The sequence below is a fragment of the Rhododendron vialii genome, chromosome 12a (genome assembly GCF_030253575.1).
Source record: "Rhododendron vialii isolate Sample 1 chromosome 12a, ASM3025357v1".
NCBI classification, from domain to species: Eukaryota; Viridiplantae; Streptophyta; class Magnoliopsida; order Ericales; family Ericaceae; genus Rhododendron; species Rhododendron vialii.
The window spans coordinates 20,759,193-20,901,684 of record NC_080568.1 but is presented as its reverse complement, the minus strand read 5'-3'; the positions used below and the strand labels follow the sequence as shown (position 1 = coordinate 20,901,684).

The 142,492-nt window shown below is 37.9% G+C and overlaps 10 protein-coding genes and 1 long non-coding RNA gene across 28 annotated transcripts in view; 7 read left to right on the top strand and 4 right to left on the bottom strand.

Annotated features, from left to right (window-relative positions):
• LOC131310856 (protein DETOXIFICATION 29-like) overlaps positions 1-21,315 on the top strand; it is a 21,478-nt gene extending 163 nt beyond the window's left edge. The window contains exons 1-9 of one of the 4 annotated variants that reach the window (XM_058338097.1): positions 1-200; positions 5,053-5,594; positions 7,292-7,378; positions 7,847-7,906; positions 8,027-8,265; positions 8,447-8,565; positions 9,969-10,055; positions 10,160-10,248; positions 10,380-11,296. The exon at positions 1-200 is cut by the window's left edge and continues 144 nt beyond it. In XM_058338097.1, coding sequence (XP_058194080.1) covers positions 1-200; positions 5,053-5,594; positions 7,292-7,378; positions 7,847-7,906; positions 8,027-8,265; positions 8,447-8,565; positions 9,969-10,055; positions 10,160-10,240 — 1,415 coding nt within the window. In that variant the 3' untranslated portion in view covers positions 10,241-10,248; positions 10,380-11,296. Of the gene's footprint in view, positions 201-5,052; positions 5,595-7,291; positions 7,379-7,846; positions 7,907-8,026; positions 8,266-8,446; positions 8,566-9,968; positions 10,056-10,159; positions 10,249-10,379; positions 11,297-17,731; positions 17,819-18,302; positions 18,363-18,480; positions 18,720-18,886; positions 19,011-20,778; positions 20,866-20,968 lie in introns of those variants that run through there. The other 3 variants (XM_058338098.1, XM_058338100.1, XR_009195322.1) reach the window with 3 other exon arrangements.
• Positions 21,316-22,653: 1,338 nt separating this feature from the next.
• Positions 22,654-28,966, bottom strand: LOC131310860 (uncharacterized). Its single transcript, XR_009195323.1, has 3 exons — positions 28,439-28,966; positions 27,823-27,948; positions 22,654-22,955 (listed from the first exon to the last, which is right to left on the bottom strand). It is a non-coding gene; the product is annotated as an uncharacterized LOC131310860 (long non-coding RNA).
• Positions 28,967-30,799: 1,833 nt separating this feature from the next.
• LOC131310832 (pentatricopeptide repeat-containing protein At3g14330-like) lies at positions 30,800-37,958 on the bottom strand. Of its 8 annotated transcripts, none has more exons than XR_009195321.1 (4): positions 35,777-37,958; positions 32,407-32,567; positions 32,004-32,102; positions 31,629-31,922 (listed from the first exon to the last, which is right to left on the bottom strand). XR_009195321.1 is itself a non-coding variant. In XM_058338051.1 (3 exons), the coding sequence occupies exon 1, from the start codon at positions 37,089-37,091 to the stop codon at positions 36,252-36,254; it is 840 nt and encodes a 279-aa protein (XP_058194034.1). In that variant the 5' UTR covers positions 37,092-37,937; the 3' UTR covers positions 30,800-31,922; positions 32,009-32,102; positions 35,777-36,251. The 8 variants fall into 8 exon arrangements, 5 of the variants coding, with proteins under 5 accessions (XP_058194034.1, XP_058194030.1, XP_058194033.1 ...); XR_009195319.1 differs by having other exon boundaries at positions 32,009-32,102; XR_009195320.1 differs by having other exon boundaries at positions 32,051-32,102; positions 35,777-37,957.
• Positions 30,917-34,960, top strand: LOC131310831 (protein GAMETE EXPRESSED 1-like). The gene is made up of 6 exons (XM_058338046.1): positions 30,917-31,395; positions 32,294-32,881; positions 33,381-33,507; positions 33,599-33,785; positions 33,869-34,016; positions 34,571-34,960. Exons 1-6 carry the CDS (start codon positions 30,917-30,919, stop codon positions 34,842-34,844), a joined length of 1,803 nt encoding a protein of 600 aa, XP_058194029.1. The 3' UTR covers positions 34,845-34,960.
• A 10,727-nt stretch (positions 37,959-48,685) lies between the features above and the next one.
• LOC131309554 (uncharacterized) lies at positions 48,686-66,489 on the top strand. The gene is made up of 17 exons (XM_058336170.1): positions 48,686-49,079; positions 52,444-52,985; positions 54,068-54,154; positions 54,497-54,553; positions 54,663-54,901; positions 55,034-55,152; positions 55,305-55,391; positions 56,019-56,087; positions 57,002-57,078; positions 58,552-58,984; positions 59,798-60,339; positions 64,818-64,904; positions 65,267-65,323; positions 65,425-65,663; positions 65,772-65,890; positions 66,054-66,140; positions 66,219-66,489. Exons 1-17 carry the CDS (start codon positions 48,723-48,725, stop codon positions 66,303-66,305), a joined length of 3,285 nt encoding a protein of 1,094 aa, XP_058192153.1. The 5' UTR covers positions 48,686-48,722; the 3' UTR covers positions 66,306-66,489.
• An 835-nt stretch (positions 66,490-67,324) lies between these two features.
• LOC131310777 (uncharacterized) lies at positions 67,325-71,628 on the bottom strand. Its single transcript, XM_058337972.1, has 4 exons — positions 71,009-71,628; positions 69,939-70,091; positions 69,377-69,582; positions 67,325-67,755 (listed from the first exon to the last, which is right to left on the bottom strand). The coding sequence occupies exons 1-4, from the start codon at positions 71,603-71,605 to the stop codon at positions 67,548-67,550; spliced, it is 1,164 nt and encodes a 387-aa protein (XP_058193955.1). The 5' UTR covers positions 71,606-71,628; the 3' UTR covers positions 67,325-67,547.
• Positions 71,629-79,307: 7,679 nt separating this feature from the next.
• On the top strand, positions 79,308-90,196 carry LOC131310824 (ABC transporter B family member 26, chloroplastic). Of its 2 annotated transcripts, XM_058338037.1 has the most exons (19): positions 79,308-80,013; positions 81,131-81,258; positions 81,719-81,761; positions 82,100-82,144; positions 82,277-82,399; positions 82,489-82,592; positions 83,293-83,347; positions 83,443-83,513; positions 83,633-83,735; positions 85,362-85,572; positions 86,492-86,565; positions 87,249-87,305; positions 87,393-87,467; positions 87,996-88,070; positions 88,152-88,433; positions 88,520-88,584; positions 88,657-88,717; positions 89,565-89,673; positions 89,792-90,196. In XM_058338037.1, exons 1-18 carry the CDS (start codon positions 79,552-79,554, stop codon positions 89,643-89,645), a joined length of 2,115 nt encoding a protein of 704 aa, XP_058194020.1. In that variant the 5' UTR covers positions 79,308-79,551; the 3' UTR covers positions 89,646-89,673; positions 89,792-90,196. The 2 variants fall into 2 exon arrangements, with proteins under 2 accessions (XP_058194020.1, XP_058194019.1); XM_058338036.1 differs by having other exon boundaries at positions 89,565-90,196.
• Positions 90,197-111,580: 21,384 nt separating this feature from the next.
• Positions 111,581-124,831, top strand: LOC131311940 (uncharacterized). 2 transcript variants are annotated; one of them, XM_058339594.1, is made up of 12 exons: positions 111,581-112,024; positions 115,222-115,270; positions 116,496-116,888; positions 119,053-119,387; positions 119,489-119,677; positions 119,839-120,036; positions 120,198-120,272; positions 120,343-120,409; positions 120,536-121,679; positions 121,762-121,818; positions 124,048-124,122; positions 124,277-124,831. In XM_058339594.1, the coding sequence occupies exons 1-12, from the start codon at positions 111,692-111,694 to the stop codon at positions 124,320-124,322; spliced, it is 2,961 nt and encodes a 986-aa protein (XP_058195577.1). In that variant the 5' UTR covers positions 111,581-111,691; the 3' UTR covers positions 124,323-124,831. The 2 variants fall into 2 exon arrangements, with proteins under 2 accessions (XP_058195577.1, XP_058195576.1); XM_058339593.1 differs by having other exon boundaries at positions 116,481-116,888.
• A 2,084-nt stretch (positions 124,832-126,915) lies between these two features.
• On the bottom strand, positions 126,916-131,503 carry LOC131311010 (inorganic phosphate transporter 2-1, chloroplastic). The gene is made up of 4 exons (XM_058338315.1): positions 130,489-131,503; positions 128,846-129,037; positions 127,831-128,172; positions 126,916-127,513 (listed from the first exon to the last, which is right to left on the bottom strand). The coding sequence occupies exons 1-4, from the start codon at positions 131,203-131,205 to the stop codon at positions 127,025-127,027; spliced, it is 1,740 nt and encodes a 579-aa protein (XP_058194298.1). The 5' UTR covers positions 131,206-131,503; the 3' UTR covers positions 126,916-127,024.
• Positions 131,504-132,869: 1,366 nt separating this feature from the next.
• LOC131311309 (uncharacterized) lies at positions 132,870-139,628 on the top strand. Of its 3 annotated transcripts, none has more exons than XM_058338709.1 (10): positions 132,870-132,967; positions 134,323-134,411; positions 134,560-134,669; positions 136,801-136,919; positions 137,030-137,127; positions 137,976-138,063; positions 138,153-138,284; positions 138,385-138,493; positions 138,835-138,959; positions 139,300-139,628. In XM_058338709.1, exons 2-10 carry the CDS (start codon positions 134,350-134,352, stop codon positions 139,342-139,344), a joined length of 888 nt encoding a protein of 295 aa, XP_058194692.1. In that variant the 5' UTR covers positions 132,870-132,967; positions 134,323-134,349; the 3' UTR covers positions 139,345-139,628. The 3 variants fall into 3 exon arrangements, with proteins under 3 accessions (XP_058194692.1, XP_058194690.1, XP_058194689.1); XM_058338707.1 differs by having other exon boundaries at positions 134,317-134,411; XM_058338706.1 differs by having other exon boundaries at positions 132,876-132,967; positions 134,330-134,411.
• Positions 139,629-142,013: 2,385 nt separating this feature from the next.
• The window catches only part of LOC131311536 (putative glucose-6-phosphate 1-epimerase), a 4,596-nt gene continuing 4,117 nt past the window's right edge, over positions 142,014-142,492 (top strand). Inside the window, exon 1 of one of the 4 annotated variants that reach the window (XM_058339033.1) lies at positions 142,014-142,367. The gene's annotated coding sequence lies outside the window, so the exon portion shown is untranslated. The other 3 variants (XM_058339034.1, XM_058339031.1, XM_058339032.1) reach the window with 3 other exon arrangements.

Below are 142,492 nucleotides of genomic sequence, written 5' to 3'. Positions count from 1 at the left end.
CGATACCATATTTTTTGAGGGAATTCTATGTGGAGTCGAAGAAGCTCTGGTACTTAGCTGCTCCGGCCATCCTCACTGCCGTTTGCCAATACTCACTTGGTGCCATTACTCAGGTCTTTGCTGGGCAACTCGGAACTACTGAACTCGCTACGTTTTCAGTTGAGAACTCCATCATCGCTGGATATGGTTTTGGAATTATGGTATATCCTCACTCACCCCAGTCTAGCTATGAGAGATATTTTTGCCAAAGATATGGTTCCCATATCGAATTTGATATGTAATGCAACTGAGGCATTCCGTAGGAGTTGCTTAGTGAATAATTTTCCTACATGTAGGATCAGAATTCAGTATCCAAACATCTCTCTCGTCCTTATGTTCCAATGAGATTATAAGTTTAAGTAATCATTGAAATTTGAAAACCACCTGAGGATTCGCAGTTTCGCACTTACCTAAAGATATATATATAGTCCGGTTCCCTTGAGGGATCCCGCATGGGCTTACCGTGCGGGACTCCCATTTTCCGATCGAATTGGGACGATCCGAGCCGCTCAAAGTGATCCGAGCCGTGCGGGACTCCCATTTCACAAATACTCAATTATGTTATGCTAAGGAACTTGGTTTCTCTTACATATTTTGATCACTCTCATTTGCATACCTTACGTATTTAGATTACGGATGATGATATGGTGTCTCCGGTCATTTTGGGGACACCGTAATTTTTGGCATAACTTTACCATTATGAGTATAACTAAAACTCATTACAAACATAACAGAACCTAAACAAGGCATAACTAAGGAATATCCAAAAAACCAACCAAAGCATAACCAAACCCAACTAAGGCATAACAAACAAGTTATGCCTTACTATGGTTTTGATTATGCTTTGTTATGGTTCTGTTATGCTTGTAATGAATTTTGGTTATACTCATAATAGTTTTGTTATGCTAAAAGTTACGGTGTCCCCAAAATGACCGGGGACACCGAAGTTATTCCCTTAGATTACAAGCCTATTTGTAAGCTGAACAAGATGAAAAAACAAATATGAGATATGCTCTCATTTATTTAGACCAATCACAAAAAGGAATGACTTCGGTGTCCCCGGTTATTTTGGGGACACCGCAACTTTTGACATAACAAAACCATTATGAGTATAACCAAAACTCATTACAAGCATAACAAAACTATAACAAGGCATAACTTGTTTGTTATGCCTTGGTTGGGTTTGGTTATGCTTTAGTTGATTTTTTGGATATTTCTTAGTTATACCTTGTTTGGGTTTTGTTATGCTTGTAATGAGTTTTAGTTATGTTTATAATGATGAAGTTATACCAAAAATTACGGTGTCTCCAAAATAACCGAGGACACCATAGCATCATCCATCACAAAAACAATCACAGAAGGTTACTCTTCAGCCCAATCCTATATAGTTTTCCATGTGTGTTTCATGGGCTTGTGGCAAGTCATCTTCTCAAAGATTACTTTTCTTCATCCTCCCTTAAACTTGAGTCCCGAAGATTCTTCATTCCGAGCATTGACTTCATTTTGATGAAAGCATCGTGTCTGTTGTTTTTCATTCCTCGACCTCTTTGTCTTGACGCCTGCTGTTTTTCATTCCTCTACTGGCCTCTTTGTCTTGTCTTGACGCCTGCTGTTTTTCATTCCTCTACTGGCCTCTTTGTCTTGACGCCTGCTGTTTTTCATTCCTCGACCTCTTCGTCTTGCTCCTGCTATTTTTCATCTTGGTGCCTGTTTTTTCATTCCTCGACCTCTTCATCTTGGCGCCTGCTGTTTTTCATTCCTTCCACCGCATTCTTGTCCTCGTCCACCTCTGCCTCTATTTCCACAACATCTTCCTCGACTGTCATGCCATCTGCCTTTTTGAGAAGCCCCCCTTGCTCTCCTTTGTACTCCTTGAACGCCCATTTGGGTTGAAGAGCTTGCTCTAGAGAACTTGATTTCTCGGTAAATGCTACCCTTTGGCAACGAATTTTTGGATTTCGTCGAGCCTTTGGCAATGAAATTTTTTTCGTCACCAAAAGCGATCCTTTAGCGACGAAAATTACTTTCGTCTTTTCATCACCATAGACCAGCTTTGTTGTAGTGACAATAGACAATGTCCGAGTAAAGTATTCAGAAATTGACTCAATTTTCAGTCATCGTTAACTATTCAAATTCGCCTTGTAGAAGTTGGAGGCAGACTCCCATAATTTTCTCAATACCACGATAGGAACTCTAGAGGATATCCCATGCTTGTTTAAAGTTGGGGCTGATAATATTTTCTCAAAACTTGATTCACCGATGCCTTGATAAATCGAGTAAACTGCTTGTTTATCTATTCTGCATTCTTCTGAGTGCTGCTTTTTGAGCCTTAAAATATTTTTTTTCCTCTTCTTCTTTAGAGGCTGGTTTTTCATAGCCTCGCTCCACCATGTTCAACAAATCTTGTGAGCCAATTAGAACTTTCACTTGAATACTCGAACTTTTGTATTTTTTTTTTTTTTTTGACAAACAAGGAAATTAGGAGTGAAAAAATTTCTTTGGTTGGCGATTTGGTAGTTTGTAGGGTTGGTTTAAATTTTTGTTTTTGATTTTTTGCTAGGTAGAAGGGTTTTATAGCTGGCGAGGACTGAAATAATATTCTAGAAAATTTAGGGAAGCAGTTAAGAGTGTGTTCCACTAAATAAAATAAAGTATTTTTAAATATTCATCCTCATCAGCCATGTCATGTATTTTTCATCCCGCCCACTTTTCGGGGTTATATTTTCATCCTTTCACATGGTCAACTACCTTTCTTATCCTTCTCACTATGATATAAATATATTATGTGGTATTATTTTCCTAATTTAGCAGGATTAATTGGATTGAATTGTTTTCCAAATTTGGAGAGTTGGATTGGATTGTTTTCCTTATTCAATGGGATTTGATTGTCTTACATAATTCATAATAAATTTAAATATAAATTGATTACTTTGAACCAAAACAATCATAATTCATGATTTCATGGTCATGATAATTGGAAATATGATTTGATTACTTTTATATTTCAACTTGAATCGAACCACAACAATTATGTACTCTCTCCGACCCAATTTGTTTGTCCAATTGTCGAAATTCATTTCTTTCAAAAATATACTTATATTTTACATTTTATAATATTTTTTATGATTTTAAAAATTTTTTATAATAAAACTAATTGAAATCTATCAAACAAGATCCTTATTACATATTAGAAAATAAAAAATAAGATAAACAAACCGGGAGGGAGGAAATATATTAATAGCAAGCATAGGTATTCAGTTGAAGCACCCAATACTATAGGGATGTTTACTATAATTGTACCTCACTAATTAGACCAGACTTCCCGCTTCCGCGTGCAACGTCAGAAAATTGGATCAGACGCACAACTGGTGCTTGAGTTGGTTGAATCGGATCAAATCGATTTTCACGGCGTTCGAATCGTCTTCGAGAAGCGACGCAGATTCGGTTCTCAAAACTTGATTTTCACCGAATCGATTCCTGGGCAGCGGAGAAACTAGTCCGTTTGTTTCTGTTTTTTCGTCGGGCTGTTGTTCCCGGAGTTACTTCACCGTCGGCCGACTGGGAACGTGCGAGACCGCGATTCTGATCAAACTATGAAGCCAAGCACTTCTGGGTTTCGACTGAAACAGCGGCCGCTCGATTTATGTCGCCGGATTGTTGGGCGGCATCTGAGCGGGAGACGTTAACTCTGCGCTAAAAAAAAATGATTTTGAGTGAACTGATTTCTTGGCAGAAATAGCAGTATGACCCAGAAGGCCAAAGGTATGTTCTTCAGAGAGAATTTCTTTGGATTAGCCTAGGGCTCTGATACCACTGATGCAAAAAGAGGAATATCACACCAACTCTCAAATTGTATTACACAAACACTCAATTGTATAATTTGTATTACACTGGGAAACTGGATTTCTTTTGCGCACACTTTGCACTTAGTGTTCTAAAACAAGGAATTAATTGCCGATTAATCGCTGGCGGGACCTATCCAATTAGGTCCAATTAATGATTAATCCCCGATTACTAATTAATATGCACCAACTAATCGCTCGAAGGTGGCCAACCGCCCGACTAGCGCCGAGCGACTTTTAGAACATTGCATTGCAGCGGCGGTCCCATGTGGTGCAAGGAGAGACCCGGCTCTGCACAACTCCAAATATTCTTAACTAGGAAAATTTTTATGGGATTGATCCTGCGTCCGCCACTCTTACTTGACGAAGAAACAGATATGAGATAAGCTCTCATTTATTTGTATCAATCACAAAAACAAAGGAAAATTTTTGGGCGGTCCCATTTTTTACTTGGGGTTCCGTGCGGACCCTCTTTTGGAGCACTAACCCATTAACCCCCTTTTCTAAAAATGTTTTTGCTATTTTGCCTTTTTCAGAGTTTTTGGGGTGTCAATTTTTGAATTATTGGGGTGTGAATTCTTGGTGTGCTCGTAAATTCACACCTCCCCGAATTCACACTCACAAGAATTCACACCACGACTGCAAATGAGACGGGGTATTTTCAGCAGTTTACTTAAAACATGGCTTATATGGGATGGGCTTGACACGCAGTGGGCTTGGACGGTAGGCAGTGACAAAATAGGACTGGCTTGGAAAGTCTTGAGCCCAATCATAAATAGTTCTCCTTGGGTTTTCGTGGGCTGGTGGCAAGTCATATTCTTAAGTTTACTTTTCGTAGTAACTATTATGTCCTGAAAGTTCTCACTCTATATTTCCAATGGATTATTCAGTCTTGGGCCACTACTTGGCTGTATCCGAAGCTCGTCTCCCCATCACAGGTTGATGTGGAAGCAGCATACATTTGTTTTTGCTAAGCAAATGAATCAACGCACTTAATCTTGCATTCAATCATTTCCTCATTTTGCCACGGACAATGTACATAAAGTAATTAATATACTAACATTTGAGACATGACTATGTGTGTGCATTCGGACATACAGACAAGAGCTGACAATCATCCTTTCCCTTGTAGTTTTGATACATGAATTTCAGTCTTCTTAAATATTTACAGCTGGGCATGGGAAGTGCACTAGAAACACTTTGTGGGATAGCATTCGGAGCCGGAAAGATTGAGATGCTTGGGATTTACATGCAAAGATCTTGGCTTGTCCTCAACTCCACTGCTCTAATACTGACGCTTCCTTACATTTTCGCAACACCGTTTCTAAAAATCATGGGCCAGACAGATAAAATATCGAAGGAAGCAGGGACTTTTGCGTTGTGGATGATCCCACAACTCTTCGCTTATGCAATGAACTACCCACTCACAAAGTTTCTACAGGCACAAAGCAAGTTCATGGCAATGGCTGTGATATCTGCAGTGGCATTGGTTTTGCATTCTATCTTCAGTTGGCTTTTGATGCTAAAGTTGGGGTGGGGAATGGTGGGGGCAGCGGTGGTGCTGAATTCATCATGGTGGTTCATTGTGTTGGCTGAACTAGTATATATTTTTTGTGGGGCATGTGGTCAAGCTTGGAATGGATTTTCATGGATGGCATTCCAAAATCTTTGGGGGTTTCTTAAGTTGTCCGTTGCATCTGCATTCATGATTGCGTGAGTTTCCTTCTCTTCTTTCCTACAAACATTATTCGATAAGTATTTAAATTACAAAGGACATGGTTAAAAATTCATGCCCAATATGACCAAGAGTATACCAAAGGTAACTTTATATTTCAGATGTCATTCATCAGTAATTATGGAATAGGTTTTCTAAGTTGGCTGAATGGCTTATAAAGGTTAAAAAAAGAAAAAGAAAAAAAGAATAGTTTTGACGACAAGTAATCATAGACTTTTACAGTTGAGGAGTTCTCAATTGAATAGCAGATTAACCTGGATTACCAAATCGGTAAGAGCAACAATGGTTAAATTCTTTCTTGAACTACCTAGTAGTCTGATTGCATCTCTGAAAATCTTTTGGTGTGATGCATCGTATGCACAGACATTACTTTTATTTAACCAAGCCCTTTGCCACATTGTTTGCACAATGCACACACTTTCTTTTTCTTTAACTATAATTTACCGCTCCATACACGCACGGAATCTCATGCTTCTTCTAATTTGAATATGTATATATCTATAGTTTGAATAATACTAAGATGTAGTTCACATTACACGCCGAAATATAATGGAGGCAAAAATCCTATTTTCTCAAATATCCTTATCTCTCTGTCCTAATGCATTGACAAGCCACGATTTGGTTTGAATCTCAAAACACGAAAATATCGGGTCATGAACGTGCGAATATTCATACACTGAGACCTAAGAAGCACAAATGCAAACACAGATGTGGACACGGGATACGGCAATTCCCAATTAATAAGCGTACGGGCACGGCCTGAGATGCGGAAAAAGTGGGGAAAAAATGCTTATACTTTTAAATTTTAATAATTGTGATTAGTACGAATATGGGATCTACAAACTCCCATACTATTACGAAATAACACTAACTTAGCACAAAAAAGGCAACACACGCTGCTTCTGCATAATTAAGAGATAATCCCACTAAAAAGACAAACCACAAGGCACAAGTGACAAGTTTATTGCAAATTGTAACTCCATTTATCCCATATATACCTTATTAGCTTACACCCTTTCATAGCCATGAAATCTCCTTATCTCCTTTTATTTGCTTGACAAGGTAACATATGGTTTTGGCCACACAACCTCCCCTTTATTTTCCTCCCTCCTTGGCTCCGTGAACAACTTTCCATTATCATGACCCAATCCTACTGACCCCCTAGTGGGATTATATCGATCTTCCTTTCCGGTGACTATGGAATTGTTGCCACTTTCGTGTTGTCGTTCAAACTTGATTTGTTCATCGTCCCCAAATCCCTGTAACGAAACAAAAACTGTCAATAGATCTATCTGTTTGGTTGCTTAGAAAACTTGGGAATCTCATAACCCAGAAATCCAACCCTTAAAAAAGTTCACTAAATAATCTTTTCTGTTTTTCAAAATTTTCCCAGCAATCAAATATCATAACATTACTAACCCAAAATATTCTGCTTCATGACCTATCTATTTTGGTTACATCTAGATCTTCAAATAACTAACAGGGATTGTGGATCTAAAACCAATAATCAGGAAAACCACGACTCCACAGTTACCAATCTCAATGACATTCCACCATTTTCCAACTTTTCTAAAATACCAAACAGGACCATTACCCAAAACCTAATCTTCTTCATACATTTCTTTAAACTCTTCATGGTTATAGCTTTGACTTTTATTTCTCCAAAATTGTACAGCTTAGAAACTTGGTACATCATGGTGCTTGTTCTCTTTGCTGGATATTTAAAGAATGCTGAAGTTTCGGTGGATGCATCAGGCATATGGTGAGTTATACGCATTGATATTGTCATAGTTCTTGTCCTAACCTAAGCAATTTTGTAGTCACGGAATGACTGTAAGAGCATCTCCCATCATCCTTTCGTACCTCTAATCTAGAAAAGAAAGCCGGCTCACCTCAACCATACCCTATATTGGTTAATATTAGTAAATCTCCTTTGAGTTATAAATGGACACATAAGCATTTGCATATATTTTTATTCTTTTTTTTTTTTTTTGCATAATCATTGTCATTTGCGTTCATTTCATTTGAAACATACATATACTGTAATGCCTTCTATATGGCCATGTTCCTTGTAATGCCTTCTATATGGTCATAATTGTTATATAGCATTTGAGAGTTGAGACATTGAGCTAGCTGGTATCGTCTACCATTTTCTTGTAGTTTTGTGGCTCTTTTTTTTTTTTTTTTGCATTGTAGTATAAACTTAGCTCGCATACTTGAATTTTTGCAGTGCAAACATTATGGGATGGACCATTAATATGGCTGGATTTGGATTAAGTGCTGCCATAAGGTTTGAAGCATATATACAAATGCTGTTTTAAATTTGTCCTTTGATTCAAAAAGCTAAAAAAAAATTCAATAATAAAAATTAACTCGACATGAAAGCTGATATGTAATAATGTTGATGCAGTGTAAGGGTGTCGAATGAATTGGGAGCATCCCACCCCAAAGCAGCAAGATTCTCAGCCCTAGTGGTTGCTGTGACTTCCATTCTGATAGGTCTCTTCCTTGGAATTATTCTTAGCGTCACTGCAAAGCAATATACATTCTGGTTTTCCACTGATGCCCAAGTCCAAGAGATTGTATATGAGCTCAACCCATTGCTAGGAATTTCCATTTTTCTCTGCAATGTTCAGCTTCCTCTCGCAGGCACGTAATCAACAACAAATGACTTAGTTCTTTGGTTTGCCGATCATTTTCCTTTATGTTAATTTAATTCATCTAAACAAACTTTCATTGATTCATAATGTGTGTAATCATGTTTTCTTCGTTTCCCTCTATAGTGCATATTATTGACCATATTAATTATTAAATAATGCTATTAGTGCAGGGGTGGCCATTGGCGCAGGGTGGCAAGCTTATGTGGCTTATGTGAACTTGGGATGCTACTATTTGGTTGGGATTCCTCTGTGTTTGCTTATGGCTTTCAAGTTCAACATGGGCATTCAGGTACATAGCCCCCTTATCCTGTAGAAATAATCGAAATTATAGCTGGACTATGTTAGACTTTTAGTATTGTTAGAACATACAATTCTCGGTTTTTATTATTTTATTTTAACTATGAATCTCAAGTTGACAGCCTGAACTTAATGGATTCAACCACTCATCCCAAGAGGGTCCACATTTTGCAAAATGAGCTCATTTCTACCTTCCAAATTTCCCAAATTATAGCCACCGGAATTGCATAAAAAAAATATTTCATCATCTTGTTAGCACTCCTTTGAACTTTCATCCGTTTCCACCAATTGAATAAACACCTAATTGAACCATGTGATACCCATTCAACGCCCACCATCTCAAAATTTCACTCCAGACAAACCATAGTTTATGACAATGAAGCAAAACGTGATCAGGTGATTCAATCCAATCACCACCGAACGCCTCCCAGGAACGCCAACCGACCAAAAAATTGTGCACATGGAGGTGCAATATTGCCCTGCATATAACCATTACCAGAGTTGAGGCTTGAAGTATATATAGAGAAATATGCAGATTCCATCAAATGAAAAGGAGACCTAAAAGTAAAGGAGCAATTGTTTGAAGCTAACCGAATGAAAATGTCCTTCCAAATTAGAAGAGAGAAGATACGAAATAAATCAGTCTTTTTATATCAACCATCAAATTGCCCTTAGAAATCTTTGAGGTTTGTCTATTGATAACCGTGATCTGAAGTCAACTATATATCCTCACTCACCCCATAAGCAATTCTCTGTTAGATTAGTTTTCTCTTACCAAAGCCTCATCTTGAAAATCATGCTCGTGATTACTGTTTGTTGAAAAGCTTACCAACCAGCCTTGGTTAAATGAAAATGCTTCCATTTATTACACTGTTGGTTATGAGTCTCATATATTTGAGTTAGAAAACTATTTTATGTATTACAGAATCCTTTACAGGAATGATGTGGTAAAGTCATTTCTAAATATTAACTCTTTTCGCTATTGCTTTTGTTTTCTAGTTTTGTCCTTTTTCCGAAACACTCTTAAATTGGCTAATAATGTGTTGAACTTCTTTTAGAACTGTAAATTTTTCAATACAACCCACTGCTCAAAAAATGTCACAAACTTCTTTTGTCAATTCTGGAAAGTAACTTTTTTTCTCTTGAACCGAATGTCATATGAATAAGATTGCTGTCAGTTATCCAAAAGCAATCTGAAAAATGTTTTGCATTGTAACTGACCTTAATTGGTTTCTCCCTTTGTAAGTGTAAGAGTCAATGTTTGCCACATCATTTCTTATTAGTAATTTTTTTTCTTTTTCATAATCATTCGTTGTTTATTATTCTTTGCCAAGAACCAACCTTCGGTTGAAATCTCAATAATCTCATATATTTATTGCCCCCAAATATTTTCAGGGAATTTGGTGGGGAGTTCTGGCAGGATTGTTCCTACAAATCTGCGTTATCACATGGATGATATGCCGAACGAATTGGAATAATGAGGTAACTACTCTCATAAACCTCCCCCCTAATCATAAGGCTCGGAATTTTTTTTTTTTATAAGTGAAATTTATTGAAGTAAGATTTTAATCTTGTGCAAAATGCAGGCTTATGTTGTTGGAGACAAGTTAAAACAATGGGGAGGGGAAACAGATGACAGCCAGAGTTATGTGGAAACAGTACCCTAAAAAAAAAGGTTATAGAAGCCACTCTCTCTTCTTCTTTTTTTTTTTAAACGGTAGAAAATTACAGAAGCCACACTCTGTCCAATAGTTTGTTTAACTTGATCACACCAATTTAAACAAACAAATTTCTTAATTTGTACAGAAAAAATCAGCTTGTAGTATTGGTGAGGTTACTGCTGACCAGCATTGTGGCTGCTGTTTTTGATTGCTTGTGAGCAGATCAGCAGTTGACTGCTGCTGCTGCAGTTTCCTCCTACGGCTGCTCTTTCTTGAAAAGCTGCTGCTGCTGTATCCTACGTTGTTTTTGGCTGCTGCAGCTTGGGGTTTGTGTGGATGGCCTTGTTCAGCTGGTCCGAGCAAGTTCAGCAAGGGGCTGATATTTTACTTTTCTCATTCTCAGTGTTGTGTAGCATCTTGAAGTCTTGTGGCCTTTGTTTGCATTCGGCCTGATTGTATCTCCTTTGTTCTATTACGTTATATTCTACCTATCCTTGGGGGGTGTCCCTTGGAATGTTTATTCCCTTGCTTGGGGGGATGTCCCTAGCATTAAGGCGCTCATGCTGGAGTATGAACTTTTGGTGCTGTATGGTACCTCATGTGTTTAGGTAGCTGATTAGAGGCAAATCCCATGCTTCCTCAAGTAGAGCTCAAATTCATATTGGGAGCTATTGAGTACTCCTTACTTGATCATTGGATGCTTCGATGGTTGACATCTCACACGGGGCTGGTTAATCAAGATCCAGTTCTCTTTGCAACTTCTATCAAGGAGAATATCCTATTTGGAAGGGAAGGAGCTTCAATGAAAATGTTATTGTTGCAGCTATGGCTATAAATGTTCACGGTTTCATCATGAAATTTGGGGCCATTTTGTTGTTTTGTACACTTTTGAGAATTGTTTTCTGTTCCTCTGTTAGATGAACAAGAAACAATTGGATCATACACCACTAGTCTATGTAGCCATTTGGTGTAGGCTCCTACTATTTACTTTTATTCTTTTCTTTGTTTTCTTCCTTTTAGGGTATACCCATTGTAGGCTGTATATTCAGTTAGCATTTTTTCTATTTCAAATTGATTTATCCAAAAAAAAAAAATCAGCTAGGAGTATACGCAAAAATAGTTTGCTTTTTAATATGATGAAAAACCATACACAGTTGTATAAAGAAGATGTGATAGAGGCCCTCTCACTTGTTTGTAGTACGACATTGTTTTCCACCATATCGGCAGAAAAGGTGAATGTGGCATCTCAAAGGGGGCACATTCACCCATTTTGGTTCTCAATCCATAGCTTTCCTCAGTGGCGGAGCTAGGATTTAGTATCTGGGGGCCAAGTCAAAACAATCTTTTGGCTATGAAAATCACAAAAGCCCATAGCACTAAATAGATTGTCCGAGATGGACGGTCCTATAATCTCTATTTGAGGAAGAGAGAGAGAGAGAGAGGGGTAGCCGTTTCTCATCGTTCGTCAATTCCCAGTGCCGGTAGCCGTAGAAAATAGATTTGATTGCTGGTTGGGGATCCTCACTTTGATCAACTTTTGAGTTCGACACACAATTTGACGGATTGAAGTCGAGTGGGAGAGTTTTGTGCGAGGAAAAGACAGAGAATTCAAAAGAATGTTGGTTTGTTTTGTTTTGAAATGGAAAATTTTAACGTGACAACAATGTAGCCACAGCAACCCCAAAATGTTGTAAAACTTTGAAAGCCTTTTGTCATCTCCCAGTTCAAAGTTGGGGGGGGGGGGGTGTTGCGTTGGCCACCCCCAGCCACTGAACAGTGAACAGGCTTTCCTCTTCTCTCACACCCAAGAAATTCGCTTTCTTCTATTTAAAAAGAAAAAGAAAAAGAATCTCTCTCACTCTCTCTGGTGACAAAATAATGAAAATGAAAGAGAGAAATTCAGCCATGGTTGAAGGGACTATTCAGCAACATCCTTTGTAAAGCACTGTTTAGTAATAGCAATTAAGCACTACTACGTAGTAATATATACTATAATTTTCTTGTTTTGATTCAAACTTCCCCCAGAAGTAGTAATTTGGTAGGTTTGATCTGTGGCCAATTTCAATTACTAGGCATGTGTGGCCATGTGACCAGCTACCCAGTTTTTCAATCTAATCTTTTTCCGTTTTTTGATTAGATTACGCTTTACCTAACAATGTTGTGGGAATATAAAATGGATTTGAATATAAAACTGGATTATAATATTTTTCACTATTCTGTCTCTTATGTTTTTTATTTGGGTTTTTTTTTTTTTGTAAGATGTCTCTCTCTCTCTCTCTCCCTCTCTCTCTCTCTCTCTCATGAACGTTCTATATGATTTCAAACGCAGATACCAAGAAGGTGTAAAATGCCTCCAAAGGGACCGGATAAAATGCGGTTTTGATCAGACTCCAATCCGATGAAATCAAAATTTGATTACGGAAATTCGATGCGATAATCCATTCGATGAAATTATTTGTTTTAAGATACAGGAAAAAATGGAAATTATTTTGTTCCCAACAGAACTGATCAAAACTGTCATTGGAACTAAAAGCTGTTTTTATAATCAAATAGAAAACTCTTTCAATCAAGCACGCATATAAGCTGGTTCAAACACCTGAGATATTAAAATAAACATAATTACGAGATATATTTAAACTATATTCACATTCTATATTTCTTCCAATCCAACGAGATTACTTTCCTCTCTTATTGTTCTCTCCATGGAAGATGGGGAGCACCCACTTCTGTCTTCCATTCAAGATGAGTACCATAATCAACCCCACGATTCCCAGATTCATGGAATTGCTAGTTACGACGAACAAGATCGCGTCGGATCGAATAAACCAATACGATATTTTTTCAGGGAATTCTATGTGGAGTCCAAGAAGCTCTGGTACTTAGCTGCTCCGGCCATCCTCACTTCCGGTTGCCAATACTCGCTTGGTGCAATTACTCAGGTCTTTGCTGGGCAACTCGGAACTATCGAACTCGCTACGTTTTCAGTTGAGAACTCCATCATCGCTGGATTTGGTGTGGGCATTATGGTATATCCTCACTCACCCCAATCTCTGAGAAATATTTTTGCGTCCAGATAAACGTAATTGAGTGTTGGTTAGCGAATAATTTTCCCACATGCATCTAGGATCAGAATTCAGTATCCAAACATCTCTCTCATCCTTCTGTTCCAATGAGATTATAAGTTTCAAGTAATCATTGAAACCCCACGAGGATTCGCAGTTTCGCACTTACCTAAAGAAATTATAGGACACATCAAAAAACTACTAATTGGCGTATTGGGCGTCATCTCGCCTAACCATATGGACGTAATTTGTACTTTGCATTTTTTTCTATTTAACAAGTTACATGCTACCGAAAATTTGTAGTAATTTCTTTCTTCTCTTTTATTTGGTAAAAAAAAATTTGGGTCCCTCTTAGTGTGTCCATTTTCTCTTTTCTACTGGGTCTCATGTAGCCAGTAAGTGATGCAGATCGATAGACGAGTACCACACTAACTCCCAACTTGCAATTCACAAACACTCAATTATATTACATTGAGGAATTTGGTTTTTCTTACACACTCTTTTTTATACACTTTGATCACTCTTGTTTGCATACCTTATACGTATTTAGATTACAAGCCTATTTATAGGCTGAACAAGACAAGACCAAAAAACAAATATGAGATAAGCTCTCATTTATTTGGATTAATCACAAAAACAATCACCGAAGCTTAAAAGTCTTGAGCCTAATCCTAATTAAATAGTTTTCCATGTGTTTCATGGGCTTGTGGCAAGTCATCTTCTCAAAGTTTACTTTTCTTCATCCCCCTTAAACTTGAGTCTCGAAGATTCTTCAATCCGAGCATTGTCTTCATTTTGATGAAGGCATTGTGCCTGCTGTTTTTCATTTCTTACACCTCTTTCTTCTCCTCGTCCACCTCTGCCTCTAGTTCTAAAACATCTTCCTCCACGCCCTCTACCTCTGCCTTGTTGAGAAGTCCTCCTTGCTCTCCTTTGTACTCCATGAACGCTTATTTGGATTGAAGAGCTTGCTCTAGGGAACTTAAGGATGCCTTCTGGTTGATTCTCTGTTCATGAATCTCCAAAGTGGCTATAAGTTCATCAACGGCCCTAGCATTGAGGTTCTTTGATTCATCAACTACACGACGACATAATCAAACTTTGAATTAAGAGATCGAAGGATTATCTCCAAGACGCACACATCTTTCAATTTCTCGTCTTGGCGCCTGATTTGGTTCAATATAGACACTGTCCGGATAAAGTACTCAGAAATTGACTCAATTTCAAGTCATATTTAACAATTCAAATTTGCCTTGTAGAAATTGTAGGCGAACTCACATTGTTTTCTCAATACCACGATAGAAACTCTGTAGGGTATCCCATGCTTGTTTAGAGGTGGCGACAGATGATATTTTTTCAAAACTTGATAGATCAAGTACAGTGCTTGTTTATCTCTTCTGCGTGGTTCTTTGAGTGCTGTTTTTCGAGTCTCGAAATATTTTTCTTATTCTTCTTTGGAGACTGGTTCTTCATAGCCTCGCGCCCCAAGGTCTCACAAATCTTGTGAGCCAATCAGGACTTTCATTTGAATGCTCAAATTTTCCTGATTTCCTTTTAGACAAACGAGGAAATTGGGAGTGAAAGAGTTCCTTTGGTTGGCCATTTGGTGGTTTATAGGGTTGGTTTAAAAAAAAAATTATTAGGTAGGAGGTTTTTAGTGCTTGCAAGGACTGAAATACAGAAATAATATTCCAAGAAACTTTAAGGGAAGAAGCTAATCAATAGCAAGGACTATTTTTGGAGCACAAAAATACTACAGACAGCGATGTTGACTGTAATTGGACCTCATTAATTAGACCAGACTTCCGTGCGCAACGTCAGAAAATTCGATCAAACGCACAACTCAAGCGGTGCTTGAGACTTCCGGTTGAATCGGATCAAAGCGATTTTCGCGGCGTTCGAATCGTCCTCGAGAGGCGACTCAGATTCTGTTCTTAAAACTTGATTTTCACCTGGGCAGAAGAGAAACAGTGTCTGTTTGTTCCTGTTTTTTCACCGGGCTGTTGTCGCCGGAGTTACTTCACCGTCGGTCGACTGGGGATCGTGCAAGACCGCGATTCTGATCAAACTATGAAGCCGAACACTTCTGGGTTTCGACCGAAACAGAGGCCGCTCGATTTATGTCGCCGGATTGTTGGGCGGCGTCTGGACGATCGGGAGACGTTAACTCTGCACTCAAAAAAAATATGATTTTGAGGGAACTGATTTCTTGGCAGAAATAGCAGTATGACGGTATGACCCAGAAGGCCAAAGCCCAAAGGTTTGTTCTTTAGAGAGAATTTCTTTCGGATTAGCCTAGCGCTCTGATACCACTGATGTGAAGAAAGCTCTCAAATTGTATTACACTGGGAAACTAGGGTTTCTTTTACGGGTAGTCCTATGGTACACACCCTTTATTAGGGGGCGTACCATACGCACCATGATTTTAAACTCTTGGATTTAGAAGTGAATAATCCGGACCACTCATTTATTAAATCAATTAATAAAATGAAAAAATGGCTTAGCAAGTAATAGGTTATTCTCTCTTCCTTGACTCTCTCTCCCTCTCTCTCTCCCTCGTTTGTAAAATACTGCAAATTATATAACATAACCATAATTATTATGACAACACAAAAAATTAGCATTTTCTTACCACAATGTGTCGTACCAAAAGAACATTTAGAATTGTGCATTCAATATACTTGATATAAAACCAATTTCTCTATTGTAACTGAATGTACGGTTAACTTGCAACCGCGACACCATAATGACGATCAAAACTATTGATTTCGTTATATTTGTTGATTAAATAATCCACATAATTTTTTTGGCTCGATAGGGTTTAGAAAGCCCTTTCATCGGCACCAAAATTCAATAGTAAAAAGATTTTTTTTGTCTGATTAAGTGTGTAATGATAAGCGATCAACTTCATTTTTGTATCTGGATATATTAACAAAAAATTATTACGCAGTTGTCGATATCTAATTTTGGTGACAATGCTGAATATTGTATGACTTGATATTCTAACAGTTATGATCGATCATTCTAAAAATATATTCGCTAACGACGTTTAGTTATGGTATGGTATTTTGCCGATTATAACTATCGTTAACTGAATATTCTGATTGAATTTTTTTATACAATACGTTGTGAGTATGAAAACGTTAATTTATGGTGTTGTCATAACAAATTTGGTTATATTACTGAATTTATGGTTTGGTATTTTATTGATTATAACTATCGTTAACTGAACATTCCAATTGAATTTTTTTCATACAACACGTTATGGGTATTAAAACGTCAATTTATGGCATTGTCATAACAAATTTGGTTATATTACTGAATTTGTAGTATGGTATTTTGCTAATTATAATTATCGTTAATTGAACATTTTGAGTGAATTTTTTTATACGACACATTGTAGGTATGAAAACGTCAATTTATGGTGTTGTCATAACAAATTTGGTTATATTACTGAATTTGTGGTTTGGTATTTTGCTAATTATAACTATCGTTAACTAAACATTCCGATTAATTTTTTTATATGACACGTTGTGGGTATGAAAACGTCAATTTATGGTATTGTCATAACAAATTTGGTTATATTATTGAATTTGTGGTATTTTGGTCTTGTTACGAAATATTTTAGTCAATTTTCTTTGCTATGACAGTTGTGGACATGAAAATGCCAAATTATAGTATTGTCATAACAATTATGGCTTGTTATATAATTTGTAGTATTTAAATATGTTTTCTTTTGATACGACACGTTGTGATAAGAAAATGAAAACTTTAGGTGTTGTCATAACAAATTTGGTTATTTTACTGAATTTTTGGTATTTTACACATGTATTTTGTTTGGGTATAACAATTGTTGATTCTGGTACGACATATTTTAATTTTGTTACGAAATATCATACGTGTAAAAGAATTTTTGGTACGACTCATTGTAGTAAAATAATGCCAATTTATGGTGTTGTCATAACATTTGTGGGTAGCATTATTTAATTTGTGATATTGTACACATATATTTGGTTGGAGTACAAGTATTATGATTTCTGGTACGAATAATTATGGTTACATAATAATAATATTTTTTAACTATGAATAACCTGCTAATGACCTGTTCAACAGGTAAATTTTAAAGTAGAAGTCGTAACTAACATCAAAAATATGCATTAAAAAACCAAAAATCCTCATAATGAAAATCATAAATTGTCATGATTTAAACATACGATATACCCTGTGTACCATAGCTTTGTCCTTCTTTTACACACATCTTGCAGGGGCGGTCCCATGGGGTGCAAGGAGGGACCTGGCCCAGAACAACTCCAAATATTATCGGTTAATTAGGAAAATTTTTATTGGATTGGTCCCTGCACCTTTTTAAAGTGAAAATATTAAATTAAAATTTCTATATTTGGGTTAAAAATTCTTAAAATTTCAAATTATACAGCTTTGGAACTTGGTACGTCATGGTGCTTGTTCTCTTTGCTGGATATTTAAAGAATGCTGAAGTTTCAGTGGATGCATCAGGCATATGGTGAGTTACACCCATTGACACTGTCATAGTTCTTGTCCAAACCCAAGACCAATTTTGTAGTCACCAATTCACTGTAAGAGCATCTCCCATCATCCTTTCGTACCTCTAATCTAGAAAAGAGAGCGGCTCACCTCAACCATACCCTATATTGGTTAATGTTAGAAAATCTCCTTTGAGTACATGGAAATATAAGCATTTGTGTATATTTTTATTTGTTTTTTGTATAATTGTTGTCATTTGCATTCATTTCATTTGAAACTAAACATATGTATATTATAATGCCTTATGTATGGCCATGTTCTTTGTAATGCCTTTTATATGGTCATAATCGTTATATAGCATTTGAGACATAGCGCTCACTGGTACCGTCTACCATTTTCTTGTAATTTTGTTGCTTCTTGCCCTTTTCTTTCTTTTCTTTTCTTTTCTTTTTTTTTTTTTGCATTGTAGTATAAACTAAGCTCGCATACTTGAATTTTTGCAGTGCAAACATTATGGGATGGACCGTTAATATGGTTGGATTTGGATTAAGCGCTGCCATAAGGTTCAAAGCATATAAACAAATGCCGTTTTAAATTTGTCCTTTGATTCAAAAAGCTAACAAATTTCAACAAGGAAAATTAACACGACATGAAAGCTGATATGTATAAATGTTGATGCAGTGTAAGGGTGTCGAATGAATTGGGAGCATCCCACCCCAAAGCAGCAAGATTCTCAGCCCTAGTTCTTGCTGTGACTTCCATTCTGATAGCTCTCTTCCTTGGAATTATTCTTAGCGTCACTGCAAAGCAATATACATTCTGGTTTTCCACTGATACCCAAGTCCAAGAGATTGTATATGAGCTCAACCCATTGCTAGGAATTTCCATTTTTCTCTGCAATGTTCAGTTTCCTCTCGCAGGTACATAATCAACAAATGATTAAGTCCTTTGGTTTACTGATCATTTTCCTTTATATTACTTTAATTCATCTAAACAAACTGTCATTGATTCATAATGTGTGTAATCGTTTTTTTTTTCTTTACCCTCCATAGTACATATTATTGACTATATTAAATAATGATATTAGTGCAGGGGTGGCCATTGGGGCAGGGTGGCAAGCTTATGTGGCATATGTGAACTTGGGATGCTACTATTTGGTTGGGATTCCTCTGTCTTTGCTTATGGCTTTCAAATTCAACATGGGCATTCAGGTATATAGCCCCCTTGTCCTGTAGAAATAATCGAAATTGTTTTTTTTTTTTTTTTTTAGACTTTTAGTGTTGTTAGAACATACAATTTTCTTTTTTTCATTATTTTTTTGACATCAATGAAATTTTTTATCAATCTCAAATAAGAATACAAGTGATTAAAGCAGAGGGGCAAAAACATCATTGATGGAATAAGAGTGATGAACAACACTATCGTCCAATTTTACCCAAGTAGACATCTTGAACTTAATGGATTCAACCACTCATCCCAAGAGGGTCCACATTTTGCAAAAAGAGCTCATTTCTACCTTCCAAATTTCCTATACTCTGGACACCAGAATTGCATAAAAATATATTTCACCATTTTGTTGGCACTCCTTTGAACTTCCATCCTTTTCCACCAATGATATAGACACCTAATTGAACCATTTGATACCCATTCAACACCCACCATCTCAAAATTTCACTCCAAAAAAAACCGTAGTTTATGACAATGAAGCAAAACGTGATCAGATGATTCAATCCAATCCCCACCCAAAGCCTCCCAGGAACGCCAACCGGCCAAAAAATTGTGCACACGGAGGTGCAATATTACCATGCATATAACCATTACCAGAGTTAAGGCTTGAAGTATAAATAGAGAAATATGCAGATTCCATCAAATGAAAAAGAGATCTAAAAGAAAAGGAGCAATTTGTTTGAAGCTAAATGAATGAATTGTCCTTCCAAATTAGAAGAGAAGATATGAAATAAATTAGTCTTTTTATATCTACCATCAAAATGCCCTTAGAAATCTTTGAGGTTTGTCTATTGATAACCATGATCGGATGTCAGCTATATATCCTCACTCACCCCATACTAGCACCAAATAACCCTCTTCTATTAGCAATCTCTGTCAGATTAGTTTTCTTTTACCAAAGCCTCATATTGAAAACCATGCTCATGATTACTCTTTAGTTGAAAAGCTCACCTACCAGCCTTGGTTAAATGAAAATGCTTCCATTTATTACACTGTTGGTTATGACTCCTAAAAATATTTTTACGTATTACAGAATCCTTTACAGGAATGATGTGGTACAGTCATTTCGAAATAGTTAACTCTTTTCGTTATCCCTTTTGTTTTCTAGTTTTTTCGGAAACATGCTTAATTTGGCTAATAATGTGTTGAACTTCTTTCAGAACAGTAAATTTTTCAATACAACCCACTGCTCAAAAAATGTCAAATTTCTTCTTTTTCAATTCTGGAAAGTTTCTTTTTCTCTTGAACCGAATACCGTATGAATATGATTGGTGTCTATTTTCCAAAAACAATCTGAAAAGTGTTTTGCATACTAATTAGTTTCCAAAATGCAGCATAACAGCTTGTAACTGACCTTCATTGGTTTCTCCCTTGTAACTTGTAAGTGTAAGAGACTAATTCGCCTTGTTTGTTTCCCTTTTTGAAAAAAAGTTTTCAACTCAAAAAATACTCATTATCCATACTTTCAATCATTACTCTTCATTCAGTATCCCTATTTTCCAATCATTATTCTCATTTCTCTCTCTATCTCTCTCCACTAATTACCCATACTTCCAATCATTACTCATAAAAAATTTCTCAAAAACTCATCCAAACACAGTATAAGAGTCCGTGTTAGGCCACATCATTTCTTATTAGTAATCGTTTTTCTTTTTCATAATCCTTCGTTGTTCATTATTCTTTGCTAAGACGAACTGACCTTCGGTTGAAATCTCAATAATCTCATATATTTATTGCCCCCAAATTTTTCAGGGAATTTGGTGGGGGGTTATGGCAGGATTATTGCTAGAAATCTGCATTATCATATGGATGTTATGCCGAACGAATTGGAATAATGAGGTACTTAACTACTCTCATAAACCTCCTCCCTAATCATAAGGCTCGGATTATTTTTTTAAGTGAAATTTATTGAAGATAGATTTTAATCTTGTGCAAAATACAGGCTGGTATTGTTGGAGACAGGTTAAAACAATGGGGAGGGGAAACAGATGACAGCCAAAGTTAGGTGGTGGGAACAAAAGTTCAAAAACGTTTAGGTTTATTTACTAAGCTAATGATGTCCGATAGATTTGATGTTTTCCGAGGTTATTAAATGTGTGGAGCTCTACAACGTGAGTTTCGGGACTCGGGACAAGGCCCGCATGGCCCCGTGCATGTGTGACGAAAATTGATACTTATTTTCTCACGAGGAATATTTGCTTGGAAGCATTGGCGACGAAGCTAAAATTTAGTGATGAAATTTGTTGTATTGGAGACTAATCTAATTTGTCATCAAAGGCCCCAATTTGCATAAATTTGGAAGAGAGTCGTCTGGTGCTCGACGGTTTCTACTTCTTGAAAGGCTCGTCTACCACTGGATGAGCGCTTTAAATTGGAAGAGAGACCTGTCTAGTGCCCAACAAACTCACCTTCACAGCTCGACGGGAGTCTCAAGTAAGAGGAGAGATTAGAGCATCTCCAACTCAACATCATCCGGATCTTTTTCTATATTGTATGATTAAAAAGTAGTTTTAGAGGGTTTCACTATTCATAACAACTGTAACCTAACCCAATGCTCTATTTCTTTTCTATATTTTAAAAAAAAAACTCAATTCAAATTTCAAACTTCTATCAATTTCCCTCCAAAATTCAAATTATCAATTTCTATTGTTATAAATAAATAATCAACATTGTTCTTATTTTAAAGATATTGTAAATATCTTTTGATTAGTACCAATTTTACAAAAGATAAATGTACCAAAATTGCCATCTCTAAGTACCGATACCAAGTGTGGTACCAATACCACCTGGGCAATCTCTTGCTGTTCCTTTTCCATTGCTCTTCCCTTGGTCATTCGATGTCCCGAGCACTGTCCAATGCTTCATTTCATGACTCTTGGGACTTAGTGGTGGAGCGTCATGTGGCCTTGGGTACTTAGATACACTTTGGAGCTATCCAAGGCATCTAAATGTGGCTTATTCCTCCGATCAACCTGTGTATGCCAAAAACACCACTTCCGCGCAATATCAATTAAATCAAATAAGTTGTTCTTGTGTGTGTCACAAAATGAGAGAGAGAAGCCTCATTATTTACACTATTGATGGCTTATCATTTTGCCACATGCCCATTACGTGGCCTTCCGCTGATACTGTTTTGGTATTCGGTACGAGGCTGACTTGGTGAGATCAGAGTAAGCAACTGAAAAATATTGTATAGCTTTACTATGAAGACAACATCCACTCTCAGTATGAAAAGAAATTGATTATGGACTATGATTTCTTCCATACAAGCGTCGGTTCTACTTGGTGCCTTAGTTTTTGAAGGTTATTGTAAAGATCAATGTGTATCTTTGTTAAGCAAACTTGATCTCTTCAATGAGGTATCTCAAACAAGAAAAAAAACGTTGTCTTCCATTTTCATTTTCCCCCTCTTCTATTTCTCTTTCGAGTGACGATTTGGAAGTTGGAAATTGAGAAAAATCAATATTATTAGCAAGACAAGTAATGAAATATAGTACAATAATTGGCGATCCTACGATAAGCAAAAGAGGGTAATATTGGCTACTAAACAATAATTCAGTAAAAACAAGAGTATAAAGTTAAAAGAGGGATTGACGATAGATGCTTAGCAAAAAAAAAAAACAAAGAATTGAGACATTATGAGAAGGGGATGATACAATAGGCTCTTCAAAATCTACTGCTTGCAGAGATCTAAGATGTTTGCACGGAAATAGGGAGTAGAAACCCAAGCCTAACACCCATCCCACAAGTCCTTGACACCTCGTGTGCAGCTCCATTACAGCATCCATTCAAAAACAGATTCTGCAATACATTTTTTTCGCTTTCTGACTCGAATGTGCACACAACACCCAAAATTATGATCCAGAATGTCAATCTACTTGAGCAGTACTGTCGTTGGCATCATGCTAATGATTGCTTGAGCATTAATCCTTTGTATATGCAAAACAGCGGTCATCATGGTAAGGGTTATGATCATAATGGTCGGCATCTTATGGATCCTGTGTTGCATACCGTTCACTCACTTTCAAATCATTTAACGGGAGACTTAGCCAAAAATTCCTCATATTTATATTTTTTGAGCTCAAGGACAAGCACCTTTTACAATTAAACACAAGGACAAACACCTTTGCAATCAAATATAAGGACAAGTACCTTTTACAATTAAATATAAGGACAAATGTGTTGCATGATTACTAAAATACGCTTTTGCAAAACTAGTGAAAGTGCCTAAAACCCTAGGGTATCCTATAAAAGTACCTAAATCCTAAGGTACCCTAGAAAGTGCCTAAAATTCTAGGGTACCCAATGAAAGTTCTCAAAACCCTAAATCCTATGAAAATACCTAAACTACTAAAACCCTATAATAGGAAAGTGCACCCTAAATCCTATGAAAGTGCCTAAACCCTAGGATACCCTGCCCTAGGGTAGTTTTTCCGCGAAAATATATTTTGTCCTTATGGCTCAATAACTCAAAAGGTTGAAGGACCTCCACTAAAAACCATTTTGATGGCGCCTTCTCCTTAATGAAAACTATTTTATCGTACTTATGACTAATTTTCCGATATTTAACCGCAACTCAGGAATACAAACGGTGCACAATAACTCAAAACTAGTTAGCAATTATTGAACGTGCATAAGCCTAGTTTAGCGATTAAAAATCAGTTTCTGCAGTTAGCACACATTTTTTAGATGGTTCAACAATTTAAAACCTGGCTTCAAAGGTTGAAAAACTGATTTCAGCAATTTTAAGAACCATTTTCAGCAGTTATGACACTGGTTTCTGCAGTTAGAATACCTGTTTCAGAAGGTCCAGCAATTTAAATCCCAGTTTCAGCAGTTGGAAAACATATTGCAAACAATTTAAAAACCAGTTCCAGCTGTTCAAACCAGGTTCAGTAGTTGAAAAACAGTTCCAGCAATTAAAAAACATGTCAATAAAGAAATTGAGGCTATACTGAATAGGGATTTTGCCTATCAGCAGGAGTATTTAAAGAAGTTCATGCTTGGTTTACATAGAGGCTTGGAAGAAGGCACAAGCCTTTTGGTAGCTTCCAAACTTCACCATTTACCCAGGGTCTGAAGGCATTGAAATCATAAAGTCCTTACTCTTTTTCTTTTCTTTTTTTCCCTATCGGAGGAGACTTGGGAGTGAGAGTGCTCAGAATTCCCAAAAGTTAGGCTTCCTAACATGTCTTTATATATGTCTCTTGATCGAGTTTGGGCCCATAATTTGAATTATTACGGCCTAAGAGGTAGGGACACATCTCCAGGCCATTTCGTATCTGTATCGCAAACGTGCCAGACACAGAAAATATGTGTCTGAGTATTTAAATGTTTTTTTTTTTTTTTGGGTCTGACACGAACACCTTTTGGACACACTCTGACACATATTAGATACATACCACCGGACACGTAAAAGACACGTTTTGGGTTGTAATGTGTAGGTACGATGTATCGCGAGTATAGCTGACGTGTGAATCTACGTGAAGCTGGAAAGGTGCAATTGGTTGATGATTAGGAATGAGAGGAGAAGTTTGAAGGGGTTGAGGAGGAGGCATAAAACATGCGATGTGACTGAGCCAGAGTTGTTTGGGCTGCGTACGTATCCGGTGTCCAGGGAATCAGGTCAAACATAGTTCCATCTTTTCTCGGGGAGATGGTCTCTCCCTCTCTCTGAAAATCCGTGTTCTCTCTAGAGGAGATGGCTCTCTCTCTCTCTTTCTAGAAATCTGTGTGTGTCTCTGTCTCTGAAGGAGAGGTCCGCCCCCAAATCTAAATACCAGCACTGGTATTTATAGGCAAGGAACAAAACCTCCGCTGGACCCATATTGCCACTGACCTTGCCCTTCCGCGGGCCTGCCGCGGCCTTGTCCGCGGGATCCTGGCGGGCCTATTTGCCCTCGCTCGCAATGGCTCTCGAGGGCCTCAACACCCCCGCGAGCTGGTTTAGCTACGCAGCGCCCATCTTGCCGCGGAACCCGCCCGCCCGCAAGACTACCGCAGCCCTGTCTGCGGGACCCTAGCGGGCCCGATTGCCGTCGCGATGACTCTCGCAGGCCTTTTTACCCTCACGAGTTTGTTCAGCTGCACCGGGCCCATCTTGCGCCACGTCAACGAGCGGGCTCCATCTTGTGTCTCGTGGCACCAAATCTCTTTGTGGGGCAGCTGCTTGTCATATGTCAATCTCACGATCTTTCCACGCGTCATCATGTGAGTGTGATGCAGGCCGAAACCTGCGAGGTTGGGATAGTCCTGAGAAGCCACTCAACCAGGGGCAACGGAAGTCACTAGACGTTGCTAATCGCAGAAGACACTCACGCGACCAAGTCACACACTTGATTATCGAAGGAATGCACTCTCAAGCAGGAAATACTTGCACAATATTTTCATAAAGTCAAACTCCCCTTCTCATTTCATTAGATTATCTATTTATAGGTATTACAAGTATGTGTGGGCTACCACCGCCCCGGGTGGATCGGGGCGGCCCGAAAAACATGTTTTGATTTGAAAAATTGAAGTGGGGTGTCTACAGTATTACTTTTCAAGACTCCTAATAAAACCTGCACAATTCTCAACTAGACCTTTCAAATACCTAGACCACTATTAAAACAAAAAACACAACTTACTAGATAGTCAAAACACATATATTCTTAGACCAGAAATTAAGAGACATTGACTAGAAATTAAAAGACACTTTGAACTATTTAAGATAACCCTTTGTTTTCCAGATTAGAATTATTATGCTCCTGCATCAGAGTGGTAGGTCAAACTTCTTCTGGGGTCAACGGTCATAATCTTGACCACACCTACATAATGTAATGTAATACATAAAACTTCAAATTGAAATTTGAACCAAATTGACACAATGAAATGACTTAACTATGAAAACACAATTTGCCTAATCTCATTTTTTCATTGGATTTTTTAATCTTTAATTTGGAGAAAATAATATTTTATACAATGTTCGAAATTCATATATACGTATTTATTTATCTACTTATATACATAACGTATCCTCCAACGTGCCCATGTTCTAATTTTTGGAAAAATAATTTGTCATTGTATCTATGTCCTGTATTCGCATTCTTGCTTCTTAGACTACGGCAAACCAAGTGGTAAGCATTTCGCCATTAATTATTATAGAATATGTGAGGTAGCAGAACAATTTAGTGATGTACAGAAACAACACCTATTGGCATAATGCCCCCATGGTAGAGTTCATCCTGGAATACCAACTGCTGTGTTCCCCATGGTAGGGTTACCAGCCATTGTGATAAAAAGGCTTGGCTTTCCAAAAAACTGGACTAATGAGATTGTTTGAAGTTACCTTTTCCACGTATCTCTCGCTCACAACAAACCATGCTGGCAGTACGACTTCCCCTTCCCCTTCTCCCCAACCACACCAACCCCTCCTCCCCCCCCCCCCCCCCCCCCCCCCCCCTGCGCTTACCCTATTTTTACTAGCTAATAGCCTCATACAATAATTGCAGTCCGTTGGAAGACTTTAATTTTAGGTACATGTAAGTTCCTTTAAGAGGTTCTCACTTCTAAAAGAACTGTACCGATCAATGGATGGATAATCCTCACATGTGTCACCATGTTGGGGTAGTGTTTTATGAATTAGCTAGCTTTACCTGCAACCTCTTGGTTGTTTTTGAACTGTCAAATGCATTTGTTTTAGTTTAGAAGCAGTATAGATCTCTTCTTATTTCGCCCTGTTATGTTTTGAGTCGTCTTCGTATTTGAGAGCATATAAATCTTGTCTATAAGGTATGTTATTACTCGAGCAATGTTGCTTGGATATATTCCCCTCAATCCTAGGCATACAAATTAGAAACTTTACCTTTTGAAGAATTTTCTATTCAGAAAGACTAAGGGTTCATTTCTGTGGGCTGATATTCGATATGGCCCTTATCACAAAAAGGGCCCAAGACTTTGGACTTTTTGACATAAGAGGATAGAGACCAAACCACTCTGTATCACCACTGACTTAGAACGTCTTCTAGTGGGAAATTGCCAGTATGGACATAGCATGCGCAACTTTATAGTATACATGTGAGTCTAATGCAACAGCCTCAGTGGATTTTTTTCTTTTTCTGTGTCGAGCTTTGATGTGGCACCAATAACACGATAACTTATTGGATGCTAGTAGCGTTGATACAATAGCAAGGTTTAAAGATGACAAAGAAGTATGAAAGCAATTTATATCCCCCGGGTAAATTTGAATATGCACCACAATCCCTCCATTTTAAGAGTGAAGTTCGTCACCTCTTAAGAAGTAGGGGCAAGGCACTGCCTGGATGAAAAAGAGTTCACCATTTCTATTTGAAGACCAAAAAGGCCACACAGATGATAAAGACAACTAATCGTACCATCAAGACCGAAAAACTGGAAACCAAAATAAGAAAGAGAAAAACTCATATCAAATATAAATACATACACCAAATAGAATTGTGTCAAGGGAAAACTGAAGGACAGAGAAACGAAATAGCTAATGCGTGTTCAGTTCTTGGGTGACAAACCAAAAATGCTTTGCCTTTTTCTTGTTCTTTACCAACAGAATGAAAGATCCAGGCAAAACAGATAGTGGCGGGGAAAGAAAAAGACATCAAACACAAATAAACGTACGTGAAGTAATAGTCAGCTTCAAATCATTAAAAAGATATTTGAAGCAGAACAAATAAATCATCGCTCTTATTTAGATTAAGATAAATTCTTCCTAATTTAACTCCTCTAGAGAGATGAAAAGCTCTAAACCACAAAATAATCAAGTGTAGCTACTATCGAAAATGTTACCTGGCAATCATGAAGAATGCATTGTGAAACTTGCAAGGCCAGAGAAATGCGTGTAATAAGCTCTTCCAAACAAAACAGCATATGTGCCAGCAGGAACGAAGATGTTACCGCTCATTTAGGTATGCCCTGCATGTAGCCAAGAGAAAAAAGAAGTTCTTCAGCCATCACTAAGCAAACACCAATGCATACTGCAGAATACCACATATATGTTACCTTACGTGTACCCGTGTGTTCTTCTAGTATTTTATCTACTTTAAGCAGTTCTTTGACAAGAATTCCCTTTTCCCAATCGATTTTATATAATGAAGAGATGCTGATTTGACGATGTAGGATAAGATTGGACACTATATTTCCCACAGTGTATACTTTATCAGGACCATAGCAAAGTGTCAAGGTAAACATTTGAAAACGGATGTTCTCTTGGTGTACGGACATTAATCAAACAGTTGGTGTACGCCATTCTAGTTAAAGGAGATCTCCTGAAGATTCAAATTGTAACATGCTTTACAATTGGTGTGCATAACCATCAACAATTCAATTTTTTTTTAAGGATATCAGTTTGATGTCTGATGTGGATAGATGTTTACAATCGATGAAGATCGGGGAATGAACTTACTATGCAAATATTGTTGGCAGCAGAAACCTGGGCAGTCCAGAGATGTTTCTTGTAGTAATGGGAACTGGATGAAGGGAGGGCTAGAGGTTTCGGGTTGTGTCCCCTTCTTGTACGTGTGCTTGAGCATTAGATTGTTTCCTAAACTGAGAATGGGTTTTGTAAGAGAAGATTGCTTGCCGGGGAGTATATGTGAAGTTGAAAAATCATAAATGTTTGTCTACATATAGGACGTCCACAACAACAGAGACACTGAGAAAGAGCGCGGGCAATTTCAAGAGTCATGTGCCTCCTACAAAGAGGCGCACCGCTTTATCGGCGAAGAGTTACAACTTTCATAAATGCCTACGCACATATACATATAAAAACTCTGGTCTCTCTCTCTCTCTCTCTCTCTCTCTCTCTCTCTCTCTCAACGAGGTTGCAGAGAACAGAGTAAAAGAAGGTTGAAGGATCACAGAGTAAAAGGATAACTGAAACAGAACACATTCGATAAACACAATCCCAGGTCTCTCTCTCTCTCTCTCTCTCTCTCTCTCTCTCTCTCTCTCTCTCTCTCTCTCTCTCTCTCTCTCGGATATCTGAAACAGAACACATTCGATAAACACAATCCCAGGTCTCTCTTTCTCTCTCTCTCTCTCTCTCTCTCTCTCACACACACGCGCGCGCGCGCGCACGCACACAGCATTTCGAAATGCTGGTCCAAGTTTTCCTTTTGAAAAGTTATGGGAACAAACCGACACAACTCCAGACATAACTGTGTCCAAAATTATTGGATGTACGTGGACCCACATACATCGAACAACTCTTTTGTATCCAGAGTTGTGTTCGTATCATTGCTTCTTTTGGTTTATACTCTCTCCGTCTTATTTTTATTGTTCATTTTTGAATTGTGTATCATTTTTAAATTGCTTATATCATTCAATCTATGATGTTTTTCATAATTTTGAAAACTTTGTATTGTATTATAGAACTAATCGAGATTTATCAAACAATATTTATATTGCATATTTTTCAAGATCCACACTAAAAGATATAGACAAAAGACATAAAAAAGACAAATAGAAATAAACAATGAAAATGGGACGGAGGAAGTATTTATTATGCAAAGTTATAAATGAATGTCCAGTGTAAAGAAATAAAATTACACATAGTTATGTATTTTTGAGATTTTATTTTTTACATATTTTTTTGGCTCATAAGGTACCACTATTGTGATATTAACTACTACGTATTATGGTGCCTAGTAATGAATATCCAAAGTGCGCACAAAACAGTAGTAACCTTTTTTATTTGTTAGAAATTTTTGATGTAGTTATAAATTTTGTTAATTATGAAAATATTGGTTAAAATTTGCCTTTAGGAGGCAAATTTTACTGATTTTAGACCAGAAAAGAAAAAGAAGAAGAAGAAGAGCCTTATGTGATTTTCGCAGAACCAATCACAAAAAGAAAAAAGTGTGTGATGGAATTATATTAGTATATTATTGTTGTTGGTGTTGATTTTTCTTTCGATTACTGAATTCTTGTCTTATTTCGCTTCCAACTTGAAATTTGATACTGAAAGTTCACTTCTATGGGACTCGATTTTGGGGGTCTTAGCTTGGACGTTGAGAAAAATCAGGAGGACGATTAAATGCAAAAGTTAATTACTCCTATTACGCTTTTGCTTTAAAAAAAAATTTAAATGGGTCGGATGGGGTTTTATGGATACGCCTCGATCCATATTCAACTCGATCGATCATATTCAATTCATGGCTCATTTTACCCATCCAAATCCGCCCATTCATCAACTTAATTTTACCTTAAAAAACTACTATATGCTACGCATCATATTGTCAGTACACGGAAAAATGAGATTCTCATTGATTTGTTACAATACTTGTCAAATCCATGAGCATTTATTTATTTATTTTAAAGTCGTATTCAAAAGTCATAACGCACTCGAAACATACGTATACGTCGTACCTAGTGCACAAAACTCTTTCTTCCCGTATCCTCACTTGCGAAAAAAAATCGTCAGCCCGCCCTTTCCGTTTACCAAAGTGCAAAATAACATAAAGAATTTACATATTGAAAGAAAAAGGAAAGTAGAACAAAAGAGAGTGTTTTTCTTGGGCTAGTAATCTCTCTTTCAGCATGTCTCTCTCAATGAGAATCCAGATACAATCTATCACTCCGACTTTCCTTTCTTGCTCTCCAAGTCTCTCTCTCTCTCTCTCTCTCTCTCTCTCTCTCTCTCTCTCTCTAGATATATTTATATAGTATACGTATCCATAAAACATATACAGTATGTTACTTACACACACACACACACATCTCCACCCAACAGTTCTGTTCTGTGTATTGAAAACAAACACAATACTGGAAGTCTGGAAGCTTACTGATAACGCTTGATCTTGGCCTTAATACAGGTTTTTTGAAAGCATAAGAAAAATTGAGAACATTTACCCCCCAAAAAAAGAAGAAGACAATAGAGAACATGGATAATCGGAACAAGTTTCTTTGGTTTCTGTATTCCGTTTTCTTGCTTTCACAAAGCAACCAGACAAGGGGATGGTTATTTTCTTCCAAAGAAACTCCAACTGAAAACCCATCAGAGAATTCCGCGATTTCCGGCGACATAGTTGCCGAATTCTCAATGGAAACACCGGGGAACAGAAAGGGAGTACAGCTCGTCGAAAACGCAAAGAACAGGATGGCCAAATCGAACTCCTGTTGGCAAAACGCGTACCAGAATCTGTTTGCTGGGTGTTCGGAGATTCTAGCGGGCGAAGAGAAACGGTCTAGACTTGCTTGGCATCTCAGCGATTGCTTCCAGAAAGACTCCGGAAGGCCAGGTTTTCCTTACTGTGATGCAAAATCCAGCATGTTGAAGTGTTTGACAAAATTGGATGAGGATGCAAGGAAGGTGTATCTGGAGTTTTATCTTGAGACCAACTCCATCTGCCATCAGTTACAGTTAAGTACAATACAGCCATACAAATACATGCATGCAATTTTTCTCTATAAGATAGAAAATTCTACACAAGCTTATTTACAAGGGGGAGGGAGAAGGGGATCCACAGTGCGGGAATAAACCCCCACAGAAACATCACCTCGCACTTGGCGAGATTCGAACCATAGAGCCCCTCGCGCGCGTGTGTACATACGCAGACTGCCCATTAACTGGAAATTGGGTAAAGGGAACAATCTCAGAAGAAGTTGGAACTTCAGTAAATATTATACTTGTGAATTTTGATACACTTTGACATTTTTCAAGAACTTTGGGTATTTTTCAACAAGCATTATTCATCCTTAACCATGTTACCGTTTTACATGTAAGAGGCAAAATATGAAGGAAAAAAAAAAAGGAGTTAGAACCTCAATAAACAGTCAACGAATTTCAATACCCTTCTAAATTTTTGTACACACTTTGCAAATTTTCCAGCATTACGATTGAAGCTTAATCACTGTCCCAAGGATTGTGGTTAGCGCTTTGTGAACACCTGTCAACAAATTGCTAAAAAGTTAGAACTACAATACATGTTTCACAAACTAGAAGTTCAAACCTTGCGTAAATTTTTGACCTTACGTTTTTTCGTCTATCTTTACACATAAACTAGAGGTTGCACACCTTGCAGAATTTTCTAGAACACCAAGGCCATGACAATGTGCTCCAAAAGTATCTGGAAAATGGAAGCAATTAAGAGGGGATGACGAAAAAAAAATAGATGAAAAATTGAAGTAGTTGAGGGTGATCTTGGCAAAAAGTACCACCTATATGTTAGCATAAAACTGTACATGTATATCCTAAAAATTTAACTTCACTGTTTTGGTTACAAACACTGAGCAAGTTCTAGATTTCATATTATTGTAGGACCGATGCATTTAAGCGCCAAACAGAGAGACTGGTGAATGAGCTAAAGAAGTCTGCGCAATTTGCCGAAGACAAGTTAGATATAATAGAAGAGAAAGCAGAGGAGTTGTTACATAGTTCAAGTCACATCCATGATTCTTTGGCTTCAATCGATGTTCAAACCCAACAAGTGTCCAAAATGACAAAGAATGTTGAAGATCATGTATATGTTGTGCTGAAGCATGCAGAAGCAGTTTACGAGCAATCCAAGGAAATCGCAGGTTCTCAGTCGGAACTGCAAGAAAGCCAAGCACAAATGAAGAACAAGTTGGAAGAATCAATGGAAGTGTTGCATAAATCTTATCACAATGTGGTTCAAGAAATAAGTAGGTTGAAGAATGAAGCTGTTGAAATAGAGAAGAAGATTGGAAAAGTTGGGGATGCAATGGCATCGAAAATGAACACTTTGCAAAGCAAAGCCGATGATATTGGTAATATAGCAGGCATTTCCTTGGATAAGCAAAAGCAACTTCTAGATGGCCAATCTGTGGCTCTTGACGGCCTCGAGTTTCTAACCAAATTTCAGTCCCAGGCACTAGAACAGACCAGGTAAATAAACAAGACTGCCATATTAGCATAATTGTATTAGAGAGTGTTTGGCAAAGGGGATTTGCATCGATTATGCGTTCTGGATTCTCCAGAATACAATTTCAGATACAGGAATGACTCCAAATATCTAATAGCAAGAATTAAAAAACTCCTCCGGGGGAACTTTTGGATTTCATTTTGAATTCTGGAGGGAAAAAACCACCTTGACCCTAAGTTTCCTATTGAATTACCGTTTAGGACCATCATCAACACCCAACCCCATCCGCCATCGCCCCGACGAACACATCAACTCTGGCACCACCAACCACCACCCCAACCAATGTCTGATGTTTTTATTTTCACATTCTTACACATGGGTGATGGTATTTTGGTCAAATTCACATTCAAGATTTCAAAATCTATTTCTCTGTTTAAACTTCCAATACTATTGCATCCAGGATCTAAAATAACTTTACAAAATCTCTATTGAACACCCTCTTACTCATTCTTGTAATTGCAGGGGTACTTTGCAGCAATTAGCTGAACTTGGGAATAAACAACAAAACCAGCTTCTTCAAAGACAAGAACTACTACAACAAACTCATGATCGACTAGCTGAAAATTCAAAGACAATATTGGAAGCTCAGGTTGGTGCGCACTTTATGTCATTTTTAAATCTGTGGATATCTTAGAACATAAATTTCTCATACAATTTTTGTTAGCTATTTCTACTCACAGGAAGCTTTTGAGTCGAAGCAAACAAGCATGTTTGTTGCTCTAGATAAGCTCTTTGCCTTGCACAATGCCATGCTTCTTGAAGCCCGATTAATTAAAGCTTTTGTATTCTACTTTATATCAATCTTCATACTCCACATGCTCACAAGTACAAAGCAAACCTATGTTGTGAGACATAGGCTTTATGTCGGTATGGCTTATCATCCTTTTTACATTTGTTATGGGTTTTCCAGTGTTCTCAAAATTCAGACTATTGTTCTTTTTCATTTTTAGGGATTTCTGCCACATGCTTGATTGAAGTTGCAATACTACGGTATGCAACAACTAGTATTGAACAACAGACTTGGATTATAAGTCTGGTTAGATGGCTCTTTGTGCTGCTCGCATTATTCCAGTTTCTATATGCCATTTGGACATTCAGGTTTGTATGTGCTTCAATCATGTTTACTTGGGGTCAGTGCGTTTAGCAAGAAAATTGTAAAACGTAATGGAAAGAGGAAAAATTCTCCTTCAAGTGTTTGATTAGGTAGAAAATTATAAGAAAATAAAAACTCTTGCACAACACATTCATGCATTTATGTTTCCTGCAAAAACCACAACAAAATTTGATTTAACAGAAAATTGTTATCTGCCATTTGATTTCCCAACATACGATTTATCCCGCATTTCCAGAAACTAATAGTATCTAAGCATGTTAATTTGTTTTACCTAAAGTTACTTTTGACAAATGAAACACATATATCTTCTTGTTACTTTCATGCTAATACAAAATCCGGAATGATTTTTTTTTCAAAATTTACCTGCAAATATATCATCCGACTTAAATGCATGCGTTTTTCCCTTTCTTTCACTCACTTTCTACCGTTCAAACTTTCCATCATCATTTTACTTCAAATTGGTAATCAATCGGACCCTTTGGGTTAAAGACTCGATGTATAGTTCTTATTCTAAAGCTATGGCTTCAATGTCATGTAGGGACCTTGAGCTGGCAAATCACCATATGATATTGGAAATGTACAAGAACCACACGGATCTGGTTAAAGGCAAGCGACTAAACACTGTATGCTCATGGGAAAGTGATTGCGACAGTGACGTGAATTGGTCTTCATTTGTTGACACTGAGATAAAAGAAGATATAGACAGTCTTGGAGACCCAGACTATATGCTTCCAGAAGAAGTCGTGGAGAACTCAGTTGCAACTTCCTTAACACCAGCAAAAGCATACAATCTCCGTTGTCGCCGATATTAATCATGCAGATACTTTCTTTCCTTGAGCACTTGACATTTAAACTACTTTTTGCTGCTTATTACTTACAATAGTATGCACAGATAGTTTGACATTCAAATCAATTTCACAATAAACAAACTTTTTCACTGAGATTCTAAGTTCTAACACAAAGATCCCCAGCAAGTGTTTCAAATCGGGACGTATCGCGTATCATTATTTTCATTTTTTGAACCATATCGGATATGTTTCGCGTATGGTAAGATAAGTTAACAAAAGCTAATACACAATTAAAGTTAGTAGTGCTTTATATAGCAAAAACACGTTTTTAGGATGAAAAATTTCAAGTCACCCAAGTGGGTCTATCACATTGAGACTTTCTAATGCCTTAGTTAAGGGAAGAGAAGAAGAGTCCTTATCTGAAACATGACCGAAATATGTTATTTCTTCTATTCGAGCCCTAATGGATTGAGTTTTGCTGTTCTTTAAATAGTTTGAATGACACCATAATTAGATCAAACAATTTAGAACGCGTCCTAACTCATTTTTACTACTTCTTGTTAAGGACATTTTAATTACACAACTCTCAGCCTATTTGTAACAAATGCAATTATTCAAAATTTAAACCTTTTGCTTTGTACACGAATCTCACAATTCCAAACTGCTATGATGAAGTAGTAATGGTTTGTATGCTGATCATATTCATCGAAATAAAACATGCAAAATCAATCAAGCAGGCAGAAGATAGGACATTTGAAAAACCTAGGGTGGAGATAGCTTGAAAATAGAAAGAACATGTAACGTACAATCCTAAAGAAGAAGATCAAGCAGGCAGAAGATAGGACATTTGAAAAACCTAGGGTGGAGATAGCTTGAAAATAGAAAGAATATGTAATGTACAATCCTAAAGAAGAAGTACAACAGCAGACAAAGGAAAAGGATGAATAATAGAATACCTGGTGATATCACCAGTAATCCTTGCAAGAGCAGCTCCCTTTTTCAAAATGGTGGAAGTGTTTCTTTTCCCTCAAAATGAACACTCTTCCAGTAACTTGGGACATGGTCTTCATCCAAGAGTGACAATCTGCACAAACACGAAGATTCTTCGTGATCCTAAGTGGTATTCCAGATCCTGTGTGAATGAGTCCAAACATGACCGCAAGTGGCTCACTATGTCCGCAAATCCACGCCTTCTTAATTTCCTCATTAACATCACGCAGCACAACCCCATAATCCGGTCCATTATAATACCCAATGACTTTCATAGCTTCCTTAAATTCACTCCACAACTTCTGATACTCCTCTGAACTACCAAGTTCAAGATCTCCACCAGCCACAAAAGTGTGGAACCTATTTTTTATTTCAATCCAGCTGCATCCAACCTCTTTCTTGACATGCTTTTCCATCATCTCTCTCACCATCTTAACACCGTCAGCATAGTCCCACATTTTCATAAATGCTCAACAGCACCACGTAATTCTCTACATATTTTGGTTCAAACTCAAACAAAACCCTTGAAATAGTCTCTGCAAGATGAAGGCCGCCATAAATGTGGCATGAATTGAGTAATAAACCCCATATGCGACCACTGGGCTTCTCGTGCATGTTTTTCACTACTCCCAGTGCCTCCTTGAGTCTCCCTGCTCTACCTAGTATATCTACCAAACAAGCATAATGCTCTACACTTGGTGAGATTCCAAATTCAGTTTGCATTCTGTGAAACAATGTCTCGCCCTCTGTTGTGAGCCCCATGTGGCTGCAACCTGATATTAAGGCATCAAACGTGAACGTATTAGGGCTGAATCCAGAACCAAGCATCTCATCAAACAACTTTGATCCTTCTTCCATACGTCTAGCGATTGCATACCCGTTAAGCATAGTATTCCACGACCTCAAATCTCTCCTCCTTCCCATCCCATCAAATATTCTCCGAGCATAATCCACCACTCCACATTTCGCATACATGTCCATTAGCAAGTTTAACGCGAACACATTCGGCCTGATCACCGACTTCACCATTTGGGCATGTATCTCTTTTCCACCTGAAAGTGCATTAATTCGAGCACAGACGGGTAACGCTGCGGTCAAAGTAAACCCATCAAAGCCCACTCCCTCCACCTGCATCCTCCTAAAAGCATCAAAAGCCTCAAACAGATGACCTCTCCCTGCAAACCCAGAAATCAACAAATTCCATGAAACAATATCTCGTTGAGGCATTTCGTCAAACATCCGGACTACGTCCTCAAAACACCCACATTCCGAATACAACATAAGGTCCTAAGCAGAGCATTGTACACAAACTGATCCGGTCCTTCCTCACTCTTAACAATCTGGGCATGAACCCCTCTCCCAACCCCAACAATAAATAATTCACCGCACAACTTGAGAGCAACCGAGAACATAAAATTACCCGGTCGCAAAAACCTCAACATATCCACATAAAGAGACAGAGCATCCTTCGAATACCCGTTTTGCGAATACCCAATCGCCATCAACACCCAAACCGACTCGGGGATCGTTTCGATCCTGTCGTCGTAAAAAAGGAGGCGGGCTAGGTTGATTCGATTGCAAACAGAGTAGAGGGTGATGAGCTTGGATTTCAACACGGGGTTGTTGAGGAGGTTGTGGTGGGCGCCCTTTCGCCCCCGTGAGCGAAGGAGCTGAGCGTGGAGTCTCTGGCCGTGGTGTAAGGATTTCTTGGCGATGCAGGCTCGGAGGAGGGTTTCGTAGGTAAGGAGGTTTCGGTGGGTTATGGGGTGGGATTCGATGAGTTGAAGGGCCTCGTCTAGTTTGCCGGATATGGTGAGGAATTTGACGGTTGAGTGGAGGGGTTTGTGGATGTGGGGGTTGAGTTCGTTGGAAGAGGTATAGTAGTTGAGTTGGGAATGGACATGTTTCACTTCTGTTTTCTAGAGATGAGAAACGTTATCTGGGTAAAGGTCATATGAATCCTTCTACGCGGTGGCTTACGGATGATGCACCGACGATCATGCGGAGGCTCACCTCGAATTCTGCACAAAAAATATGCGCTGTTCTGAGGGGGCCTATGCAAAATCAATTCAATCTGTGTAAATGTTTGATCCAATCTTCTTGTTTTTCATTCAGATTTTTGAATTTCATGTAGAAAGCCACCCATTGATGATCGTAGCTTTTTCGGGATCGTATACACACTGAAAAAGAAGATGAAGAAAACCCATGCAAAGAATTTAGCATAATAAATTCATTTTTTATAGATAAATAATTTTGAAAGTAATATGGTAACGTTCGGTATTAACTAGTACCATACAGTATTTGACTAGGACTATCCAGTATTGACCTGAACTAAAAGGAAAAAAATAAATTAAGACGTAGTTCTTCTATTGTTATTTCAATCCTTTCGTATATCTCTTTTGTTGTAGGCAACGATGCACAAAAGTAAAATGAAAGAAAAGCGAAGGTCACATTGGAAGGAAAAAGTAGGCAATGGCTTTAGAATCAAAAATTATTTTTGATTGATATATTACACTTGGGTTCAGTGTTTATTTGCGTGTGCTGATCGTTCGACCTGTGCCTTCAAGCACGGACATGCACTAGTATGTATACATATCACACGGTTTAAATCGATTTAGAACCAGAACCGTTAATATAAATCTACAAACCAAACCATTTAACACAGTTTCTATTTTTTTTTAAATCGAGACCAAACCACATTATTAAAACAGCAAATTACCTCTAGGGATAGAAAAGTGCATTTTAATTCCCATTAATAATGAATTTAATTTTTATTTACCTCTGAGAACGATCTCATTATGAAGATTATCATTAAGGAGTGTTTTTACAGAAAAATAACTACAAGTTTTTTGTTTCTAAGTTGGAGCACTTTTGAAAGAAAAACTTTGTATGTAGCATTTGCTTGTAAACTGGCTTACACAGTCTAACTTAAAACTTTGTATGTACGTATCATTCGCTCAAAATTATATTTCATCTGTCTCGCGCGTTTTGTTTGTAATACATAGGGAACTCAACTTTTTTAAAGAGACCTCAATAAATTTCGTCCCTAAGAGTATCCTAAATGCTATAATCAAAAATAAAAGATTTTTAAAATTAACAATGTTGGTGCAAAATATGGCTTTACAATGCTATAATCAAACTTAACAACCTCCTTAGAAATAATTAAATTTTGAGTTTTAGATAACCAAACCTAACAACCTTTTTGACAATAACCAAATTTAATAGACCCTACAAGTTCTTAATCAAATACACCAATCATTATACAAAAATATTCTATATTCTTCCTTTTTCCTCTCTTTCTTTTCGAACAATATTTTCGAAAAAATTATTTTTTGAGAAAAATAATTTTTTTCCAAAAAAAAAGTTTCAAAATCTATATTCTATTTCTAGTAAATAGTTTTTATTAGTTTCAAAACTATTTTCTACTGTTCATAGTTTTTAGTTTTTTGTAGTTTAAAAAGATGATGTGACAAGTTTTGGTTATCCAATTTTGATTATGTCATTATAGACATTTACATTGTTAACCTTAGCAATCTCTTAAATGAATAATCAAAAGCTGATGTGGCAACTTTTGGTTATCAAATTTTAATTATAGCATTGTGGATATCCTAAGGATTACCCGCATTTCTATATCTATTTGTCTCCACTTATTGCTCTAAAAACATCCCTCAAAATCCAAACCATACAAAATTTGCTTAAATTTCCAGTTTAACACCTCATTTTCTATTTTTAAAATTGTTTCTATATTTTTTTATGAGGGTTAATTTATGGAAAATATCCTTTTTTTAAGTTTTAAAGAATACAAACATTTTGAGACATCCTGAAATAACAAGGTAAGCAAACAAGATGGGACCAATGGTAGTGCCATGTTTGGATCATACACTTGAAAAAAAATTCCCAACTCAAAACATACTTATTACCCATACTTTCAATTATTACTTTCATTATTTCTAATCATTACTCACATTTCTCTTTCTCTATATTTTTCCACTCATTACCTCTCTCTTCAATTATTATCCTAATTTCTCTCTTCACTTATTACCTCTAAAAAATATTCAAAATTTTCAAAGTTGACATCTGAACACAATATTTGTTTGTGTGTTTATTCGTGATTGTCGAATTTTTTATTCTTTCCACTTTAGTGGGACCGTTGGTTTCCACCGTCTTTGACTATTACGAAGTTAAAAAAACAAAGCTATATGTAGGTTGTTGAAGACATTTTGTCCTACCTAGCTAACTCCCATGCATAGAAGATTATAAAATAAAATAAAAACTCTCATAGAATATTAGAGTAGCACTTGCTATTAATGACGAGTTTTGTCACCTGCTTCGTTGTCTTCTTAACCATTAATGAGAAAATAGATTGAGTACTTTCATCCCAAATTGTCCGCTCCTACAAAATTCGGGCAATTTTCGGTTCGAATATAGATTTCAAGTTTCTTTGGTTCAAGAGTTCTTTAATATGGTGTAAACAAATTTTAAAAATGATGCGATGATCACTTAGGCCCCGTTCCGCTTTCTTTCTAAACATTCTTTCTAAAAAAGAAGGTAATTTCAAACTCAAATATAACGAAAACAAAAAATAATATTTCAATTTTTTTTGCACCAATTAAAAGATTTCAACGAGATCTATCAAATAAAATCTATATTGGTAGAAAAATTATTTACGTAAACACATGTTTTTTGAGTTTGAAATTACCTTCCTCATCTAAAAGGTTTTTTTTTTTTATTTAAGAAAGTGGAACGGGCTCTTAATTTGTTCTTTCACAAGTTTTGAGGAAAATTTTTTACTCTCTCTACGGTTTTCAATAATTTTCTCTACTTATTTCTCTTCACTCATTATCATCCCTATTATATAAAAAAAATCCTAAAAATTCAAAACCAAATTTACACCTCTTTCGTAAGAGTCTAGCAATTTAGAACAGAGTGAATATCAAATTTAAAATTAACTCACCTAGTGTGCAGGCCACCTCCCCCTTCTCTCTAACTCTCTCTCTCTAAAAACCAGCTCTTAGGGTTTCGGCTTGGGGGAGGGGCGGCCCCTCCCCCCCCCCCCCCCCCCCCCCCCCACCCCCACTCGCCTCCTCCCTCCTCCTCTGTCCTGTGTCGCCTCCTCGGTGGTGGATTTGTGAAGTGCAACCGGCGAAAGGGTCACGGCCAGTGGCTTTTTCGGCCCGTTTTCGGTTTGGTTTCGTCCAAATCCTCTCTAATCTGGAAGGCATCGGTCATTGGTGGTGATTTGGGCCAATAACGCTGTGGGTGAGTTTGGGGTTTTGTTTTAGTTTTGTCTCCAGCTTGTTCCGATTCTATCGGCTGGTTTCCCCAGTTCGGCTCTGTTTCTGGTCAGGGGTTCTCCAGATCTGGAGGGTGTGGTGGTGGGCGAATAAGCCTAGGTTAGTTTTTTGTTTTCTGCTTTGTTTTTCTCCATTTCCGGAGTATGGCTGTTCATCTTCACCGATGAAATGGGTTGCGCCGGTGCGGTGCGGTCTGTGGCAGTGGTGTAGTCGGCGCCTGTTATGGTTTTGGAGCAAATTTCATCGGTGCTTAGAGCTATGGTTTGAGCTGGGCGTCCCTTTAAGCTCTGCTACTAAAATCGGAGACGGGTTCATTACCCTACATTTATGTATGGTCTGTCTTCGGCAGAATGTGCTTAGGGGCCTCCTAGTGGATGTGCTTCGTGTCTAGGTTTTAGTAGTTTTGGTTCTTTTCTGTATTTTATGATGAAATCGTTGTAGCCTTTGAGCTTTTACCTTCGGATATTGTGGAATGAATTGACTGATAAAAAAAAAAAAAAGAATATCAAATTTAAAAACTTTAAAACGCAGATCGATCAATACAAGATCTTGGGTCCATATACATAAAAGCTCGATAAAAGATCTTGGGTCCATATACATAAATGTCCACGCCAGCGGAGCATGATTAAGAAATGTGAATTACCCCGTTTCAATAATACTCTCACTCCTTTCTAGGTGCTTAAAAAGACCACTATTTTTTTACTCCAAAAAGCAACATAATGCAATCGTTTACCAAATAAAATTAAACAAATCTTGAATGACGATATATATACGTGTATCCATTAGTACATTAAGAGAGTGACAGGCTCGCTTGATTACAGTTCCTTTATTCAATAGAATATCGTTGTGCCCGTTTGATGTACGGATCAATCATAAAAAGAAGGTTTAGACTGGATTTTTCATTTTCCGTTTTCGTGCATCGAACATGCACAATGCTACATATTGGGACATTAAAAAAATAAAATGAATTTTTCTTGTACATCAAACAGACACAATGCAATTTAAAATGTTTCCGCCACGAATTAGCATCATATGTAAAGATTAAAAGTCATTTGAAAAAGTATACATTCAATATTCTTACCTATACATTTTTTTTTACAATATTTATTAGTTGTTGGGCAAGTAATAAATGAAAAAAAAACCAACTCTCTTTACAACAACGGTGGAACAACAATTGTATAGTGAGTTAAAAACATAAATGAACAAACGAAACTAAAGAAAATCACACACGTATAATTAATATATCTAACATAATCATACACGGTGGGCCCATGCTAAAAGTGAAGGAGAAATAAAAAAAAGCATGGATTTATTAAAAACAGAGATCCAAATCATACACGTATAATTAATATATCTAGCATAACAATATAATATTATGTTGCATGTGAATGACACAATTATAACATTAAGTAAATAAACTAAGCATCCACAGTGGAATAATCAAAAGTTATCATATTATCTTTTGGTTATCCATTTTAGGGGTTATTAAGGTTAGCAATGTAGATGTCCACAGTGGCACAATCAAAATTGAATAAACAAAACTTGTTACTCACATTTTTCAACCTATAAAAATCTAAAAATTGTGACATAGAAAATAAAAATTTTCAAATAGTTTTCAAAATAATAAAAACCGGTTATTAGAAAAAGAGAAAATAGTTTTTTGAAAACTTAAAAAAAAAAAAAGTTTTCGGAAAAAAGTTTTAAAAAAAACCAGTTTTTGAAAAAAAGTTTTTTTTTTTCAATAAGCGTTTTTTGAAAAAGAAGAAGAAGGAGAAGGTTTTAATAGATGATCGCAAGTACGTAATTCACAAAATGAAAACCAATAGAAAAAAAATTGTATAAGCAACATTAAGAAATTAAATGCAATTTGGTTGTCAGCAGGTAATTATAAGGGAAAAAAAATCAAAATGGTCCCCATAGTTAAGTGTTTGTGTCAATTTGGTCCCTGTAGTTATAATTGACTCGATTTACACTCTATACTTTCCATTTTGTTCCAATTTGGTCCAATTGCTTACTCTCGTTAGTCCGCCGTTAGTCCTTTTAAATAAAGACAAAAATAAGCCAATAAGTCAATTTTTTCGTCTTTATTCAAAAAAAATTGCATTTCGATGGCAATTTTTTACTTTTTAGATTCCTCTCATCATGACGAAGCAATAATCTCTGAAATTGACAAAAAACAAATAAATGCAAAAAAAAATTGAATAAGAACAAAAAAATAAGCCACTTGGCTTATTTAGCCTAACAACCCCTGAGTTTATGTAATATTCTGACTTTTGGACATTGTATCATGTTGTGACTTTTAGATCTATATCATGTTGTGACTTTTGGACATGACTCTATATGCATTTTTAGTACTATGCAGAAAAATAAGACATCTCAATATTTGTCCACAAGTTGAACAGGTAGACAATACCAGTGGTTATGTTGCCTCATGACTGATCATGAAAATACTAAATTGGAGAGCAACTTTTTGCAGAAAACTATAACCAAATTTCTTTTCATGTGCCTCCTTATCAATGGAGAATGGAAGAATGAGTAGTGTTTTGGTTCAAAGGTATATTAGTTAGGCCTGTGCAAAAAATCTGTCCACCCGCGGACCCGACCTAACCCGAAAGGTCTCGGGCGGGGTCGAACATGTGGTTTGGGCGGGTACGAGTTCATTTTCTGTTAAAAATCAGATTTTGGTTCGGGGTCCGGGTTGGTGTGTTTCTTACATAACCCGACCCGACCCATTCATAAAGAATAATTTAGTTTTTGGTCAGACTTGACCTGACTCGACGTAAAGAATCGGGCTCACAAACGGTTCTTACCCCTTTTCGGTTCGGTTTGCGGGCCTAAAAGATTTGTTACCCAACATGTTGGGTCGGGTTCAGGGGGCAAACCCGACCTGTGCACACCCCTAATATTAGGGTAAGAGGAGAATGAGAGAATTACTGTTTTAACCCCAAAAAAGAGAGCCATTTGATTTTGCTGTTAAAAGGACTAACGGCAGTTAGTAATTGGACCAAGTTGGAACAAAATGAAAATACATAGTGTAAATCGAGCCAATTACAACTATAGGGACCAAGTTGACACAAACACTTGACTACATGGACCATTTCAGTTTTTTTCCCTAATTATAAAATAAAGACGACTAGACTAACGTTTGAGTAAGGCAAATGCAGTTTGAATATGAGATGGAAGAGAGAGGATTACAGATTTTAACCATGAAAAAAGCTCATAGTTTAATGTGGGGGGAATAAGTAGCTGTACACATTTCAGTTTCCTATAGGAGTGGTTTTTGCTTTTGGGGCTCGTTTGGATGCGTCTATAGCTGGGGGATTAGTTTACACTTGAATATAAGATATGGCCCCATTCTTTTATCCTCATCTGGGAAGCCCAAACTGAGGGGTTTTGGTTTATCCCGTTTCTTGGCTAAGACCGAAGAAGGGGGGAATCGGGGGCATTATTTTCGGATAGGGTTTGTGGTGCCCATAAGTTATACCCCTAACCCCCCTCGAAATTTGATGATTCTACCCTTCTTTATCCCCCTTCCCTCAACCCCAACCTCCCATTTCTGCTCTTCATCGCACACATGCACACTCAAATCGGGAAAAATGGAAAATATAGAGCGGGGGGGTTACCATGACAACGGCAAGGAGGCGCTGACGATCGGGAAGCCCTGTTCGTGTTTCTTCTTTTTCTTCTTCTTTCTGTGTCGCGCTCTCTCTCTCTCTCTCTCTCTCTCTCTCTTACAGCGAGGAGGGTTACAACGAGAAGGGTTAAAAGAGTAGGAAAATTATTTGGTGCACGTGTGCCATATATTTCATACACAACCCCACTCCTTCACATTTAAAAAAATGAAATTATAAAAAAACACACCTTAAAACAACGAATTTTAATTTTTTTATACTTATTACTTAATTATAAAAAATTGATGGGGTATAACTTGGAGTATTAGTATAAACATCTAAAATTGATGGTTATAATTAGTATTTTATATTAATTATTGTGAAGAAAATTATTTAAAATTTGATTTCGTAATTATATATTTAATCTAATGAATAATCTAATTTAACACTGCACAAGGGCAAAAGAGTCATTTAACAATTTTTTACATCATCCACACTTCCTTATACCCCCAATTTATCCTCCATCCAAACCAAGTACTATTTTATCCTTTATTTCTAATACCTCATCCAAACCAAGTACGATTTAATACCCCCAATAAATATCACATCAATGTGAGTCATTCCTTATTAACCAATACCCCTTAGTATCTTATCCTCTTCTTAACTAATACCCCCAATTCTTTTCCCTCATCCAAACGAGTTGTTGGTGTGGCCCTGGAATAACACTACGATCACCGCATGAGGTGCAGTGGATAGTCCACCGCACGATGGGGCGCCCCACCCTTTACAAAAACAAAAAACACGCCAACAGAAAACTCCCAAATTCATTGTTCTGGTTCCATGAGAGAGAGAGAGAGAGGGGATGGAATCGATCGCAACGACCATCAACCGACGTTGACGACCCCCAACACCACCTCCGACCACCAGGTCAGCGGCTCCACGTCCGGCAACCACCCCCACCCCCTCGCAAGAATCGGGTAAATTAACCTGCCTATTTGCCCCATATTCAAATCCGCATAGTAGGTACTCTCTCTCTCTCTCTCTCTCTCTCTCTCTCTCTCTCTCTCTCTCTCTCTCTCTCTCTCTCTCTCTCTCTCTCTCTCTCTCTCTCTCTCTCTCTCTCTCTCTCTCTCTCTCTCTCTCCTCTCTCTCTCTCTCTCTCTCTCTCTCCCACCCATAGCCCTAGAAATTGGGGATTTCACTTTGATGTCCATACATCAATTTGATTGTAAGGCTTATATTTCGGCTAAATAAGCCAATGAGGCTTCTTTTTTTTTAGCATTTGTTAGTTTTTCGTAGATTGAGGATTATTACTTTGTAATGACGAGAGGAATTTAAAAAGTAAAAAATTAAATCAAAAACTAATTTTTTTAAAGAAAGACAACTAATTTTTTCCGTCTTTATTAAAAAAATGGATTTTGATTGTAATATTTTACTTTTTAGATTTCTCTCGTCATGACGAAGCAATAATTCTCAAAAAATCGACAAAAAAGTAATAAATGTGAAAAAAATTGAATAAGGACAAAAAACAAGCCACTGTGACTTATTTGGTTGTTCGGCTAAATAAGCCACTGGGCTTTTTTTTTTTTGCTCTTATTCAATTTTTTTTCGCAATTGTTAGTTTTTTGTCAATTTTTTTGGAGATTATTGCTTCTTCATGACAAGAGGAATCTAAAAAGTAAAAAACTACGATCGAAATTAAATTTTTTTTTCATAAAGATGAAAAAATTGGCTTATTGTCTTATTTTTGTCTTTATTCAAAAAAAATTAGGTTTCGATTGTAATTTTTTACTTTTTAGATTTTTCTCGTTATGACGAAGTAATAGTTTCCAAAAAATTGATGACAAACTAACAAATGCGAAAAAAATTTGAATAAGTATTTAGCCGGACAGCAAGCCTAAGTTCGGCCAACTGACTTATTTTTTTAATTTTTTTCGTATTTATTAGTTTTTCATCAATTTTTTGGGAATTATTGCCTCTTCATGACGAGATGAATCTAAAAAGTAAAAAATTATGGTCGAAACCTAATATTTTTTGAATAAAGACAAAAACAAGCCAACAAGCCAATTTTTTCAACTTTATTCAAAAAAATTAGATTCAATAATAATTTTTTACTCTTTAGATGCCTTTCATCATAACGATGTAATAATTCCCAAAAAATTGATGAAAAACTAATAAATACAGAAAAAAATTGAATAAGGAAAAAAAAAAGTTAGTTGGCTTATTTAGCCGAACGGATATATTGATGCTGAAGAATCCACGTGGGTTTTTTTGTTTTTGTTTTCCGTTTGGGCTTTGGGTGGGAGTCGTGGGACAGGCGTAAGTAATGGTTGTTTTATTGTTTAAAAAAATGTAAAATTTAGGAATTAAGGATAACGTAACGTGGGTGTCTCTCTCTCTCTTTTTCCTTTTTTAAATCCGTTTGTTGCATGGACATCATCAACGTGAGGCTTTTTTTGGTTTTAAAAAAGTGAAAAATCTAGGAAATTAGAATTGAGAGTTTGGAGGCTTGTGGGGCTCAAATACATTTGCATAGATTATAGAATTTTAGTGTCTGAAATCATAATTCATTTTCTCAGCTTATAGAATTTTGTGTTTAATTTTTTAGCATAGTTTGGGCGGAGGTTAAGGCATGAATGGCTTATATTGGGGAGTTGCGATTCGAACCTCTTTCTTTTTCTTTTTCTTTCTGTGTCCTATGTTTAAAAAAGGGCTATTTAAAAAATACAACAAATTGTGTCAATTTATTAACTTTATTGTGATATTTTTCTTTTACCGATAGTCACACTGGAAGTAAATTGATGCACTGTTGTCTCTGACTCTCTGAATCTTACTCCGTTGATAGAGAGACAACGTTGTGTGAATATACATAGAATTGCAATTAGAGAATTTTCATTTTTTTTTTCCAATCATTATAATGATCCTTACTATTTTTGAGCTCTTTATTTATATCCGAATGACTTAAATGAAATACTATTTGTTATCCTAAGAATAGTTGTACTAATGTTTTAGTTAATAGCAATTCTAATATTTCAACACGGCAGACTCTAATCCCCCTATCTTTACTTTTACTCAGTGTGTACTTTTTTTGTGTGCTCAAGTAAATTAAATCTGTTTTTTAGCGTGGGAATTTTTTGAACTTGTTAAAAGATTGAATTTTTTTTCCGGAATGTTAAAAAGATTGAAATGATAAGGATGAAAACTCATCTTTTAAAGTCCAGGACATTTTCAGATTTAGGAAATACTGAATTCAATTTTCGAAGAAATTAGAGGAGAGTGGTTGATGCGGGCGCGGGTTGGAGAGAGAAGGGAAGTGTTGAATGGAGTAATTGATGAGCATCTACAATGCAAATATCATATCCGATAATGTGATTGGGGTATTCTCGTCAAGTAGATATATAAAAGGTTTAGCTTTCCAAAAGATCAGAAAATAACATCAACTTTGTAAGACAGCTCCATTATAATCAATCAAGTAGGAGAATAAATGATTCTTAATTCAAAGGAAACACATTAAATGGGATTGGCGGTTTAAGGTACTATCATTTTCAAAACACGTCAAATAATGCAGACTTAAAAAAATCATATTTATCGAATACCGATCAATGCATTGTTGGAAAACATAAGTTCATCAAAATAAATACACTAAGCACGGTCATCTGACCCATTTGTTCGAAAATAAATATGATTCGATAAGACATTGATCAGTATAAGCTAAACATGACCTTTTTCGAATAAACATTGTCGTAAGTTGAGAAAATAAGCTCACGAAAGCAAAACTGGACGGAACTGAAATGTGTTGGAGACTGGACACGATCTTATTAATATAGAACTTTCATTAGACAGAGATTAGTGCTATTAATCTACACGAGTTCCGCGCTAAACATATTTGTGAGACCCACTGGTTTACATTATTGCGCTATTAATTACTGCTAATTAATGACCTTCGGTTCACCTAATCAAAGTTGGACGAGGACAAAGGGCGGTATTACCCATTTTATACACAGTGCATGCTCTCTCTCTCTCTCTCTCTCTCTAAAATGGAGGAACAGAGTAGTAGCACACAGCCACTCCTCTCCCCCGGGAAATACCAATTGACAAAATCAAGCAGTTCGCTCTCTTCATCATCGTTCATTGCAGATGAAGCAGACATCAAGCCCGTCGGAAGTGTCAGAGATTTCTTCCGTGAGTTTTCGTTGGAGTCCAAGAAGCTTTGGTACCTCGCCGCTCCGGCGATCTTCACCACCGTCTGCCAGTACTCCCTCGGCGCAATCACCCAAGTCTTTGCTGGCCATGTCGGAACAGTCGAACTCGCCGCCGTGTCCGTGGAAAACTCCGTCATCGCCGGTTTTTCTTTTGGTCTCTTGGTATGATTCCGCATAAACCATGCTTTTTTTTTTTTAAGTCTATAAACACATCTTTCAAACATAACTCCGAAGAAAATTATGTCCGGAAACATGCAACGAACTGCTCTCTATATATGATCGGGATTGTGTTTGGAGTTAGATTTGTATCATTGCTTAATTTGCTTTCCTTTATCCATGAAAATCTCTCAAAAGATGAAGTGATCTAAAATAATTATTATATTTGTTGCGACCTTTTAAATAGTCGATGTGCCCGGTAACACATCGGCCGGGCACACTTTTGTTTCAAATCACACGCTGTTAAAAACAAAGACCAAGTTACCATATTGAGAGCTTCTTTGGGGGTATGGCAATTCAATAATAATACGAGAAAAAGTAAGAATAAATCACTTTTGATCAAATAAAAATTATAAAATACTCATTTAACTTGTATTTTAAGAAAGAATAAATACAAATCATAAAATAATATGAATTTTTTGTTAATTAATTTGTGGATAGCTAGAATATAATATTTATGAATAAAAACTACTCGCAAATTTGTATATATCCTAATACATGTATACATATGTTTTGTTGTGTGCATGTTGTGTCCATGGCCCCGTTTCCATAAAGTGCCATGTCTTATGTCCCTATCGGTATCCATCTCCATATTATGTGCTACATTGCCATTGAGAGATCATCGTGGTGTCAAATTTTGAGAGTGAGAAAAATTTTCTTTTACCAATTAGCAAGCGTTCTAACCCTGCTATGCACGAGGGCAAGTGAAAAATTATGTTATGTTTAATGTAACAATATTATTTATAGGTATGGGTAGAGTCTTGTTATATTATTTATCCCTTATTATTTATGATTTAACATTAATTAAACATTAATGATAAATGTTTGAGCATGCAAGAAAGTTTGAAAGCTTTTTTTTCTAATTTGTGGTATTTTGAAAAGTGTAGGAACAAAAAAATAAAAAAATGAATTTATTAAGAAAATGCCACGTTAGAGAGAGAATTAGATTTTATTTTTGAAAACTACATTTGCTTAGTATATAGTATAGATGTGTTTTACCTAGCTAATCATTAATGCAAGACGCATCCCATACATATGAACCCTCATATGAACATTCCCCTTAATTTTTCCACCACGATCTACTTAACTCTTTAATTACTTTTTCAATAATTATATACCTACATACAATTACACAAACACTTGTACACACAACAAATTGGAGTGGGGCCCACCCCTTTTGTGAGTTGTGTGTGTGTGAGTGTTTGTGTGAGATTGTAGTATATATTATTGTTAATTTTTACACTTTCAATCACCGAAGTTCACATTTGCACCATAACAAACGTATTAATTATTGAAAAAGTTAGGTCCATAATGGAAAGAAATTTCGGGCCTACTTGCCTATCTGCATATATTTATGTACTATAATGCGTTTTACTAATCAATAAAGAAAGCAAAACTTTTTTCACCAAAGAGAGAATTTTACACATAAATAAATAACCTTCAATTACTTTAACACCTCCAAATTTCGTGATCACATTTGCACTACAACAAACGCGTTTTACCTAATCCCTAAAGAAAGACTTGAAATAGTTAAGTCCATAATGGAAAGAACTTTTGGGCCTACTTGAAATTGTATATGACAAAAGAAGTGCAGTAGAAAAACATTGCTAAAACCAACCTTAACATTTTTTTTAGAGAACAGCTCACATTAATAACCAAACAAAAGCTCAAGGGGATCGATGGCCTTAAAATATGGATTAATACAATCAAACCAACGCTACACAGCCTATAAACATAATGGGCTTGTTCATTTAAGGGACTCAAAACCCCTATGCAAAGTTCCTAATAAATTTTCTCTATCTATCTCTTTTCACTCATTACACTTTAAAATCTTTCTCAAAATCAAACCGAACAGGGTCAATATGACACAAAGAACTAAAGTACTTCAACAATAGTAACCAGAAAGAACAGCGCGGAGGTACGTACATTGGGGCCGGGTGGGGCCCAACCACCTCCCAATTTTAAAAAATTTGTTAATATGATATCTAATTTGGCTTTTTGACCTTTTTGGTCCCCAAAGTATTTCCGTTGTGCCACTTTGGTCCCCAATATTCCAATTGCTAACATTGCATCCCCAAAATATCAATTTTGTATTTAAATGGTCCCTACGACTCACGCCGTTCATTCCCTCCGTCAAAACCAAGGGCAAAGTTGGTATTTCATCTCAAAACGGTGTCGTTTGGTTGGAAACGGTTTTTTTGGTCCCCAAAGTATTTCCGCCATGCCAATTTGGTCCCCAAAGTATTTCCGTCATGCCAATTTGGTCCCCAATATTTCAATTGCCAACATTGCATCTCCAAAGTATCAATTTTGTGTTTAAATGCTTCCTGCGGCTCACGCCGTTCTTTCCCTCCGTCAAAACCAAGGGCAAGGTTGGTATTTTACCTCAAAACGGTGTCGTTTTGTTGGAAACATAGATTTTTCTTATTCATAATTCTCTTAGGGTTCTCATTGAAAACTTTAAAGTCAAAAAAATAATTATGACTCTTTAGGATAAAATGATCAAAAAATTAAGATCTTCGCACAAGTTCAAACAGATTGAAAATTTGAACACTTAATTTTTTTTACCATATTTTTTAATATATAAACAACCTCAAAAAATCAAGTGTTTTAATTTTTAACCCGTTTGAACCGGTGCGAAATTTTAATTTTCTGATCATTTTATTCGAGAGGGTCATAAAAACCAAAACCTCGGAACCCAGAGGACTAAATTGACGGAGGGAAAGAACGGCGTGAGCCGCAGGGAGCATTTAAACACAAAATTGATACTTTGGACATGAAATGTTGGCAATTTGAATATTGGGGACCAAATTGGCATGGCGGAAATACTTTGGGGACCAAAAAAGTCAAAAAGCCGTTTCCAACCAAACGACACCGTTTTGAGGTGAAATACCAACTTTGCCCTTGGTTTTGACGGAGGGAATGAACGGCGTGAGCCGGAGGGACTATTTAAATACAAAATTGATACTTTGGGGATGCAATGTTAGCAATTGGAATATTGGGGACCAAAGTGGCACAGCGGAAATACTTTGGGGACCAAAAAAGTCAAAAAGCCTATCTAATTTTGAGTTTTGATTGTTATTATCAGTGTAATATTTTTAAAAACGCCACAAAAACACGGATCCGGGGATTGTGTTGCACAGCAAAACGACGTGCAGAGACACCTAATGAGACAAAGGACCTAGCAACATGCTGAGGAGCTCTAAAATTGGCCCTTAATTTCCTCCGCTTCCATTGCCATAATTCTGTTTATAACCACCTTAACTTAGTGGATTAATTGATCGATGCATTTTTGTTTTGAAACTCATAGTTGGGAATGGGAAGTGCACTAGAGACCCTCTGCGGGCAAGCGGTTGGAGCAGGGCAACTAGACATGCTAGGGATATATATGCAGAGATCGTGGATTATCCTCAACACCACGTCACTCTTCTTGATGTTCTTTTACATCTTCGCCACCCCACTTCTGAAGCTCATAGGCCAGACGACTGAGATATCGGAGGCGGCTGGAACCTTTGCAGTCTGGATGATTCCCCAGCTCTTCGCCTACGCCTTCATGTTTCCGCAGGCGAAGTTCTTGCAAGCCCAAAGCAAGATGGCAGCGATGGCCGTGATAGGAGCATCGGCCTTGGTTTTGCACGCCGTCTTCAGCTGGCTCCTGATGCTCAAGTTGGGGTGGGGATTGGTGGGCGCAGCGGTGGTCCTGAATTCCACGTGGTGGTTGATAGTGGTGGCTCAAATGTTGTATATTGTGTGTGGGTCCTGTGATCGGGCTTGGTCCGGGTTTTCATGGATGGCGTTTCATAATCTCTGGGGATTCGTCAAGTTATCTCTTGCATCTGCCGTGATGCTTTGGTAAGTACTCTTTGTTGCACTAATTTGACCATGCTCGACTCTATCCTTTTTCCTCTACGGAATGCATCCGATACTTTTTCTCTTCAATTTTTAGTCTTATCTCTCTATCTATCTCTCTCCACTTATTACCGCAAAAAACTTCTCCAAGTCTCAAACCGAACATTGGCCATTCGTTTTTAAAGTTAGATTAATCTTGTGTCTAAACTATTTAATTTTTAAACTAAAAATCCTTTTTTAATTTTTTGTGCTACCTTTATTCTTTTTTAGGCAAATGTTTGATACTTTTACGATTTGTCTCAATCATACAAATTTGGGGAAAAAATTACGAAAGATACAAAAATAGCCAAAAAAAATTTTAAAAAAAAACAACGGAAAAAAATTGGTCAATATATTGTCTCACTTTTTTTATTTGTCTCATAACAACCTTTAAATTCTTTTTACCAAAAGAATAATTTGTCTCTTGTGTCTCCTACTATCATGCTTTGGCGAGGATGATTTAATGACTTACTTTTCTTCTGTTAATTTTCTATGTCTTTTGGTCTAATTAACTAAATCCCAATGCCTATACGTAAGACATAAACAAAGACGAATATAGCGCTAAGGTTAGTCTCGCTGGTTGGTAGATTTGCTACTCAAAAAATTGAACATGGTTAGATTTTTTGGGTCAGGCAGCAAAAAAATAATTTCACATGAAATTTCTTAGATAATTCTATCATAAATGGCCTGCACTCGATCGGACCGAGCACTACAACAAAGAACACTTTTACCAATGAAATCTGGTGACGAAATCCAAAATTCGTTCCCAAATGATACCTTTTAGCGAGGAAACCTACATTTTGTCGGCAATAACCAAAAAGTACCTATGGGCGATGAAATATCATTTTATCGCCAAAAGATACCATTTGGCACCGAAATATGAGTTTCGTAGCCAAAAGGTGCCATTTGGCAACGAAATCTCATTTCCTCGCCAAAAAGTATATATCGTGTTCAACCTTGAATATCTCTCTGAGATGCTTATCATGATAGAGTTCTTAATTTCTAGATAAATTTGTTGGATGTTGATAATTTTTTTCGAGGTACAGCTTAGAGACATGGTACTTTATGGCATTAATTCTCTTCGCTGGGTATTTGAAGAATGCAGAGGTTGCTGTGGATGGCTTATCAATTTGGTGAGTTTTTAGTTATTTCTACGTTGATCAGTAGTGATTTAATTTTAACCGGCAATGTAACACACTGTAGATTTTAACAAAAGAATTTGTACGTGAATCGAAGAATAGACATGCCGAATCAAATTTTTTCCCTTGTATCATGTGTGCGATGCAAATATTTATCTTATTTTTCGTTCATTTTTTAGCTTTCCCATGCAATAAGATAAGCAAATTCGAATTACAAGAACGAAGCAGGTTAAGAAAATGGCGAAGTGTTACAATACGTACACTCCTATTTCGATGTATCATGTGTGCGGCATGTGTATTCTATTTCACTGTCATTGCTATATACTTTTTTTGCAGCATGAATATTTTGGGCTGGACGATCATGGTAGCTCTTGGGTTCAATGCAGCTATCAGGTTTTGCAACCGAAACAACCTCAATTCATACTACAGCTTCTACGATTAACCAACAAAGCAAAGCATTACTATAACAGAACGATTTTATTTTTGTTGTTGTGGTACGCAGTGTAAGGGTATCGAATGAACTAGGGGCAGCACATCCAAGAACAGCAAAGTTCTCAGTGGTGGTGGCTACCGTGACATCAATGCTAGTTGGCCTTGCAATGGCACTCGTTTTGATTATTGCACGAAAGCAATACCCGGATCTGTTTTCGAGTAGCACAGAAGTCAAACAGCTTGTGTATTCGCTCACTGCAATGTTAGGAATAAGCATTGTCATTAACAGTCTCCAACCTACTCTCTCTGGTATGTATTGACTTGAATTGATGCATATATATACACATATTCTAAAGAATCTAAACTATCACGCTTTTTTTTTTTTTTTTCATTTTTGCTGTAATTAAACCTTTCTTATGGATAATGAACTATTGTTTGCAGGGGTAGCCATTGGAGCAGGGTGGCAAGCTTATGTAGCCTATGTGAACATAGGCTGCTACTATTTCTTCGGCATCCCTCTGGGTCTTGTGCTAGGCTATGCCACTGATATGGGTGTTACGGTAATTTTACTTATTTTCTATATAGATGTGGATTATTCATCCCAGATAGGCGGCCACGTACATTGCTCCTTGTCAAAGCAAAAATAGGATGAATCATGATAGATTTTTGGCTCTCGTTCTCGTACAATGTTTTAGGCTTGTATGTTTTGCAGGGAATTTGGGATGGAATGTTGGCAGGAACAGTCTTGCAAACATGCATCCTCCTATGGATGATTTATAGGACTGACTGGAACAAAGAGGTAAACAACATGCACTCTGCATTTTAATTATAGCCTTTCTTGTCGTTCAAAACCAGGCTTGTTCACTGTCAATTGCGATCGGACGGATTCAGTGGCATGTTGCCTTCACCCGCATCATCTACTGATCATAGATCTTATTCTAAATCCATCTCGATTCCAAACTGGCGCGTGTCGAGTGGGTTTACTGAGTAAAACTAAATGCATTAGCCCATGGAGTTTTTGACTGTCGTTGCTTAGCGTACGTAGAAAAATATCACACTATAGACCGTACACACACACAAGAATTCTACTAAAGAACACTTGGAAAAATGCACTTTTGCACGTGTCCTTTCGAGTATGTTAGTACTTCACCTTTGAGTTTGGCTCAATGGTTGACCATGTAGAGCTCCTTTAAAGCGTGAGTTCTAGGGCCTCGAGTCCTGGTGCTCGTAGGCATCCCAATCGTGAACATCGAAGTAAGGGCAGATCTAAAATGCACATGTAGCATTGTGGGGGTAGTACGTACCTCACATCAATATTGATATCCTCATTTGTGTATTCTATCCAAGAATTGACCATTTCAAAGGAAGGATTTTCTGCTTGCACTTGAGAAAGACTTTGAATACTCTTGGTGATATATAAATGCAGGCATCCATAGCCGGACGTAGAATAAAAGAATGGGGCGGAAAGGTGAATCTTCCCAAAGATACTGATGCAGTGGAGGAATGAATTAAATAAGGAAATTGATCATGGCACTTTACTTTTAGCCATTGACCTTTCATTTTTTCTCTTCTTTTTATTTAAAATTACAACAATACCTTTCTATGTCTGAGAAAGTTTGATAAAGACTTACAAAATAAAAGGTAATTTGGTAATTTTATATGGAATAAAGACAAAAAGTGAAGTGTCAATGGCTAAATGTGGCGTGCCAAAATCAATTTCCTAAAATAATGGAGTTTATTTATCTCACCCAAATTGAAGTCCATGGACCACGACCTGAGCAAACTGTAGTTCTTGGTTATAAATCTACAAGTTACTGTATATTTATTCATGTTGGAACACTTTGAAGTATGTGCCCCTCTTCTTGTTTTGTATACACTGACATTTCAGTGTGGCTTAATGGTTGTCTAATTAATTGTGATAGATAAATAATTCTGATCAATTTTAAAGATGGTCACATGGTTAAAAAAAATTGGCCTGCCCGAGGATGCAGGGTCCATAAATTTAATCCTAAGCCAAATAGGAGTAATAAATAGAATTTTTCCCCTTCAATTTGAAGTTATTTTCTTAGAAGAAGAGTCAAAACATCTTTTGTATATATAGGAAAATGAATACCACTCAAGTCAATCAAGAAAAGACTTGAAGATCTTGCCAAAATTTACACCCATCTCCTTATTAAAGCCTACAAATGGAGGCTCATATCATGCAGAAATGACTTTTGGCTAACACTCTTGCACAAGTTCTCACGAACTTTCAAGAGTTTAACAATTTTCAGGACTTGTAAGAATATCATCAAGCACTAAAACATTGTGTCGATTCTTCTACAAATTTCACAACGAACACAATCTACGTCTAAAAGAGCTTTCACATGTAATCTCTTTCTTGAAGAAATTAAACTGCATTTGTTTAAGATCAAGCTATTCAAGCCATCAATTAACCACACTCGTCCTCTTGAAGCATTTGAAAGACTCAAAGAAGCCATCAAGTGGTTCGACTCGACAACAAGCTTTAACAGTTATTGGAATATTGCAGCCAAATGAGGAAATCGAATCAGAGAATCATGTTCCGTTTATACTGGTGTGAAATCACAAAGGATTGTAGTCATGTTTCTTAAAATCACACTCGCAAATAATGAAGATCCATCACCATTTCTCCTTTCTTTTCTTTTCTTTTTTTTAAATCACTCAGTTTACCCTTTTATTGTTTGCATGATGTCAAAACGAGACCCAATTTTCATTAAAATTTAACGTTTTAGATCCTATTCTTATGAAATTTGTACTATTCAAAAGATATCGGGATTTAAGTGAACCCGATAGTGAATATGCTTTGGTACTAATTGAAAATGGAGAATTCATAAGGAGAATTTCTGACGCAAAAGTTTGGAGATAAATATAGAGAATTTGTAGCCTTTTTTGGTCCATGACTCTCCGTACAATTTTTTGTTGCTCATAAGGATTTTTGTTGATGTAAATAGTAAATTCTCTAAACTAAATATTTAAATAGTATATATTATTTAATTTCTAAAGTTATATTCCTTGTTGGAAAAGGGTTCAAACTATTTTTTATGTCTTTGGTATTGTTATATGCCTTGTTTAGTATATATTTCATCCTCATGTAGTATTATAGGTAACAAGAAAGGGAGATTTACTATATATGAGAGTGATCGAATTAACTTATGCCCTATACCTTCTAAAGGTTTATTTTGTACTTTTAACTCTTTTTCACAAAAAGAACCATAAGAATCACGAACCCTCATTTTGTGGAAGTTGCAATAGAAGCAACTTACATATTAATCCACATAATTATCAAATCATCATTTAGAAGAAGCTTTTTATTCATTTAGGTCTAAAACTTTCATTTATAGTATACATTTTTGTTACCCTACTCAATAAACATGTTTTCATGCATTATAGAAATCATGACCGAATCAAAGTAATTCACAATTCAATTCGATTCACGATTTCAAAAAGGACCATTTCGATTCTCGATTCAATTCACGATTTGATAATCTTGGCCCTGAATAGTCTAAGGCTGGCCCTCAAGCTATGTTCTTTTAAACTTACAAGTCTGAAACTTATTTCGGTATTTTTCGTAACTTTTTTTGAGCTTTTCGTCGTAATTTTTGGAGATAATCGTTCGTCTTGACGGGACGAATTGGAAAAGTATAAAAATATAAACCGATGTTTAAAAAATTCAAATAAGACGGCATTTTTAGATAATAAGACAACTGTTAATTTGGTACCTTTTTTTGTCTTTAGCGAAACTTTTTTTTTTTGTTTTCGGTCATAATTTTCTACTTTTAAGACTCCTCTCGTCAAGATAGATGATTAATCCAAAAAATATCACTCAAATCAAAACAAAATTAAAAAAAACAAACAAACAAACCACAAAAAACGAAAGAAAATAATTAAGTTTAGGCAGAGTCCCCTTCAACTTCCATTTTATTTTGACCAAACGAAAGTGGGACGAGGAGAAAGGGGAGTGAATACTCATTTTATAAAGCATCCGTTTCGCAATCTCTCTCTCTCTCTCTCTCTCTCTCTCTCTCTCTCTCTCAAATGGACGAGGAGACTAGTAGCACACTGCCACTTCTCTCTCCCAGCCGATACGTTGACCTTAGAGCGACAAGATCAAGCACTTCCCTCTCTTCCTCATCGTTCGTTGCAGATGAAGCAGACATCAAGGCAATTAGAAATGTCAGAGATTTCTCTGCAGCATTTGTGTTGGAGTCCAAAAGGCTTTGGTACCTCGCGGCTCCGGCAATCTTCACCACCGTTTGCAACTACTCCCTCGGCGCAATCACCCAAGTCTTTGCCGGCCACGTCGGAGCAATCGAACTCGCCGCTGTGTCTGTGGAAAACTCCGTCATCGCCGGTTTTTCTATGGGTCTCTTGGTAAGATCACATAAACCCATAGTTGTTCTGTTGTATCTTGGCTTGTTGAGCAAAGATGTAATCCCCTCGATGTACCCCTTCGAGATTTATAAAATTGTTCGTTTGCCGAAAAAAAAAAAGATCGCATAAACCCATGCAGTAGATTGACATAAAGGCATGCAGGCTATGCAGCAAAAATGATAGAGATCGAGGAGAGAGTTTCCCACACAGAGATTTACAGGAAACCAAATCATATTAAGTTTACTAGTCCTTTGGGATTTCGGATTTCACCCATACGATTGGTCCTCCACCGATAAAGGTTTCATTCACTTGCTAAGAAATTTGTGTAAAAATTTCATTTCAGGTAATTTTTTTGTTTGTTTTCAGCTGAAGTTAACATTATTAGTTGTAATTGGTGAGGTTTCAAATCCTGTAAATTTTGGAAACAATAAAAAGAAACGTGTGATTTAAATGAGTGATTTTCAGCAAAAGTAATTTTTTTTTATACTTCGCTCTTCTTTCATCTCCATGTCAATTTACAGCGTTGTCCATCCATTTATCAAAAATCGAACTAAACGGAGGACTAAGGTTATAAATTCACAGGGTTATGAATTCACATAAAGACAAAAGAACAAGTGCAACTTTTGTTTTATTAATTAGCGAAAGTCACCATTGTTAGAACTAAATTAAATTTGACCTTTGTTCTTCTGACACCTACGTGCAATCTTGATGTCATTGAACCAAATGCCTCTTGCCAGTATGATCAAAGTTAGAATGCGCAATCAATTAACTTTAACGTTTTTAATTCACCGGCCGGTGTTTTGAAATTCACAGTTGGGAATGGGAAGTGCGCTAGAGACACTCTGCGGGCAAGCTGTCGGAGCAGGGCAACTAGGCATGCTAGGAATCTACATGCAGAGATCATGGGTTATCCTCAACACCACATCGCTCTTCTTGATGTTCTTCTACATTTTCGCCGCCCCGCTTCTAAAACTCATAGGCCAAGAAAGTGAAATTGCGGAGGCGGCCGGAACCTTCGCTGTCTGGATGATTCCCCAGCTCTTCGCCTACGCGTTCATGTTTCCGCAGGCGAAATTCTTGCAGGCCCAGAGCAAGATGGCAGCGATGGCCGTGATAGGCGCAGCGGCCTTGGTTTTGCACACCGTCTTCAGCTGGCTCCTGATGCTCAAGTTGGGGTGGGGATTGGTGGGCGCGGCGGTGGTCCTGAATTCCACGTGGTGGTTGATAGTGGTGGCGCAAATGTTGTATATTGTTAGTGGGTCATGTGGCCGAGCTTGGTCTGGATTTTCATGGAAGGCGTTCCATAATCTCTGGGAATTCGTCAAGCTGTCTCTTGCATCTGCTCTCATGCTTTGGTTAGTATGCTTTGCTGAATTGATTTTATCTATTTTTAATGTAGATTTACGCCACGATTGGTTATTTAATTAAACAAAAAGCTTTTTTTTCTTTTTTATTGTTACTTTTTGCTTTTGGTAAAATGTGTTATATAAGTATATTTTTAAAAATGAAGATATTGAAATTTGAAACTACCTGAATCGAAGGATCTGTTGCAGAGTCCGAATACAGTATTTTAATGGGTAAATTACCAAAACCACCTCAGAGGTATCCGTAAATTAAAAATTGCCCTGTCTCATTTCAAAAACTACAAAATACCTCGCGTATCATAAAAAATATTCCCTCATCATGTTGAAGCCACTAGGAAACTTGACACAATCTGTCGGGCATCGTCAAATTCGAGTTACAATGAACCATATGTACTTTTGTAGGATGTGAAAGGTTGCAGAGGTTTGAAAATAGTCTTTCACAAGTTTTTTTTTTTTTTTTTAAAAGACAGATTGGTTCACTGTAATTAGAATTTTGATGATGTTAGACAAATTTCATCGAACTTACTCGCGGCTACATCACAACAAGGAAGGAATTTGTTATAAGATAGGGAGTATTTTATAATTTCTCAAATTGAGAGGACAATCTATAATTTGCATAAACCTCTGGGTGTGGTTTCAGCTATCTACCCTTCTTTCCCTTGAACAGAGAGTTCGAATAGAGTTGGATTATTGACCTTTTTTTACATTGGATATCTGAACTGGGAGTGGTATTTATAAGAGCATGAAAATAGTACACAAATCTAAGTTACAAAACCTAGAGGCAAATCAAAATATGGCAGATATCAAAGTCTATGCCTAGGGGCGTGTAATCTAACCTACACTCTGACCTTCCCTTTAGGAAAAAGCATATCATTAATTACTGTCCGCCCTTTAGGTTGATTATTAGTGGGCTCTATAGTTTGAAAATTCAGTACGTGTCCTTGGAGGATGTGACAGGTAAAAAGTGTGTAAATTATTTCAACGAAAATGACAGAAATAACCCCTTTCCTTCCTTTACAGTCTGGATGAGTGATTTGCCCCCGGATATACGACGCGGGCCACGAGGCTAGAGTAGTAATCCAGCCCCACCTCTTCTCCGGTCTTTGGTTGCCCAAAACAGCAGTCGGATTTGGCCCCTGATTTGTCGGGTTCGGATTTGTAATCCACCTGCGGGTGGATTTGGTAACGACGGGGGTACCTCTTGTCATTGCTATATCCAGGTCCCCAAATGACCAACATGCCCTCTAACACAACACAACAAAACTGAAGAAGATGACGAGAGAGAGAGAGAGAGAAGTATTGTTCGTGAGACGAAGTGTTGTACCCATCATCGCCGAGGCCACCCTCGTTGCTGATAGTAAGGGAATCAGTAAAGTTTTTGGAGAAGTGGACGGAGAGAGGTAGAAGGAGTAGTGATGATCGGAGCAAGAGGCTTACGGCCGGAGTGGTGATGATCGACGGCGGCGGCAGACGGATTGCACAAGGGGTTGCAGAGGATTGGGTTCGGGTAGGGGCGTGGGTGGGTAGGAGTATTTACATATATGCATATACATATATATATATATATATGTATGTGTGTGTGTGTAATGATTTTTTAGTTTACAATTACATTTATTCGGTTTTAGTTTACAATTACATATATAATGTATATATATACTCTTTCATCATTTTTCAATTACAATTTTTAATTTTTTCAACAAATAACATATTGTCTAATATGTCATGGTTTACTTTTAATTTGTTCCGGCAAAAAATATTTTTCTAAAATGAAATTAAGTTTAAACATTTGTGGGGGCAATTCAGTCATTTAATATCTAATTTCATCATATCTACCCTCCAAATTTTTCTTCTTAAAAAATTATCCAAACACCTCATTATAAATCTACCATTCTTAACATATCACACATCATTACATATCACTCTCAAATCAACCATCATTATATATCCACCCAAATTAAATCTTTCATCGGGCCATTAAGGCTTTAATTAACAAAACTAGCATGTTGGAGACTTTTTCCACCAAATCACGCCCACTTTTTCCACGTAACTTTTCCTTCTTTTTTTTGCTTTTACTTTTCTCTTTCTTTTTCATCTCAGACTATATGTTGAAGTGTTTTTTTGTCGGTCTTCAACGCAATAGTTGTTATCTACGGGATCGATCTCTATTTTGAAAGTCATAAAAAAATAAGGTATGTTTCACTCAGAAGCTATGGTTTCAACCGTGCAAAGTCTTGGTTCTGTTCATTTTAGAATTTTAGATTTATAGGTAATGAGTGTAAAGAGAAATAAAATAATGATTAAAAATAAGAATAATAATTAAAAAAAATAAAAAGAAAAATAAAAATAATGATTAAAAAAAATAGAATAATGATTAAAATTCAAAATCAAAAACCTTTAAACGAATGAGCTCAATTCACAAATTTGATACCTAGTTTGTTCCTTGGGTCTTGCTATAAAACACCCATTTGGCTATCATTTAGGAGGGAATAAAATAAGCTTTTTAATTGATAGAAGGGCACGTGGACGTTCAATGAGAACAAATAGTACTATTACGTGGAAAGAGGGGGCGTGATTTGGTGGAAAAAATCCCCAACATGCTATTTATGTTAATTAAAGCTTTAAAGGGAGGAAAGGGGTTATTTCTGTTATTTTTGTTGAAACAATCTAGACACTTCTTACCTACCACATCCTCGAAGGACACGTACCGAATTTTCAAACTATGGGGCTCACTAATAATCAGCCTAAAGGGCGGACAGTAAATTTAGCCTTTTTTTAATAATCAAATGTTCAAATCATTTTTCGCGCACCTTGATTATTTTTGAAGCTCTTAAATGATCAACAAACCTCTAGTTAGGGCTGTAAACGAATCGAGCAGCTCGCAAGCGTGACTCGGCTTGGCTTGTTAAAGCTCGGCTCGACTCGTTTAGTAAACGAGCCGAGCTCGATCTCGTGTTTTTGGCTCGTTTAGTGAACCAGCTAAGCTCTCAGTTCAGCTTGTTCGACAAAAGCTCAGTTCGATTAAAGAGGCTCGTTTAGTAAATGACTCAGCTCAGCTCGATAAGGGCTCGACTCGTTAAGACTCGAGCCGAGCTCAAACTCAAATTTTTAGCTCGTTTAGTAAAGAGCTGAGCTTGAGCTCGACAAAGCTCGGCTCGTTTACAGTCACTTGGATTCAAACTTGTCACCACTTGGAAGACAAGTCATTTAATTACTTTCTTATGATCATTCGGCCAAACTCTTTGGGGTTGCACTGTTCTTAAGATTTTGGTGAACCCATTGGATATTAATGCATTTTCCCGAGGGAAAATTTCATATTAGTACTTGACTTTTCACGTAAATCACACATGAACACCTAATCTTAACAAAACATCACATACACATCTGACGTATTAAAAAATTCATCAATTAAACCCCTACCGTTAACCTCCGTCCAAAAATTAACGGAAAACATGTTTCTCTCTCCAATTTTGTTACCCACACTGACTTTTTTTCCACATATTTCGCAACAATTTTTTGTGGGGTCTATTTTTGGGTCCCACACAAATTATCAGATCTGTTCACAAATTCTAAAATATTTTTTCAAGTGATCTTGCAAAAAAATCAGCTCCATAAAATAAATGTAAGTGTATGATCCAATCGTACAATTTTTCATTCATAATTCTACATTAAAATTTTGAATAAAAAGTTGTAAGATTTGATTCAACACTTACAATTATTCCGTTGAGCTGATTTTTTATAGGGTCACGCAAAAAATATTTTAAAACTAATGAAATGATCGGATCATTTTTAGGGACCCAAAAGTGGGCCCCACAAAAAATCTATGCAATACTAATCTGTGTGGGTACACTGGATAGTGTTAGTTACTCCGGCAAAAAATAAATTAAAAAAAAAACAACTCAGTACTATGCGGGAAAAAAAAAGTAAAATAATAACGCAAAAGAAAAGATTTGTATTATAATTTTTTTTTTTTGTGGGGACCCAAAAGTGAACTCATCCACTCATTAATCTTTATTTTTTTTTTTTGCATGACCCTATAAAAAACCATCTCAACGGGGTAAATGTAAGTGTTAGATCAAATCTTACAACTTTTTAAAATTCTGAATAAAAAGTTATACAATTGGATTATACACTTATATTTATTCGATGGAGCTGATTTTTTGCTAGGGTTCTCAAAAAAATATTTTTGACATAATTAATAGATCGGATAATATCTATGAGACCAAAAAATGGGACCCACAAAAAAAGTGCAAAATCTGTGAAAAAAAATCAGTGCTTGTAACAAAATTGGAGAGAGAAACATGTTTTTCCGTTTGTTTTTTGACAGAGATTGACAGTAGGGATTTAATTGATGAGCTCTTTAATACGTTAGATGTTTATGTAATATTTCGTTAATGTCAGGTGTCTGTGTAATTTGTGTGAAATGTTAGGTGCTAATATGAAATTTTCCCAATTTTACAATGTATAAGCAGCTTAGAGATATGGTACTTTATGGCGTTGATTCTATTTGCCGGGTATTTGAAGAATGCAGAACTTTCAGTGGATGCCTTATCAATATGGTGAGTGCATCTAGCAGAATTCCTACGTTGATTTTTTCTTTTTTGTTTTATAGTATAAGTATTTTGTTGTTGCATTGTTAATTTGCGCCACAAGAGTATTCATTTAAACCCCGTTCCGCTAGGAGTTTTATTTTTTAAGCACTTATTTCCTGTTTTACGAGACATATCATTCCCTCAAAATACATCATCTTTATAGTATCTATTGTCCATTTTCAACTTAACAAAAAAGAAATTATAATAAAGGGGATAAAAAGAGGGAAAAGATACTAGTATATTGAAATTTTAAGTCTATGTCATGGCCGGTAGATAATATACTCCTAATTGTCATTTCTAATTAGAGTTGTGTGCTTTTAATTTCACAGCATGAATATATTGGGCTGGACAATCATGGTATCTATCGGATTCAATGCAGCTATCAGGTTTTGTAGATCAAAACAGCCCTCGATTAATGGTATCCTAGCTTCTACAATTAACTAACAAAACAGAACGAACAATTTTAATTAAAAGTCTTTCTATGCAGTGTAAGGGTGTCAAATGAATTGGGTGCAGCGCATCCAGCGACCGCCAAGTTCTCGGTGTTGGTAGCCACCATGACATCGTTTATGGTCGGCCTCGTCATTGCACTCATTCTGATTATTGCACGGAAGCAATATCCGAATTTGTTTTCAAACAGCACAGAGGTCAAACAGCTTGTGTACTCGCTCACTGTAACGTTGGGAATAAACATTGTCATTAACAGCATCCAACCTACTCTATCCGGTATGTATGAGTATATGTATACACATATATACATACCTAGGAACTATCAATGTTTTTTTCCTTTTTTTGTGATTAAACTATATCTTCAATTATGTACTATTGTTGTAGGGGTGGCGATTGGAGCAGGGTGGCAAGCTTACGTAGCCTATGTGAACGTAGGGTGCTACTATTTCTTCGGCATCCCTCTGGGTCTAGGGCTAGGCTACGCAGCGGACATGGGTGTTTCGGTACTTCTACTTATTTCCTACATGGACGTAGATTAGTAATAACTTCGATTTCAAAGTACTTAGTAGAATCTCTCAGTGCGAGAAAAAAGAAGAAGAAATTAGATGGATGAAAATGATCTTGGTTGTCATTCTCCAGAATTTGTAAGCTTTGTATAATCTGCAGGGAATCTGGGACGGAATGCTGGCGGGAACAGCCTTACAAACATGCATCCTGTTCTGGATGATTTATAGGACTAACTGGAACAAAGAGGTAAACAATTCCACTCTACATTTTATGCATCTGTTTTTGTTCTAAAAACCAACCCAATCTTGTCCCATGGGGATGCAGGCATGCATAGCTGGAGATAGAATCAAACAATGGGGGGGAACGGTGGATCTTCCCAAAGAGACTGACGTCGAGGATGAAGCAAGATGACAATGTGTCATGTGGTCAAGCATCTAGAACAACTTTCATCAGTAAAATGACACGCTTTATCACCCCCGAATTAAACCACCCCCGAATTAAACGCCATGTTCCATCAGCACATGTTACGGGAATTCTTCATTACAATTCAATTGTCTTTGGAGCCGTTAATAGAAAATTGCTCATTCTTTTTTCAGCATTGGTATACTTTTGAAGAAGTTGTCACCATTATTCTATCTAAGAACAACGATAGCTAGCAAACCTATATCTAGGAGCAAATTTGGCACCAACATCACCTGGGCTTTCTTGCAACCTTTCAGGGGCTGAGCGGCAAACTTAGGAGTGGTTATTCACTGCTCTAGGTGCACCATCCTATGGTGCTAGAGAGCCCTACATATTACTTTCACTACATATTAGTGTGGAAGTAGCCCACACCAATCTGTAATGGAAAAAGTCCAAGAGCATGTCACTTTGTGCTCTAGGAGCTCTTACTAATCTTCCGAACTTAGGTAGTCCTATCTAGTGTTCTAAAACAAGGAATTGATCGGCAATTAATCATTGGCAGGGCCTATGATTAGGTCCAACTAACGATTAATCACCGATTACTAATTAATATGCACCGATTAATCGCTTGAAGGTGGCCGATCGCCCGACTAGCACTTAGCAACTTTTAGAACATTGGTCCTATCAAGCGTGGACACCCTCGTGTGATGATCCTCTCATTAGACGATCTTTTTCATTAATTTTGTAGACTGCAATTTGTTCATCATCTATACAGAATTTAGATTGATCCGATATTCGTAGCCACCTGAATGAGGCATAACTGTCTTATCACCAATACAATTTGGTCAAGTCCATACCGACATCCAGTTTTCACACAGACGATATACTTGTGTAGACTTACACAATGAACAGCTTTGATCGCCTCATGGTAGGTGGTTCCGTGGTGGGTCTCATATCTTGTCCCATGGGGATCACTTAAGAGGAAATCATATGAGAGGATCTTCATTCGTACTATTACAAATGCTAAATACGGAAATCACCACTTGCGGGTTAATAATAACAGAGCATCTTACAGAGGATCCCACTTAGTAGGGATGCTATGTTAGGACTAAGGCAATCATAAATTGATGTACGTACTCCATTTCACAAGGACACTGATATATATATTTACAGTATAGTACTTACCGGGTCCAAGTGGGACGGCTGCAAATGTTGTGCAGTCCAACAAATTGGAACTAGTATTCGAACAAATCACCTTTGAAGAAATAGTGCAGCTCCAACCAAACCAACCCACAATGTTAAAGCTACCCAGAAAGCTTCGTTCTTCTCCAAACCACTCGGAGGTCGCCAAACCAAGAAGTCCCCTATATAGTCCCTAGTTGATGGAAGTTGATTTGTTGTCGACCTAAATCTCTTTTCATCTCTGTCCTTGTATTTATCACTCCACGTTCCGGCATAGCTGCAAACAACCATGGAAACAGGTCCGATCAACTTCTTTCGGATTCCTCAAAGTCACGGCATAAAGGAACCCATGTAACTATGTTTCATACGCATAAACAAAAATGGGAAGGCATTTAATGCGATTATGTAAAGCTTGCAGAGGTGTGACACTACCTAGCTCATTGATAACACAACCATGGCATAAGAACAAGCAGATTCAGAGTAGCTTATAATTTCGTAGGGACCGACAACAGAAATGAGATCAGCATGCTGTTTTTATCCCTCGTGCAGATGGTTAAGTAGATTTAGCATGCTTTCTCCGTAGCTAATTCTGGATGCAATTTGCTAAAAGAATGAAGAATTGCAGAAAAGGAAGTGGAAGATTGTAATTTCTATGTTACCAGGGAATGCTAGAACCCTAGCAAAATACGTTTTGGTACGACCATTTCAAAACATGGTACACCGTTCCAAAAATGGTAAATTTAGCGATCTCAAGCAATCCCCTAAGTTTTCCCAAAATGTCAACTTATAGGGTAAAAATAGAGAGAGTGAAATTTCGCTGGAAGAAAGTGTAGAAAGTTCGGTCGTAATGGTCCTAGAAATGTGTTTTGTATAATAATTGACAAAGAATAATTAGTTTCACGAGATGTTTATCACTTGGAAGAGTAAGTTCTAATTTTGTTATTTATAGAAGCCTACCCCTAGCTTACCACAATTTAAGCATGTGGCGTACCACATTCCCGTTTCCGTACCTTGTACCGGAACGATCTGCTTTCCAGGTAACAGAGGATTGTATAGGTAACAGAGGATTGTATTAGAGCTCTGGTGAATATATCCCACGAAAGAAATTGAAGAAAAAAAGGTTTCCCCAAACAGGTTAAAAAAGAAATACAAAAAAAAAGTTTGTGTGTAAATTAACTACTTGTAATACAATTTAGCTACCAAATCATTCCAACTAGTGGGGCAACCGGTCTTAATCGCAAGTAACCAAGTCTTCGTAGTTGATTTTTTCCAAGTCTTCCCCCAAATTAGTGCATCTTTAAGTCTTTAGAATTCAGATAACCAAACTACTTCTTATAACTACGGAAGAAAATTATCTTCTTATCAAATAGCCAAACCAATTTAGTAGACTACCTCAAATCTTCTCCAACTGGTGCAGCTTTAGTTGCAACATAGTGACCTATGAAACTTTTTTCTTGATCCTTTATTTTCAAATTTATGAGGGGATAAATGCCCTGTTGCAGAATCAATCCCTAATATAGTTCCACTGGTAGGCAAGATAATTAAACTCATTTCTTCGACTAAAATTAGATCATCAAAGGAGGACATAGATTTGCATCCCCTTCATCACCATGACAAACTAGCTCATTGGGAACCATTAGCAGAAGATAAGAGCTCAAAACTGTTGCTGCAAGCTCAATGAGACCGAAAAAGTTACTTCTCCTACTTCCACGGGCCCTATTACTCTCAAACTAAAGAAATTATCATTCCTTGATACCTATACCAACAAAATGGTTCCTCATATTCCCAAGGTTTGAACCATATGGTGCTGCAAATATGCGAGATGTATTACAAATTAACTAAAGCTGCAAATAGTCTCAATATCAGCGACATGGCAATTAAGTAAAATCTCAACTCACTTGTCATAGCTAGAACCTATCATTGGAATGGTTACCATCTCCTCCTGGGATATCTTAAGCTTAGGTGCTTGCAAGATGTAGCGAAGCTCTCCAGCTTGGCGTCTAATACTTACATTGGGATGATTCTTTTCTAATTCCTTATACAAGGCAATGCAATCCGCATGGCGTTTATTAGCCTCATATGCCATAGCAAGCCATATCTGAATCTGGAAAACAAAAACTCATTGTCTCAACATTAGCAGTGGCAGATGCAAGAATTTTATAATGAGAGGGTGAAATGCATAATCATTTCGGGTCGGGAGGGAGGGAGGGATTATGACAAAAGAAATTGAAATTATGCTGCTGCACCCCTTCCATCCACCGATGCACCTAAGCCTAAGTGTTAAAGCATCCAACTCCAAACCAATTGGCAAAGAGTAGTGGAGAGGCCGCCCAGTCTCATATACTAGTTTTGAAAGAGATAATTAACCGATGTGGAACAAACTCCAACACTAAGTGATACACATGCACATAAAATAACCACATCGACCAAAAGATCCCTGTTTTTAACATTTTAACCCACCTCACCACCAAATAGAGTTGGTCTAGGAATGATTGTGAGAGCACCTTCCAGAAACTCAATGGCACGTCCATACATACCCCTTCCATAAGCCTTCTGACCCAAGTGGTACATCAACTGAGCCATCTTTCTCCGCTCGGCTTGCTCCTTAGCCACCTATTTTCCCATACGAAAAGCAACAAATAAACACACCAAATCAAAATACTCCACTTTTAGGGATAAGTATTACACCAAATCGCCAACCCCCAACTCAACGAAATATTCAAGAGTTTCAAAAACCAATTGAATGTTAATGTTGCCAACACAGCATCCAAATGAATCCTCACTAAATTATGCAGATGGCAATCCTACTATGTCAAAACTAGCCCTCGTAGTCCAAAATTGAAAAGCTTAAGTCTAGCTATTCCTCTGTTACATCGCCAACAAAATCAAACATAAAACTGGCAATGATCACATCGAATCCTAGATTCTCAAGAGTTACTCCACTTTCTGGGCAACCATACAGAGCATACCAAGGGAAGCCATTCTTCTTCCCTCTTTTTTTCTTGCGCAACTTTTGTCTCGTATACTCTCTTTGCAATAATTTGATTATTACATTTTTTTACAACGCAAGAAAATCTAGGCTCAGTTTGGGAATGTGACTCCACATTTTCATGTTTTCTACGTTTGGAAATGACAAATGTGATTCCTGATGACATATTCAAACTGGAATCACGTTCGCAAACCAAGTAGGAATTTGATCCCTCCCACCCCATGGGAATCCTAGATTCCTGGCTCAATCCATACAAAAAAGAAACATCTGACCTTAAAAAATCCCAAAATAAATGTTCCACGGAGAAGATCACTGAATTAATCCAAACCTCGGAAAAGAATTAATTCGGGTATCGAATTACCAGGAATCAAAATCAAATTCCTATTGTCACTAAAGATTACGGGCATCCAGTTGGGGATGGGGTGGGTGGTTTTGAAACTATCGCCCAGTGCATATGCTGAGTACAGATGCCTACCACTCCGCGCTTGCAATAATTCGAGTGTATATATTTAAACCAAACAAGAAGCAGAGAATTCGAAACCTTTTCGAGTTCCTTCCTGACTCTCATCCTCTTATCCTCCTCCGTCTCTTCCCTCTCCTCCGCCCGACTCTGCAACTCCTCCGCCTCCCTCTCCAGCTCTCTCCTCTCCTCGAGCTCCTTCACTCTCTTCCTCATCGCTTTCTCCCAACCAAACAACATCCGATCCTCCCCTTCGTCATCGTCGTACCCGTTCCCATTCCCGTTGCCGTTGCCTTCGTCGTCGCTCATTCCGGCTAGATCCAGCGCATTACCCTTCGAATTCGCCTTGCCTCGGGCGCCAACTCTCTGACTTCTACTCTCTCTGTCGAATTCAAAGCTGCTAGTGGTGGTGGCGATGGAGATGTGGTGGTACGGCTCTTTCTTGAACAGGCTCAGTAGCACGTCGGCGGGTAACGGACGAGGCTTGTTGCCGTCGAGAAGTGAGACTCTGGATGAGGTCACGTCTAGTACTAGCGCTAGGTTTCCGGTTACTACCGCCATGTCGAGGGCGTCTAGAGAGAGGTGCGGGAGAGAGAGGGACATGGAGGTGGGAGGTGAGAGAGAGGGTGCGGGGATATTTTTTTGATGATTGGAGTGTGGAAAGACCGGAAAGGGCATTAATTTTTGTGTTTCGATTCTTTCGAATGGTTTGAGATGGTAGGAATATGGAAGGATGAATAGGGGTAAAGTTGTCTGGAAAGAACGTTAACGTGGCGCTGTGTGTGACGATGGCGTGTGGCTGCGGTTTCAGTGCGGAGTTTTCTTGCTGCAAGGCAAAAACCTTGACCAGTTGACCATGGAACACTTTCACAACTTTCACCAAACAAAACTACACTGTGTACCCCCTGCAATTTACACACTAAATTCTCACGTTTTCCTTTTCCATTTATTCAAATTTGAACACTTCCTTTAACAAATATTGGTGATCCTGGCAACTTTTTAATTTTGGTTAGACCATTATGGATACTCTTTAGAGGATGCATGTAGGTGATTGTTAATGGAAGTCATGGATGTAGTTCAGATGAAATTATGCAATGGAGAAAGATTACACATTTAACTCTTACTGTCTTACGGCCCGTTTGTCGACAGAATATAAGAGGAGTACATGCTATTACCCTGGATAGTATATCCAAAGTCTTATATCTGATGTTTGTCACCTGGATCCACAGATATAATATCCATCCTCGGATATATTACATCCACCCACATGCGAATATAATAAGGATAGGGGGAGATGTCATGCTATTATATCTTTCTTTATATCTCTCTTCTTAACTTCAAAAATGACACCGTCCTCTTTTAATTCTATATTCACCTATTCATATCCACCCGAAATAAATCAAACATATATAGATATCGCCTCTTCTATAAATTACTCAAACAAACCATCTGTATCATATCCCCTATATATATATATATATATATATATATATATCTGTCATTTTATGATATCTCATCTCATACTATATCCATTGAAAATTAATTCGATCGGCAAACGACCCGTTATAGTTTATAGTCAATTTGATTTTATTAGCCTAAATTGAATTAAATTTCACTCATGCATAATCACCTCATATGCACCTCGAGTGTTAAGTTTTCACTTTGGAAGGATGGACAGTTTAAAGAGGTGATGTGACACTTGTTTCGAAATCAATCTATTTTATATACAAATGTAGTTAGGCTCAAAGTCTCCAAACTTTCAATCCTAAATTCTTCCAATTTTGATTTTTTTAATGTTAAAATTGAGAGTTTGGTTAGAGAAAAAAGGAAGAGATAGATGAGAGAGAGACCATGGGGCGAGAGAGAGAAAAAAAAGGGGAACCCATGGAAGTTAGTGCTTCGTCGTCTCCGATATAATAGGAATAACACTCCAAGCATAGGGTTTAATATGTCGAGATAAGTATAATAATTCGGAAGACCGGGTATCGTACCCAAGGGAATATTTGTTACGGCTTGGATGGATTTGTAGATATAAGTAAGGTTTTCGGCATTTAAACGGCCAATTTTGTTTTACTTTTAACGGTGGAAAATAAACGACTAATTAAACGAAGATTTGACTAATATAAAAAATGGAAGGCTTGGTCTAGGAGATCCTAACACTCACAACTCAAGTCAATCCACTTTTCTCATCTTGTTACTCCGGTTTGAGACACACAACTAAGGTTCTCAACCTAGAAAATTTTGCAATGGAAACCATTTTAGACTAAAAACAGGGTTCAAATACCAAGCAAATTCAAGAATTCATTTGGCAAACGCCTCAAGTGACATAGCTCTAAGCATCATATGTGGCAAGTAACACGCTCTTGCCTATACATGATCAAGGAGGTTAACACCTCAGCAATTTGATAAACAAACCCGAACTAACTTGATTTCCAAACCAAAGATTGAAACTTTATGATGAGAAAAATAAGATCAACCTGAGTCATGAGGTGCTAATCACCCCATGACCAAACCTTATAAACTATAAAAAATTGGCTTAGGGTCCACTATAGCATGTTTCTAACCTACTAAGTCCACTAATATGTATTTGGCAAGATATAAAATCCACTACATTTAAAAAAAGAATTAGTACCTGACAGAATTACCCTTCCATTCAAATCTCATCCATTTAGCCCATTATCTCCCCATTATCCCTTCTAGTTTTGAAATCACGCCAATCATGGGTATTTATCTATCTCTCTCTCTCTCTCTCTCTCTCTCTCTCTCTCTCTCTCTCTCTCTCTCTCTCTCTCTCTCTCTCTCTATTTGAAATCACGCCAATCACATTGTTGTACTTATATAACGTTAAATAACAGTCGAAGATTCTCCTTTTCTGATACACTATATATAACGTTATATATTCTCCTTTTTAAGAATAAAGCCGCTGCGCGGACCAATTCATATAAGGTTGTCTATGGTTATATATATGGTTATATATGATTATGGTTATATGTTTATGCATATATATGATCAAGTTTTAACAAGTAACAATTATTGAAACCACTCACCCGCTCTGTCACTGCACATATAACATTATATGTTTAGGTCTGTTAAGCCGTTACGCGGACCAATTCATATAAGGCTGTTTATGGTTATATATATGGTTATATGTTTGTGCATATATATATATATATATATATATTCAAGTTTTAACAAGTATCGATCTTTGAAACCATTACCTCCGCCAATCAAAACACCTGTGTTCAAAATAAATAAAAAATGGATTCAGAATCTGTTATTGTTCAACTACGTAGTTATAAATTTGATTGATAGATCTATAAAACGGATTCAGAGTCTTCTGAATAGCAATATGAAAACAATAACAAAGAAATTACACCAAAAGACTAAAAACCAAATTAAAATTCTAAATCTAATGTTCTTGGCTGTCTTGTCAGGATCAACGATCCTAATGTGACTCTTCAACGTCATGAGGTACCTTTGGTAGAAGAATTTAATGTGGAGGGCTCCTCTGAGGTTGGAGTTCATCCTTAATTCCATTATCACGGTGTCATTGTGGTGATACTCCAATTTGCAATAAATTTGATTAGGCACTTCATGGAACCATACTCCTATTTCTTGTGGATTTGTCATTTCTGCACATATAAGAAAAAAGTTAAACAGATGGAAACATATAGCTTTATATGTTAAAAAAAGGATTCAAGAATTCGTATATTACCATATATGTTTCATGATATCAACTGTTAAACGAAAATCTAAACGTTATATATCTCACGATATATGGTTATATGTACAAAATAAATTAACATATATTTATACACAAAAACTAATACACTACTAAATTTACATTATTGAATAGGTCCGCGCAGCGGATTATAAACTTGAATATATAACCATATATGTTTCTCAACAGCAGCAAAAAAAGTACAAAAAACATTCCAAAGCCAGCAAAAAAACAGTTTTAGTGTAATTGGACTATCGTTTATAGACCTGAATATATAACCATATATTTATATATGCATAAATATACAACCATAACCATGTATAACTATATATATAACCATATATGTTACCATAACCATATATAACCATAAACAACCTTATATGAATTGGTCCGCGCAATGGCCTAACAGATCTGAACATATAACCATATATGTTACTCAACAGCAGCAAATCAAAAGTAAAAAATAAATAAAATCCTAGCATATCTGAACATATAACCATATATGGTACCCAACAGCAGCTAAACAAACGCACAAAAAACAAAACCTTAACAGATCTGAATATATAACCCTTCACAGAGAAGGATAAAGAAAGGAAAAGAAGGATTCGTGTGCTTTTACTGGTGTATAAACCCTTCAAATGCAAAGAACCATACCGAGGGACACAAGGCAACGAAGATCGAGTTATTTGTTACGATTTGGAAGAGCACCTGATGTTTTGAACAGATATATGATGATGAAGGTGTCGGTGACGGTGGTAGCAGTGATGGAGGGCAGGAACTCGGCCATGGATGGCAATGAAGGGCGGTGAGGAGGAGGAGGAGTGCACCGCGGCGAGCAGGCGAGGAGGAGGAGTGAACCGGTGATAGTGAGTAATCGGCAGGGACGGGATGTGACGGCGACGGGAGGTGGGTGGCGATGGCGACGATGACAGGAGGCTGCAACGAGATATTTGTCGCTGCTCTCTCTCTCTCTCTCTCTCTCTCTCTCTCTCTCTCTCTCTCTCCCCTCCCCCCCTTCCCCCGTTTGAAGAAAATGGAAAAGAAACTACATATAGTGGGGTATGTATAGGGCTACATATAGTGATTAAAGCTACATATATTGGGGTATATTGGTATTTTTGTAGGCTAGTGGACTTAAGAGGTTATGAAACTTAGAAGTGGACTAGATGGGTTTGGAAATTGCTATAGTGGACTTATGCAAAATTCTCCCTATAAACTACACACTATCAAGAGAGATAGAAGCAAGGCAAAAACGAGAAAGCATATTTAACCAACGAAAATTGAAATAAATAGATCGAGAGCGTAGCTACAACATTAATTAAGACGGAAATAACAAACTAAGATTAACTACGATAGAAATGCAAGATTAAACTAGGAAAATGAAGAATAAGCAAGAACAAAATAGCAAAAGTAAGCAAATCCTATTCTAGATCTAAAAAGTTGTACTACTATATCTAATAATTGATATTTGTGATATAATGGAGTATTTATATCACCCTCATTTACGCACAAAATATCTCAAAAGAAAACCCTAAGAATTGCTCCAAAGACCCCTCGGTACCAATACCTCCACAACCCTAGTATCGGTACCGAGCTCTCTAACTGCTGGCTCTAAGCTCCTCAATACGGATACGTCCACTTCCTTGATATCGGTACCCACACTACTGGAATGAAATGGATTACTTTGATCCTCCTCTTGGCCTTCTATGCTATCGGGTCACCTCCGGGGCTTTTTTCCTTAGGTCTCAGGACTCGGACTCTCTCGAGGGTCGTCCATGGCATCAAAAGTAGCCTTATTTGCACGGTTTTCCAGAAATATCTTCAAAACAACCTTACTTGCAAAAGCAAACGAAATAACTAAATTAAAGACGTAATTAAGATAAAACTAAGGACTTAGCGCACCAATAATGACATTATTGGGTGCTTATCAGTTAGATTGAGAGAGAGGCAACGGGGTGGGAAAAATTATTGAGTGTTCTTGAGGCACCTCGAAGAATTATTGAGTGGTTTTATCCTATACATTTTTTAACATTTTGTCAATTAATTTGAATTTATTTAATTTACACTTGAAAATTAAAATTCATAAAAAGAGATAAAAGCCTTTCCAACAAAAACGAGAACAACGCTTTGGTGCTTGCATGATTCAGCCAATCTATTCTAAAAAACCATAACTATCATTGTTCCCATTGAAAGAAATCAATGTTATCATTTTTTTTATTCTATTGTCCCGTGCATCGAATAGGTACAACGCTAGTATGTACTAATGGTTCGGTTGCTATGGGCTACCAAAGCCGGGGAGTGCCTTTTCGAAGGCCCCCCTTCCACTCATTTTGAAAATTGAAGAGTCGCCACCTAGGTTTTTGTAAAATGGTTCGCCACTTGAGAAAACCTGAAATTTGAAAATGATAATTGAATTTGAAAATAAACCAGAGATTTTGGGTTCGGGAGCCAGATTATGAGAGGGGAAGGTTTTGTTTAGAAAAACACCCCCCTCGCCCGATAAAATCGGTCTCTACCAATATTTGTGAGATTTTGAAAATCATTTTATTGCTTAACTTTTAATGCCACATAAACAGTTTATAAGCATGCAAGTAGTTTAATTGTAGAAACAAAACCGGCAGTATGAACAGGTAGGCATGTTAAACATTTAACAGTTAATATGCTAATGTCAGATAGCTAATGGCATGCTCAATCAATTGCAGAAAAATAACATATTTTCCCTCGTAAACTCTACTGCACGATAGATATTTGTACCGTACGGTACATGCTTTGTAGTCACCTTTGCACATGAACAACTATAGTATGTAAACGATCTATATTAGAAACGTGTATTTGACAAGCATCCATTAATTCAAACAACTGAAGGCAGGAAGGAAAATAAAGATTCTGTACCACAACTATCACTACCGTACGGTAGAAATGTAAACCGTATGACATGTTATTGTGGTTTTCAATTTTAAAATAGAGTTATTTATCATTCAGTATTTCAATAGGCATACATGCTTTACAATATATAACTAACTAGTACATGTGTTAGGACTGGACATAACATGTGACTGATATAATTCATGAACTTAACTAACATGGCATGTGTTATTTTAAACAGAATATGGAGTAGCATGGTATCTTATATCAAGCATGGCATCTCATATCAAATTGGAAGACGAAAAGAAGTAGCAAACAAAAGACCGTTTCCCTTAAAACCTCTACTGTACAATGGTGATGTGTACCGCAAGGTAGAGATAGGTGGAATCTCAATTTTGATTTTCATGCAGTATTTGAACCATTTGGACCCAAGGCTGGTATAAAGAACTAGTATTAGGCCATATGGTCCCCCTCATAATGCAAGAATAGAAAATTATACCTTTGTTTGGAATGAAGCCTTCTTTAGAAAATTTGTGATATTTGAAAAATCTTGAGCAAACTCCTGGCCTGACCTACTTTGAAGACAAGGTGCGAAGCCTATTTTTCAAACACAGGCTGCCTTTGAATCAAGGATTTTGAACTTGTTTTTGGAAAGAAAAAAAAAAGGGGGATGTTTTGGTGTTTTGAAAGAGGTATGTGAATAAGCAAGGGTTTTCAGAACATTTTTGTAGTGTATCTTGGTGTTTTTCAGTATTTTCCAGTGTGTTTAGATGATTTTCTGTGTGTTCTTCTCCAGAAACACCCTTAGGTATTTATAGAGAAAATTTTCAAAGGATTTAGCTTGGTCTTCAAGCACCTACCGGCCTGCTGCAGGCCTACGACAGCTATGGAGGGCTACGAACTAGGCTATGATGGCTTGAGATGCCTTGGCCGTTAATTTTGAAAAGGTGGTGCAAGTACCGATGTACCGTACGGTAGAGGTGTCTACTTGTCTAACGTACGGTGGATATATGTCTGTCGTGCGGTAGAGTTGACTATTCAGCAGACTGAACTTCGCGAGGCCGCCCTGGATACTCTCGGACTCGGTTTTGGGTGTTTTTTGAACTGTTGTAAAGCTTGTTATGTGTAATTTTCTAACCCAAGTGGTTTGGATTAAGATTATTTTGTACATAAAAAAATATGACGATTTTACCCTCAGGTGGTTGAAAAAGAAGCCATTTTAGGCAAAATCTTTGTATCTCCTTCATTTCAAATCGGATTAAGGCTTATCATATATTGATAAAGAGGGTTTTGAATTTACTAAAAGATGGTGGAATCCAACCATAAAAATAAGAAAGTTTGATTTATGAAAAATGGGCTGAAAGCAGACTAAACCGAAGACCATTGGTGCCACGATGGCCAAAACACGTACTCACTCATTCTAAGTGTCACTTGATACTCTCATACCTAGTTCTAAGGTGTTTCCTCACTCCTTTGAGTATTAAGAACATTGTTTGAAGCTTTCAAGGCACGTTTTTATCATTGGGAAGCTTATCGGCCACCTGTCCATGGTTTTCAAAAAGTAGTGCTCCAAAAGGTTTAAATCAATCCAAAGATTTAAATCATACTTTGTTTATCATCATCGGAAACTTAAAAGGTGTCCGAAATTTCTAAATTGGGGTGTCTAGAGTTGCACGCTACTATTTTGAAGTGAAAAGGGCAAACCGATATTGTTGGCAAACCGCAATGGCCAAAAGCGAAATATGGAGTACACTTCAAAAGCTTACACGAACCACACACACCCTTCAAAGTTCAAAGCCGGGAAAAACTACTGGACGTGTTTTAGGCAACACCACTGGGGTGTCGGACTCGTCGTTGAAGGTAATTGCGTTGAGTGTCGTGTCGGTCCTCTCTTTCGCCACCGTCAATTCCTCGGAATTTAAAACGTGCAATCTACGCAGGCTTACCTCCCGTTCAGGGTCCCCTTGTCTGGCAATTGCCTCTCTCTCTCTCTCTCTCCAGACTCCAGAGCCAGTGAGTTTATGCTCACTCCCCAACCATGTCTCTAATCCTCCCCCATCTCCAACCCCGCCTCATTCCTTTCCTCCACCACAAACCCACCTCCATCTACCCCAATCTCAAACCTCTCGCTTTCTCCGCCAAACCCAAAACCAAATTCCAATCCAACCCCTCCGTCTCACGCTCCAACACAAGGTTTCGCCGCACCTACGTCCCAAAATCGGCTTCCGTCAACGGATTCCCATTGCAGAGCGACTCAGAAGTGTCTCCGAGAGACGTTGGGGTAAACAATGCGGAGTTATCTGAGAAGCTGCGAAGGTGGATTGCTTTCGTCAGGTCGGTTTTGCCCGGTGGGAGCTGGTGGAGCTTCTCCGAGGACGTGGATGTTGTGTTGACGGCCAAGCCCGTGACGGTGTTGCGAGCGCTCCAGCGGATGTGGGAGTTGATTGCCAAGGACCGGTGGATTATCTTTGCTGCCTTTGCTACGCTTATTATTACTGCTGTGAGTTCTCCTCTAGTGGGTAATTGGATAGAATTGAAATGGAAATTTGCGTCTTTTGACAATGTAGAAGATTTTAGGTGATGGCCTCTACATTAGTAATATAATCTCTAGCCCGTTAATCGAACCAGAAGGTTGGGCACACACATTTTTAGGATGGGTGCATGGGATAGTCGGGTGGTGGTTATGATAGGTGGATTTAAATGGGTTACTATTTCGCCCATAACAATTATTTAATGGCAAGTTAAGAATAGTCATAAATACTTAATTTTTAGCGGGGAAATTATGGAAAACACTTTTGTGACGGGGATTAAAAATGGAAGACACCAAGCTGGTGCTCTCCCTTTATGTATTGGAGTAGATATCTGCGTAACTTGAGTAACTCTTTGAGTAAAAGATTCATATGAAGCTCTAGTTGAAGAGAAAGTGGTAGCTCCGCTAAGCTTGGATGTATTATGCACCATTTGAACCAAATGAAATGTTCTGAACTTTGAGATGAACCTGCAATCACAAGCACTAGATCACTTTACTTAGAAATACTCCTGATTTATGCACAAGTTTGAGTAAAAGCTTCCGTGATAAATTTAAAGGAACCAAATAGCCCTGAAAAAAAAAAGAGAGAGAGAGAGGGTCCCGCTTGTGGGTTCAAAGTCAATACGTCTCCCTTGATTTGAGTATGAAAGAGAGTGAAACACAATTTGATGTGAACTTGAGTATCGGAGTAGAGAGGGATTTGGGAATGCTTCTCTCAAACTTCAGTGTTGAGTCAAGATTTTGAGGAAATGTCGGAGATGCCGTGGCAATTCATTTCCAATCATCTAAGGAGGTAAGGGTAAGAGAAGTGCAAGGACAAGTTCATATAGTAAAGCTACACGGATATTAAGGAGGTGTGGAGTTGAAGTTAGTATGTGTTCCAATTGTTTGATTCTGAACCTGAATGTTTAGCTAGAGTGGCTCGTAACTACCTAATAACAATCTCCTGATATTGGTGGCTGCTAATCCTGCATCTCGTTCACTTCGCATTGCAGATGGCATTGAGAATTTATTTTCTGAAATAAGGTATCTTTTTCAAGTTCCTGTTCATTTACTCATGCACCTGAATTCCATTTTCCTGATACAGCTCGCGGAGATTTCCATACCACATTTCTTGACAGCATCAATATTTTCGGCACAAAGTGGTCAAATCGTTGTGTTCCAGCGGAACGTGCATCTCTTGATTCTACTGTGTGTAACTGCCGCAATTTGCAGGTTATGATCTTGTATGGTCGAGTATCCTTCCTCAGAAATGCTTGAGTGAATGACCCTTTTTCTGCAGCTAATTTCTGAGGACTGATTTGTAAACTACAGTTTGTCAGCAGTATCTCTATTAGATCTGTATTAGCTATGAAGAATAAGTACCAAAAGGAAGAAGAAGAAAAATCTATGACCTGCTTAATTAGCCAAAAAAATGGAGAATGTTTGCTTAATGATATCCTAAACCATTCAAGAACTCAAATGGTCGTCCTTTTTAAACATTGACTATATAACATGCAATACCAAGGCTAGGGACGTGTAAATACTTTCATGTAAAGCAATCTTCTATCCTGTACTGTCCATGGTTAAATTACCAGTGTGTATCAAATTTTATGCAGCCAATAACTGGAATTTGAACCATCTGGTTGAACAATATGACGAGCTGCTGATCCTATTCTTTTTATTTGAACTACAGTGGTCTCCGAGGTTGCTGTTTTGGCATTGCTAATATGATCCTTGTGAGTTACGTCTTATAGTTTAATTTCTAAAAATCTTTCCTTAAAGAGCAGGAACATCAGATATTAATTGGTTGGATGGTTAAGCATCTGGGCACTAGATGTTGAGCAATGTTAAGGAGAAAAAGTGCACGAGCTCCCACTTACAGGAAGTTGTGGATGGTGTTAATTAATCCACAACTTCCCGTCTCAATTAAATGTACAGAAGTAACAAAACTTGAGTTTCATTTAATAATGCAAAGTCCCAATTTGTTCTGAAATAACCTTACTAGAAGATAATTTCAAGATATTGAGGTGAATTGATGTTGTTGATACTGAGTGTCATACCTTACATTATGCAGGTCAAACGGATGAGAGAAACTTTATATTCCGCTCTTCTTTATCAGGTTCTGGATTGTATGCACACATTTTTAGCTACTTAAATTGTTCTATGTCACGTACATCTTTCAAGAGAACCACACTTCATGGATTTCATAGTTCACTCATATAGTTGTTTTGTTTTTCAACTTCCTTTGTAGGATATATCGTTTTTTGACTCCGAAACAGTTGGTGATTTGACTAGTAGGCTTGGAGCAGATTGTCAGCAAGTGTCACGTGTTATTGGAAATGATCTTAATATGATATTACGCAATGCTCTTCAGGTGCTTTGCTAACCAAAAACAAATGTCTTCTTGTGTTAATGGAGTTAATGTGCAACTGGAGTATCTCACTCTCATTTGTCCTTTTTCAGGGTACAGGTGCATTGATTTACTTGTTGATTTTGTCCTGGCCACTTGGATTATGTACTTTGGCTATATGCTGTATTCTGTCAGCCATTATGCTTCTATACGGCAAGTAAGAGTTTATACAGTTTCCCTTTCGTGCATATAAATATGTTCCATCTTATATTTGTCTTGTGACTAGTGAGAAAGTTAAATTGAATTGGTGGAGCATGCAATAGAGTTAAAATTCAGTAAGATTAATCATAAAAAGATTGATTCGACTAAGTTAAGGAGTATAACTAAACAACTATTAAATTTGAGGTATTATAAGAAACAAAATAAGGAGTACAAGAAATGGAAAGGGAAGTGGTGATAGCTTCTTTGTTTGAATCAAAACAAGATCCTGGGACATCCCCTCTTCCATTTATGCTCTTGTAAGCTGTCTTGAGTATGAGAAATTCGCTCAGCTTCTTGTTCTTGGGTTACTAGTTGAACTTGATAATAGCCTTAGTTCAAGGGACGACGACGATGCTTAAATCAAATATACACCGCCTTTCCAAACAAGTACCTCGAACAATTCAGAGATCAGTGCTCTCCTTTTCAACTAGTGAATGATTGGCTGTTGCAGTCTGCATTTCGAAGTTTTGTCAGTTTATTGTCTTAGTCCAAGTGAAAACGATGGTCAAATCAATTATAGGTAGCCTTTCTAAACAAGTACTTTGAACAAGTCAGAGATTGGTGCTCTCCTTGGGAACTAGTGAGTGATTGCAGTCTGCATATCTAAGTTTTGTTGCAAGGGTATTACTTATTCATTCCCATGTTTTATTGGTTAGGTACCAAAAGAAAGCAGCAAAGTTAACCCAAGAATTCACTGCTTCTGCCAATGAAGTACGATTAGAAGAGTCGTAAATGATGTTTCTGTGTACATTACCTATATTGCTGAAGTTTCTTACATTTCAAATTTTCCCTGCCATATGATGTAGGTTGCACAGGAGACATTCTCTTTGATGAGAACCATTCGAGTTTATGGAACTGAGAAACAAGAACTTGGCAGGTAATGTAGTGGTGAACGGCTTTCTACATATAGAAAACATAAAGGCTGCAATCTGTGCACGGAATCACATCTATGTTTTAACTAGTGATAGGCATAAAATTGTCCTGCTTTGTGAATAGGTACAAGCATTGGCTGGGGAAGTTAGCTGATATAAGTTTGCGGCAAAGTGCTGCTTATGGGCTTTGGAACCTGAGCTTCAACTCTCTCTATCATTCAACACAGGTCCTTTCGAGTTGATAAATGATTACTACTTGTAATAAGAAGTTTACTTGTCGAAATATTCTCTTTTTGTGGAAATTACCTCCTACCCGACTTTTGCCCCTGCTTTCGTAGAGAAAGCCATGTGTATCAAATTTAGGGTCCCCCTTTATTGACACACCTATCTATATAAGGATGAATAAGAGAGGGAAGTTGGAAACACTTGATGAAGGAATTTGGGTCCCTTTCCTGTATCCAGTTAATGGTTTTACATTAATGCTTTTGTAAGAATTTGATGATTATATGGTATACCTATTAGTCACTGACTTTTTGCTGGTACTAGAAAAATCACATGTGCATTTGATTCCTCGATTGATTGGATGTGTTTTGTCAGTCCTGTTACGTTGGTTAATTTGTATATCAGTAGTGTCCGTGGTCTAGCGATGGACCTTTTAGGTCCTTTTGGAGAAATCTGTTTGGTTCATATAAAACTTTTGCCAACTTTGTCCATTGTAGTTCCCAAATCCATGGATGTAATCTTTCTCAACTGCAGATTATTAGTACTTATCGAATTTTATTGGAACATGCCTGCACAACTTGTGGTACCAATTGCATAAGTCATGTCAAGCGGAAGTGAGAGAGAGTGTCAGGAAGATAGTTTTGCTTCTTGAAAAGCCTTTACAATTTCCTTCCACTTCTCTTTTTCTTGCTCGGCAAAAGTCAGTAGTGCAATTTATTTCCACTCTTCCATGTCCCTATTCTATTTGTGTATGCCGTAACTGGTGATTGTTTTCTCTTAGGCTATGTTTCCTTCAGTAGGTGAAAATGATCGCTATCCTTTATACGTTGGATGGGAATGGTGGTGCATTTTCCATTGTTCCAATGGTATTACTGCAGTTTCTATTCAATAGTGTTTCAATTAAACTCCCAAAAGGGTATCGCGGATATTTTCTTTTGGGTAAGTAGGTATAGTTGTACTTTGAAATGCTAGGTAACAACAATAAAAGAATGTATTGTTATGGAAGATTATGTTGTGGAATACCTATAATGATTAGCATTCTATAGGGAGGGAGTTGTTAAACCTGCCTTTCCCTCAATGTAGTAGAGATAATATAAGCTCTATAATCCAAGAGAAAAATGCGAATAGTTCAGCCCACAGATCTCCTTCTTGGTCAATAAAATATTAAAATTACTCTCTTATCTCTTGAAAAACTTCGTGATACATAGAGCTATGCCTGCTATAGTATAGATGTAGATGTTTCAAGACTACTCGTTTAAGTTTTGTGCAATTACTTGAACATGTAATTATTCACAACGAATTTGTATTAGAATTGTGCTGGAATTAATGTATGTGGACATACACCAATGGTTTGACTTTTGCCATGACAAAAAGGGCACAAATTTTGGTAACATGATTTCATCAAATTCAAGAACAGGCAGATCTACTTCAAGAAAGATTTTTTGAAGTTTGGACACCATATGGGGTTGTCACAGATCGGTGCTTTCTTTTAGACAAGCATTGATGTCAGTTAAGATTACAAGCCACTGTTAAAAATGCTTCCATGTATATCGTTTAGAAAATAGAACTGGCTTCTTCATTATGATACAAAATTTAACTTCTGGTTTATTTTGCATGTTTAAATTTTATAGGTTATTGCTGTGCTGATAGGAGGGATGTCTATTCTGCATGGTAAAATAACAGCAGAGCAATTGACAAAGTTCATATTGTACGGTGAATGGCTGATTTTTTCGACATGGTGGATTGGAGACAGTTTTTCATCTTTGATGCAATCTGTTGGTGCAAGTGAAAAAGTCTTCCAATTGATGGATTTTTTACCAAGTGACCAGTTCCTAGCTCAAGGCAAGCATATATGGCAGTTTCTTAGTATTTTCTTCAGTGTGCCAATGTGTAAAAGCCTATAGAAAGGATCCGTGATTGTTCATTAAATAGCTTGTGGTTCACTTCCAAGTTTCGTACTCTATCTTTTGTACCATCATACGCATAGACAGCCTGGACCTGGGCATTCGCTTTTGCATTAGTAGGCAAGCAATCTTCTTGTAAGATTTAAATGGACAAAGTTAGCGTAATTCTATCATATGATTGTTGCAGAGGATATGGGAGTTAAATGATAAAGGAGTGGTAGGCAGCGAAAGAGGACAGGAGTGCTTATGTAAGGATGAACCGATGAAGACACTATAAAATTCTGCCCTAATACTGAATAAGGGCCTAAAGGCAAAACCATCAAAATCCACCTCTATAAATGCATCATTTTTGTGATTGCAACTGTTACCGGAACCCTCTATTGTTATCAGAGCCGGGGGCCAAGGCACAGCAGGCTGCTGTGACCTATAAATGAGCCTCATCGCGAATCCGAAAATGTGATCTGAACCATGACTGTATTTCTTAGCAATGTTCTAAAAGTTGCTAGGCGCTAGTCGGGCTGTCAGCCACCTTCGAGCTTCAAAGCCTAGTAATCGGCGATTAATCAACGCATAGTAATTAGTTGGATCTAGTCGGATAGACCCCTCCAGTGAATTGCCAATTAATTCCTATTTTTAGAACATTGTTTCTTAGGGGCACAACAGGCTCCCGGTTCTGTTACGCGACTGTTGTCTTTTAAATAATTTTGGCACATTCACTCCTGTTTGCCTTTTTTTTTTTTCAAGTTCCGAATTGCAATCAATGGAAAAAACGGTTCATTTAACCGACCCCAATTGATTGGGACTTAATACTTTGGTTTGGTTTGGGTAATTGATTATCGGATGTCAACTTGTTGCAGGATTAAAGTTGCCAGAGCTGAGGGGGCATATTGAGTTTGTGAATGTATCCTTTCATTATCCTTCAAGAGCAATGGTACACTTTTTAGCCCTCAAGGCTTTATCTTTTAACACACTGAGACTTGCATCTTCCTTCTTGCTTGGATGTTGCTTGATATTGGAAACGTCTAGGTCCTAGGACCTAATGCTGTTTGGCTCTTGGTTGCATGTGCATGATGCACCAACTACAAAGTAACCTTGTCCACTATGAGATTTTCAGTTAGAAATGCACAAAACTCACCTAGTGTTTTCCCCATTCTACAAACGCTTCAAAAGTATCCATTACCAAATAACCACTACGAAATGAGGTTACTGTTGAAGTCTTGAGCTGCTCCATATACGAGGACAGTATTTTACCGAGGAAAGAAATGGAGAATATAGAGAAAAAGATTACCATTGTATGAAATTTCTATAAAAAAATTTCACGTCTGAAACTGATTACACACTTTTTTTCACCATGCATATTTGCTTCTATTGCACTGCTTCTGCTGTGTTAGAATGTTTTTAGCTTTGGGAGTTTCTCAGCTCCTTGAATAATTAACATGGGTCATGTGGTTTTTGTGATATCTATACTCCATATTGCTACCTCTGTCTTGCAATAATGTTGCTTTCTTTTTTTGTTCGGAAATATGATTAAATTAGTTGTACCAGTAGTGTTTGTGTTCACTTATAAACTTTTGGAGCTATTGTTGTATTTTGATATTCTCATCATCTGAACAGGTACCTGTACTGAAAAATTTAAACGTTTCAGTGCATCCTAATGAAGTAGTTGCAATTGTAAGTAAGTGTTTTTCTCTTTATTGGTGCTTTTCCTTCCTTAACGACCGTTAAAATTAAACAAAGCTACATTCTGCTGTTGGTTAGGTTGGTCTTAGTGGTAGTGGGAAAAGCACTCTTGTAAATCTTCTTCTTCGTCTTTATGAGCCAACAAGTGGTCAGGTGAGCTCCTTTACCTTGTGCTGGCCTCGTAACATCTTGGAATTGAGTAAACTAAAGAGAAGAATTGGTGCTTTGTACTCGAGGGGACCATATTGATGCAAATACATTTCTGGCCACAAAAAGCCTTTCAGAAAGATACAGAAGTACTGTATGTCTAGCAATATCTGCTGCAGGTTACTTGAAGAACTCAAAAAGGCTTCTGATTTTATAGAGGGTCTCTGCCTTTTATAGAGAATCTAAAACGCTTCTGGTTGTTCCTGACAAGGAAATTCTGGAAATAAATTAAGCTGAAATATTATGGAAATCTACTGAAGATGCTATATAATAAGTTTGGAGCTGTAGTCGTGTGATCATTGGGAAATCTTTCACTTCACTTCTTTCATGAAATACCATGGTTGACTTTTTTTTTTTGAACGGCAATACCATGGTTGACAAGGCTTCAATTAAAAACCAGATATTGCATCATTCCTTTGTTTTCATTTGGTCTTATGGTACACAAATTTAGATTAACGGCTTTGTGTTTTGTAGATTTTAATTGATGGCCTCCCTCTTAAGGACTTGGACATCAAGTGGTTGAGGCAACGAGTTGGATATGTGGGACAGGTACATATTTTCAAGTTTTAGCCCCTTCTAAAGTGAAACATATAAGACATTTCTTTCCTTACTGGAAAAGGTTTTCCATAGGAACCCCGACTCTTCCGTTTGGATGTAAGTTCAAACATAAGATACGGATGCGTGCGATGTATAACGCAGGAGGATGTGGAATGGGCTGCCAAGCAGGCGTATGCTCACGACTTCATCCTATCACTACCTAATGGTTACCAAACAATTGTTGATGATGACTTGCTCAGTGGAGGACAAAAGCAACGAATTGCAATTGCTCGCGCCGTTCTTAGGGACCCAAACATTTTGATCCTTGACGAAGCCACTAGTGCTTTAGATGCAGAGAGTGAGCACAATGTCAAGGTATCTTATATCCATGACAAATTCTATAAAAACCCTAGCACATGGGAACTTTTAAGTCACTGATTCATTGCATGTGTTGTACATAGGGTGTCCTTCGTGCCGTAAGGAGTGACAGGAAAACCCAGAGAGCCGTCATAATAATTGCACACAGGTAAGGCCGTCTATACTCTGCATTTCAGTATATGGATGGCAAGTTCTGATTCATGTTTCCCTCTTTCTGCAGACTCTCCACAATACAAGCTGCTGACAGAATAGTGGTAATGGATGGTGGTCAAATTGTTGAGGTATGTGCTCTGATTGTTGGATTTCCAAAGTTCAAATTGTTGAGGTATGTGCTCTGATTGTTGGATTTCCAAAGTAGTGGAAATATTCTCGTACTTTCTTGTTTATATGACGGTGGTTCTCTAGTTTACAAAGTAGCACGAATATGGACACAGATGCCACGGCACAGATATGCCTATGGCATGGCAGTTCAACAAGATCAGGGCATGACATAGGTAGTAAAACTCTGGAAGCAGTTTTTCTCCAAACATTGAGTTTGTGCCAAAGATTCCCCTCAACCAAATTTTTAGATTCTAGGCGATTTCTAGAACCGAGAATGGCCCCAAAATACAAATTTGAAGAAGCTGGGCTTGGGTCCTTTCGGGATAGGTTTTTTATTCCAAGTGTTTGAAAAGTTGATTTTCATCTTTTGCCACAAAACTACTGGCTTTTTTTTGCAGCTTAATCTTGATTCATTAATCGCACAACCACATAAAAGAAGTTTCCAAATTCTGCTAGAATCTGAGAGTTACTATCTAAAACAAAATCTTCATCTACAATTCGGAAGTATTTCTACAACTATTGCAAGCACCCTGACATAGCTGGGACACGGATTTTCAAATGTTTGGCATGTGCTAGGAAGTGTTAAAGGCGGGTAGTGTCCAACTCGGACAAACCACCTTGTTGGAAGTGTAATGCTTCTTAGGCTATTTATTCATCTGGTGACCATAAGCAACCGACAACCTCACAAGGATGGTACCAAAAGAACTTCCCAGTTCCCACTTCTTTAGCATGCAAAGGAGCCAAGCTGATTCTGAAGGTTTTGATACTGCTATCCTTATATGACATCACCATTATTTATACATGCAGATGGGCGACCACATTGAGCTTCTGACTAAAAATGGCATGTACGCACGACTAACCAAGAGACAAGCTGATGCTGTGGCATGATATGCAACAAATTGACGCTGATGTTCTTGTGTGTGTTTTTCTGCAAAGATGTTGACTTTTTTCTTCAGAGAATGCTGTGCTTTGGTAGCAGTATGGAGTTGAATCAGTGCATTTTCACTGATTACCATTTTTACCATTTGCAATAGCATCAGTCCAGCGAAGAAGAGTTCGGAAATTTTCCTGAATGAGGAACTAAAGTATATAATTGAAGCAGTTGCAGAGCACCCGTATCAAAGTTCTTGGCAGGGCAGCGTCATCCTTGATTTGATACATCTTATTCTTTACTCTGAATTTACTTACATTTTTTAATAAGAACCCTTGAATAAGGTTTAATGCCACACAGTGTAACTTGCGTATCTCCACTCTGTGGAGTTCTGTCTTCTTTGAGGTACCATCTTGTTAGGGGGAAGAAATTCCCATCACAGCAACCAAGCCATTGTAAAGTATACGGGCTTTTTACAACACTTCTTTTTGTCACAAGACACATAAATAATACTAGTGAATATGCCCATGAGGTGTGTATGACATTTTACAGTTGGCGGTTTCTTTAATTAGCGTTGCGCATGGATCGGAAGATGCAAGTTAATAGTGTTCATTTTACTCACTGTCATCACTGCAGGAACCATGTTCCCTTCCCTTTACGCTGAAGATGAATAATCGTCCTCTTTTGTCTATTTAAGTGAGTTTTACATGAGCAAGGAGAAGCCGAGAAGGTCTGTTTATTTTATTTTATTTTTTTGATCGGCGAAGGTCTGTTTATTGGCCCGGGCACTCATACTCTAGTTGATGAGGTTGGGAGTTCAACAACCACTTCTTCCTACCATGCCTGTTGGCTTTACCGCACAAGCTAGGCTGCGGGGTTTCCAATGTCAAAAACAAGGAGAGGGGGCAATAGCCCAAATACTTGGAGGCGAAGTGAAGCAGGGAGAGATGGCCCACAAATTGAGCACTTTTCTTTCCTTTCAGAAGAGTTCTGCTAGTAGCTCAATTACTTACACACACATTTGTGTGTAAAAAATTGTGTGCAAGTGGTTGTGTTTTTATAGTTTTTGCCTTCAAAACTATAAGTAGACGGAGGCGTGGATTCACAAATGTTTTTTAACCTTTTTGAAAAGACCATAACTCAGCAATTGAAATTTTCTATCTTCTTGTATGACTAATAAGGCATTCCCATAATCGTAACAACGTATTTCTCCAGTCAGCCACAACATGATACTAAACTATTAGACATGCATTATACAAGTGTATGCTAAATACAATAGGACATTTACATAATTATGTTAAATATATGAAGATTCGGGACGGTTCAAGGGACACCTAAACAAACACCTAAAAAAACACCCCAAATCTCAATTTCATAGTTCCAGGTCAAATTTTTATGATCCGAACCGTTCAATGTATGCAGAATGTTATTTTAAGGGTGCCCATGAGAAATTAGCAAAAAAAATGGCCGGGATAGGCTTGATTTGAACAGTTTTTATTTGAACTGTTCAATAAAAAACTTTTCGAAACTGTTTTGATCAAGCCTTTCCCGGTCATTTTTTTTGCTGATTTCTCGCGGGTATCCTTAAAATCACGTTCTGATCACATTGAACGGCTCAGCTCATCAAAATTTGATCGAGAACTATGAGTTGTTTTTTTAGGTGTTTTTTTGGGTGTCCCCGGAACCGCCCGTATGAGATTAGTAGTGGAGTTTTTAAGTATGAATAGGGCGCATGTGATCCTGGGCATTCCCAATCACAATATGTTAACAGAAAGTGTAATTTTTTTTCTTGTTTAAGTACATGCAAGAAACTTACAGTAGCCTAGTCGATCTTGAGGGTTTAGGCAATGAGACTCTAAGATGAGAATCGAACCCAGGGCCTCATCCCTGGTAAAAAGAGCACCTTACCATTGGGCTATCCTTTGTTCTCAGAAAGTGTATACTTTGAACCCTTACTTACCTGCTAGCAAGGATGAGATCATATATGGGGGTCTAGTGGCTGCGACCGTCACGATAAGAATTTTAGAAAATGCAATTATTATATGTAAAAAAAAAATATTATGCCCAACTTATATAGTCTCGCCGCTACTAGATTTTTTTAGTATACATTTCGCCATTGCTAGGGTAAAATCCTGGTTCCGTCCTTGCCTGTAAGCGTAAACATTAGTTATTGATGAACTGACTAGAGATATTTAGGATTTTATCATGTGGATAGTGCATGTTATTTGCGAATTATTTTTTCTTAGTAAATAAAATTGCAAGAAGTGTTAATGCTAAACTAAAAACTTGAAAAGAAGCATTGGAGTTATAAAAGAAAAAGGATTAGTAGGAGTAAAATAAATTACATGGAATGCAAGTTTAGTGGTAATAAAAGTGCTAGTAATGACAACCCAACTCAAAGCAGAAATTATCAAGTAGTGAGCGTCTTCTTGACTCAATTGTATGGAAGGATGGTGGATGACATAGAGTACAAATTAGATGGATTAAGTGGCGGAGTGATTCTAGACTGGTGGGGGCCATAGAGATTTTGGTCCGTGGTGCGCGCAAATTGACCCGGGAATACTCTGCGTTACCAAAAAAAAAAGACACCTCAAAGTTAAAAGAAAAATAGCATATTGCTAAGTGTTGTCGATCACGTACTGTACTAGCAATGTACACAGCTTGATGATTGGTACCTGCCAAAATATCAAGCATATCGGCTTGTACATGGTCTGTAGCAGAATCTCGTCAGGTACAAAAATACTATTTTTTTTCTCTTTGAAAAAAAGGCTTGAATTTTAAAATAATTAAACAAAACTTGGAGTCCATAATATGTTAATCATGTTAATTTTTTGTTAGAATTAATCTCTATTATATAGTATTGCAGGTAGGGCTGTAAACAAACCGAGCAGCTCGCGAGTTCAGCTCGACTCGTTAAGGCTTGGCTCTCAGCTCGGCTTATTCGACAAAATCTCGGCTCGTTAAGGTTGTCTCGGCTCGATTAAAAATTCTCGTTTAGTAAATGACTTAGCTTTGCTCAATAAGGCTTGTTATGGCTCAAGCTCGAGCTTGAGTTTTTAGCTCATTTAGTAAACGAATCGAGCTCGACAAAGCTCGGTTCGGCTCGTTTACGGCCCTAAATTTGCAAGGGTGTTTTCATGAGAAGTTCCCCGAGTGCTACAAGTGTCTTGACATGAAGTTTCTGAATACAGTAGCGCAAAACCTGTGATATGCACAGGACTTTAACAGGGGTTTGACCAAAGTTTAATAAAGGATCACTTTTTAAAAAAAATTAGTTTTGCGTCACATATTTGGGGATCATAAATTTGTCACAATGGGCGAAATCTAAAAAGTTAAAATTTATGACAAAAAATTTAAAAATCTGCTGAAGACAAAAATAATTCAAATAAATTTGCCTGTTTGGGATTATTGTTGTATTTAGTGAACTTATCTAAGTTTTTGTCACATCTTTATTATTTTTTGATTCCTCTTGTCAAGATGCATCAATAATTGATCCCCATATATTTAAAAAGAAAAAGGGAATTGATTTCCACACTCTTTTTTTACAATTTACATTCCTTTTTTTTTTGTCTTTATTTACTTAAATTTACTATCTTGCCCTTTATTCAATACACTTCTTCACACATGCAAAGACAATATTGTAAATTCATGAGAGTAAAAACAAAAAAGGGAGTGTTGATGGCTAAAAGGGGAGTGTAGAAATCATTTTCAGAAAAAAAAAACTAAAAAAAGTTCATAAAAGAATTTAGAAAAAAAATCTATCCAATAATAAGTTAGCCCGAAGGCCCCTAACCCAACCTTAACACTACTACAATAATAGACATGCACCACACTAAGGAGATTCACAAAGATCACAGTTTTCAGTGAAAGCGTGATAAAAATTGATTGTTAAATTTTTTTATCTTAGTTTAAGTTCAAAACTGAGATAAAAAATGTGTTTTAGTGCGAAATAAAAGACCTCGCTCTTACGGCGAGATAAAAGAAAAACAACCACACCCTTGCGGTGTGATAAAAGATTTTAGGGCGAAAAAAAATAAGATAAAAGATCTCGCTCTTGTGGCAAGATAAAATAGAAAAGACCTCATCCATGTGGCGTGATAAAAAAGAGAAAAGACCTCACTCTTGTGGCGTGATGAAAGATTTTAGGACGGAAAAGAATAAGATAAAAGAGAAAAACCTCACTCTTGTAGCGTGATAAAAAAATTTAGCGCGGAAAAAAGTTAGATAAATGATCTCACTCTTGCGGCGAGATAAAAAGTCTACCCATTTATGCGCGCAATCTGAATTTTCACGTGAACGGGCTGGTACTCATTTAGACAGACTTTGCAAAGTTATGTGAGAAAAATGATGTCGTTTAAGAACTTTGAAAAGTTCTTTTTTACAAAAGGTAAGAAGATAAACCCTAATTACACTTATCCCAATTTTTTTTTACGTTTCATCTTCATCTTCACGCCCAAAAAGATTGAGAGAGAGAGAGAGGGCAAATCCCACAACTGGGTTCCACCAGTGCCTAGTTGTTATTTCGACGACGAGCGGACTGTTCCACTAGTACCCGATTTTCACATGGGGGAGTTGTGATTTTTATGGTTTATTGTAGTAGTGTAGTTATTTCGGATGTCTTCCAAGTATTTGTTTGACACAATAGGTAAAAAAAATAATTATATTATTATGGCTTAACCTTGTCTGAAAATGATTAAAATCTAACTGGTTGGGAAGCCACCATTGAAATTAAAATTCAATATAAACACAAAATTCATGTGAAATTGTTAGTTTATAAAAAAAAAAAATCTAAAGTTTCTCTATAATGTTATAATCTGCAGGTTGTGATAATTTTCATAAAAGTACAAAGCTCACATTACAACAAAAAATACTATTGTCTACTAAATTTACTAGCTAAGATTAAATTTTTCGTTCAAGAAAATCCTTTGGTGACCAATAATTAATTTTGATTGGCAAAGATCTGTTGTCATATTTTTAAAATTTTTTAAACTATGTTTGTATATGTATTTTTATATATTTTTATATCATGTTAGTTGTATTTCAAAAAAATAAGCAAATTTTAAGGGGGGAAAAAAAGTTTTTTCACTTTAGGAAGTAAGTATAAGTATTTTTGTTTTCCTAATATAACTGAAGTTCTTGGCTAGCTTAGTGGTAAGGGCTTGGGAAATCAACTACGGGTGTGTGAGTTCGAAACTTGGCAATGACAAAAAAAGATAGTCTAGTAGATACAAAGAAAAGATCACATGCAATTATTTTTTATCTCAGTTTATGGTGTGATCGTTTTGAACTATCGTTTTGAACTTTCAATCATAGTTATAGACCATGATCTAAAGTAATATACAATCACATCCAGAAAAGAGAAACAATCACATCCAAGAGAAACAATCACAGCTTATAACCGTGATAAAAGAGAAACGATCACGCCTTTTGGCCGTGATTATTTCTATCTTTCAATCACGGTTTATAACTGTGATAAAAAAGAGTGACTTACAATCACACCCATATCTATCACGATAGCAGGAACGTGATGAAAAACTTACAATCACGGCCAATAACTGTGATCTTTATGATTTTTGTGTGTATATGTAGACAACACACAAAAAAAAATACAAAAGAGAAGACAATTATAACAAGGGAAATCTAAGTTAAAAAAGATTATTACTTATCAGAATATAAGACCCAAAAGAATACTTTTTCAACAAAAATCAACACACACACTCTCTCTTTTCTCCCCTTTAAGAACTATCATTTTTATCATCTTGCTCCGGTTCCCAAAAATCAAAACTACTTGGAGCTATTGAGCTATATGTGTTGGCTTGTGACTCTTGTATTCTTCTCCTTCTTCCAAGGTATTCCCTCTTTTATGTTCTTCTCCTTCTTGTAAGCTATTTCCTTGGTACTTTATAATCCCCTACTCTTTGGGGGTCTTCTTCAAATCGTAGGTGTGGGTCCTAAGAATTTTACACTCTCTCTCCTTTCTACTTGCAGGAGGTGTTTCAACCATAGAAAATGGGCTATCCCTAGGAGGTGGGCTATAATAACTTATAGGAGTAGGGCTATAATAACTGAAATCCCTCGGGGTGGATGCGGCATCCTCAGTCAAGCCTCTTCCCCTCTTCTTCTCTACTCTCCCTCTCTTTAGTCAAACAAACATGATCAACAATAAAATATCTACATCAATAAATCAAATAGGTAGTTAGCATCAAGAAAAATGAGTTTACCTAGATCCCAAGGCCAACAATATTAATTTCGCTCTATCAATTATGTCTTCTTCTATTAAAGATCTTTCAATAAGGCTGTTCTGGCAAAAAAATCCTAAAACTACCTAGGAATCAGATATTAAGCATGATACCTTTCTTACCAAATCCAGACCTAGCTTCTGCAGTTCTCTTTTATAATCAAACTTCACAAAATAAAATTGGAAAAATCATTTAAGACTCAAATATCAAAATCCTAAATACAAACCAATTTCTATCTCTCTTTTATGCACCTTTTGTTATCATATCAAAATCTTAAATAGAAAAAAACATAAAGAGCAACCATGGGTATGTTCGCACTTAATTGATGAAAAAACAGTAAAATCACCTACTGTTTTTTTAATTTTAGATTTTCAAACTGATGTATACATATTTACTATGTTTTTATCAATGGAAAGCATGCATGCATATAATTGTTATTTATAGTCATGAAGCAACAAATTTACTTGTAATTCAATTACCTTCAAGTGTCATCCAGATTTATGAAGTTACCTCTAATGAGCAAGAGCCACCCACACCCCCTACAACCCAAGGGGCAGTACTTAGAATTTGGAGTTCTGGAAGACGGCCACCGAATTATGATTCTTAGTTCGTGAGTCTTTTCACCCCGTCCCAAACAAAAAAAGAATTGTGATTCTTAGCTCCAGCCCCTTTTTACAACATGAACTCGACAGAGAATAGGGGAGGGGCACATAATTTATTTTTCAAAAATAGAGAAGGGCACCACGAGGGTTTTCGTTAGTGCCACAACTCCTGAAGATAGTCTTACAATTTTGCCCTGGTCTTCATCTCCTCTGACTCTCTCTTTCTCGTTCTCTGTAATAAATTCACTTCTCCCTCCATTTATCTTCTCCTCCTCTTTTTACTCTTGTACTCTGTCATTCCAATAATTTCTCCAATTTTCATTCCACCAATTCCATTCAAACCTATCAAACACTCAATTTCTACCCAGATCTAGAACCTATATCATTTAACACATCAAATGGGGGATGATCTACAAGATGCCGGCATCAAAAAGAGAGAGAAATGGAAAAACTGGGTCTCTCTCCAAAATCAGTTGTTTCCCATTGTGTCTTAGACTTTCAATTAACTGAAATAAGTTGTTTCTCTCTCTATTATCTATATGCATGTGTCAGACTTTGGGCTCGGAACGAATTCTATATGGTTAACAAATAATCGATGGAGAATGGAAGGGGGCAGTGGACCGGCAATGGTGACTGATGCAACTACACGGAGAGAGAGAGAGAGAGAGAGAGAGAGAGAGAGAGAGAGAGAGAGAGAGAGAGAGGAAACTCAGTTCTCGATTCCCATCTTCGTTGTGTTCAACATTACACAACTGGCCTTAAATCCCCTCAACGGAATGCCAGCTCACAACACATTCCACTAACAAACCATTCCACTAACCAACTAACCACATAATTGCTACACATGTAACTAAACACCATATTAACTAATGCTAAACAGAAGTGGAATTAACTAACACTAAGTCTATTAGTGGTTCTGTGCAGAGGCATTGTTAAAAAGAAACTAAAAGTTTAGGAGAAAAGAGAATTACTCGGATGATAATCTTGATAGTAAATCATCATGCCCTGCTCTCAATAGCATGTTTGGGTTTGCTCTGTTAAGTAGAAGACCAATTAGAAAAGATGAAAGAAAAGCAACACACACACCCAAAAAAAAGGAGGAAAAGCAACAAGACAATTGTTTTGCCTTATTTTCTCTATCGAGGGCATAATGGCCAGTCCAGCTCATTTGTCGTGGCACTAAAGGATAGAGTTGTGGCATTATCACCAGCCATAGAGAAAGCTTTTAACTAACCTATGGATTTCCCTCGCTTAACAACTAAAGAAGAAGAAAGATGAACCGGAACAAAGCCAGTAAGGGATTCAAGATTAACGGGTTAGCTAAACTAAACAAGCAAAAGGCATGAGCGGCAAGAATCAATGGCATGCCTGCCCTGACCTCCTACTTGAAACAAGAATGGGGAAGGAAGCACTTCTACACTTGAACTTAAACTTCTTTTTTCGCTTGTACAAAATAGTAAAACACATCCATATTTATATCAATCCTTGGAAGGTTCTAGATAATTTTCTTAGTAGATACTATAATATTTAGTTTTCAAGAATACTCTAAATCTCTTCTAGAAGTTAGATATTCTAGAACTTCTACATTTATCTCTTCTCCAATAATATATTCAATTTTAAGTTCTTTATTGGACTTAATTTATTGGGCCAAAATACTAAATCTAATTTATATGTTTCAACCAGCATGTCGGTGAGATGGGGTCTCCACTTTTTGGTGTGAAATAAAGAGTGAGCAGTCACTGGTTGCGAACAGTTTTACGTGCGGGTTTAGGGTGGGTTTCGCATACTTGTCTCTACTACTTGCTTCCATTTGTAATAGTATCAAAAGGCCAAAAAATCGTACATATCAGTTGTTACACTATGTAACAGTTGATTTTTAAAACCCGAATTCACCACACATTTTTGCGGGGTCATATTGTAACGGCACAAATCATACCGCTTGAACCGCACCTAAGCACTTGATCCACTCTCCTCGGGTATGCCCGCGCTACTCCGCCAAGATGTCTTACAGCTCGGTGGAGTGTCGCTTGAAAGAGGTGCATATTTGCTTGGGCGTCATGTTCGGGACTTTTCGGGTACAGACAACTCGAGGTTCTGACAAAGTCACTCGGGAACACCTATTCGAACTTAGCGGTTGCGGCTCATGTGTTCAAGAAGAGAAGTCTTGTCCTAGGGCTGACTCTTTCTCTCTCTCCCCAGGCAATTTCAACCTTAGGGCTTTCGTCCACCGCCGCCTGCTACCTGGGGGGAGGTGCCATCCTTCCCTCTTCCCCCTAGGTTTGATTTCCTCTCTCATCCCCCTCTACTTCTCTTTCCTACCCTTTCCTCCTCCAGATCGTGTCCCTTAACCTCTCCTCCTTTGATTTTGATGGGTTACCGCCTTCTCTGGCGTGATAAGGTGAGGCATTTCATCTCCAACCGGTGGTTCCTTGGCTCCGTTGGTATGCCTAGTGGCGTGGGTATCTCGTCGATCGTGGGCGGTTCGGTCTGGTGGCGCTTTGGTCTGGATCTGGTGGGTATAGGTGGCGGGCAGTGGTAGGGTGGTGTTCCGGTAGTTTTTTTTTTCTAATTTTTGTTTTGCAAGTTTTTTCATATATCCAAAAAATGATCGGTGAAGATGGCGGTATTGTTCGGTGGTGGTGAGGTGGTTGTGGCCCTCATGGCTGGGTTACTCTGGTCGTTTTGTGTGCTGAAGTCCGGTCGGCAGCCACTCCGAGCTCTCATTCGTGTGCGGGGCCAGCAGTTCATCCTTCTGGGTTGTTGCTGTTCACCGGTGGAGATCGTGTTTGTGTTGGGGTTCGTTAGGGCTTGCTGAGATTGGTGGTGGTTTGTTCCCTTTTGCCTTGATTGCTTCGATTTTCATTGTCGTAGGCCGATTTCCGCCGCCGGTCTCTACATCTGGGAGAGGCCGGCTTGGCTTAACGGCGAGGCTCGTTTTCCGATGGTTTGTGCAGCAGTGGAGATTGAAGTGGTTAGGGTTTGGGTAGGCCGGTCCTTGGGTGGACCGGGTTAGGGTGTTTGGGCTTTTATTTGTTTTATTTGGATGTTGGGTTGAACTTTAACGTTGTTTGTTTTGGACCCTTGTAGACTTTTGGGTAGTTTAGGCTTTGCCCTCGTGATGTATCATCTAACTTTTTGTTGGATCCTCTTCCCCTTTCCCCATTTTTAATAAAATTTTATCTTTTGCCGATCAAAAAAAAAAGAGAAGTCTTGTCCTCGTGCACCTAACTGCTTGACCGTGTGTGTCATCATAACTCAGACTGGGGCGTTTACAACACGTGTGTCATCATTAGGGTCAGGTTATGCCATGTGCTCCGTAACTACCTTACCCGATGCATCACATTTTGTCCTATCGAATTTAAAAAATCTTTTTTTTTTTTTGAATATGAAGAGATAAAGAAGCCATTGCTATTGCTATTGCTATTGCCGAAATACCAGGCCTACTAAAGGCACCAAAATACAGAAAAAGTTGAAAAGTTATCATAAAATGAATAACTCGATTACTTAATCTATGTATTGATATAAAAATATATTGTAATAATTATAATAATATAATTAATAATTTGAAATTAAATAATATCATGAAAACTACTTCCCAATCTTTGTGTCATGCCCATGATAATAATTTTCCCCTCTTACCAGCGGTCTATAAATTCCCCTTGAAAATTCATCTGTATTGGATTATGTCATTCGCGCGTTTGTTTTCTTGAACTTTCTCATTTTTCAAATTTACCCATAAATTACAAAAGTTACACTTGACCACCTTAAACTTTCTAAGTCTTTTAATTTGGACCACTTATAAATCTTTAGTCGTTTAATAACCTATAAAGATCCTATAATAGTTTTAGATGTTTTTTTTCTCCAGATATGGTGAGAATTTCGAGAATGATATACATATCTGTCAAAACATGGACTAGATCTTTATCTCTTCTTTTTTTTTAACATGAAGAGCTATTTTGCATCTTGATGGAGACGTAAGGGTATAAAGAAGTGTTAATATGGATAAAACAGAGTGATATAGATGGATGAGATTAATGAAAGATGACAATTCATACAAAGACCTAGCCTTTTTGACTGTTAGAATTCAAGTGTTTATGCATACCATTATGGGCATTCTAGTCATATTTTGAGAAAAAATAGGGAAAATTGCAGAACATTGGGAAGAGGGGCAAAAAATATCCAAGTCCTGGACCAGTTTTTCAGAATTCAAAATTCATGGAAAGGAGAAGAATAATTCCAAAGACATGGAATTCAAAACAAACCTTGACAAAAATACCCCCTTCTCTTACACAACGTTTTCCCTCCCCAAAACGTGAAACCCTCCCACCCCAAATCACTCTGAAACCCTTGCGCCGAAACCCCTCTCTCTCTTTGTTGCTCTCTCCCTCCCTCTCGTTGCTCCCTTTCTCTTCCTCTCTTTCTTGCCAACTGACGTCCAGAGAGCAGCCCTCTTCCTCGATCAGGTTTCGGAATTCAGTGGGTTTGAACTTGGGGGAATTTCCAGCACGGATTTGTTGGAAGTAAAGAGCTAATTCTTCGAGTCCTGGGTAAGAGTTCTTGACCTACACAACTTCAATTTTATCTCATTAATACGTACTTACTATTATTTGTTCCAGTGCTTTATTGTTGTTTTTGCCACATTCTTCAATTTTATCTAGGTTTGAGCTTCCGAAATCCCCTGGGTTGGAGATATTTTCTATTGTTTCTTGCCGTCTGTAACAGGTATTTTTCTATGATGATTAGTTGTTTTGCTTTTCTGGGTTACAGGGTTAGTATGTCGTGCAGAGGTTTGTTCTGACAAATTTTCTGGATTTGTATCTGTTTGATTTCGCTGTGGGGATTGATATAGGAGGCCCATTGATATATAGAACATTGAACTTCGATTTTCAGTTTCCCATCTCTTTTCCGTATGCCATTCGTCGTGCATGTGTTTGTTAGGATTTTGTGGTAATTTTTTTTTGATGTTTGTGTATTATGTGTTGAGACCAGTGGCACTAAAATACAATTAGTCACATGATTAGGAACAAGAACACATATTTTGCCGTGGGTATATTGGTATTAGATAGGGCTATGAATACAATTTTGGGATGGCAAAAACAGTTGGGAGTTAATGCATGTAATTAATGAACTTTTTTTTATAGAAAAAGGAGTCATATTATTAAACATCCCAAATAGAGAATAAAATCATTGGTTTACCCAACAGAAAGCAACTGCGTTCAACTAAGACAATCCAAACAGAAACACATGGCTCCAAAGAAACTTACGAAGATCACCGATCTAGCACTGAACTCGATCAGGCAAGCAGCATAATCAATCCATTCTCTCAATGTGTCAATCCTTCTAGCAATTAATACTTGATTACTGTCGGTTTCCTCATTCACTAGGCGGCTATGATAGGTTTGATATGTTCTGAACTCTTTTTTTGGCTTAAGTTCTTGTTGGATAGCATGGATAGTATTTTTTTAGGTCATTATTAGGTATATTAGGATTTATGAAAATGTTTGCAACAATTTGGGTTTCCAATTAGGCACTGCAGTCAAATATCCTCGTGGCCTCTTATTTCCACAGAGTTAACATCTGATTGTTTTGGAGAAATTGCATATCAGTGGAGAAAGGGGTAAATAATGCCCAAGTCATGGAGTAGTTTTTAGGAATTCAAAAGTCATGTGAAGGAGACAAATATTTCCCAATACATGGAATCCAAAACAGACTTGGACAAAAGTACCCCTTCTCCTACACACGACATCGTTCCCCTTTTTTCTCCCACCCAAAACTCGTGAAACCCTCCCAGCCTCCCACCCAAATCACTCTGAAAGACTGAAACCCTAGCACCTCTCTCTCTCAGTGTGTTGCTCTTTCTCTCTCAGTGTGTTGCTCCCTCTCTCCTCTTCTCCAACAACCAGAGAAACCCCCCCTCTGTGTGTGTGTGTGTGTGTGTTGCTCTCTCCCTCCATCTCGTTGCTCTGTTGATTCCTCCTCTCTTTGTTGTCAACTGACGACGACGATAGAGCAGCCCTCTTCCTCGATCGATATTCAGTGGGTGTGTGGCAGCGCTTCCTCGACTTCCATTCTTGTACAAGTTTGGGAATGGCTTCTTTCTCCTTTGTTACGTTGAACTTGTAAAGCATTTTGGGTATGGCTTTTTTTCCACTAAGAAATACAATTTGTATGTAGGAAAGTACGTATATGGGGAATTACGGAGTCGATGAATTTTTCTGGGATTTAGGGTTAATTTGATGGGAAATTTGAAGCTTTTAATGGCGATTTGGGTTGTGAAAAAGGTGAAATTTTTTCCTCTGTTTTTTGAGGGAAAATTTGATGGGAAATGTGGGATTTGGGTAAATTTTTTTTACATGTATGGCTGTTTTGTCCCAGTTTTGTGCCTGAAAACAGTGAAAGTATATGCCTTTCATGAAGGCAACAAAATCCACTTCAGTAAATGCTACAGTATTCATTATACAAAATCCAACTCACATTACACAAAGCAAGTATATGACATTCATAATTCGAATATTCATTAAACAAAAACCAACAAAGTTCAAACAAACTTCAGTACTTACTACGCAAACTTACTTCATTCTGTCAAACACCAACTTAGTAGACAAAAACCAACTTAGTTCAAACACCAACTTCAGTAATTGAAACACCAACGTAGTTCTTAAGTCTTAAACAAAAACAGCGCAAATTTGTCTCTTTTCATCAGCACCTGCACCACCATTCCCCTTGCCAGCTTCAGTTTCTCTTTTGAACTTGCCCTGCAGTCCTCCCTGCACCTCTATTCCTCTTCACCTGCACCATAAATGCAAATTTTCAACCATGTTGAATACGTTATCAAAACTAATTAAAATAACTTTAACTTCATATAAATTTTCAAACAAAAAATTAATAACTCACTGGTAGTTTGAGCCTTGTAGCTGGTACAATGCTTACACCACTCTGACTTGTTGCACCATTCTGCCTTGTTACTCCACTCTGCATGCATAGTATTTTAATTACTTACCACTATGCATGGATTGTATAAATTAAAAAAAAAAAAAAAACCTCACAGTACTTGCATATGACTTACCATTTGGGATGTTGAACCCTGCTGTGTTGCTGCATTTGGAGCCTGCTCAGTTGGAGCATTTAGACCTTCTGTTGTTGCTGCATTTGAACCTTCTTCTGTTGTTGCTGCAGTTGGATCCCCCTTGCAACTTCTTCTGTTGTGTCCTACCTGACCACATTTGCCACAAGTCATCTTAACTCCCTTCCTTACAACCCTAGTTGGATCCATTGGCTCCTGTTCTTCTGGTTCCCTCCTCCTAGCCTTTTTAGGCCTGCCAGCCCTTTTCTTGACATCTGGTGGAAGTATGATAGGATGATCAGTTGTTGGCCACATTTCCCTGCCATTAATTGGTCCCAATCCATTTCCATAACAACTCAGGTAGGTGGTCACCTTATAACAGTCATGCACATAGTCCATGGGATCCATGTGTAGATGGTTATATCCACATACAGCATGTACACAAGGAATTCCACTTAACTCCCATTTCCTACACCCATAGGTTTTATTCTCCAAGTTTACCTTGTACTTCTCATAGGGTCCAACAATTTCAAAATTCCCATTGCCACAGTACCTAGAAATCCATCCCTTTTCAACCCTCAAAAGGTAAAGCCTCTTCTTAATCTGGGGGACAAATTGGATCCATGCACCTCTTCATAGCTTGAAGCCTCTTCTGAGTTGTTTGAATTAGAATGATTCTTATTCTTTCTAACATTGTAATGATTGGCTTGTCCCTAGCAGATAGGATGGCAGCATTGAAACTCTCACATAAGTTATTCAATAGGAATGCACATTTAGGGAAAGTGTCAAAATGTGATCTGCTCCAGTTCACTGTTGGCCTCTCAATTAACCAGGCTAATGCCTTAGGATTTGCCATCTTCATCTCTTCCATGGCTTTGGTGAATGCTGCAACAGTGGAAGCTCTAGTTGTCTTCCAAAGTAATTCCTTTAAATGCAACCCCTTGAAGTCACCCGTAAAATTGTTGTAAAGATGTCTTACACAAAACCTATGGCTACCATTAGGAAAGACCTGACCCACTGCATCAATTAACCCCTTCTATTTGTCTGTCATAAAGGTGTACCTATATGAATTTTGGAAATTGAGATCATCACTCAATAACTTTAGAAACCAGAGCCAAGTCTTCTTTTTTTCATTTTCAACAACAGCATAATCACTCTCACAGAAGTCCTCATCATCTTCAGATGATGAGGATGAATCAGGGTCATACTCATCTGTGTCCGTGTCTTCCTCATCTTGCACTACACCCTTACCCTTTGCAGTAGGATTTGGCTTTACAGAGACTCTAGGTTTCATAAAGGGTTTGGGTTTCATAATGGGCTTGGGAATGGGCTTAGAATTCTGAATTGGCTTGGAATGGGCTTAGGAATAGAGTTGGGATTCAGAATTGACTTGGGAAAGGGATTGGGATTCATAATTGACTTAGGAATGGGGTTGGGATTCAGCATTGGCTTGTGAATGGGCTTGATAATGGGCTTTGTAATTGGCTTACTCTTTGGACTGGGCTTAGTCTTAGCACCACCACTGCCAATTTGACTACCCTGAGTAGGTATAACATCTCCCAAGTTGCATCTTATGTAAACGTGGACCACTCCATTACAATCTACTAATTTGGGTAGCTGCATTACTTCTAGATCTGAAGTAAGTAGAATATTCTCACCATTAACCCTAACATAGTAGTCATTAGAGTAATGTTGCCCCATTTCAGTAGCCATAGTAGTCAACTCAATGATTGAAATCTCATCCTCATGACAATAATCAATGAATCTATAACTACCACCAACATATAAGGGACCCCCAAATGACCCACCATAATGCATTTTTATAGTGAAATTACCAGAATTGCAAACATAGGCTTCCTTGATGTTTTTTTAACTGGTTTACTTTCTTTCTTTCTTCTGTCATTCGAATTGGCAAAGTGTGGTACGCTAGCATAACAAGCATGAATAGTTTATTTTCATGTAATCGAAGCAATGCCATCGATGGTGTGCTTACATTTATGGTCATTGCAAAACCTTGAAGATAAATCTGAAGCTTTCTATTGTAACAACATGCAAGTATGTTATGTAAAAGTGTTTTTGTTCCTTGATTTACTTTCTTTTGTATCTCTCGGCAGCTAAACAAAGGTGTTAACGGCGGATCAAGGAGGGCATGAATAATTGGTGATAGGGGCTTTTGAGAAAGTGAGTATGACTATCACAGATTTAATTTATATAAGCATGTCTATGTCTTGCATTGCATTGTTCTTGAGACCCATTCTCTTTGAAAGGGAATCAACATTATATCTCCTCCATTGAGTTTACTCAATCAAACTCCTATTGATGTTTTTAAGCCAATTAGCTATTAGAGACTTAGCTCTTATTACATCGGTCTTCAGTGTATTAGAGACTTGCTCGTAATTTATCTTTTTGTTTGTTAGTTATGGTTGAATGACACCATATTTGCATTATTTTTCCTGCTGGATGACTTACTATTGCATTCATATCACATTTTGAAGTTGCCTATTGGATGCAATATTATGAAAACAGGGGAATAAAAAAAGGGGAGAATTGCAAATCAGTGGAAAAAAGGGCTTTCAAATAGTTGAACTTGTTGGATGCAGCAAATAAGTGAAGCTGAACTTGTTGGATGCAGCAAATAGTAACACTGATTGCTTGAAAAGGTCAGGGCTTTCAAATAGTTGACCCTTCCCAGTTAAAATCTCATTTGCATTGTCCGGTAAGTACGGCACCAACCCCATCTCTTGGCTACAACTATTGCTCACCTGACTGGGAGAAGGTATTGCCAGTATTCCTCCAGGCGAGGTACTATTGTCAGTGACCATCGATTCCCTAACAAAATAAAATATATATGGTTATTCAAATGCACACAGATAAATAATAACTGTAAATTAAAATGAAACATCCCAACTAACCTTGTTGAATTGTAAGCGGTATTGTGGATAGGGTCATTATTCTGGCCTAAATCTTCTACAAATAAGTCGACATCATCTTTGTTCAAGTGGAACAACATTGCAACACCATTGTCGTCATTCAATGTTACATACTTCGTCTTGTCCCTCTTCGTGTTGTAGAAAAACATTTTACCTTCGAAATTAATGTGAAGGGCACCACAAACCTTCTCACGTAACTCATTGAGTTGACATCCTTCCTCAAGTAGAACTGCTACACACATCCCACCATTGTACAAGAAGGTGCCATTGGCGTTTACCTTACGTACTCCGCCCCAGTAGCAAAAACTTGTCAATGTTTTCTTTTCCCTATTCTCCATACCTAAAAAGACAAAATATAGAGCATACATTCTTAACAGTCTAGGGCATACATTCTTAAATAGAGAGCATCAAAAGTTCTTACAAGGAGTAACATTAGGTGACTTAAAGAGCAACTATTTTATTCCCAGGAAAAAACATGTTACCTAAAATGTTACCTGACTTTAAGAAACAAAAACCACATTTCATATAGACCAACACACCCTTGTAAAGGGACAGCCAACCAGTGAGTTAAAATTGAATTAACTGCCCTTAACAGTCTAGGACATACATTCTTACATAGAGAGCAGCAAAAATTCTTACAAGGAGTAACATTAGGTGACTTAAAGAGCAACTATTTTATTTTCAGGAAAAAACACGTTACATGACTATCACAACAAGAACCAGAAATACAAAGTACAACACCAAGAGTACACCACCAGCCTCCATCCGTTGACCTCTCTCCCTTTCTGTGACTTCCCTCCCTTCCTGTGAACTCCCTCCATCCATCTCCAGCCATGCATTCCTCATCCTCTTCCTCTTGAAACACTCTAAATGAGTACCTTATTGATCATTTTTTGGTTGACAAGAGTGTAACTGCTAGAAATCTAAAGTATCTACCATGAAGTTGTGTCCATGTTTGAAGTGCTGAAACTGAAGTAATGATTGTGTCCTAAGTTGTGTCTGTGTCTGTGTCTAAAATTTGTGTCTTAAATTGCAATGAAATGATTTCTCCACCACCTTTCATTTGTTTGTGCAATGAAATGATTTCAACACTCCAAAATTGGTAACAAAGGTGCATCTAAAAACTGGTGCAGTAAAGTGCATTAATCAAAGTGCAGCAAACTATAGCAATCATTGCAAATCAAAGCTGAAACTGAAAGTGCATAACACAAAACTTAAACTGAAAGTGCAGATTCATAGCCAAATACAGATTCAATAGCTATCAAACAAAAGTAGGTTCAACTAGTTCAAATTCAATTGTCAATAGCTACAAAAAAACAGACTACATTCTGGTTCTGCTATTAGTTACAAACTTCTACATTTGTGTGTGTAAGAATGGTGTGGATTCAATTGTCGTTAGCTACAAAAATTGTCCATTGCAGCCAACTCCTTTCTTTAAGCCTTCATCGATCAAAATTCTGGATTTGTGTGTGTAAGAATGGTGTGAATTCAACTGTCATTAGCTACAAAAATCGTCCATTGCAGCCAACTCCTCTCCTTACGCCTTCATCGATCAAAATTCTGAATTTGTGTTTGTAACAATGCTGTGGACTGTGGAGTTATGAGTATACAGAGTATGACATAGACACAGAGAGAGAGGGGGGAGGGTTTTGTATGTGGAATTGTGGATTCAGATTGACCAACACACCTTTGTAAAGGGACAACCATTAAAATATAGGTCACTGCCCTTAACAGTCTAGGGCATACATTCTTACATAGATAGCAACAAAAGTTCTTACAAGGAGTAACATTAGGTAACTTAAAGAGCAACAGTTTTATTTTCAGGAAAAACATGTTACATGAGTTAGAACGAATTATGGATGACAACACATTGTTTTTTTCTGTTGCAGTCATACTATTGTGCGTTGCACATTGTTAGACTTAGAAAGTTCCTAATTTGTTTCATTAGTTGGAATGAATTATGGTGCTAGGACAATGTCAATGGAAAAAATACTTGAGTGAAGGCCCTCGAAATGGTTTGCTTGTGTTGTTTTCACATCACTATAGAAAGGAGAAAACTTATCCCAATAGCTAACAACTTGAACAAGAACCATATTTCATACAAACCAACACACCTTCGTAAAGGGACAATCATTCAGTGAGCTAAAATAAAGGTCATTGCCCATTGCTGATAGGAGAATGAAACACCCACAATATCCTACGTCTAAAATATAGGTTATTTCTTTCTCTTCAACAATTTATCGAGCACATGTTATGCATGACAAAATAGGTACCTCCTCAATCTATCTTTCAGAGAGGCATTTTTGGCTTAAAGACATTGTAGTTTACTTTCTAATGAAATGGTTTCATTAATCCTATCAGTTTGCTGTTGGAAATTGGGGCTGGGCTCTATTTCGAAATTTGAGAAATTCCTCGAAGCCATTTTGCTTGCGTCGTTGTTTTCGTGTCACTATAGAAAGGAGAAAACCTAACCCAAAACCTAACAAACTTCTGCCTTTACCAGACCACTCACTCATGCTGAAAATATCAAGTTGCTTACAAACAGTGAACAGAGACATAAGGATGAAATGAGAGAAGAGAAAGCTGCAAAAAAATTGAATCACCCAAAAATCTTACTAGCTGCGTACGACGATGAACTTGCTTGGGGAAGCAAAAGATGCTGTTGCTTCTTGGGTCGAATGGAACAGAGAGATGAAGTGAGAAAGGGAAGAAGATCGAAGTGAAGGAGAAGAGGTCTAAAGATAGCAAAAGCAGTAGACGAAGACGAAGAACCCTACCTCTGTTGTTCTCTTCCTCTTTTCGTGCATGAATGGGATTGGGAGTGGATTTTGAAATGAGAACGGTGGATGGGATTGGGGATTTAGGGTTTTTTCATGAGGGGCATAATAGTCTTTTTAGGTGGCCCTCTCCATGTATTGGGAATTATTTTTCTCCTTCTCTTATTTAGATGAATTCCCTGAAAAGTGGTCCATGAGTTGGGAATTGTTAACCCCTTTCTCCACTGTTCAGCAATTCTCCCGAAAAAATATGTGAGTACTATTTCAGGCTTTTTGACGGCAATTATATGACTGAAGACTAAGAAATGGCAGATTTAACAGGTTTAGGTAGTTTATGTTGATCGAAGTGTCATTTTTTTTTTTGGCGAAAATGTCAAAGGTTTTTTAGTTTTGAGAGTAAGTTGGAAAAATGTGATAGTTTAGGTTGAAACATAATTAACCCCTGAGAGCATCCTCATTAGGTTCCTAGTACTCCGCCTTGAAAACTAAAATAGCGAGGAAAAACCTGAAAACGTGATGGCATCAGCCTCGCTTGGGAATCGGCAAAGTTAACATCTGCTACAAGTGCTCGCTTCTTGCAACAAGGCACTGTTCACTCTATTAGTATTCCCTCCGTCCGGATTTAATAGTCATTTTTTAGAGTTCTTGTCATTTTTCAATCGATTATAGTTTGTAATTTATAATATTTTATGTAATTTTGAAACATTGTCTTATAGAACTAATTGAGATCTATTAAACAATATCCATATTGGAAATAAAATTCATTACCAATTTAAAGATATAACTCATTTTTTATCTGGTTAGAATTGAACGATGACTATTAAATCCGATGAAGAGAGTATTATTTTATTGTTTTCGTTTAGATTGAATTTTGTCTTCATATGATCTCTTGCGCCTCTTGCGTCACATCTATCCAAACAATTGCCTTGTTGGTGCAATCCGTTCCAGAAACCTAAATAAGTATTTATTTTTTAAAAAAACAATTTTAAACTTAAAAATTATGTGTTTATATAAATAATTTTTTTAGCAATATAGATTTTGTTTGATAGATCTCATTAAGATCTTTTAAACGGTGCAAAAAAAATTGAAAATTTATTTTTCATTTGTATTATTTTTTAGTTTAAAAATGTGAAATAAACTCTTCTTGAATGTTGCAACTTGGAAGGGGAAAAAGCAATACTAATAACGAAGGTTCAATAGGCAACATAATTTGATCGTTAAAAAAGGCCAAGGTTTCGTTTCGTTTTTTGTTTTTTACTACTTTGCAACCATTTTCAAATTTGACAACCTTGGCTTAGTGGTTCAAGAATTGTGACTCAAGGGTTTGTTCTCTTTTAAAGTCTTAGGGGTTTATGACTTAAGTGTTATCAATTCTTTTGTAGTCAATCCATACTAGGGGTGTGCAAAAAAACCGAGACCCGACGAACCCGACCCGAAGGGTTTCGGGCGGGGCCGAACATGTGGTTCGGTCGGGTACGGGTGCAATTTTCCAAAAAAAATCAGTTTTCGGTTCGGGGCTCGGGGTGCTGTTTTTCTTACCCGACCCGACCAAACCCGACCTGACCAAAAAAATCGGTTACACGGACGGGTATCCCCCCTCCTTTGGTTCGGGTTCGGGTTCCAAAAAAGTGATACCCGACTGGCCGGGTCGGGTTCGGGGCCGAACCCGACCCGTCCGACCCGTGCCCACCCCTAGTCCATACCTGACTTTAATTGGGACCTCTACAAGTGAACGATGAGATTGATCCCCTAAGAATAATCAAAATGCGCGAAAACTAGTTCAGACACCTGAGTTATCAAAAAAATTTAAAACTTGACAATTTTTTAGGTCCTACATCAATTTTAAAGGTGAAATAAAAAATACTAGTAATTTTTACAAACTGTAGTACTCTGCCCCTTTTTATACAAACTATAGGTTCTAAAAAGTGTTTATTTTGTAAAGTTAATGAGTAAAATCAGTATATTTTTCATTTTGCCTTTAACAGTATATTTCATTTAGTGATTAAAGTGTAATGATGATGTCTCTATAGAGGATAAATAGAAAAAAATGAACGATAATGTCTCTTTAATAAGCTGGAGTGCTGGAATAACAATGGATTAACGAAGCTGGACACTTAAAGAATGGACGGAGGAAGTAGTATTTAAGAAAAAAAAGGGAATAAAGAGTTAGAAACAAATATCATTTAAAGTGGAAAATATACGTATGACAATGGAAATAAAAACCGGAGTTGCTAGGGGCACATTAGTTGTGCCACATCTCAGTCATATTCCTATGAGAGGCAGAGAGGTGTGGCTGATGTGTAGCACAACTAATATGCCTCCAGCGTTTTTTTTTATTCTGTAATTCGTTTTCCGCTCCTTCCCCTCCCTCCTGTCTGCACTCCATTCGCCCTGGTCCCAACCCAATCGCACGCGACACCAAACCCTCTCTCTCACCCAGCGACCACGCAGAATGGACTACCAACAACAGCCTCACCACTACATGCGTCCTCCGCCGCCGCCGTCCACGGCGGATCCCTACCACCACCACCAACAGCAACAACTCGGGCAGCCGCCCGTCCCTCCGCCGCCTGCCCCCTGGTACCCCGCCCAACAATTTCAGTACCACCAACCTCCCTCGCAGCAGCACTCTCCGCCCCCTCCACCACCCCACCACCCGCAGTGGGCCCCGCCTCCTCCGTATCCTGCGCCTCCTCCTTACCATGCGCACCCCCTCCACGACCAGTACCAACAACATCCTCCCCCGTACCATGCTAATCCTCAGATTCCACAATCGTATCCTCAGGTACCTGACTTATATAGGCTTTTATATTATGACCTCTCTTTTTTTTTTTTTGGTTCAGTTCTGTTTTTTTTTTTTTGGGGGGGGGGGGGGGGGGGGGGGGGGTGGGGTTTAAATGGTAGGGATTAGGTTCGAAGAGAGGTTATTGTTAGACGTGTTAGATTCGATTCCCCTGCCAGCAACTCTTGGGGCCGGCCACCTCATCCCACGCGTAAGTGTGTGAAAAAGGCTGTGAGAGGGGTTGCAGGGATTCATCCGAGCTATGCGCAAGCTGACCCGGGACACCTTGGATTACCCAAAAATGATAAAAAGTATTAGATTTGAAGATAAAGTTTATGGAGCTAGGTTTAGTTTCATATCTTCTGGTGAGTTTGTAATGATTTGTCTGAGTAATGAGCTTTTCTTTATCCTATGAGCTATGTAGGGTTTTGTTTAGCAGAAATAATGCTTGTTATTTGATTGCTGTTGTTTCTGTGGGATGTTAATGAGTTGGTTTAGAAAGGAGATTGTTAGGTGCATTACATTGGTTATATAGCCTATTGAGTGTTCTTTTTAGTGATAATTTGGTACCGGCAGTATGAAGATCAAGCTTCTAGATTTGGTAATTGCTTTCTTTTGTAAGCTATTTAGGGTTCCATTTCATAACATGAAACCCCCCCTCCCCTTTTCTTTGCTTTCTTTCTTTTTTTTTTTTTTTTTCAAGTTAAGGGCTGTTTTCTTTTGTTAAATGTTAGTTATTAGGTCCTAATAGAGGTGATTGTTGAAGCTAGGTTTAGTTTCAAATCTTTGTGATGATTTGTTGAGTAATGAGCTTTTCTTTTTCCTCTGAGGTACGTAGGGTTTAGTTTAACAGATTTACTCCTTTTTATTTGCTTGCTGTCATTTTTGTTAGATCTTAGGTGCATTACATCGATCATATAGCTGATGGTGTAACAACCCAAACTCTCAAACACCTCTACTTGTCTAATGAACCCAAACAAACAAATCGAAAGAGTTACGCCAGTAATTCAAATCAAGAAAGGCTTTTCCCCCACTTTCTTAATAGTTAACATAAATTTGCATATCCACCTTGTTACATATCCTTTCCAACCCATGACCCTACTGCCTAAGAGAACCCCTCCGGCTCTCCTCCTCTCCCCCCTTCAAAATACCCTTCTTTCCTCCTTTATAAAAAAAATTGGTGAGTCACCTCTCAAAGTTGTCTAAAGTGGACACATGTCCATTAGCTTTTCCAGTTCCTTTCTTCTCTCGTTTCTTCTTCCTTTCGTTTTTACAATGCATGGTTGCTCATGAGATGTTTGTCTCAATAGGTGACACATGGCTCTATTTAATTTCCATTTTTATTTTTGGTTTCATACTACAACCTTATCCTTTACACACACCCAGCATCACCACCTCACGTGCACACACATAACCCACACAATTGACACTTGTTTTAAGATATTCTATTCCCCAATTCCCACTTGTACCTACCATTTCCTTTATTACAAGTAATTGGATTTAAAGAACCATCAGAAACCCACTTTTTGAATAAATAATCCCGGTATTCAAAGTTCGGGTATTACAGATGGGCTGCTAGGCTTAGATTCCATTTTTCAAGCGAATTTGTTTGTGATTTGTTGAGTGGTGAAATTTGTTTTACATGGTACGTTAAAAATGACCTACGGCCATTGTGGATGTCAATAGTTTACCTATGCGTTTTTTGTAACTGGTGAGTTTCTGAGTTAGTGTTCTTTTTAGTGATAATTTGTTGGAGGCAGCGTGAAAATCTAACTTTTGTTTTCAACGACAAAGACTTCACTACCTTAGTGTACATATTAGCTGCTGTGACAGCTCTGAAGCAATGTAAAACTCGACTAAGGCTATATTAGGATCAAGAATTTGGGGAGGGATTTGCTGTGGGAAAATTAAAGGCAAGGGGAAAACACGTTGAATTTGTGGACATGACTTCCTACAAAAAATTTCCTCCACAAATTCTTATCCGAGCCCATCATAACTATGTAGCACGGACACGGATACGGATACGGATACGGACGGACACCGCAATTCTAAAAAAATGGGGATACGGACACGGTGGGGGACACGCCACGTGTATAAATAAAAAATAAATAAAAAAATGTACATATATATAAAAAAAATTATGAACCATTGTATATGAATAATTTCACAAATTGTATAAATTTTTTCCAAAGGGAAAATTATAGTTTAACCCAAATGTTTTGCATAATTTCATATTAACCCCCAAAAATTTAAAAAATATTGCATTTTGACCCCTAGCCGTGTCCCCGGCGTGTCCCCAGCCTTGTCCCTGCCGTGTCCCCTATCAAAAAAAAATAAAAATTATTGGACACGCCACATAGTGTGTCCAATACGTGTGGACACGGCGCCCTTTTGGAGTGTTGGTGCTACATAGCATCATAAGAGATTTTTGTCTCCCGTATTCTCGCATGCACCCTAGTGTGCCTGCTGACACTCACCCTGGCCTGGCACGGACACCCCAATAGTTCAGGAATTCAGCCATCCACTGGAGATGGGTATGCTTCCGCCTCTTTCTTTGCAAAAAATTTGAAAACATGTGTTGAAAAATTTCTAGAGTGCATGCAGAAAACATGTGTTAAAGAAGTGAAAAACTCATGGACAAATAATGATATTCCTATTTTCAACTTTCTTGGAGAAAACACAAAATGCATATTTCTTGTCTTATTGATGGCAGACAAATAGGAAATGCATCCAAATCAGAACTTAATTTTATTGCGCATTGTGAGGAAATCCATTGTTATATTGGCTTTTCAAAAGGCTATAGAATTCTCCACTTGTAGCTTAAATGGCCTCTTTCAAACGCAACAACTCTCTCCTGCCATTTCCCTCCGGCGTTGATAGTTCACCTTTTCCTCTCATAGTTACCCTTTTTGTGCAATTGCAAATAAAGTAGAATTACGGAATTCTTTAATTCCCTTGATTTGAAACTGGATATGCTAATAGTGAAAATTTAGGTGATGTATGTCTTTTGATGTTGTATTTGTCCACTTGGAATGTGTACAGTATGTTTCTTAAGAAAACTTGGTTCTTTCTAACTGTTGGATGTGATGTATCTTTTGCTTCTTGAAGACTGTTTTGTGGTGCATGCCGGTAAGGGTAATTACTAATTATTGTCAATCAATTTGCATGCGAACTAACAAGTAATGTTTTAACGTTTGTAGGATTGGGGCAATGCAAATTGGGGCCATCATCAAGGTTGGGAGTACCCAGGTCAGTTGATATTAGCAAATCTCTTTCTGGAAGTCATTTGTGTTATAACATGGATATATTTTCTTCACTTCCCTTAGTTGGATACCTATTGCAGTTTTTCTGTGAAATCTTTGAAGTACTTGTTTTGTATGCAAGTAACGTGTTGCATCGATGGATAGAAACATGATCATCAAATTAAAAAAGCCTACCTTCCCATTATGATGTTTGACATTTAGCTGGACGCAGATTGCACCTAGTACATAATTGCTATTTTTTCATGCCTGATGGAGTCTTGTAGTAACTTCATATGGAACTGTACGGAGCACTTTATATCCTAATGTTGTAACTTGTATTGGTACTACAGTTTATTGATTTTGAGACCTGAACCTGTTTGGCCCTTCATAAAGCTATGAAACATGATTGCATGGATTTAACAGGCCAATGCAGGGTATGGGTATTAATGAAAGAACTCCTACAAGCCTACAAATTTGAAACAAAAAGGATATGAGTGATGTTGTGGCAATGTAAATATGTGTGTATATGTTGGAGGATCATAAGGTATAGCCTTTCAGCTATCATAAATATAGAATGTGTGAAGAGAGTCATGGCTTGGTTTTGCCGTTTCCCTTAATATAAGCACTTATTGAAAAATCTATCAACGTATGTACGGATGTAAAAACATTGGATAATAATCTTGCTTTGCAATAGGAGATTGTTTCTTATTATAATATCAGAAGCTAATGTAAATGAGGGTGATGTTGAATGAACATGGTTTCTGGACTGAAATTTTATACGAGTTATCTTACCAGTGCTTAATTCTTTCTTCTTTAAAAACTGGACAAGAGGTCAACTTGGAAGAAATTATGACCTGCGAAGGTGCTAAAAGAATCGTTTACAGTTCACCCAACACAATTTTTTAGTGAAGCATTAGCCCAGGATTTATCTGCACCATGGCGTGAGTGGGGCTGTTAGGAAGGGGAAAAATCATCAGTGAAGGCCATCTTCAAAGATTGGATGCACTTAGTATGTTCAGAGGGTCCAATTGAGGATATTGACTTGTATCTATTTGACCAAGCATGTAAATGAATGTTTCACATCATGCTGCTTCATGTCTACCATGACACTGCTTTTGCTTTATTTTTTTCTTCATCTAGTACTAGAGGCATTTCCCTATTTTGTCTCATAAGTTATTGATTTTACCACTAAACTTTTCATGATTACTATATTGAAGTCCATCAAAATGAAGAAGATTGGGCCGCCAAGGCCAGAGCTTGGGCTGCAGCCAATGCTACAACTGATTATCAGCATTCACAGTCACAGAATTATCAGGATCAGTATCCACAAACTTCTGATCCTCACTATCCTGATGTTCTTCAACCGTCAAATCAAGCATCGAGTTATCAACAGTATCCACCTCCAGCTGCACCCTCACACAGGCCACATATGGCTCATTTGCAGGAGTCTGCATCCATCAGTGCTGGACAATCTTCTTTTGTTCCGGAAAATTATTTATCTTACAGTGCTAGAGATGGAAATTTGGCAGGAAATTCAAATGCTGTATTTCCTCCTCAAAAAAGTTCACCTACAAGCTCATCGGTTCATCTGCAGGAGGTACCTTCTAGTTATTCTTCTGTTACAGGTAATAACTCACTTGGCATATTTATTTTGGATGTGAAGCATATGCTCAAGAACTGCTTCTGTATCACTTGAATTTTATTTGTTGAAGAGTGTCTAAAGTCATTCAAGTTATTTTTAGATGATGTAAATCGTTTGCTGAAGTTGTTCGTGTTATTTTATTTGATGATATTGTGCGCTTCAGACCTCATGGATTTATTTTGATAGTAAATCTGATTGATATGTTCTTTCTGACGTCTGAACAACATAATATGTTATTTCTTCCTTCTGACTATGTTTCTTATTTTTTTATTTACCATTTATCGATGGAAGTGTTTTCCAATTTAGGCTTGGCCAGGAGGTGATGAGTTTTTTCTTAATCTCATGAAAAGTGTACATGCTTAATTTTCAATTTCTAAATCGTCATCGTCTGCAGCTGATAAGATTCTTCAGGACTGTTGCACACTTTCTCCTGCACTTTCCTCTGCCCTCACAAGATAGCAATATTTAGTAGGAGAAAAGGTTACATGTGAGCAATAACGGGTATTTTCTCAAGGCTATTGTTGTCAACTCAACAAGGCTTTGTTCCAGTTCGATAGGGTTGGGCTACATGATCCATGTCTTCCAGTTGGCTGTTGTTGGGAATCTTGGGATGGCAAATTGTTTTGTCCTATTACTTGATTTGCGCAATTCCCATGCTCATCATCCCAAGTTCCCAACGTTTATTTAACTGGTGGTTGCACTTTCCTGTGGTCAGCTAGTCTGTATGTCTGTTTGTGGAAGGCTTATGCAGCAAATGTTTCAGAATAATAAGATCGCTAATTTGCACCCTTTCGAAGATACCATTTTAGATGTTTATTTCCACTGGAACTAAATTCATAGTTGGTAATTTTTCTTGGCTGTCAGTTTTGAAGGTTTTTGTGGCCCAAAAACAATTAATCTGATGGTTTTCTGGTGCTTTGTCAAACTATTCAACCAAATTTCTGGTGACCCATACCAACTGCAATTGTGTTTTATTTAACTAGCCAAGCCATGGCTAATCGAGTTGCTCCAAGTAATAAACCGCGTGGCTACGATGGGCGGGATAGTGTGCTAAATATTAGTAGCTTCTAGATAGTAGTTGGTAAATAGGCTTGTTAAATACTAGTGTGTGCCAAACAGATGGTTCTTGACTAGTTCAAACAGTCATCACCATAAGGGTGCTGCCATTCAGTCCCATGGTCATGAATTGGCCAAATACTACAGAGAAGCCAGGTAAGGTGGCGGATAAAATGGGATTTTACACTTACAAATCCTTCGTATCCTGAATGATATGGGGGGAATATTGGTGCGTGTGTAACATGATTGACAATGGCACTCCAAGGATCTATGTAAGTGGAAGCTTTTTGTAACGTTTACTAGTTTGTATTATTTATTCTAGTGGATTAGAAAGGGGTGCAGTCACGTTGGTCGGTTGCTTGGGTACAAATTTATAATTGTTAGTGCACGAGCCTTTTTAAGTGGTTCTAGTAAATTTTGACTTGAGTTCCAAGCCTTCCTGAAATGTAGCTAGTGTTGGAGGGGATAATGATGTACACATAGCATGGGGTACAATGGAACCCCATGATCTATGTAATTGGAACCTTTTGTTGATTTTAGTCGTATAAATTTTCCTGGAGGAGTAAGAAGGGCGTGGTCACATAGGTCAGTTGGGAGAAATTGTACTACGTCTTGTTCAGTGGTTCTTATAAATTTTAACTTGAGTTTCAAGGCTTTCTGTGATTTTCATTTTTCTGAGATATTTCGAACTCTGCAAATAATTTATGCGCGGTGTACTTCATCACTAGTGATGTATGCAGAACAGAGTGGCTTAAAGAAATCCTTCAGTTAGATGATGTGCTTACCTGCTGCAGGGTGGGTTAGGCGATAATTGTATTTATGTCAGATTGTTTAGGACATTGTATAACAGTATCTATGCTACTTGAGCCATCTTTTGAAGATCGTTGTAATTTCAACTTCTAGGTTCTGCTATCCAATCAGAGCATTTTCAATTCTTGCTTGTTTGGTTTTTTAGATAGTAAGAATTCAAAAGTTTTGCTTTCTTACGCTTCAGAAACTTGGGCTTTGTCTGCACATAACCCAGTCATTGGATTTGTGGGTGACTGAAATATATTCACAATGCCTTGTTTAATTTTCCGGTCAAATGCCAGGTATAAAAGAGGCTGGAGATCAGAATGAACAGTTCTACAGGTCTTTTCCTTTGCCCGTTGATTCGAATCAAGCTCCGCACCATGTAAATCCGCCGCTGCCTGCCATTGGTAGATCCATTTCAATTGAACAACCCCATTATGCAGTTGGCAGCCAGTCAACCGAGGCCTCAACTGATCTTAGTGACCAGCCTTTAGTTTTTTCACATGGGTTTAATCATAATCGTGATCCACGTACTCAACCAAGCTACATTCATACTGATTCAGGGGCTGCTACTTCTAGCCATTCTTGGATTACCCCAGCTGTGCCTGGCACTGTTTTTCCTCCAATTCCCCCGGTACTCCAATCAGGACAACATATTTTCATTGTTAGTTGAATATTCTTGTTATCTTATGAATCTTGATATGGGTATGCTAATATTCATGTCATTCTTCACAGCATGATCCTCCGATACCATCTTCAGTTCCTGGACATTCTGCAGCGCTGTTTGGAAGGATGCCGGGACAAAGCTTCCAGCCTACGGTTCCTTCTGTTGGCACACCCTTTGGCATTGGCGCAGGTAGTGGACACCATCCAACAACAGTCTTTACTCCTGATGTTTATGGGGTTCCTGAACGCCCTAAAAAGGTAATTTTGCTATTTAGTATTTACTCCTAGTGACTTTTTGACGCAAATCCCCCTTGCTAATTGTACTACTTTGCTCCTTATACACTTGCATAGTTCCTGGAATTTTAGTCACATAATTATTCCCGCAATCTTTCCTTTTTTTTTTTTTTGGAAAATCCCAGGCTTCAGTACCTAACTGGCTTAGAGAGGAAATAATTAAGAATAAATCTGCAATTACGACGTCTTCGTTAGAGCACCCAAAGGAGGAAACTGAATCCATTGAAGATGAAGCTGTTGATAAATCTCTTGGGAAGGCTGATCAGGCAGATAGCAAAAGCATTGACTCTTCTAAATCGACTGAAGAAGAGGATGATGATGAGGTTTTTTTTGCTTATTGTTGATGCTTATTTCACATCTCTAGTGTTGGAAATTTTCTTTCCTGGATGAGTTCTATTCACTGGCTTAGTAGACAAGTTCATGATTTTTTGAACTTCCTTTTCGTGTGTGTGTGAAATTGAACTGCTGTTTTATCTCAATCTAGGATGACGTGGAAGCAGCTAGAACAGTTGCAATAAACCAGGAAATAAAGCGTATTCTTACAGAAGTTCTCCTGAAGGTTGCAGCTAGTTGATGACGTCAATATATTATGTTTCTTTGGGGGTGTTTTGACTTTTGTTTTCGAACAGGTCACTGATGAACTTTTTGATGAAATTGCAACAAAAGTTTTGAATGAAGATGATCTCACTGTTGAAAGTAATATATGACTTACAAGTCTTTTTCTGATTTATCATTTCTATTTGTGGTGTGAATATCAAGTTCTTGGATGACTCCCCTCCCTTCTCTAATTATTTTTATGCTCTATTTTTGTTGTTGTTGCAGTTGACCAAAATGTGGTTGGTCCAAATCCTAAACTATCCCCATCTGCTTCAGCATTTCCAACTCCCAAGGCTTCTGCAAAGGTTTTAGTTCCAGCCAAGGCTGAGGGACCTGAAAATGAAGATGGTAATGGAAAGTCTACATCTATGTCTCCTGGAGATGTGTTGGGTCTTGGTAGTTATGCCTCTGATGACGATGAGGATGACAATAATACTGTTCACCCGCAGCCAAGTACTAGAAAGCTTTCAGAAGAGAAACATTTAGTTGAAAATGGCAGGTCACAGGAAGAAACTGAAGGCCGTAAAGATCTGAGAAAAGAGGAGGGTGGAACTATCAAATTGGCTCCTAATGGGCACACAATTAGTAATGGTGATAGTGTTAATGAGCTGAGTGAGAAGAGAACAAGTAGAATGTCACCTGACGGTAATATTGGCTCCAGATATACGTCTAGGACAGTCGTCGGAGCTGAAGAAGATGAGGATAACTTTCGCAGGGATAAAAGGCTGGAGAGCGGTGATGCCTCCAGGACAGATCATGTTATTGGGGAAAAGGCTGTGATAACTGAATCGCCACTTGATAATACGAATTCCAAAAAGCAAGTTATGGATGAAGCTCGTGGTAAAGAAACCAGAAATAAACAAGATAAAGATGATACGCATGGTCAAGTCAAAAGGAGTTCTTATGGAAAAGATATTGTCAAGGAAGCAGCTAGTGGTAAGGGTAGAACAGATGAGAGGGAAGATGAGAGACGTAGAAGGCAGGATGAGAGGCATATGAAAAGGGAAAGGGAAAGGACAGACGATAGGAATGGTTCAAAAGAGAAAATGAAAGAGCAGGGTGGTAACTCGCGGGAGAAAGCAAAGGAATCGGATTCAAGGAAAAGGTCTATTCATCCTGATGTTAAGGAGGATAGGAAGGAAAAAGAGAGGGACAGAAGAGCTAATGCTGAAGATGATGGTGATAGAAGAAGAGAACTCACAAAGGATGAGAAGGGAGAAAGATCAAGACACAGGCTTGCTAGTGAATCAAGTAGACATAAGAGGCGTCGTTCTTCTTCAGTTGGCAGTAGAGGTAAAAGCAGCAAGGACAATTCAGTGGTTAGTCATGCCAATGACTCTAGTGAGGAATTGTCGGATGATTCTAAAAGGTTAATCATCAGATCTGTCATCTTTCACTGGTATTCTGCTCTCATTCTGCAATGTAGTTTCTTATATTCTGCTTTGCTGCAGGAAGCTGCATTCGAAAAGGCGCAACTTATCACCATCACCTAACAGGTCTAGGAGAAGGTATTCAGTTTTTCTGAATTCTAGTCCTTCTTCATCTTCTTCTTTCACGGTTTCACCACATTTAAGCATGTACATATACATTCTCGGACCAACCTAAGCCTTGTGTCCCAATCTATTGGTTTGTATGGCAATTTGACTGACCCCATGGTAGGGAACTTAACAATAGTCAATTGTTCAACATGCGATTGAATAGCATGTACTTCCAAAATGAAATAGGAAAATAGCTAATATTTGTGTAACGGCCCCAATGTGCTTATCAAAAGGAAAAAGAAAGAACCATGGTAAGCTAAGGGTGATACTGATACCTGTGCTAAAGGGTGCATAAAGCTTGCTGATGCAATAGAGTGAAAAGCTTCATTTTTTGGATCAAGTATATAGCACTGAGCTACGCCACCATCTAGACACAAAATATCCACGTAATGGTGATACCTGTACGAAACATTTAGTATCCCATTTGTACCACTCAATTTTATTAGGTGGATTGATCCCTGTTTCTTGTATGCTGGAACTAGCTGAGCACGAAAAAAGATTTTGCTTAAGTCACAACGAACTGAACCAAGCTCGAGCATGTTGAGACAAAGCTTGAGCAACTGGCTTTGATCGATTTGTTTTCATGCTTATTTGCTAATATCTGATAAACACGTATCCTCTCCTCAATCCTATTGGTATTCTATTCTTCACTCTGCCACAGAATGTTCCTTGCTTTTTTCTTGGTTGGAATATTGTCATTTTGAATATATTCTATAGCTGTATTTTGGTGTTTGGAGTCACTCTGATCTTTTCTGGCTCTTGTAGTTCTGTGTTTTTGGAATTCTGACTGGTTGCTGCTTTGTGACCTTTCAATGGAGAGATGCAAGCACTATTGGGTTTCAAATAAAATATTTTCCCCTACTGTCATGTTTCATGGGTGTGATTTTCTTTCTTGTCTGTTGGTTTCCATTGCAGTTGAGGATGTTTTAAGACTTTGTTCTTGGTAATAGTGACCTTGTTGGCTGAGATATAGTTTAGGTCTTGGACATTGGCTGTCTTTACTGCTTGCTTTACCAATTTTAAGGTATTCATGATATGGTAAGATATCTTTTTGGGATCTGACATTTTGGTGCAGTGACTAGAACCGGGTATAGATTGGTCCTCGACTCCTCGATAAACTTTGCAGTTGATAATGTTATACGTGGGGCAGATCTGATTTCATATTGATAACTAGCTTTTTACCCGAATTATCATTGGCTGTTTGTTCTCTGATCTTGTTTTTTGCTTTTGTTCACATGGACAACTTCCTATAAAAAGACTTCGTCTTGAACGTGATTTTATGGTGTTGTCTTAATCAAGCCTTGTTCCTTAAGACTGTTTGTGAAAGTTTCTTGGTTGGTAATATTTTATAAATTCATCTCAACTACCATAACTCATATTCTAAACTCATCCCAACTACCATAACTCGTATTCTAAACTCAACTACTGAAACTTGTGGTTCAACTACTTGTGTTAGTTGTCCTCCATAATATAACCTTTGGGTTTGTATGAAGATTTTGTACGTAAATATAAATATTTTTGTTAGCTGTGGGGCTTTTCTTCTTTTAGAAGATTTTCTCTGAATGTTGTTGATTTGGTGTTTTTAATGGAAACATAACACTTTAACTTGGGAGTTATAATACAAGGGGCATTACGAATGTTAACAATTTGGTTTTCACAAGTGTTGTGGATAGTTGGATAGACCAAAAATGTCAAATACGAAGATTTCTTCCCATCTGTTGGTTCTACAAGGGCCAGCATGAATTGCCAGATTCGACAGGGGTTTTGATTTCAAAACCTGTGGGAGGTCATTTCTAGTATCTGAATGCAACATGTGGTGCAGGGATTACTATCAGTTGCATAAAACATGGATACCAATACCTTGGGAGATGTGGTAATACTGTATTGCTAATCCTCTCACTATTAGGCCTGAAAGTTATGCGTTCTATGAGCGCTTATATCGTTCGGTCAATCAAACATAGCTTAAGAGTTTTGGCTCACGTGTCTTTGTTGATCGTATTTCCTTTTCTTTTTGTTAATTTTATGATAATGGTGGTAGTCAATCTTATTGGATGACATTCGATCGCATCGGAAGCAGAATAGGTTATGGCAATCCAGCCAATCCTCCTATAGTTGGCTCTGTGCAAGGCTGAGCCTTAGCCTATCTAATTACTGTACATTTTGATTCACTGGCTTAGTATGGAATGTTTTCGTTTCTAGACAAGATTCGCGGTCTCCACATAGCAAGCATTCTCAGCGCAGGCATTCTCCCTACTCTTCTCTTGAGACTACAAGGTATGATACTTCTCAGTCTTTAAGGTTACGATTGTGTTAATGTACTTGTGGCACCATCCATCATCTTAACAATAAGCAACTCAGGTGATAAGCATCAAGTCTTGGACGTTTGCCTTAGTGTTTTCTAGTTGGTAACTGTTGCAATCTATCGCAGGAGGAGGAGATCAAGGTCCAGGTCACCTGTTCGTCGACAAAGATGATTGGGAAGGACGTAGTCTACAAATGCTTCACATTGGTGCGGGAAACTTCAGTTTGAAGACATAATTTGCTCCACAAACTGAGATCTATCATACATCAAGGATGCAAAGACACAGGTTTTGCGTGACAGGGTATTCCAAGTTGTTGTCGTTGAGGGGAATAGAAGAGGTCCTATGTCATCTATGTATGCATGGGTAAGAAGCTTGGGTTCGACATTATGATGCATAGTGTTGGTTCTACATTGACATTATGATGCATAATCTTCGACATGGTTGTATCATGTATGTCTTCACTCACATATTGGATGGAAAACTGTATATTTTTTGTTTTGTGGGATCAGGGTTGCATGTCTATTTTCCGTTTTCACTGTTATATAGATAGGTGGATTGGATATGTTTTCATCAGCAGTTGTTTCATAGTTTTGGTTCGCATCTACCTGTATCAAGCACTGAGTGAATTACAAATCTGAGATTTGTTTCGCATCCTTATGGGCCATATGGAGTTTGTTTCAGATGTTTGGCTTTAGTGGATGATTATATCTTGTCAGTTGTGGAACGTTAATTTCCTTGGGGCCCAACTTTTGCTTGCTTGATTTCATTAGAAGTTTGGCCCGCCGAGTCACATGATCTATATGCATGATTCTCTAGGTGCCTGGGTATCCCACTCGAGTGAAATTTGTAAACATCCCAGATCAAAAAAAGAAGTTTGTAAACATTAGCTGGGAGAGGGTGTTAAACAGATTATAACTCTATCTAGATCAAGTTAAGTTACCTGCGAACTACTCTTATGATTACGGTACTTCTACTCCTATCTACTGCTACTCGTACTAGGATTATTTCTGCTCTATATTTTGGAAATATTGGAAATGTGTAAAATTGAAGTGTTATGGCTTTGAACCTCTTCCTCTGGAACCACTGCTATCTACTTATAGATGCTAGCTTAATATCTGTCAAATTCAGTTATTCCTTTTACTTTGTGTGTGTGATACCCACGTTCGCCATGTGTGCTAACACTTTAGGTTCTTTGAATCGGTCTTCTAAGGTTTCAATTCCGCTCGTGGATGCGATTACCCTAGACATTGGCAGTTTCATAACCATCTAGAACTGCCCATGACTCTGTGTTATCTGTGATTTTCTTTGAGAGTTAGAATATTCAATCCCTGCTTAAAGTATTCATGGGCTATTAGAAGTAGAAAGAACAGTGGTGGGATTCTCCCCGATAGAAAAAGTTTGCAGTCCATTCGATAGTGACAAATGGATTTTTAGAAGCTGTATGCAATTTGGCACATGTCCATCTTTTAAGCTTAGCTAGTCGGTCACGATGGTGTGCTTCTCCTTCTCTAACCGTTCAGGGCACACATTGCAATATTACCGGGTGCATGCTTTGATATGTCGGCATACCCCCCACACTAGCGTTGTTCCGCGGCTGAACAATACTGGTGGAAGCTACCATGACGTTGGTTACGATTTCCAAATCTTTGTCTCGAACCCTTGTTTTGAGTCTTTGTTAGAGAGTACAAACACGAGTTGGGTTCCTGCACAGATTGCCGCACTTCTTCTGCGCATGGTGACCGTTGTGTCCTTGAAAACAGGCATCCAGCTATCGCAAGCATGGGGCGTCAGTGGAAATCAGTCTTGAAGAGACAAATGTCAAACGCTGGCCTTGACCGCAAACTGATCTTTGCATATTCAGGTTTCCATTCCATAACATTTGGATTTTGGCATTCTGTAAGTGCCAATTTTGAATCTGATTCCATATTGGATTCACTTTCTTCTTACTATTTATTCTGAGAGTATGATTTACCAAGTTATCACAGAACCCCTAGGCTGCACCGCCCGTGAATCCAGCACATAATCCAATAGGTGGTGGTGGTGGTCCAATAACAAATCAGATCGTCACTGTGAAACTGGGCCCTTTAGTTCAACCAATGGTCAAGATTTCATCTTGTCAATGGATGGGTCAAATTTGCATGAGGCCTTGTTGAGATCTAGACCAACGGTACAACAGACAGGGCTGCCGACACGCGAATTAGCTTCTGAGGTCGAGCAGTCTCAATTTTACTGTAGGATTTTCGAATGAATGTTGGGTTGGGCCACCTTGAATGGTGTGAGCTGCATGCGGGGAGACCCGCACGTACGGTTTTTGGGAGGATCTGGTCGAAAGACCGGCCGGCGCCAACCAATGGTCTAGATTTTATCTTGACAATGGATGGGTCAAATCTGCAGGAGGCCTTGCTGAGATCTCGACCATTGGTTGCCGAATGGAGTCATGGACGATTCGGATTGCGCACTACACCCCCGGTTCCAGATCGCTGCTAAGGGTTTGGGACTTATTGGCCTCTACGATGCCATTATAATAAATTTGATTAGGTCTCTCCTTTTTTCCCCAATCAAATGGATACATTACATGTAAAAATTATCTATGATTACTACAACGCCCAGAATATGTGTTCCAAAACACCTTCGAACAGAGGAAACAAGAGTATCAACTGGAACAGGTCAAATAAAAGTAAAAAGCCAGTTCCCTATTTTGAATTCTAGAACCAGTGATTCACATTACTTGAAATCTAACATAAGAAACTAACCCTGATCATCATTGTCAAAAACACTTGACAGGTTTTAAAATTCCCACTTCAAAAAATACTCTTGACTGACTTGTCAATTAACCACAGATACAAATTCAAACTGTTCTCCATACAACACTTTCACAGTACAAAAGAAGACAACAACTTAGTTGAAATCCAAGTATACAAAACTGATAAGAAAGCCCCGATGGGTATCGTCACAACCCACGACGCCACAATCTCCCTCACCGTCTCTGCCCGGACTCTGTTTAGTCCCCTCGCGAACCCCACCCCCATCACCGCCCCCACCAGCGTGTGCGTGGCCGATATCGGCAGCCCCAGCTTGGACGCAAACAGAACCACGGAAGCCGCGGCAAATTCCGCGGCGAAACCCCTCGTGGGGGTTAACTCCGTTATCTTCTTTCCAATGGTGGCTATCACCCTGTACCCCCACATCGTTAAACCAGCCACTATGCCGAACCCTCCCCATGCTAACACGTCGTGTGGGATCACAATCTCGGCCCCACCGGTCCCGCCCTGGAGGATTGCTAAGGCTGCGGCTAACGGCCCGATGGCATTGGACACGTCGTTACCGCCATGGGCGAAGGACATGAAGCAGGCAGACATTACCTGCAGTGGCAGAGCCATGATTTGGGGTGGCAGTGTATAATAATAGTCCCCTGTTGAAGTTAAATATTCTCCATACAAATATAAAGAGAAATATTACGTGTAAAATGAGTAAAATACTGGTCATTATTATTTTTCTTTAAAATAAAAGGCTTGATTCAATTCTTCTATCGCCTTATGATTCGAACCAATCATCTTTTAATCACTATTTTTGCATGAAAAATCAAGTTATTTGGATAAGTGTTTAGTTTATAAGTACGGAGTATAAAATTGCACTATTTATGAAACCGGGGTGGCATGTGCCACTCCCCTGAATTTACCTGCATGTAGCCGAACACGCCGTAGACGATCTCGAGTTGGGCGCCTTTTGGGCCGGCCACGTCGGTGAGCAAGCCGATGGGCTTGGGTTGGGCAGGGTTGTGGGGTTGGGTTGAGGAGGGGTTGGGTGAGTTGAGGAGGAGGAGGTGGCCGAGTTGTCTTCGGATAATTCGGTTGACTAAGAAGGCGGCGGCGGTGCCACATGAGAGGGCTTGGAGGAGAGCTAGAGGGAGGGTTTTGCTGAGGGGGAAGGCGGCGAAGGAGATGCTGGTGACGCCGATGAAGACGGAGATCGGTGCGGCGGCAGCGGCTGCTTGGCCGGGGTTTGGAGCGCTGTAAACGAACTGATCATAAACGCAGAAGAGGTTAGAATTGCTCATTTTAACTTTTCAAAACTCATGCGCTTGATACTGCTACTACTCTGCCATTTCCTAACATAAAAAATTGGATTTTTTAAAATAATTTCTCAATTGTTTTTATCTCATTGAGAACTTTTTTTAGATGCTATCAAAAAACTAAAAGTTACTTTCATATTATTTGAAATTAAGAATAGCACAGAATCCCAGGCATACAAAAGTTGACGTGATTAAGTTGGAATTATAAAGTTGGACACTTAAAAAAGTGACGGACGGAGTAGGAGACAATATTGTGTATTCACATGTACGAAACAGAGAAAGGAGGGCGGGCAAATAGTAGAAAAGTAGTAGAGCCTAAAATCCAAGTAGCATACAAATATTGATTATAGTCATGTAACATTCTTTTATTTATTAGATGAGTTGAGGATATGAAAACATCTTGGGAATGTTTTTTATAAACTAGTTCTCTTTCGAAAAATATTTTAAAAAATGTGTTGGGTTCCACATGTATAGTGTGTGATCCTCTTGTATTGGGTGGTGCTGAACACATTTGTGTCTGGATATGTGCCTTTGTATGCGTCTGCGTTGTTAAATTTTGAGTGCTTTGGGCTTTTGATTTTATAAGGTTTTGAATAAGAATTCTAGTTCAATGAGAGCATACCCTGCGGATAAATTTGTAGACGAGAAATGAGACAAGTGCTCCCATTACAGGTGAGATCACCCATGAAGAAGTCACCCTTGCCAGTGAACTCCAGAAGACAGCTCCAGGTCCCCCATAGACAAGCCCAAATCCAACCATGGATCCTATGATGCAGTGTGTCGTGGAAACAGGCCAACCGTAATATGACGCCACCTGATGAAAGTAAACCACCTAAGATGTCGGTAACCCTAATTTGGATTGAAGAAAACCCGGAATGAAGCAATACAAATTTGAATATGAAGTGAATAAGTTCGTACGTACTATGCAAAGAGCTCAAATCCTTAAGGGAAGGTTATTGCGATGCTCTCGACCTTTTTTCCGAAGATATTACTACTGTCAAAAGGGCTAGCTACTTGGATACTAACTCTAGACTCTTGGAAAAAAGAGTTCTGCTTTTGGATATTTATTCATGAAAAATAGCACCTTATCCTATTTGATATTCAGGCCCTTGAGGGAACATCTTTACTTGGATACTACCTCTGATGACAGAGGATATGTTAATGTTATCGGTTAGCTCATGACATGTATCTTTATCCGTCTGTAGCAACTAGCAAGTCATGATTCAGCATGCTTAGAAAAATAAATTCATTGCTCCGTTGAAGCATTTTCCTGGAGATGATTAAGCTCAAGGAACAAAGAGGTTCATTGGTCTGATAGTTTCGAGGGAAATTAAAGCTCACCATCACCAACGGTATCGTTTCATTGTGCTTTTAGGCCTTAACCAACTTTTTAAGCCATACAGTAGAGTTAGGTTCAAAGGATTAGGAAATTTGAATTTCTCTGGTACTAATTGTTACCATGATCACATCAAGTGATGCTCATAGTCTGGAACTATTCCCTTCCTAATTTTCCGCTCCTCTGTGATTACCTGCCTAAATACTTCTAGCTGCAAATTAACTCCGGGATATTGTCATATTCTTCTTCTTGTCTACTTCCTTCTCTGTTCATCGACAATATGAGTAGCCCACAAATAGAAAAAAGACAATCAGGTTGAAGATTACAACACAGATCACTCAAAGCTTATACAGGTGCCCTCAGTACTAAATAAAATGCAGAACTGCAAAATTGCTTTCAATATGCGTCTAACTGAAAAGCGCAAAATGAAAGCTGAAGCACACTCAAAAGGTCATCTTCCATGGGGAAATAAATCATAAAAAGTAAGTACTTTTAATTCTCAAGTGAGAACTATAATTAAATCCCGGCCACGATCTCATGATCATGGTTCCACACTTGCCTGGTAATTCCCATAATAGTCATAGCCATTCCTTATATCTTCCATTCGGAATGCAGCTTGCTTAAAATTTGTTTCAATTTACTGTTTTTCTGGTTCATTGAAGCTACGAAATCATTGACAATGAATGTTGGAGGAAGCAATTATACTAGTCCAAAAAAAAATACAAAATAGAATTTTAGTACTTGTTATGCCATTTATCTGACAAGAGGCATGCCTTGTATAGCAGGGTATCAAAGTCATTTCACAACACCAGTCTTATTTTCCCTTCCACTGCTAAATCACCAGTATATTAGCAAATATAGTTCCCCACAATTCAATCACTATGCATGACAAACATGGTTACTGAAAAGAGAGCAGAAAGGAAACGTACCTGCAACCAAGTACCAGCAGCAGCCAAAGAAGAAAGCAATCCTGCGAAAAGCAACATATCCTTCCCTTGAAAAACACTAGCAACAAGTATCCCTTTCTGCATTGTACTAGTCACATGAGTCCCCATTAGAAAAGCCCCAGAGAACTCCAACACCGCCGCCGTCAACACCGCCTGCTGGAGGGTCAAGGCCCCGGACCCGACCGATGTCCCCATGGCATTGGCAACATCGTTTGCCCCAATATTCCAAGCCATGTAAAACCCAAGCAACAGAGTTACATAGGAGAGCAGCTTAGTCTTCAACCCCAACCCCTGAGCCAGAGACTTCATGAAAAAAGGAAGTGTCAGAGCACCAATTGCTATGCAAATCGATATGGCTGATGCTCTGCTAGATGATATGTGAAAGGCCTGGGCCATTCCTCCTCCGGATGATGGTTCCGCATCGGGTTTCGAAGCTTCTTGATTCTCTTGCCCTTCTTCACCTTCTGCATAAGAGGATAAGGCGGCAAAAGGGAGTGTGATTCTACTTGATTTTGGTCTTAAATTTGAAAGAGAGATTTTGGGTAGAGGTTGGTTTTGCTTTAAAAGGAAAGAAGATGTGTTACTAGGGACTAATGAAGAAGAACAAAATTTGGGGAGATAGAGGTGGTAGTTATGGAAGAGGAGAGCTTGTGGATTTGTGGTGTTTCTGGCAGAAGATAAGCAATAAGAGGGAGTCATGACTTGATAGGAGGAGGACTGAGAGGATGGAGAGAAAGTTGAGGAGAGGGGAGAGAGAAAGGAATAAGGGATTATTCAGGTCGAATCTTGGGCCATGGAATGTAGAGGTGGAGGAAGAGGAAGAGTAGGTGGTGGAGGAGGAAGAATGGAGGAAGCGTATTGTGCATTCTTTGGATTGATTTTGGAATTTTTTTTTTCTTTTGGTGTGGATAAAAAGGGGAGTGGAGGGTGGAATTTGGCTGCTTGTTTTGGTCAGATTTGAACGAGTGGTTGGTAGTGTGTTTTCAAGGGGATTCCTTCAAACCCCACACCCACAAGTTTTAATTCCTTTGTAATTTGGATAAACAGAGATTTAGATACCCATATACTAAAAATCCTATTGGTACCGATGGTACCGTAGGAAAAATGCACCGGACGGCCAATCCGAGCCGTCCAAAAATTTTAAAAAATAAAATCGAGTGGGCTTATGCTAGAATCAATGGCATCCGAGGTGTGTAGGGTACTTGATCCGAGCACCCATTTTTCGTGTATATACACGTATATACATATTTAGACGAAAAATGGGTGCTCGGATCAAGTACCCTACACACCTCGGATGCCATTGATTCTCATGCGGGGCCCACTCGGTTTTGTTTTTTAAAATTTTTGGACGGCTCGGATCGGCCGTCCGGTGGCCGTCGGTGCATTTTCTCTACGGTACCAATAGCAGTATATACTATTATCTACTACAGGAAAGTGAAAGCCCAAGAGAGGGACAGATAGCCATACTCCCAAGTCTCCATTGGAATGCTACTTCTTCATTGTCAAGTGGAAGGAGGAAATTACAACCAAGTTCACCATATATAGTCTTGCAATTAGGTCATTGCTTCTCTCTCCATAAATTCATAGGGTAACAGAACAAAAACTTTAGAACCACACACAAAGTATACACACACTCGTACCATGTGTAGGGTGTGAGCACAAGTATTTGTGCAAGCATATGTGGGACTAGCATTGCTCGTAGAATAAACTTACAACAAAGAAAAGATTATTCAATAATTCTAGGGACACATCCACTCACACACCCAAACACACACCCACCACTCACATGAGTGGTGGGTCCCACACACACTACACACATGTGTAGTGTGTGTGGGACCCACCACTCATGTGAGTGGTGGGTGTGTGTTTGGGTGTGTGAGTGGATGTGTCCCTAGAATTATTGGTGATATAAAATGGCTAAGGTCGAAAGTTTGAATATAAGTGGATGACAAAATGATTAGCATAAGCAAGCAACAAAGATACCTCAATTCTAATTTGTTAAAGCGCTAATCCTCTGGTGACCATTTCTAGTGACCACATTTTGAATATCATGTGACGTGTCATCACTGTATTAGTAGATGATGGCAATCAAATGTTTTTGTACTTAATTTTCCAGATTCACTTTTCAATTTTACCAAACAAAACCTTAATTATTGTTCGTAATTAACCACAAAACGAAACGAATGAGTATATCAATGCTTTTGGACAAAAAAAGGGCGGGTGTTTTGTTTCCAAAACATGCTCTCGGTAGTCGCGTTCCACAAACACGTTTAGGTACTTATCTTTCCTGCAAAAGCGTGTTGCAAGGGCACGCTGTCTGCCTATGCCCCTTAAACCCATTTCTCCTTTTCCAAGTTGTATATATCCCTAAACTAGGGTTTAAACTCGTCACAGACCACAACCTTCACCAGGCGCCGGTGATCTCGTAAATCTCCTGCCGTGCTTGCTCCGACCAATCCAGGTACTGCTCTCTCTCATTCTCTCTCTCACACACACACACAAACAATTATATATGTATTCGTTCTGGAAATAGAAACTATAAACCCTTCGAGCATATCAAAAATATATACACTTCTTAATTTTATTGTTTCTATTTACCTGTTTCTTTTCCACGTTCTATCCGCCGTTTTCAAGAGAGAGAGAGAGAGGGAGGAGGAGGAGGAGGAGGACGCCATTCTCTGATTCACTTTCATAGCCCATCCTTTGCAACTCCTAATCTTCTCTGTCCGACTCGTTCTCTCTCTCGCCGTCACCCCTTTGCCGTCAATCATCACCACTTCGTCGTTCGCCGTCGATCTCCCTCTGCTAAGGTTTCCGGCCGCAAGTCTCTCTCTCTCTCTCTCTCTCTCTCTCTCTCTCTCTCTCTCCTGATTTGAGTTCTCCCTCTGCCATTTCAGCAGATCCCTCCGCCGTTGATCATAAGACATCTCTTAACAGATCTGCTTCCGGTTCACCTCCCTCTTCTCCGTCCGGCTTTCGATCACCTGCTTTTCTGTTGATCTCACTCTTCTCCTAGCCTTACTTTTACTTTTGCCGATGACGTTGTAGATTTGACGGCGGACAACTTCGAGAGAGAGTTCGGTCAAGATCACGCCGATTCTCCGGTTCTTTGTATGAAAACTAATAACCCCAAATGTTTACACAATGTTATATCTATTTATTTTGTTTGTGTTGTATATAGTTGAAGATGAGTTTCACCTGCATGATGGGTTCTGATTTGTTGAAGTTCTGTTGTTGGATGATTAGATTTAAGTTTATTCATGGTGGTAATTGGGTTTTGATTGTACATATTTTAGTAGAATTATAACTTCTCTACTAAATTTATGAAGAATTAGTTCTCTTCCAGAATTAGAATTTGTCTGGAATGATTTTGAATTAGCCTTTCTTTTTTTTTTTGTTGATAAAAATGATGAAATTTGCCAGTTTTTGTGATAAAAATGATGGAATTAGCTAGTTTTTCATTAAGGCTCTGATGATGAATTCGAGCTTGAGCTCGAGCCGAGCAGGCTTGTTTATTCCAAACCAAGTTCTAATGAGCCGAGCTTGAGCTTTGTACATGTTTGGCGAGCCGAGCTCGAGCCATACCGATTCTGACCGAGCCAAGCTTGAACATGCCAATACTCGGCTCGACTCGGCTTGTATACACCCCTATTCTTGTGCAATAGTTCATTTTTCAGTTGTATTAGATGCACCGCGATAGGTCTTTTTCAATTGTATTAGATGCACACAGTGTGTTGTGATTTCGTTGTTATTAATATATTTCTTGCCCTTCCACTAAAAAAAGAAAAGCCTAATATCGATTTAACACAGTGACAGGTAATAGGTAACTGCAATTGATTGAAAATGCAACACGACGAGGTCATATGGCAAGTTATCAGGCACAACCACTGCAGTTTCATGACCAAGTAAGTCTTGTCACTTCAACAACATATTTCTTTATATGTTTCGGATTCAAAAATATTTTGACTGAATTTTTGTTTTTTTGATCCGCATTTATTTTTTGGTAAATATATTTTGACTGATTCGGTTTTCTGTTGTTGATCTATGTGTTAGGATAACGACCGGGAATTTCTGTCGGAACCCTTATAACGTGACTGGGATTTGCAACCGGAGCTCTTGCCCTCTTGCCAACAGTCGTTATGCTACCATTCGCGACCATGAGGGTACTGTCTTCTTGTCTCTCCTTCCTTTAGGCTTCGTTTGGATAGACGTGGATTTCGTATGAAGGGATTACACGTTCGTTTTCAATAGTAATTTAAGAGGTTTATAGCTGACTTGTGAGACTAGGGTGGAAGATAGAGTAGAGGTAGAAGATCCGCTATCTTCGTTTTGATTATCTAGGACTCTAATTCTCCATTTTAATTGAAATAATTCTTGATTACCTAGTTAAGTTTAATTTATTTTCTCAAGCCGAGTCAAAATTTATTCTCACAACCCATATAGGCCTATCATGATCTCTGATTCACTATCCATAAAAAGAAAGAAAAAGGGGTTTTAATAATTTTTCTTCAGAAAGTTATGTTTCTGGTAGAAATTCTTAAATTACCAAACACTTTAGTGTGATTAGGGGTTTTAATCAAGCCAAACAAGCGAAGTACAGTATTGTTCAGGCTTGGTTTTGATTCCTTATTACATGTACTCAAGCTTGAAGTTTAATGTTCATGATAAGCTTGACACGCCAATCTCGAGCTTTCAAGCTTGAGTTGAAGCTGAAGCTTATTAAGTTTCAAAATTAAATGGGCAAATTTAAAGCCATAAAAAAGAATTAACATCATTAATTTAGGCCAAAGAAACTCATAGACATAAAATTTAGTTTCTAGATACGTTCGTTAAATTAAAACCCGTAACCCTTAAATTTTTATCTCACATAAGAGATTTCCTATTCGGATGCTATAGTAATGCAAAACTCGTGAAAATATCTATATGAAAGGCCAACGATCTCATATTGTGGGATATTTATTAATCTACCCCTATCTTTGTAGTATTTACGGAATGACTTTTTTGTTCACGAACTTATCGAGCCAAACACCCATATGCTTAAGCTTGGCTTGAATTCATAAACAAACAAAAAAACGTGATTGAGCTTGACTTATATATTTTTTTAAACGAGTTTGAACAAGCCAAAAGTCGAGCCGAGCCCGAGCCAAACTCGAGTTGTTTGGTTCGTTTAGCAGCCCTTAGTGGGACTACCTTAGTTTTAGAATGTTTTAATAAGATTTGCATTACCCCATCAAATTCCGACCAATCAAACATAGCATATGGAAGCAGTAGTGAAGAGGAATTGGTACATCACCAATATTGAGGGATAATTTCCTCTTTTGCCTTCTCTTGCTCTTGCCCAGTGTTCTAAATGGCGGCCTCGGCGGCAGGTCGGCAACACGATTACACCCCTTGGCGGTTCGTTCGGTGGCCAGGGAGATTCGGCGGAGCTAGGCGGCCGTCGAGGCAAGCTAGGTGGAGCTTGGTGGCGCTTGGTTGGCGGAGCTAGGCGGCCATCGAGGCGAGGTAGCTAAGGGTTTTTGCTTAGGTGTTCTCCTGATTGCCTTAAAAAATGCCAAATCGCTCGGCGGCGCCTAGGCGGTGGGTCGCTGCCCGACTAGCGCCGAGCGCCATTTGGAACATTGCTCTTGCCGTGTGTAATTTCGAGCATAAACAAAGTTGAGGCAACCTATGAAACACAAGAATACTTCATCATATGAAAAATAAGTCTCTTGGCTGTCTTGGTATTTATTGTACGGTCTTGCTAACCTCTGCCCACTAGGCGGAGGATAATATGCCAATAATTCTAAATAAGTCCGGATATCAATGCATATCTCACGGATATTAATACACTATCACACGTATCAATGCACCTTTCTCGGATATCAATGCACTTTTTACCTATTATCAATGCACTTTTTACCTATTATCCTACACCCTTTGGGCGGATATTAGATTAATCCTTTATCGTATGGTAAAAATGGAAATCTGCAATTTGTGATTCCTACGCGAGTGACGAGTCACCTTGCAGGATTTGTGCGTTTGGGTTTCATACTGGAATTTGGCTGCTTGATCTTAATTCAGTGTGAAAAGTGTGAAATCACTAAAGTCCGCTAGTTTAGCAAAAGCGTTTTCCCGCTCTTTATGTGGGGTTGTGAATCATAAACGTATTGCAATTTGTATTGGCCCATTTTATTGTATTTTTTCCCGTCACTTTCCAGAATAAATCATTTGGATATATGATGGGATGTGCACGTCTGTTTATAGCTGAATGTGTTTTTAATCGTCATGGAATTTTGTATTGAGTTTCTGCAGGAGTCTTCTACTTATATATGAAAACAATAGAAAGGGCTCATATGCCAAACAAATTGTGGGAAAGAGTTAAGCTTCCAAGAAACTACGAGAAAGCTCTTGAAATCATTGACAAACATCTGGTATTAAAGATTTGGCTAGTTCTTGCATTCTTGCAGGGGTAATTGTCCATTTTATCCTTTTGTTGAGGACATTTAATTGCTTAATGTATTCTATCGTTGGATATTGACAGATGTATTGGCCTAAGTATCTTGTACATAAAACAAAACAACGATTGACCAAAATGACTCAGATGCGGATACGTATGAGGAAACTTGCTCTGAAAACAAGGTTCACACTTCTCTTTTCTCCCATAGTTTCTCTAACATTATCTGCACGGTACTTCAAATGTTTGCAACATGTTTTTATGTTTCCATATACAGAAAAAAGGTCTATCACATGCTAGATAATTGTCCACTGCGCAGATTGTGTACAAATAAGTTAAATACACTGTTCAATTATCATGTGAGGGTAGTGACGTGCAATGAGAAAAATGTTTCTTACAGGTTCTAATTTTCCTTCCATTGATATTCTGCATTTGCTTTGTGAAACATGACTAGAATATCAATCATTTGCATTTAGGAGGTATCAATTCTGGGTCTGAGTTTGATGTAATAGAAACTATTGTATCATGGCTTCTCTTATATCTGAATCCTTGTTTGCATGGGAAGATGGCTGGTTTCCTGACAATTAATGGCTTACATAGTCCCAAGGATCCTAACATGACCGAGTAGTTCTCCTTTTAAAATTTTCATTGGTCTCACAATAGTATATGCCCTGTCATCCCTATCTTGACAGTATAGTAATATGTCTTTAGACTTCTACATTTCGTTAGGTTTAAGCTGCCTTTGACCAACAGTTTTGTGTACTCAGAGTTTAACCTTCCTCTTGGAAAGTTCCAGTTTCACCTTGGAATATGTATTGACAAGTTTAAATGGTTTGTGGAAACATGTCGTTTAAATTATAGGACTCACTCCATACTGTATCATCTAAATGTCCTGTTGCCTATAATGATTACATTTCATTATGTTGCTTATGCTGTTGAGGTATGCTTAGTGAATTGAAATATCTATGGCCAAGGGTCAGGTTTTTTCCATCTGTGCTATGTTTCATGTTCCAAGGTTTTTGTTGTCTCCCAGGGAAAAGATAATGACAACTCCTAGGAAAGAGATAAAGAGAGAGGCTAGGAGAGAGGACAAAGCTCTGAAAGCTGCACTCCTGGAAAAAGTTGTAGAACTATTTTGTCTTGTGGCATTGATGCAAGTTATGTGTCCTTGGAGAAAGAGGTGTTGCTAATGTTGTTTACAACCCTGCAGATTATTGAAAAAGAAATGCTTGAGCGGCTTAAGAAAGGAGTTTATGGCGACATATACAATTATCCTATAGATGCGTACAATAACGTGCTTGATAAAGGCGAACTCCAGGCTAGTGAAGATGAACAAGAGGAGGTATTGCTTTGTGACTGACTGTTATGAACTTGAAGATAACTCTGCCGTCTCAAAGTGTTGAGAAAACAATTTGCTATTTGATATGGGCTTAAATGTGCAGGAATATGAGACAGAATATGTTGAATCCTGTGAACAATATGAAGAGGAAGATGACATGGAAGATTTTGGTGGTCTATCAATTGGAAAGTCTCACATAGATGTCAATAATGGTAAACCTTTTTTAATTGCAATTATGTGTAGCTTCATAGAACTTTTGGGTTGATTTGGTTTTGTCAGAATTCTGTTATATGCCTGATTTGTATTCCATATAGATGCATCATATTCTAAATCTCGTTAATCATTGCTTACCTTTGTATTACATGTTAGACACTTTGCGATGTAAGTAGAGGATGTAGGAAAAAGCTACCGATGTCAAATGTGATAATATTCTCTAACATCTTTTTGTTAATCATGTGTTCTCATTCCTGTTTTTGGTGTACTTGTGTTTGTTTTTGAAAGCACCTTAATATGTAAAGAAAATTGCATTTGAACATCATTCTGGATTGTATAGGAATGGATGATGAAGAGGAAGAGGAAGATGAAGTGGCAGTAGCAGTTGATCGGAAAAGATTGAAAAGAGATTCAAAGCACGAGAAAGATAAATCCAGGAAGAAGAAAGCAAGAGTACTCGTCGAGGTAAGGTTTGAAACATATTAGTCTTTTTGTGTGAATGGTTCCGTCTCCCACTCCGTTTTGTTCCTATAAGTTGGTGTATTATTTAGATTTCTTATGCCGATGTTAATAAAGAGGATGAAATGGAGGAAATGGAGAATTTTAGATTGTTATTTTTAGGACAAATTTATTTTCCTGGGGAAAATGGTAATGCATATGATTATACCCGGGTGTTGTTAATTCTAGTGGAGTGGAAACCTCAATTAAGAATGCAAAATATTGCATGTGGTTTTGTTCATTACAGTCTAGGATTGTTTACCAGTTGGTGCCTACACTAACTCCTCCGAAATCATTTACTTGTTAGGTTGAGCGTGAAGATGCAGATGAAAGACAGTTGGCAATCCAATGAGACCTTGTGGTTGATTTCCTTCACATTTTTCGCATCTGTAAACCAGATGACAGCAATTAACTTCGAGGCTTCTCTTGCTGTGGCCTGGTTGAGAGGGAAATGTTGCTTAAGGGAAATGCGGCATTTTAGAGTTTGTAATTGTCGTGTTGGTTCAAAGATTGTCTTACTAGATTTTGGTCCTTTTTTAATTTATTTTCTTCTTACAATGGATTGAGTTGCATGTGCTACAGTCTACTAGTTATGGAGTTTTTTTCCCCCCCTGCTAGCTCTTATTGTGTTTTCTCCCCATCTTCCTTGCAGTATTTGCTGGCAACGTTTGTGTTGTTCTAATTGCCCTCCATTAAGCTAGATTCAACTGTACTAGCAATGCTACGTACTCTATTCAGGTATTTGATGTGCATTTCCATTTCTTTGATTCCAAAAGTGAGGCATGAAGATGAAGGGACATAGGAGTAGTAAAAGTAAAACCAATATGGGTCTCCCTCTATGTGATGGGAATTTCCCTCTGAGATCCTGCTTGGAAGGTAAAAACCATCCTATTGACTCCGCAGAAGAGAAACTGTTACATGACACTACGGCCAGTTGTGACAGCTGAAATTGTCCTCCCCGACGATTAAGTTTCCACTCAAGGGCAAAATGTGGACTGGGACTGCTAGTCCGAGAACTCTCGAAGTACGGCAATGAGACAATAGTATTGCTTACCGTACTTACAGGCAAATTTGGACATTATAATCATGGTTAAGTGCTATCATTATGATCCTTTATACGAGATCCCTGAGTACGGCTTTCACATACCCATGTGGCGACATGCCTGCCCCCTTCTCTTCTTTATGGCTGATGGGATGGTGGTCATTGTGGAGGCGTACATGCATTATTCCTTTCGGTATACGTTTCTGGAATAGCTGTTGATCTCCTGCAGAAAGGGCATTCTCCTTTTCAGTGCCGTATTGTGCACCATCTGAGCTGTCCGTTTGACAATCCAATAGCTCGGATCTCATGACCCGAGGTGAACACAATTGGGCATTTGGATAACCTATGCAGTTGGCCGGCCTCGGATGTTGTCTAAACCCGAGGTGAACGATCTATGACTTGTTTGACTATGCCATGACCCGAGTATCCTGGTGACCTCGGATGTTAACCAAGTCTGACATATGTGTTGATCTCTTTGGCTAAGAATGTCATTTTATAAATATCTTTGGCCTTTTTCTTACTTAAATGATAGGAGTAAATATTGCTTCCGTTGTCCCATTTTGTTTGTTCATCTTTCTATTTTGAACCGTTCCAAAATGTTTGTTTCATTTCAAAGAAATAGCAACCAAAACAAAGCAACCTTCCAATTTTGCCCTAGAAAAAGTTTGAGTAGACTGAAAGTGCATGTGGTTACATTTGTTTTTAAGGGGGTAATTGTAGAAATCTAAACAATTTTAAGAAGACTCTATACCACGTTGGAATCTCCATAAACAACAAACAAAATGGGATGGAAGGAGTACTTGTCTCTATTTTCACCCCACAATTTCAATTTTCTCACTTTCTATTTTATTTTAGATATTACTCAATTATAGTACTCCATCTTGATCCAAAGACAAGTTAACGCTTCATGTACTATTATCATGTTTTTGGTAGGTCATGGTGTCGGTGTCAGTTTACATACATTTCGACTAATTATTAAAGATCAAATTTGACTGGTCCCTAGTCGTGGATTTGAATTAAAATTGAGAGAACACCTCGTATAGACTAGTCACTCAAGACTTGATAGTACTTACGAATTTTCAAACTTGAGAGCTAAGGTAAAACTTAGAAAGACTTTTTCAAATTTGACATATTCTCTAGAAAAAGTAAAAATATCCCCCATCATACAAATTTAGCCCTTTGCTTTAGGGAAACGATTTTCACTCTCCTTTTTTCGAATATGACACTCTATTTTTTGTCTTTCAGTGAACCTTTTGTGTCCATTTTTTTACTAAACAAGAAAACAACTGCCATAGTAAAAAAACAGAAGTATGAAAATCATTTTCCCTAGCTTTAAAGATGAAACGTTATCATGCTTTTAATGGGCTATATAGTTCACGCTGTTAAAACCATCACATGCAACCCAACTCCTCGTAAAAAAACGATTTATAAAGGCACACCAAAAAGTCTGCCCTTATTTTTAAATTGGGTTTAGTGTGTCATCTACAGTGTATTCTATCCCTCAGAACTTGGCATTACACGATTTTTTTAATGAGAAAATCTTCTTTACGAGGTGCTGTAAACACTGTTTACAACACTTAATCGTGATCGTTCAAAAATGTTTTGAACGGTCAAGATGTCAATAAAACTTTTCCTGGTAAGAATTAATTGTGACAGGTCATAATTAAAAACAAATCTCAATCATTAATTACGCGAATAGACGGCTGAAATTGATTGATACTATAAACACTAAATAGGCTGTTTACAATAGCACCCCTTAGAGATTCTGATTTTCTGGGACGTAACTCATTTTCTTTACAGCTGACCCAGTTTTCCTCACCAACCAACTAATTGAGAGGCGGTAATTGAAAAAACAAAAAACCCAACCAATTGAGTGACAAACAAACCGCCCAAAGGAGGTGTAAAGAGTGGACATGACTCAGAAAAGATATTCCCATCGTCATCTCAAAGCGGAGAGATTCCCCATCAATGGGACCCCTTGATGGGTTTCCCTTTTCTTCTCATTTCTGTTAACGGTTAACCCTGCACCTCTCTCTCTCGCTTTGTAATGTCTTGCCCAACTCACGCGCATCTCAAATAATTTCTTGGATCATAAACCACCATCAAAGCAAATACTTGGCTTGGACTGCCCCAAAAGAGTTTAATAGCACTGAGATGTTTCGAACCTGGTAGTAGAAGTTGCAAACCTCTAAGTCTCAAGCCTTGAAAAGGAGCAACCCCATCTCTCTCTCTCGCGCACGCACAGAGCACTATATATATATAAAACTTTTTACTCATTTGGGGAGATGGGCATCTCAGGAAAGTCGAGGCGGCTATAAAAGAATTAGGCAAAGGTAACTGTCTTATCCACCTTTTTCTTCGTTTCTATTCGGTATCCGGGATTTTTTTTTGTGTGTGTGTGGTAATCTTGGAGTTGTGTTCTGGGTTTGATCAATTGTGGGTTATGGGTTTTGTGTAA

Coding starts and splice junctions, on each gene's coding strand:
- LOC131310777 (XM_058337972.1), bottom strand. CDS start 71,605: ATGCCCTTTCCGGTCTTTCCACACTCCAATCATCAAAAAAATATCCCC. Junction 69,583..69,938: donor CAACTCTATTTGGTGGTGAG/GTGGGTTAAAAT, acceptor TTTGTTTTCCAG/ATTCAGATATGGCTTGCTAT. Junction 67,756..69,376: donor ATAGGTTCTAGCTATGACAA/GTGAGTTGAGAT, acceptor GGTTGTTTGCAG/CTATGCCGGAACGTGGAGTG.
- LOC131311309 (XM_058338709.1), top strand. CDS start 134,350: ATGCAACACGACGAGGTCATATGGCAAGTTATCAGGCACAACCACTGC. Junction 134,412..134,559: donor CACTGCAGTTTCATGACCAA/GTAAGTCTTGTC, acceptor TCTATGTGTTAG/GATAACGACCGGGAATTTCT. Junction 134,670..136,800: donor TACCATTCGCGACCATGAGG/GTACTGTCTTCT, acceptor GAGTTTCTGCAG/GAGTCTTCTACTTATATATG.
- LOC131311940 (XM_058339593.1), top strand. CDS start 111,692: ATGGACTACCAACAACAGCCTCACCACTACATGCGTCCTCCGCCGCCG. Junction 119,388..119,488: donor TTTTTCCTCCAATTCCCCCG/GTACTCCAATCA, acceptor CATTCTTCACAG/CATGATCCTCCGATACCATC. Junction 121,680..121,761: donor TTGTCGGATGATTCTAAAAG/GTTAATCATCAG, acceptor GCTTTGCTGCAG/GAAGCTGCATTCGAAAAGGC.
- LOC131310831 (XM_058338046.1), top strand. CDS start 30,917: ATGGATAATCGGAACAAGTTTCTTTGGTTTCTGTATTCCGTTTTCTTG. Junction 33,508..33,598: donor AGACAATATTGGAAGCTCAG/GTTGGTGCGCAC, acceptor TTCTACTCACAG/GAAGCTTTTGAGTCGAAGCA. Junction 33,786..33,868: donor GAGACATAGGCTTTATGTCG/GTATGGCTTATC, acceptor TTTCATTTTTAG/GGATTTCTGCCACATGCTTG.
- LOC131310832 (XM_058338051.1), bottom strand. CDS start 37,091: ATGTTGTATTCGGAATGTGGGTGTTTTGAGGACGTAGTCCGGATGTTT.
- LOC131311010 (XM_058338315.1), bottom strand. CDS start 131,205: ATGACTCCCTCTTATTGCTTATCTTCTGCCAGAAACACCACAAATCCA. Junction 129,038..130,488: donor CTGCTGGTACTTGGTTGCAG/GTACGTTTCCTT, acceptor TACTTTCATCAG/GTGGCGTCATATTACGGTTG. Junction 128,173..128,845: donor TCTACAAATTTATCCGCAGG/GTATGCTCTCAT, acceptor GTTTATGATCAG/TTCGTTTACAGCGCTCCAAA.
- LOC131310824 (XM_058338037.1), top strand. CDS start 79,552: ATGTCTCTAATCCTCCCCCATCTCCAACCCCGCCTCATTCCTTTCCTC. Junction 83,348..83,442: donor TCACTGCTTCTGCCAATGAA/GTACGATTAGAA, acceptor CATATGATGTAG/GTTGCACAGGAGACATTCTC. Junction 87,306..87,392: donor CTAATGAAGTAGTTGCAATT/GTAAGTAAGTGT, acceptor GCTGTTGGTTAG/GTTGGTCTTAGTGGTAGTGG.
- LOC131309554 (XM_058336170.1), top strand. CDS start 48,723: ATGCTCTCTCTCTCTCTCTCTCTCTCTAAAATGGAGGAACAGAGTAGT. Junction 64,905..65,266: donor GTGGATGCCTTATCAATATG/GTGAGTGCATCT, acceptor TTAATTTCACAG/CATGAATATATTGGGCTGGA. Junction 66,141..66,218: donor GGACTAACTGGAACAAAGAG/GTAAACAATTCC, acceptor ATGGGGATGCAG/GCATGCATAGCTGGAGATAG.